At 34.6% G+C, this 144,179-nt stretch overlaps 1 pseudogene; it reads left to right on the top strand.

The window, feature by feature from the left end:
* Positions 1 to 23,336: 23,336 nt before the first annotated feature.
* Positions 23,337 to 137,425, top strand: LOC130458474 (FXYD domain-containing ion transport regulator 3-like; annotated as a pseudogene).
* The last annotated feature ends 6,754 nt before the right edge of the window (positions 137,426 to 144,179 follow it).

Here is a 144,179-nt window from a genome sequence, read left to right as displayed (position 1 = left end):
CAACTTCTTGAATACCTGCCCTTACCATTTCATGATACAGTTAAATTATTTTCCTAATCAAATAGATCATAGAAAAGAGGAAAGAGTAATATATTTGGGATTAAAAACTTGGTTTCCTGTTTTCCATTCCTATTTCTAACACTTAAAAACTATGTGGCCATGTCCCTTAATTTTTCAGGATTCAGTTTTTTTATCAGAAAAATGTACATTATAATTGTCTCCAGCCTCAAAAGATTGTTGAGAAAATGTTTTTATTATAAATCTTAAATGTCCATAGAAATTTGAGCTCTTATTCTGAAATACCCTGATGCATTTACAATCTACAATACACATGTAGTATTATTGGACTAATGGCATTGAATTATTAGTTAGCTTTCTTTCTTTTTCTTTTTTTATACAATTTTCCATTTATGTTCAGTACTCACCAATCTTTAAAAATCAACAACAGCAGCAACTACAACTTTTAACTGATACTTACCCCATGTAGCTACCGCCCATCTTATTTTAATCTTGTTGCACTGCTGGATATAATCACAAAAATGTGTCCACTACATATATGTACAACCTAAGATCAGTTAGACCTTGTTGAATTTATAATAATTCTATTATTTGTTTTGTTTTTACAATAAAAATTCTGATTTTATTTTATATTTTGTGTCCCTACTAATGCTATTTCTCTGATCACCACTGCTAATATTATGTATCAATTCATATTTTATAATGTATGCTGCTTGAGGACAGAGACTTTCCTGCTTTTTACATTTATCTCTTACATGTATCCTGAAATTCATTTTACCTGTAAAACTACTGGTGGTAAAATTTCAATGTCACAAAGAAAAAAATATATGCTATACAGACATTTGAAAGATTTTAGGTGTTATTTTAATTCTTTTTTTCAGTGCTTCTATTCCAGGACTGCAGAATTCAGCATAGGCTTCATTGTGCTGTGTCTATAGATTCAGTGTACCTGTGTTCAAATTTGTCTGTGCCACTAAAAACCCATGAGGAGTAGATCAAGTCATTTAAATTCCTTAGAGCTCAGTTTCCTCAACTGTAAAATGAAAGGATTCAACAACATGGCCTCTGAGGTAATTTCCACTCCTATATTTGTGATTCATTGTCTGAGCTTCTAAACTCACCCTCTTCAAGGTTAACTGATGTTCATTTCTGTAATTAGCCTTGTTAATGTGATAATCCAATTGGTTGCCTTTAGTTCTCAAGTAAAGTTCTATGAACATGGGGGGTGGGGGTGGCTGTAAATTTCCAAGGAGCTTAATCACCTCCTTTTCATCAGCCTTCAAAAATCTAACTGTCTGCTTCGAAGATCTCATTTTCTAGTTCCAGGGGATAATATGGTCCTCCTTTTTCTATATGTCTTTATTACAGTGCCCTGTAATAGCCACTAGACAGTATAGTAGTAGAAAGCAATGCAATATTTGGTGGTTGTAAGGGGGAAAGGGGTTTATTTGCAGGTTGGACTGGATTATATTTAAAATAGGGTCACCAGGAATTTATACTCCAAAGAAATTTATTTATAATTTATTTATAAAATATAGAAAGAGTGAAGCAAGAAAATCAGAGAGAGGTTAGATTAAGATATCTAGCTTAAGCATTTAGAAATTACTTAATAAATTAACTCCCAGCCCTTGGGTAAACCTGGGCAGGGAGAGTTAGTACTCAGGTCTTGGCAAAGCCGAGGACCTGGGGAAGTCTCTCTCAGCAGATAAATCTCTCCTGAGGTTAGTTTTTTTTTTTTTCAGAAAATCCAGTAGTTAAGAGTCAGCTTTTCACTCACCACATGCCAGTCCAAAGGAAGAGATTTTAGAACAGCCTCACCAGGAACAGAGTCTCAGTTCTGGTCAGCAGATTTTCCACCATCCTCCACTCCAAAGAATGAAGAATTGTCAATAGAACTGCACTCCGGAAGTTGTCACTTCCTTTTAAAGACACATTCTCTTGTGTCACTTCCTGTGCCTTCCCCTAATTCTACATCTACCAATCACAATTGAAGTCCTGCTTTAGGACTGCCCAGGAGGCAGTCAGTCAATTCTGATTCGTCACCCACTATCATACACGTGGGTCACAGACCTCCCCCACTCAAGTGTGAATGGGGTATTTACACCTTTGGTGATTAAATCTAAAAATAGGCAGGGGTTACAATTTAATCTTCACAATCAGTGGAGAGTTAATTATTTTCATTTTCACAATCAGGAGAGAGTTAAATTTAATCTTCATAGTGTCAAAGGATCTAATTCCTAGGTCTTTCTATGGCATTTACCACCTTTATGACACTATGTCACTATAAATGATTGTAATGTAGGGGATAAAATAAGGGCATTTGGCTATATGCATTCTAAGTTCCCTTGGAATTCTCAGTATATGATGCTTTGATCTTTCTGACAAATTCTTCCATGAATCTGTCCCATTTTCTCCATTATCATTAATCTTCCCTCTACCAAAAATCATCCTGATATCTGCTATACTCTGAAAAGACTTTCCCTGGATCTGACTATCCATTAAAATTATCATCTCTATTTTTTAATCCTGTAAAACCTCTCAAAAAACTTTCCTCACTGCTTTCATTTACTCATGACTTCCTTGTTGTTCCATGATTTTGTGATCTGTCTTCTCTAAAGTTTAGTCATTCCCAAAAGTTCTGTCTTGAGCCCTTTCCCATCATTCTGCTCCTCTATGCTTTCATCTAATCCTATAGCTTTAATCATGACTTCCAACTTACTGAAGTCTTAGATAACATGATCTTAAAGGAAGGGAGAAAGTCAAATAAATACAGAATCGATTGTGGGAAAAAATAATTTCTATATGTATCAAAAAATAAAAGGAAATACCTTATATAAGGAGTAGAATTTGACAAAAGCTAAGGAGCTGAGGTGAGGTGGGAGAATATTCCAGACATGGGGAGTAGGAAGGAGATAACCTGGGCAAATGGAATGTTGTACGTGAATATCAAGTTAGTCAATTTTACTGGAATATAGAGTACATTGATGCATATAATGAGTATAGTTATGTGTAACAAGTCTAGTAATGTAAGCTAGAACTAGGTTATTGTTCTTATTTGAACATTCTTAAATACTCAGCTATAATTTCTTAAATACTAATAAGTTTGTTAAGAATAACACAGTAGTTAACTAATCAGTGACTGATAGCCATACTTACTTTACTTCTGTTTCCCTGGTCAATAATAATTATCTTAGTCAATGAAATGAGAAAACCAAAATGGATAAGGGGCAATTAATGCTCCCGATAAGTAGGAGATTGTAATAGAAAATATTATTATCCTTTATGAATTACAGTCACTTGGCCTAGAATATCCTCCGATACTAAACGAATTTTTGGACTTGATTGCTGATTCACTGCACTGAACACCATATTATAAATGTAGTGATATAGGAAAACTTGGTGCAAAAAGTAAAAGTGTCAGCAGAATGAAGGCTAACAAATGGCTTAGTTTTCTAAAAAAGAAAGAGAAGTATTTTTAAACTGTTGACCAATATATTGACTTTCTTATAAAAGAGATCATTAAAAAGAGGGTTCATGTTTATTAAAAAAAAAAAGCAGTGATTAAACAAAACCACGATGACTTCATCAAGTATAGCTTAGATTAGGCTAAAAGTAATTCCTTTCTTTAAAAAAATTATTAAACTAGTATATCAGGGAAATGTAGATATCTTCTACCTAGATTTCAACTCAGTGATATTATGATTAAATGAATTAATGATAAGATTCCAAGGGTAGTTAGTAGTCTGTCAATATAAGCTCAGTAGTTCTCTATTGAAGTATTCCAACCATCTATGATCACATGTTTTTATAAATTTGTGTAACATGAATAAAGGAATGGCTACCTAAGTTTTGAGAAAGGCAGCTAAACATTAAAAAACAAAATCAGGATCACAAAAGGTCTGGTAATTTAGAGAGTAGTGGGATGGATAAAAGAAAATTAATTTAATAAAAGTAAATGTAAACATCTTATACTTGGTTTAAAGCATCATTTCCACAAATAATGCAGGTAGATTAAGATCATGACTAGACAATTTGTCTAGGAAAAGATCTGGCAGGGTGTAGCTAGGTAGCTTAGTTGATTGAGAGCCAGGCCTAGAGACAGTAGGTCCTGTATTTAAATTTGGCCTCAAATAATTCCTAGCTGTATCAGCCTGGACAAGTAACTTGTCCCCCATTGCCTAGCCTTTACTACTCTTCCACCTTCAAACCAATATAACGTATTGATTCTAAAATGAAAGGCAAGGGTATAAATTTTAAAAAAAGAAAACAAAAACATCTGGGAATTATCAACTATGAAAATTTTAATAGTATTTAGCAGAGTTATGAGGAACAAAAAAAAAAAAGCTCAATCCCTACAAGGACTAAAGACATCATGAATAATCTCTTTGTTTCTTCCATGATCAGACTACATTTTGAGTATTGAATTAAAGTTCTAGTAACTACAGTTTGAGAAGGTCATTGATAAACTAAAGATTAGTCAGAGGAAAGTTATCACAATAGTAAAGGACATTGAAGACATATGATATTAAGATAGATTAGAGGACCTAATAAGATTTGTTCTGTAGATAGATAGATTCAAACGTGACATGTTGGATATAGTCAAAATTTGAAGAGATATCATAGGGAAAGAAGACTAAATTTGTTTTGCTTATTCATAGAAAGCAGGACAAGTAGCAATGTATCGAGGCAGCAAAGAAGTAAATTTAGATTTAATGTTATTCCTCATAATTACATTTGTCCAAAAATTGATTAGGCTTCCTCCAGAGGTAGTGGTTCCTTCTTACTGGAAATTTTCTTTCTTTTTAAAAAAAAATTTGTCTTTAATGTAAAACCCATTGGAATTGTGTGTCAGCTATGGGAGGGGATTGGTGGGAGGGGAGGGAAAGAACATGAATCTTGTAAACATGGAAAATATTCTAAATTAAGTAATTAAATGCAATTTTAAAAATGTGACTTTATTAAGCAATAACAAATTTTCTCTTTGCCACTAATATTCTACTAGGAGGAAAGAATACATATATAGAAAAATTAAATATGAAATATAAGCAAAGTTGTTTTTACGACAGTAGCACTAACTCTGTGGGCAACCCAGATAGGTATTTTTTTCTTCCAAGGGATGCAACTGAACTTTGAAGGGAATTATGGATATCAAAAAGTAGAAATGACACAAAAATGCATTCTAGGCCTGAGGGAAAGTCTATGAGATTGCCAAGAAAAGGGATGTTATATACAGAGAACAATAAGTAAGGCAGTTTCCTGGAATGTAAAATACCTGAAGGAGAAATAGAATCCGGAAAAGAAGAATGGAACTGCATTGTGAAAGACTTACCTTCACAAAGGAAACTAAAGGAGTATTTTTTAAGCATAGAGTCAAGAGAGAGACACAAAGAATTTACTAAGTAAGGAAGTAACATGGCCTGGCATCCTTTAGTACTATTTCATGGCTACTAAATGGAACATAGACTGGTGAGGACAGAAATTTGAGGTTTAGAGTACAAATGCGAGGCTATTTCAATAGTACAGGTGAAAGAGAATCATGGCCTTAACTAATATATTGTCTGGGTGAATGGAGAGAAAATAAAATAAGTTTAAAAAGAATTGACATTCACCACAATCCACACATTAAGCAGAACTGGAGTAAATCCTGATGGTGGATGAAGTGTGTCCAAAAAGAAAATCTTGAATTTAAGGACTCTTTTCTGTACTGGATGGGTGTATTTATGGACCTACTTAACAAAAGAGCTCAGATAGCTGTAGTAATAGTAATCTTTCCCAAATCTAATAATAGCCCCTTTCAGTATATGACAATAACTCAACAGAAAAGCAACTTAGTCATAGATGCCAGCCAAAAAACAAACAAACAAACAAAAAAACCCAACAACAACAACTGTCTAGAAAACAAGTGTTAGAAACAAAATAGAGCTACAATGAAGAATGGTCCCTACCAGTAAAAGCTATAAGAAAACTTTGAGTTGGGAGCATAGGGTAAAATGTTCAGGAAATGTTTCTTTCCCTTTGACAACATGGAGAATCTCTTGGAAATCATACCTGTTTGCATATGGGATCTTTTCCTTTGTTATTTAATATTTTATTCCATTTTGATTAAATGCTCTTTGCATTGAATCAATGTGTTATTTGAACATGTTAAGCATAAACTGCATTGGTAAGGAGCTCCTAGGTGTAAAAATGAAAAAGTGCTAACCCAGTCAATATCTCCAACCTGAGAAGGAACAAAGTGCCCTAGTCATACAGGTACTTGAGAGGTCAAGCTATACCAGGAGTTTTAATTTTCTCAATTTTGCTACAATTGCTACATAAAGCTTTTGTTTCTTATTTACGATTTATTCTTTGATTTAAATGATTAACTTAATGCAGAGTCCAGGTAAACTTCACTCATACATAAATGAGGAAACTGAGTCCAGGAAAAAAAAGGCTTCATTTTTACCCCTAAAGGACACAATGGCACTCAAGGTTAGAGTTTAGGTCTTTTGGCTCTTATTTAGTGTGCTGTATAGTATGCTATTAGGTTAGGCCACCCAGCAAAAATCTTTCCTGGGTCAAGAAAAGGTGGATAGTTAGATGCTGATGTTGATGTTGATGATGACATTGATGAAGTCATTGATAATGATGTTGAGTTTTTTGTTGACAATGTTTATGTTGATGATGATGATGATGTTACAAATATCAATTATAGGAATACAAACCATTTGAACTTATTGGGTCCCTTAATTTTCCCCCCATTTTTAATTACCTTTTGGTGATTTTCTTGAATTCTGTGTTTGGACATCAAATTTTCTGGTTAAGTCAGATCTTTTTTTTTGCAATGACCATACTTTCCCCTGCAAGAATATTGTCAGTTTTTTTAAACCCTTAACTTCCATCTTGCAATGAATACTGTGTATTGGTTCTAAGGCAGAAGAGTGGTAAGGGCTAGGAAATGGGGGTTAAGTGACTTGCCCAGGATCACATAGTTGGGAAGTGTCTGAGGCTAGATTTGAACCTAGGACCTCCTATCTCTAGGCCTGGCTCTCAATCCACTGAGCTACCCAAATGCCCCCAAGAATATTGTAAGTTAGTAATTCTTGCTAGGTAGTTTATTCTTGGTTGTAGACCCAGTTTTCTTGCTTTCTGGAATATCATATTCCATGCCTCTCAGTCCTTCAGTGTGGATGCAGCCAGACCCAGTATTATACTAACTGTGGTTCCATGATACCTGAATGGCTTCTTCTTAGCAGATTTTAGTATCTTTTCCTTGGTCTGGTAGTTCTTGAATTTGGCTATAACATTTCTCAGCATTGCCAATTGGGGATTAAATACAGAAGGTGATCTGTGGATTCCTTCAATCTCTACTTTTCCCTCCTGTTCAATAATGTCAGAGAAGTTTTCTGAGATAATTTCCTAGAGAATGATATCCATGCTTTTTCTTTTGTCTTGCTTTTCTGGTAGTCCAATAATTCTTAAATTGATTCTACTGGATCTATTTTCCAGGTCTGTAGTTTTGCCAATGAGGTGTTTCATATTTTCCTCAATTTTTTCATTCTTTTAGTTTTGTTTTATAGACTCCTGCTGCCTTGTGAAGAAATTTGCTTTCAGTTGTTGGATTCTATTTTTTAAAGACTCAATTTCACCTCTGGCTTTTTGATCATCCTCTTTCTGATCTGTTTTTCTTTGTTGGCCGTCTTTCACTGTCTTGCCCTCATTTTCAAGCTGGTAAATTCTGGCTTTCAAAACACTATTTTATTATTTTAGTTCATGTGCCTCTGTTTCCTGATGACTTATGTTGCTTTTTAAGTTCTTTATCCAATTATATTCAACCTCTCTTAATTGTTTTTTGAATTGTGTTTTGAGTTCTCCTAAAGTCTGAGTCCAATTCACTGGAATTTCTACATTTTGGCTTGGTGTTCCTTGGTAATCCTCTGTTCCATTTGTTCTTTGTTCATTACCTGAATAAAAGCTGTCAATTGTAATTTTTTTTCTTTTTCTGTTGTTTACTCATATTTTTCCTTCTTTCCCCCTTTTCATTGACTGTAATCTTGCTCCTCTGATTATTTGCTGGATCTGTGGGTTTCAGCTATTCTGTCCTGAAGGGGTTTCTTCTCTGCTCTGCTGATTTACTAGATTAGGCTGATTGAGTACTAATGAGCCCTGAGGTCAGATCTTCCCTAGCTGGCAGTAGAAGCTAAACTGAAGGTATAGGTGAAAGTGTGGAGGCTGAAGGGAGCTAGGTTTCCTCTGTTATCAAGGTATTATGTAGTGGTTGTAGCCTTTGCCCTGGGATATGAATCAGCAGAATTCTTCTGGTGGCTCTCTCTGTGGTCGGTGGGGGTAAGGGTGTTGAAGATTGAGCTTCCCTGCCCTATGAAGGCTTCTTATCTGCCCTATTGATAGACTAGATTAATCCTAGGCAGAGCTGATCTGTGGAGCTGGATGTGCATTGAAGCCAAAACCCTGAGAAGCAGAAGGCCAAAGATGAAGAGTGGCAGCTGCCCTCCCCTCTGTGCCTCTCCTCCAACCACCTCCCTGCTGGCTTTTGTTAGAGCTCTGAGCCTGGCACAGCTGTGGCAGCAAGGCATTACCTCTGGACTAGAGGCCCCCGTCCAAGATTTCAGCAACCACCCCATACTCAGGATAGTAGGGGGGGAAGGGTCCTGGGACTTTCTTTCTTCCCTTTCCTTAAAACTGAGAATCCAGCCTCCTTTGTCTGCATATGTTTTAAGTTGAACCAAGCAGGAGGGTCCTCCATCTCTGTCCTGTTGTTAGATTTGTTTTTCTGTCACCTTGAAGGACTTTGTTTTTGATTGGTTTGGAATGGTTTTCACAGAGGTCTGGACTTTTGCTGCTTCTAAGTAGCCCTTTTAACTCTGCCCTCTTACTGGTCATTTTCAAGTAAACAAATGAAAATCATCAAATAATGAAATATATTATAGAGGGGATTCTTTGGTGTATGAATTAGATCATGTGGCAGACTCTGCAAATCTAAAATTTTGCAATTCTATGACTAGGGTGTATAAAATACTAGAATTGTCACATTATGAGAAAATATCTTCATGGTCTACAAAGAGGGGTCAGGACAATTATATTTCTGCCTTTTGTGAGTATTCACCAGAGACTTGGAACAAACTCTAAAGGATTTTTTTCATTTCTAAATGTAAAAGAGAACTCCTACATCTCATCTAGATTTTAACATTTTATGATTCTATAAAAGTAATGACTATAGTCTAGTAATTTGCTACCTAAATGAAGAAATAAATGATACAATACAATTATAAAATTGCATATGAGTTAATACAGAATGATAAAATACAAAATTAACAGTGGAGAAAGGAAACTATGTTAGGTACTCCTAAGTACATGGTACTTAAAATAATTGTTTTCTGAATAATTGTGCTTTAATAAATATTGCTATTTGATCATTCTTAGCATTCATGAATTTAATCCAAAACAAAAGTTTTAAGAAGAAAATCCCAATTTTTCTAATCAATATCATGAAAATGAATGGTCAAAGACAACTCTGAAATTCTGTACTTAAAAAATCAGGCCAAATATTTTTATTCCCAAGTCTCTTATATTTGAAACTTCTCCAATAAACTGTAAATTAAAACATGTAAAAGGAAGATGTTACCATGAAAGTGGAATTCTTTCACTGTTAATGATGCTGATAATAGACATAAAATGTGCACCAAATACTCTGCCCTGTATTATGGTCTCATCCTGCAAATGCAAATGCCTAATAATACAAATTTCAGCAAATAGAAGAAAGACTAGAGTCAGCACTAATGAGAAATGGCATGTATAAATATAAAGCACAAACTTCATTTTAATTAGTTTCAATCTACTCCCACACTAGCCTTTATTAGAGTAATAACATAAAGGAAATTGCTGGTTAGAGTCCCATTTTTCTTTTTCTTCATCATCCTATATTGGAGAGATGCTAATGAGCAATGGGATGACCCCAAAACATAGCAATAAGGAGAAAAAGAAACCAGAGGCCTGGATGTCACAGACAATAAAAAGCTCATAAGGTAGGAGTATTAAAAATATTTAACATATGTCACACATGCAATGGTGACTGAATTTTGTCTTCAGATTATTTATTTCATCAATGTCTTCATGAACTCCTGGGGAGTTATTTCTTTAGTTCACATACTCACATATAAAGTTGAATTTGAGTTTGTGTCCTTGAAACATTGTCTCTCATAACAAGTGATTGTGTAATTCTTATGCTATGCCAATTTTATATAATACTTTTTCCCTTTCACTCATATACAAACAAACAGTTATTACCTCTGCCAGCCCTTATTGTTTCATAAGATATAGTTTTGTTCCATATTAAGTTTCAGTTGTAATTAAAGTGTGAATAGAAAATTCTGTGATTTTATATTATTTGCAGAAAATTATAGTAGGTACTAATACATTAGAAAGGTAATCTGGGTGTTAGTATTAAGAATGCATTAGAGGAAGGATACGTAGGGGGCACAGTCAATCAACAATAAGATGCTCTTGAAATAGTCTAGAGCCAGACAAAAATATATTAATGCTTAGATTAGGGCAATGGGGACTTCCGGTTAAGATGGCAGCTTAGAGAAAGCTAAAGCTCAGATCTCTGGAAAACCCTTCCCGACCGATCTCAAACTATAAGCTCCTAAGGCGCCGAAATTCAAAACGATCAACAGCACAGACCCTGGGAACCCTCCTCCTGGACCTGGACCCGGTTCAAAAGGTACGGCTCCCCTCAAAAGCCAGAACCCGAGATCACTCGGACCTCAGGGGTAGGAGCGCAGAGTCCAAGGCTCCCGGAAGCCGCAGCCCAGCCGGGCTCAGAGAGCAGAACCCTCAGGGCCTTCTACTGGAGTCCCAGTGAAAGTTACTGCCTGGGGCTTCTGCTGCAGAGAGCTGGTCTAAACAACAGCAACCCTCAGGGCGGGCAAGACAGCCTCAAGGGCTGGATCCTGCTATCCAAGTCTCAGTGAAAGTCCTTGCCCTCGGAGCTTGGGAAAGCTGCAGCCCATCCCCCCCCCCCCCCCCCCCCCGCAGGCCGACGAAACAGCCTCACAGCCAGCAATTCTGAAGGCAACTTCTGGAAAGCGAGCCGGGGGGAGAGTGTGGCCTCGTGGTCCAACCCTTCCATTCCAGTTCCAGTGAGGCATATTCAGTTTAACCCAGGGAAAGCTCATAGAACCATCTGCCCAGGACTAAAGCCTCTGATCAGCAGACAGAGATAAGAAAAGCTAATCCTCCACATTCAGAGATGACAAACTCCACAGAAGCACAGAAGCCCCAAAATACCAAGAAAAATAAGAAGAAAGGGGCGACTTTGGACACATTCTATGGAGCCAAAATACAAAATACAGAGCAGATAGAAGAAGATATACAAGAAAATTCTCCAAAATCTTCCAAAGGAAATAGAAACTCTCCACAAACCCATGAAGAATTTGAATCAGAAATGGCCAAAAAGATGGAAGCCCTCTGGGAGGAAAAGTGGGAAATAATGCAAAAGAAATTCATGCATCTACAAAACCAGTTTGACCAAACTGTAAAAGAAAACCAGGCTTTAAAGCAAGAACTAATAAAGCAAAGCCAAAACACCAAGAAATTAGAAGAGAACATAAAATATCTCACCGACAAGGTGATAGATCTGGAAAATAGAGGGAGAAGAGAAAATTTAAGAATAATTGGACTCCCAGAAAAGCCAGAAATAAACACCAAACTGGACATGGTTATACAAGATATAATCAAAGAAAATTGCCCAGAGATTCTAGAACAAGGGGGCAATACAGCCACTGACAGAGCTCACAGAACACCTTCTTCACTAAACCCCCAAAAGACAACTCCCAGGAATGTAATTGCCAAATTCCAAAGCTCTCAAACAAAAGAAAAAATCCTACAGGAAGCCAGAAAAAGACAATTTAGATATAAAGGAATACCAATCAGGGTCACACAAGACCTTGCAAGTTCTACTCTGAATGATCGTAAGGCATGGAACATGATCTTCAGAAAGGCAAGAGAGCTGGGTCTCCAACCAAGAATCAGCTACCCAGCAAAACTGACTATATACTTCCAAGGGAAAGTATGGGCATTCAACAAAATAGAAGACTTCCAACTTTTTGCAAAGAAAAGACCAGAGCTCTGTGGAAAGTTTGATACCGAAAATCAAAGAGCAAGGAATACCTGAAAAGGTAAATATTAAGGAAAGGGGAAAAATGTTATCTTCTTCTTTTACTCAAACTCTCTTCTATAAGGACTTCATTTATATCAATCTATGTATACTAACATATGGGGAAAATGTAATGTATAAATAGGGGGTAAAGAAAGACCAAATAGAATAATGGTTCTCACACAAAGATTCACATGGGAAGGGGAGGGGAAGAAAACTCCTATAAGAAGGAGAGGAAGAGAGGGGGGGGGGGTTGACTTAAACCTCAATCTCAGGGAAATCAACTCTGAGAGGGAAAAACATCCAGATCCATTGGGATCTTGAATTCTATCTTACCCAACAAGGCTAAGGAGAAGGGAAAACCAAGGGGGGGAAGGGGAGAGGGAGAACAAAAAGAGAGGGAAAGAGAGGGGGGAGGGGGAGGGAAGAAAAAGGGAGGGACTAAAAAGGGAAACATCAAGGGAGGGGACAAGGGGCACTGATTCAAAGTAAATCACTGGACTAAAAGGTAGAGCCGAAGAAGAAAAGGTTAGAATTAGGGAAGGCAATCAAAATGCCAGGGAGTCCACAAATGACAATCATAACTTTGAATGTGAATGGGATGAACTCACCCATAAAACGTAGACGAATAGCAGAATGGATTAGAATCCAAAACCCTACCATATGTTGTCTTCAAGAAACACACATGAGGCGGGTTGACACCCACAAGGTCAGAATTAAAGGATGGAGTAAGACCTTCTGGGCCTCAACTGATAGAAAGAAGGCAGGAGTGGTAATCATGATATCTGATAAAGCCAATGCAAAAATAGACCTGATCAAAAGGGATAGGGAAGGTAATTATATTTTGTTAAAAGGGACTCTAGACAATGAGGAAATATCATTAATCAACATGTATGCACCAAATAATATAGCACCCAAATTTCTAATGGAGAAACTAGGAGAATTGAAGGAAGAAATAGACAATAAAACCATACTAGTGGGAGACTTAAACCAACCATTATCAAATTTAGATAAATCAAATCAAAAAATAAATAAGAAAGAGGTAAAAGAAGTGAATGAAATCTTAGAAAAATTAGAATTAATAGACATATGGAGAAAAATAAATAGGGATAAAAAGGAATACACCTTCTTCTCAGCACCACATGGCACATTCACAAAAATTGACCATACATTAGGTCACAGAAACATAGCACACAAATGCAAAAAAGCAGAAATAATGAATGCAGCCTTCTCAGATCACAAGGCAATAAAAATAATGATTAGTAATGGTACATGGAAAACCAAATCTAAAACCAATTGGAAATTAAACAATATGATACTCCAAAACCGTTTAGTTAAAGAAGAAATCATAGAAACAATTAATAATTTCATCAAGGAAAATGACAATGGCGAAACATCCTTTCAAACCTTTTGGGATGCAGCCAAGGTAGTAATCAGAGGCAAATTCATATCCCTGAAAGCTTATATTAACAAACAAGGGAGAGCAGAGATCAATCAATTGGAAATGCAATTGAAAAAACTCGAAAGCGATCAAATTAAAAACCCCCAGCAGAAAACCAAATTAGAAATCCTAAAAATTAAGGGAGAAATTAATAAAATCGAAAGTGATAGAACTATTGATTTAATAAATAAGACAAGAAGCTGGTACTTTGAAAAAACAAACAAAATAGACAAAGTACTGGTCAATCTAATTAAAAAAAGGAAGGAAGAAAAGCAAATTCACAGCATTAAAGATGAAAAGGGGGACAGCACCTCCAATGAGGAGGAAATTAAGGCAATCATTAGAAATTACTTTGCCCAATTATATGGCAATAAATACACCAATTTAGGAGAAATGGATGAATATATACAAAAATACAAACTGCCTAGACTAACAGAAGAGGAAATAGAATTCTTAAATAATCCCATATCAGAAATTGAAATCCATCAAGCCATCAAAGAACTTCCTAAGAAAAAATCCCCAGGGCCTGATGGATTCACCTGTGAATTCTATCAAACATTCAGAGAACAGTTAACCCCAATACTATACAAACTATTTGACATAATAAGCAAAGAGGGAGTTCTACCAAACTCCTTTTACGACACAAACATGGTACTGATTCCAAAACCAGGCAGGTCAAAAACAGAGAAAGAAAACTATAGGCCAATCTCCCTAATGAATATAGATGCAAAAATCTTAAATAGGATACTAGCAAAAAGACTCCAGCAAGTGATCAGAAGGATCATTCACCATGATCAAGTAGGATTCATACCAGGGATGCAGGGCTGGTTCAACATTAGGAAAACCATCCACATAATTGACCACATCAACAAGCAAACTAGCAAGAACCACATGATTATCTCAATAGATGCAGAAAAAGCCTTTGATAAAATACAACACCCATTCCTATTAAAAACACTAGAAAGCATAGGAATAGAAGGGTCATTCCTAAAAATAATAAACAGTATATATCTAAAACCATCAGCTAATATCATCTGCAATGGGGATAAACTAGATGCATTCCCAATAAGATCAGGAGTGAAACAAGGATGCCCATTATCACCTCTACTATTTGACATTGTACTAGAAACACTAGCAGTAGCAATTAGAGAAGATAAAGAAATTGAAGGCCTCAAAATAGGCAAGGAGGAGACCAAGTTATCACTCTTTGCAGATGACATGATGGTCTACTTAAAGAATCCTAGAGATTCAACCAAAAAGCTAATTGAAATAATCAACAACTTTAGCAAAGTTGCAGGATACAAAATAAACCCACATAAATCATCAGCTTTTCTATATATCTCCAACACAGCTCAGCAGCAAGAACTAGAAAGAGAAATCCCATTCAAAATCACCTTAGACAAAATAAAATACCTAGGAATCTATCTCCCAAGACAAACACAGGAACTATATGAACACAACTACAAAACACTCGCCACACAACTAAAACTAGACCTGAACAAATGGAAAAACATTAACTGCTCATGGATAGGACGAGCCAATATAATAAAAATGACCATCCTACCCAAACTTATTTATCTATTTAGTTCCATACCCATTGAACTACCAAAATACTTCTTCACTGATTTAGAAAAAACCATAACAAAGTTCATTTGGAAGAACAAAAGATCAAGGATATCCAGGGAAATAATGAAAAAAAACACATACGATGGGGGCCTTGCAGTCCCTTACCTAAAACTATATTACAAAGCAGCAGTCATCAAAACAATTTGGTACTGGCTAAGAAACAGAAAGGAAGATCAGTGGAATAGACTGGGGGAAAGCGACCTCAGCAAGACAGTATACGATAAACCCAAAGATCCCAGCTTTTGGGACAAAAATCCACTATTCGATAAAAACTGCTGGGAAAATTGGAAGACAGTGTGGGAGAGACTAGGAATAGATCAACACCTCACATCCTACACCAAGATAAATTCAAAATGGGTGAGTGACTTAAACATAAAGAAGGAAACCATAAGTAAATTGGGTAAACACAGAATAGTATACATGTCAGACCTTTGGGAGGGGAAAGGCTTTAAAACCAAGCAAGATATAGAAAGAATCACAAAATGTAAAATAAATAATTTTGACTACATCAAACTAAAAAGCTTTTGTACAAACAAAACCAATATAACTAAAATCAGAAGGGAAACAACAAATTGGGAAAAAATCTTCATAGAAACCTCTGACAAAGGTTTAATTACTCATATTTATAATGAGCTAAATCAATTGTACAAAAAAATCAAGCCATTCTCCAATTGATAAATGGGCAAGGGGCATGGATAGCAGTTCTCAGATAAAGAAATCAAAACTATTAACAAGCACATGAAGATGTGCTCTACATCTCTTATAATCAGAGAGATGCAAATCAAAACAACTCTGAGGTATCACCTCACACCTAGCAGATTGGCTAACATTACAGCAAAGGAAAGTAATGAATGCTGGAGGGGATGTGGCAAAGTAGGGACATTAATTCATTGCTGGTGGAGTTGTGAACTGATCCAACCATTCTGGAGGGCAATTTGGAACTATGCCCAAAGGGCGACAAAAGAATATCTACCCTTTGACCCAGCCATAGCACTGCTGGGTCTGTTCCCCAAAGAGATAATGGACACAAAGACTTGTACAAAAATATTCATAGCTGCGCTCTTTGTGGTGGCCCAAAACTGGAAAACGAGGGGATGCCCATCAATTGGGGAATGGCTGAACAAACTGTCGTATATGTTGGTGATGGAGTACTATTGTGCTTAAAGGAATAATAAAGTGGAGAAGTTCCATGGAGACTGGAACAACCTCCAGGAAGTGATGCAGAGCGAGAGGAGCAGAACCAGGAGAACATTGTACACAGAGACTAATACACTGTGGTATAATCGAACGTAATGGACTTCTCCATTAGTGGCGGTGTAATGTCCCTGAACAACTTGCAGGGATCCAGGAGAAAAAAACACCATTCATAAGCAAAGGATAAACTATGGGAGTGGAAACACCGAGGAAAAGCAACTGCCTGAATACAGAGGTTGAGGGGACATGACAGAGGACAGACTCTAAATGAACACTCTAATGCAAATACTATCAACAAAGCAATGGGTTCAAATCAAGAAAACATCTAATGCCCAGTGGACTTACGCGTTGGCTATGGGGGGTGGGGGGGAGGAAAAGAAAATGATCTTTAACGAATAATGCTTGGAAATGATCAAATAAAATATATTAAAAAAAAAAAGATTAGGGCAATGGGGAATAGTAGGAAAAGCATTAGATTGTGATTGAAGAACCTGGGTCAGCTTACTTTCCTATGCTTCAGTTTCCTCATCTATAAAATGAAAGTTTAGGACTACACCACCAGATGAAGGTCTATGATCTTGTGACTTTGGGTAGTTGTTATGGAAATAGAAAAAAAAAGACATAGACATGACAGGAATCACAGAGGACCTGACAAGTATGAGATCATATGACTGGATAGATAAATACTGGTCATATGTGAGAATGAAAGCCTTCCATAACAAATTTTCCAACAAATAAATTAATTAAAATTTAAGTAAAGAAAATTCCTACAAAGAATAAATGATTATAAAAGTATTAATTTGACCTTTCAAAAAATTCTGAGTGATTACAATATTTAGACTACTATGTGAGGTATTGAGTAGTACATGAAAGTCTGGGTTAGGTGCAGTCTTTGGTCTTATAGAAATTATATAGAAGGAAGATTAAACACATAGATAATTATAACACATGTAAACAGCTGAAAAAGGTAAAAAGCTAGGTGCTTTGCTAAATATGTTGGGGAGGTCTAAGAGTGAGGCGATGACTATTAGAACAGGTGTTTTTTTTTTTTTTTTGTATTTTCCATGATAGGTAAGGATTAAAAAATAAGTGGAGAAAGAAAGTATTTGGGGTATAAGAAATGGCAAGATAATGTACATTGTGAGAAAAATGCGTGGAATAGAAGGAATGAAAACATGTTGTCTGATGAGAGTCCCCCAAATTCAGCTCTAATTCCATTTATTGGTAGCCCAGCTATTTGTGTGTTCTGTAAAATACTATCATAGCTTTTGTGTTATGTGACCTTAGGGTTTGGGCCTTTGCCTCCATATTAGTCTTGTTCCTTGGGGTGCTTTCTGAGATCATCCATCAGGGATTAAGGAATTTTCCTGAATTATTTCCAAAATGTTGACAGATGGTGAGCTGGTTTCTATGATTTTTATCTCAAGCACATCTCCCATTTAATTTATATCCTGGGAATATGCTTATCTTCTGTACTTAGGCTACTATGGTTCCTTTGGTTATTCTGGTACTCGGCAGACACCAAAGTCAGATTTCTCAGAATCTACTGAAGTAGTTGAGGAGCCAGTGCTCGTTTGATGGCCACCAACCATTGCTTCTGTTCTCCTGTAAACCTCTTATAACTTTGTAAGGATCAGGCTAAGTGAAGGGCAAGAATATACAGATTTGGGGCCCCAGCTTATTGTTTTTAGTGTCCTGCTAATATCATGAACAGACTAAAATGGGTTTCAATTTCACTAACAAATGGTCATTAATTGAGCAGCTAGATGATGAAAAGGATAGAGTTCTGGACCTGGAATCAGAAGACTTGAGTTCAAATATAAGATTTCTGTGTGACGTTGTTCAAGTCACTTAAACTCTTCTTTCTCAGTTTCTTCATCTGTAAAATTTGGATAAAAATACCAGCTGCCTCCAATTTTCTTGTGAGGATCAAATGTAAAAATATTTCTAAAATATTTTAAAGCAGTGTCTAGCACATACTAGGTACTATAGGTATGCCAACTTTTTATTATTTTTATTATGAGGTGATATATATGAAATTCCAGATATAGATGTGGGTATTTTTTTTTAATTCCCTGATCCTTGAAGTCTGATAAAATTCTAAGGATTTCAATATATTTTTCTCAGAAATTTTTTCTAGTAATATGTTAATCACCTATGGTCCACTGTCCAAGACAGCAGTGCGGTACCCATCCTCTTTCTAAACCATCTTTTCCTTATGATGACCTTTGGATATTTGTTGAATAGATCTATGGAGAATTAGTAATGTAGCACTTCTCACTCCTATTGTGTTTTTGATGCTGGTTCTATTGCCTGCAGCTTTTGAATTACCAAAGCTGTATTCTTATCATGAGTGTATACATGCATTCTAAGCTACAGCTTGGATATGGCCACACACTCTAACTGTATTAGAAGGCTTTTAAGTTTTTTCTGGTGGTGGTGTTTGCATCTTTGTCTATCATAGATTCCATTCTTTTGACTATGACTTTGCCTCTCCAAAGCTTTTTTTTTTTTCCTAAGCTTGCCCAGCTTTTCCAGGCAGCTACCAGGCTTGCTTCCTGTGACCTATAAATAAGAAAATATCTAAAAGGTGGTTGATATTGAGCTTTCAAAATAACAAGACTTGTGAGGTCCCTTCCAACTGTTCAAATTTCTTACTCATTTGAAAGTTACAAAAATCATTTTTACAAATAGGAGTATGAACAATTTGACCTTACTGAAGCCCTTAAAATAAAAAAAAAACCTCTCTTTCTTTGTTTACTTTTTTCATGTTTCTCTTGAGTTTTGTATTTGGACATCAGATTTTCCATTTAGTTCTTGTCTTTTCTTTACAAATATGTGAAAATTTTCTATTTTGTTAAATGCCCATACATTTCCCTGGAAGTATATAGTGAGTTTTGATGGGTATGTGATCCTTGGTTGTAGGCTCAATTCTCTTGACTTTCTGAATATCATATTCCAAGCCTTGTGGTCCTTTAGTGTGGAGGCTGCCAGATCCTGTATAATCCTGATTTGTGCTCCTTAATATCTTGATTGTTTCTTTCTGGCTTCTTGCAATATTTTCTCCTCAGCTTGGAAGATCTTGAATTTGTCAATTACAATCCTGGGGGTTGTCTTGAGGATGTAATGTAAAGGGTGATCTATGGACACTTTCAATGTCTATTTTGCTCTCTTATTCAAGAATATCAGGTCAGTTTTCTAGGATAATTTCTTGTAATATGAAGTCAATGTTTCTGTTTATTTCCAGGTTTTCAGGTACGCCTGTGATTCTCAAATTGTCTATTTTGTACCTCTTTTCCTAGTCAACCATTGTCTCAATGATATTTGTCATTCTTTTGATTTTGCTTCATTAATTCTTGCTATCTTGTGAGATCATTAGGTTCTACTTGCCCAATTCTAGTTCTTAAAGTCTGGTTTTCAGGTATGATCTTTTGATTTTGCTTTTTGATTTGGTCTATCCTGCTTTTCATAGTTTCCAGCTGGTTATTTCTGGTCTTCAGTTTGCTTATCATTTCATTTTTCCAAGTGGGAGATTCTGTCTTTTAAACTGTTACTTTCTTTTTTAATTATTTTCCATTTTTCTTGTCAAGTTTCATCTAACTTTATCACTTGGCTCATCATTTATCACTTGGTTGATCATCTCAAATCTGAGCTCCCTCAAGAGCTTGTGACCAATTTCCATTTTTTGTAAGGTTTGGATGTGTTTTATTATTTGTTATCCTTTGCTGTCTCCTCTGTAGTATGAGGTTATTCTCTATAGAAATTATCAAGGGTGAAGGTTCTTTTCTTATTTTTTTTGGTAGTTACAGATTATAATTCCTGAGTGTTGGTGGGCATTTCTGTGGTGGTACCCTCCCCAGTCAGAAGTCTGAGTGAGGAGGGCAGGCTCTCTGTGTATTGAGCTACAGAGCAGTTTTTGCCTGAGGCTATTTTTCAGTCTCCATTGTTCTGCTATGCAGAGCATCTCTCTGCCCTATCTCCACGCCCAATCACCATGTTCCTCAGCTTCCTGGCATCCTAAGTCTCACTACTCTCTGGGCTAAGTCTGTGGTGTCCTCCCCAACACTCCCCCCCCCAAAAAAAAAACTACTGAGCCCCAGGCTCCCTCTGAGTGGGGGAGAGATGATCAGCTCATGCTTTGGAAGGAGTAATTTTTTATCCCCTTATACTGTGGAAATGCCCAAACCCTGCCTATCATTAAGGCTTCACCATACAGATGAGCCCTTTCACTTGTCTGATTTTGATTTTTGTTATTTTGAGATGGTTTCTATCAGTAAATGGTAAGGAGAAGAAGTCCCTTGCATCTACTCTGTGGCCATTTTAGCTCAGAAGTCTTCTTACTCATTAGATTTCAACATTCATTTCATTGTTAATAGCAAATTTCAGTAAAAATCAACCTAAGTGATGCCAACTCAATAATCTGTTGGGTATTTGATTCAGTATGCTCACGAGTGTTCTTTCAGAGGGTATTATTCTTGTTACCATTGCTCATTTACTCATGACACAGATTTTGTTGACATTTCTTCCTCTCTATGAAAACATTTTTTCTATTAGGAGAGGGCAATGAAATCACCTGACCTTTGGTAAACTTCCCTAACATATTATTTCATGGATTGATTTACCTCTGAATCCAAAGGTATTCAAATTATGAGATTTTGATTATTTAAGTCAAATAATTTATCTTATTCCTCTTCTATGTATGCATTCCTATAGTAGTTTATCTATAACCTTTGTCCTATTGAATCTTCCCAGATTGGTCAAGGCTCCTTTCTTGAGAAAGCATCTCCTATCTTGAGCCTAGTATGGTTATTTGCAAAGAGGTCTCTTCAGGATATGTTGATAAAAAAAAAGGCTTCTTTGTGTACCTTTGAGGGCCTAATACTCACCATATACAGAAATGGTGTTTTATATACTTCAGGAAAACTAGGCTATACCTCACATATAACATGTATATACTGTGAACCTTAAAAATTCTCAGACCCTACTTCATAATGTTAGGATTGTAAACCTTAAAAAAATTCCCAGACCCTACTTCATAAGGTTGGGTTAAGAGCATTCCCCATTGGGACCATTCCCCATTTGGGCAGTGAAGGTACTTGATCAGGAATGTGAGAACTCTACTTCACCATACTTAAGCATGGCTTAGGGGAAGATAAAGTTGTAAACTCTTTGTTGAACAATGAAAGGTACTTAAACCCATACTTAGAGTAAGACAAAAAGTTCTTAAGCTGTGCCTATTTTTAGGACTAATACAAAAGGGTGCTAAGTACCTATAAAGGTCAGGCAACTTGTGAACTTACAAGGAGCAAAGAGGTGAAAACTTAGAGATTCTAGTCTACTCAGGTGTGAATTACTCAAAAGATTAGTCTACTCAGGTATGAACTAAGAATGGTCTGTCCTTTGAAAAACATCTACTGTGATTGGTAGATGGGAGAACTTGGGGGAGGTGACATAGGAGAAAATTCCCTTTATAAGGAGATGAGAAATCTGAGAGGAAAAACAGTCTCTAAGGAGTCTCTTGGGAGAGGCTCTTGAAGACAGTCTCTTGAGGAATCTCTTGAAGACAGTCCGAGGGAGGCTGACTCTGGCTGGAACTCCCTCTGATGAGACTCTGTCCCTCTGAATCCTTGCTTGGACAGATCTTGTGGTGACTGATTAAGAACTGACTGATCTTTCTCTTAAGGGGTCAGGCCTGGGTTGGCCAGGGCTGCCCTGGGCTGGCCTATCCTTTTCTCATTATTCCCCTTTTCTCTCTTTCTCTCCTTTTCTTTAATTCCTCATTTGTATTAATTAAAATCTTTATAAAACCTAGCTGACTTAGGGCATATATTTTAATAATTGGGAATATTTCCCTGGAGACCACCTTATATTTGATTTAAAACAAGACACTGTCTTGAACCATATTTTCTGAGGTCAAAATTTACTCATCCACTCTTTTATCTACTAAAATTTATGTTTTCCACTATTTTAATCACTACAGTTTATGACAACCAACTATTTTAACTCTTACAATACATATGTGTACATATACATGTGTGTACATATAAATGTGACATTTCTGTCACAAAGAACATAGAATTACCCTCATTCAAAGACAAGACATAAAATTTTTATTTCAAAAATATTTCCTTAGTTCTCTTTGTATTGAAGAGGAAGAGGAGAAATGCCTTTATATTGGACACCAGCCTTTGAGAAAAGGAGGAAAACAAAACAAAAAAAATATTTCATCACATTTAGCCTCCTAATTGGTCACCAGTTTCCTTCTGGAAGAGAAGAAAAAACATTTCATCAAATCTCTAGCTTGGTTACCTACTTTGGAGAAAGGGATTTAAAATCATTCTTTTAGTTTAAAACACCTCTCCATCTATTGATTTGCTTAGGCCCTAGGGCCTTAAGATGATTCCAGTTGGAAGCCAGACCTCTAAGAACAATGAAAATTGACCTAAATTCATTCCTCAATGATTAACAGACTTACCTGTTATCATATCCCTCCTCATCCTAGTGATTCTGCGCACACAGACATTATAATTTAAATCCTTATCTTGACTAGATGTCTATTTTAAGTTCAAATATGTCCAAACTGGGACTCATTATCTTTTTCCCCCAAGCTCTCCCTCCAATCATAATGTTTCTATTACTATAGAGAGCAATACAATCCCACCAGTCCTTTAGGAATCTTGGATTCCTCATTATCTCTTATTCCCACCCTGATTCAAGTTGTTGCCAAAACTTATTGATTTCACCTTTCTAATATCTCTTGAATATGCCCCCTTTCTCCTCTGAAACTATCTCCACTCTAGTGTACACCTTCTCTGAGGCCATGTATCAGGCCCCCACTGCATTTCCAGAAGGGGTACCTCTTTCATTGGTGGTCAGTGAGAGGAGCACTGTATGTGGCAGCATCACAAAGTGAGGCATCACTCACATACAATACTATGTCCAGTGACATAATCCTTTGCCTGGTGCCTTAGAGTGAGGCACTGTGCAAAGGATTATGTGGCTGCACAATGGAAGACTACAGCATGGTGAGTGGTGATCTGGGGGAGGGAATTCTGCACTGTGTATACTGCTGCCCATTTAGGGCTAGGGTTAGGGTTAGGGTTAGGGTTTTGTAGTTCGGCCCTCCAACGGTCTGAGGGACAGTGAACTGGCCCCCTCTGTAAAAAGTTTGGGAACCCCTGGTTTAGAATGTTGCCAGGAGGGGGAGTGGCAGTTGGAGTAGCAGAAGAAGCTTGTGGGAGAAAAAGCTAAAAAGAAAGGTTTTTGCCCTCTGAACTCTGGAGAATGAGAAGCTAAGACCAAAACTTGAGATCCCAACCTGTGGGGACAAAGCCTTGCCTCCATTTCCCTTGCCCTGAATAGAGAAGGTTGACATCTTTAGATGATCAATACAAGAAAGCAAAAGAACAACAACTGCTGCTGAAAGGTGCTGATCCCTTGAACCTTACAGGGCCACCCAAAGACCTTTCCAATCCCTTGACCTTCCCAGGAAGTACACTTGATATATATTTAGTTTAGGATAGTGACAGTGATTATAGAGGAAGGAGAAAGAGAAGCTGATTGAAAGAGGACAAAGACAAGATGTAGGGTCTCCTATTCGCACAAACCTATCCCCCCTTTTATTACTTGAACTAAATAAACAACTTTATATTGAAGAAACTCACAGTCAGATTCACATCAAAGAAGAATAAAGAAAGAGAGGATGGTGGGCTAGATAGCCATTTAGCCTTGGCTGAGAACAAAGCCAACAGGAACTGTCAGCCTGCCAGACAAGTGGGACTTCTGGGGTTAGAAATACTAGCCAAGCCTTGAGAGAAGTAAACTCCATTATTCCCCAGAAGCCTACTCATTAAGACACAGCCCCTGTTCATCCTTGCCTTAACATCAGCTCAGGGGTACCTCTCTCTTGGGTTTGAAGGGTGAGAAAAAGAGACTTTCATAGATCATCTCTCAGCCTAGTGGATCTCTCTGTTTACCTCACCAGTCTTCCTTATTTCCTCTCTCCCCTCACTTCCTCCATTCCCTGTTACAATGCATTCATATTGCCTTTTTCCAAAATCCTTACAATCTGAACTATTGTAATAGACTACCAGAAGGTTTCCCTGCTCCAAGTCACTCTCCACACTAATCTATTATTCCCTCAGCTGAGAAAATGATCTCCCTAAAGAGAAAGTCTGTGTCATTTCTCCCTTTCCACCATCAATCTTCTGCCCATTCAATAAACTTTAATATTTTAAATTGCACCCAAGATCAAATACATAATCCTCAGGCATTCAAAATTCTTCATTCCTTAATATTGCCCAACTTTCCCATCTTATACCTTATAGTTCAACACATATTCTGTATATCCAGTGCCAATGGTTTCTTTGCTCTAACTCAAACAAGATATTATGTCACCTGACTCATCATTTCACTAACTGTTCCATGTACATGAAATGTTTTCTTGCTATATCTCCATCTAATGTCTTTGATAGCTTCCTTCAAATCCCAGCTAAAACTTTGCTTATAAACTTTGCCTTTCCTCATAACTCTTATTTTTACCCCCCTTCCATTTGTTGTAGCTCTAATTTATCCTATACATTACTTATTTGTATGCAATTTATTGCATGTTGTCTTCTCCAATAGATTCTGAAATACTTGAGAGTAGAGACTATTGTTTTTATTCATTTTTAAACTCCCAGAATATAGCAGACACTCAAATATTTATTGACTGAATTTTCTAGTATAGATGTCATTCTATACCTCTAGTTCTGTTCTGTGTAATCACCTCAATTAATTGAGGTTGAGATTTAAAAAACAAACAGAAAATTCACTTTAGATGAAAGATTATAGGTCCTGTCATACACATGCATATGTATTGTACATAAATGAACATTCATGAGTGCATAAATGTGTATTTGCATAAGTATAATTTACATATGGATGTATGTGTACATGCTTATAATTGATGAAATCTTAATGAGAACATTAGTGGAACATGAATCTTTGATAATTTTTCTGATCAGAATAGTTATTAACTCCATGTTCTCCTGAATTAATTCCAGAGCTTTAAGACATGTGAAGAATATAAACACCTTTAGGGCAGTGACTATTTGTTTTTGCATTTTATTTATATCCCCAGTGGCAATACAGTGCCTACTACATAGTAGGCACTCAAAAATGTGGAAAGTAAGAAAGGTAGAGACAAAGACAGAGACAGAGACAGACAAAGTGGATGGATAGATAGAGGTATCCATATTTTGATCAGGGAGTTCACTGCTTTTTTGTGGATCAATATGCAAGAAATAAAATGATGTCCGAGAGATAATGTGAATTTGTCTTGTTATAGATAACATCTAATTGCATTTAATGCAATTAAAATTATTCCTCCTAATAATTTTTACTAATTAATATTTAACTCCCTGAAATGATAGCGACAACATTGTCATTACCACAGAATATTTGTTTCCCCACCCCAATTCCAACTACTGAAATTGACCTCTGCTTCAAGGGTCAGTTAAAATTTTGCTACATATAGATGCACTTTTCCCCTTTCTCCTAACTACCAATGAAAAATAAACTATTAAAAATATGAATAAAGCTTTAGCTATGAAAGGACATCTCTGCAGCCATCTAGTTAAATATCCTAATTTTTATAGATAAGATAAAGAAACTGAGATATAGTTTAGGTGTTGATTTCCACAAATAAGTATTAAACTGTCATTTCTCCTTCTTCATAAAGTCATCCATCTAGAGATGAAAGGACCTCAGTGGCTATGTAGTACAATTCTCTCATTTTACAGATGAAGAAATGGGGCCCAAGGAAGGGAGGCACCTTGTCCAAGTATCACAAAGGTAAGCATCAGAGCCAGAATTTAACAGTCAATTTAGATAATTTTTCATAACAATCACATATATGAGTATTATAGTGCAGGTGGTTCCTTCAGTACTTTAGAGATCTGTGATTGCACCTGTGTGGCTCATCATTTAATCAATAAAGATCCCAACCTCACAGTTCTTGAGTTTGATTTAGTATCATTAGGACCTTTGGCAAATCATTTCAGCTCTCTGAATCTCAATTTTTCCATTTGTAAAGTGAGAGAATTGGAATGGTAAATACCAAAAACTCCTTAAAAGTGGCATAAATCTATGACCCTGGACCTTCAGCTTTCTTAAACACTGATATTTTCTTTCATTTAATTCTATTTCTCTTTCTAAGCATTTATATTTTGTGATCCCCAACATTATGCTTCTGCCCTTCAAAGAACAAAATTTCAAATCTCACAAAAGAACCTGACTAGATTTATAATCTTGAGAATTTACCTTAATCTATATCTGACTTTCCTAAATTGGAAATGGGCAATAATAAGTATTATATTATATAATATAGAGTAGTTTCAAGGATAAAATGAGTTAATATTTAGAAACTTTAAACAAAATATAACATACCGTTATCATTGTTTTCCTTATTTTTATCTCATATTTGATAAATTTTACAAAGAAGTAGTCTTAGACAAGTATCTCAATTTCAAATGTTGTTCTTTAGTGGTTAATGTTGGGAAAAGTTTTCAGTAGATAAAATAACTGCTATGATTGAATAAAATTGAGGAAATATAAGGTTATGTTTTAAGGAATTATTGAAAACCTTTTCAAAATAACTCCAGTAACAGACTGGATGATGGGAATGATACATACTTCATTTTGTTCCTACATAACTTTGATTTCTCTTATTACAATTTGAGAGCTTTTCATTCTAAGTAGGTTATGAATATTCAGTATGTTGTTATCTATCAAAAATGTCTTTAAGAATAGAAGGATTGTGATAACTAAACAGAAATAAGAAATCTTGAGAGATGTAGATTTGGATGGTAAAGTTAATGAGTTCTTTTTAGTTTGAAATCTTGGCAAAATCCAGTTTAAAGCTTCCAATATCCAGTCATTCATGTGGGACTGGAGTTCAGAGGGGAGTCTAGAGGAGGATATGTACTTAAATATAAAACAAGTGTACAAGAGATTGAATAAATGCATATAGATAAATAAACAAATAATGTATGCATATGTATGTATTTATACATGTGTATATATATATACATATATATATATATATTCAAGTAAGTGTGTTCAAATCCTTCTCAAATATAGGTATAATGTAGATGTAAGGACAACAATTAGATTTATAGAAGCTGACAAACTCGCCAAGGGAAACTATCTAGCAAAATGAAAAAATAGGGCATAAAAGAGGGTCTTGGATAGACCTATAGTTAGGGTACATATCATACATTAAGAGTTGGAAAAGGATACTGAGAGGACCAGATAATTTGAAAAAAAAATAAGGAAAATTTAGTTTTTTCTAAATAGCACAGAAGGGAGAATTTCCAGAAAGGCATTTTTATTATTTATGAAGGGAGATAAGCTAAATGACACAGTCGATAAAATGTCAAGCCTAGAGTCAGGAACACTCATCTTTCTGTGTTCAAGTCTGATCTCAGAATCATACTAGATATGTGATCCTGGGGCAAGTCACTTAACCATGTTTGCCCCAATTTTCTCATCTGTAAAATAAGCATGAAACAGCAAACCACTCTAGTGCCATTGCCAAGAAAACCCCAAATGGATCCATTGAGTCGGACACAACTACAAAATGATTGAACAAAGCCATCTACACAATAAGATATTAAGTGATTACACCATGGTTTTTCATTACATCCTGTTAAAACATATGATCAGCCAAGATCATGGAATATAAGGAAGCAATGAAGTCCATCTTTCTTGAAAATAAATCTTAAAGACAAATTGCATACAAAATATTAGAACAAAATGATAATTAAAAAATAATCTACCCATTATATCCTGAAAGAAACTTCAAAAGGAAAACTATCAGGAACCATTTAGCCAATATCCAAAGCTTCCATATCAAAGGAAGAGATATTGCAAGAATACAGAAAGTATTCAGATACTGAAGGATCACATTCAGCATCCACACATTATTGTCAGCTACTATGATGAAAAATATTCCTGAGCAAAGGATATGATGTCCCAAAAAAGTGGAAGAGTAGGAATTGAAGCATGAATAACTTATGACACAAAATTGGGTGTAATCATACAGAGGATAAAAGGAGCTTCAATAAAATAGTCAACTTCCAAGTATTTTTGATTAAAGACCAGCACTGAATAGAAACTATGTAAGATAAACATGGGAGTCAAAAAAATAGAAAAGGAAAATATAAATGAGCAATGGGAAAGTACTTTACAAGGATGAAGCACTGACATTCTAATGGTAGTGGGTAGTGATACAAAGGTCTTTTTAGATCTGTAATATCATCACAGGACATAATGGGAATCGAATGATACATAGTAGGCTGATAAACATACTAAAGGATTTAAGACAATCCAAAGAAGAAATGTTAACTCCCAGAGGAGATAATTAGGGAAGTATCCATAATAAAACTCGAAAAAGTTAACAATTATCACTTTTTTTTTCATTCAAAGATATTTTCATCTTCCAATTACATGTAATAACATTTTCAACATATGTTTACTGAAATTATAGGAACAAATGACTCCCTCTATCATATTCCTCCCTCTCTAAGAGATAAATGATTTGATATAGATTATACATGTATTATCATGCAAACCATACTTCCATATTGGTTATTGTAGCAAGAGAATAATCATATAAAAACAAAATCCAAAAACAAAAATAAATTAATGTGAAAGATATGTTTTGGTTTCATCTGACATATAGTTCTTTCTCTGGAGGAGAATAGCATTCTTTGCTTAAGTCCTTTAGAATTTTCCCAGATCATTGTACTGTTGAAAGTAGCTAAGTCTTTCATAGTTTATCATATAATACTGATTACAGTGTACAATGTTCTGGTTCTGTTTATTTTTGCTCTGTATCAGTTCATGTAGATCTTTCCAGCTTTTTATTTAAATCAACCTGATTGTCATTTCTTATAGTATGATAGTATTCCATCACAAATATATATCACAATTTGTTCAGCCATTGCCAAAATGAAGAATATTCCCTCAGCTTCTAATACTTTGTCATCACATAAAATGCTGCTAAAAAATATTTTTTACAAGTCCTTTCCCATTTTTTAACGATCTTGTTGGTATATAGATCCAGTAGTATTATTATAGGAACATAGAGTATGCAGTTTTAGTGCCCTTTGGACATAGTTCCAAATCCAGAATAGCTGGATCAGTTCTCAACTCCACCAATAATATATTAGTGTTCCATTTCTTCCATATCCCCTTCAACATTTGTCACTTTCCTTTATTGTCATATTGACCTGTCTTATAGGTGGGAAGTGGTACTTCAGATTTGTTTTAATTTGCAATTATATAATAAAGATTGATTTAAAACATTTTTCATAAGATTATTGATAGATTTGATTTCTTCATCTGAAAATAGATTGTTCATAACCTTTAGCCATTTGTCACATGTAAAATGACTTGTATTCTAAAAAAATCGATTTTTTATATATATATGTATATTTGAGAAATTAGTCCTTTACCAGAGAAAGTTCTTGCAAAAATTTTCCCCTCTTTTCTTCTTTCCTTCTAATTTAGGTGCTGTGGGATGGACCAGCCTCTCACAGGGGATAGGGTCTTGTAGGTGGGATGATGTCAGTGAAATGATGGATGGGATCCAGCTTTTGCATTCAACCCACAGCACAGGTTTCATAGAATAAACTGCTCTACCTTTACTGAGGCCTGGCTTTATTTTATAGCCTCATGATCATACATCTACTTAGCACACAGTTTCATTCTCAACATACATGTTTCCATAGAACTTAACAACAGACAGGTAACCTAGGGAGATAGTCAATGAAACATTGTTGCTAAGGGCAAGATCAGTGGGTAGAATCAACATGAACCAGATATAGGTTAGGGAATTCAGAGCATAGATTTACCAGAAGTTTTTATTCCTAGAAAAGAGGGTCCTATCTAAGTGGGTATATAAGAATCCTTAGGTTTAGTTTTGTAAGTGGGCTCTCCTGGTAATATCCTGGGGGGACAGAGTGGGACATCTGTATTAACCCTGCAAGTATGTTGCTCTCATCTATTTTTCCTGGGGCTAAGTAAGAATAATAATCATGGCAATTCCAATAATAAAGGGATGTTAATAATGAAAGTCACTTGGGGGGGAGGGGGTCAGTGGGTGTTTCCATCCTTCCTGGGGGATGCTTTGCAGTCCTTAGTTTCCATGTGGACCATGACAAACATGTGGTCTTGATGGTTCTCTAGGTTAATTGATTTTGTTTGTACAAAAGCTTTTTTATTTACTATAATCAAAATGATTCATTTTGCATCTTATAATGCTATCTCTTGTTTGATCATGAATTCTTTCCTTCTCCAGAGATCTGTCAGGTAATATGTACTATAATCCCCTAATTTACTTATTATATCACTCTTTATAGCTAAATCACAGACCAATTTTGACCTTATCAGCATATGTTGTGAGATATTGGTCTATTATAGTAGTTTATTGTTTCTGCCACATTCTTTACCAGTTTTCCCAGAATTTTGACCTTACTGAATCCCTTAAATTTTCTCCTTTTTATTTACCTTTTAAAGATTCTCTTAAGTCTTGAATTTGGACATCACATTTTCTGTTTAAATCTGTTTTTTTTTTTTTCCATACAGAATTCTTGGAAATCTTTTATTGAATTAAATATCCATCATTTCCCCAGAAAGAATATATTCGGTTTTTCTGAGTAGATTATTGTAGTTTGTAAACCTAGTTCTTCTGTCCTCTAGTTATTATGTATAAAGTCTTTTAATCCCTTAATATAGTCACTGCTAAATCCTGTGTAATCCTGGCAATAGCTCCATGGTATTTGAATTGTTTCTTTCTGGCTACTTGCAGTGTTTTTTCCTTGGCCTGGGAGGTCTATAATCTAGCTATAATATTACTGGTAGTTGTCATTTGGATATTCATCTTGGGAAGTGATTGGTGGATTCTCTCAATTTTTACTTATTTATCTTCTTGTTCAAGAATATGTGGGCAGTTTTCTTTAATAATATCTTATTATGTAATGTCCAAATTTTTTTTCTGTCATTGCTTTCAGGTAGTCCAGTAATTCTTAAATTATTTCCCTTAGATCTATTTTCCAGGTCATTTGTTTTTTTCAATAAGATATTTCATGTTTTGTTCTTTATTCCCATTCTTTTGATTTTATTTTACTATTTATTGATATCTCATTAAAACATCAGCTTCTAGTTACTCAGTTCCAGGTTTTAGGAAATGATAAAGATCTGTGAGCTTTGGGACTTCTTTTTCAATTTAGCCAATTCAGCTTTTCTAGCTCTTATTTTTCTTTTCACAGCTTTCATTTCTCTTCCCCATTTTCCTCTGCCTCTGTTAATTGAATTTTGAAATTCTTTTTGAACTCTTCCAAAGTATAAGACCTATTCACACTTTTCCTTGAAACTATGCAGGTTTCGCTTTCACTGTCCCCTTTTGAATCTGTGTCTGCTCTTCTTTTTCTCCATAGAAATGTTCGATGATTAGGTTTGGATTTTTCTTTCTTTTTTTTTTAGATGTTTCATTTTTCCAGCCTTTTTCTTTACTTTTACTTTTTATCTTAAAGTTAGATTATTTTCTCAGCGTAGAAGGGCACTCTCTTAAACTTCAGGGTTTTTTTTTTTTGTTACTATCCTTAGTTCTATTTCTGCATTTCTGTAAGTTTCACTTCCTCCAAAGTAGTATATGATCTGTGGGCTGGGAACTCTAAAAGCCATCTCCCCTTGCTAATTCAATTATCCCCTGAGACTGCTAATGGCTTTTAGAGTTCAGAGCACTATAAGCTCCCCTGTACTGAGGGTTAGGGTCTAGCATCATGCTTGGGCAGGTACTTTGGACCTCAATCTGGGCTTGATCATGTCAAGAATCATGTGAAATGATTAGCCCTGGGATTTATAATCTATCTTTGTTCTTGGTTAGGAGATCAGGTCTTATTCTGGATTTATAAAGGCCAAATGCCATTGACTGATTTGTGCTGGGATTTGAGGCCTTTCTTTGGGCTTATATAGGCTAGGGTTTTGTTGGGATTCTGGGCAAGAGCTCTGGACCTCCCCTTTGGCCCATACCCATTAGGAACCTTGCCAAATGCCTTATACTGGGGTTTAGGACTTCAGTTTGGCCTTATACAGGTGTTTAAAGCCTTCTTCTGTGACTGCCCAAGCAGTCACATCATTGGACTCTCCTGTGCTGTGGCTTGGGCCCTCATTGCAGGCTTGCCTGGGACTTGGAACTTTAAGGGGTATGTGTATTGGTGCACTGCTGGGTCTTAGGGTCCTGATGTTTGCTTAGGCAGGGTCTCAGGGACCTGATGCTGGCTTAGGCCAAAATCCAGAAACTATAATAGTAACATGAAACATGTGTGGGTGGGGGAGAGGGGGGGCTTACTTTTGGCTTGAGCCAGTATAGCTTGATGGGGCCTTGGTGGGCTCTTGCTTTAATCTGATCTTTTCTTTCTCTCCAGTGAACCAGATCCTCTCTGCCTACCTTGACAGTTGTTTTCTGCTTGAAATTTGCTTCACTCCATTCCCTTGTTTGGAATCAAATATTTTTTCTGAAGGTGTATTTTAAGTTTGGTTTGAGAGAATTTGAGTTGTTTCAGCTTTTCCTGCTTCTAATCCAACCATCTTGGCGCCACCCCCAGAAATCCAAGTTTTGTTTCAGAGAAAAGTCCACTGACTCCAAATATAGACTTTAATTCACTATATTATGCTGCTTCATTTCTACTTAGAATTATCTATTGGATTTATTAGTCACTGTTAAAACTAAGCAAAAGACTACTTCCTTATTGACAGTAAAACTTCAAAGTTTATCAGAGGACTCTCTTTTACCAAATCTGAGAATCTCTTTTCAGTCCTCATCCCTTTTTGGTTGGAGAGGGAGAGGCAGACAATGACATTGTGACATATAGTTGGTCATTTGCCTCTTGTGAGCAGTACCTTTTTATCCTTTAAATGTTCTGCTATAGTATCATGATTTCAATTTATTTCCCACCTGAAAACCACATAACAGTCTATTGAGATTTGTTTTATGTCCTAGTTTCTTGAAAGAGAACATTTGATAGATAAATCTAAGAAACAGGAAAAAAACCATGATCATATGTAGGTGTTTGGCACTTAATGAATGGATGTAAATATTGTTTTTAAGTTCATATTTTAAAAGGCAAAGGAATAAGAAAGTCAAGTAGAGGAAAACTTTATAATTATGGGTAGGGAATGGTCTGACAAACATAGGACATAACCTGCTTTGATTTCTCTTCAATAGAATAATACCCTTTAGAGTGTACCTAAATTAGAAGAGACCTAGAGATCTGAGATAGAGACATAAGAGAGATAGAATTGGTATTATTAATAAATATAATATAATAATGATCCAGTTATAGTTAACTTTATTATATGACTTCTACTTTGTTAATGTGGCCTAGAGACTAATGCTATTGCTTCAGACTATCTGATTGGTGATTTCCTTTTCTAAAAATTAAGATAATGTTCTTTATTTTTAAAATTATATGTTTCCTTACTTATTACATTAGCATACTCAAATAACTTCCTATTTCTCTCCCTTCCATCTATTAATGAAGATATCATTTGACAAACACATATATGTATATATGATACTGTCTTGCTTAATTCTATATACATATATGTGTTTGTCAAATGATATCAGTTCTTTTGTTTATTATGAGGAATTATTTGATTAGAATGAAGTGCTAAGGAGGGAGAGACAAGATAGGACAACATGACATGTGGTCAGGAAAAAAGGGTTTTAAGTCCCAATTGTGATAATTGCTAACTTTGTGATGGTGGGCAAGTCCCTTCACCTTGTTTCTTTACCTATAAAATATAGATATTAATAATTGTGCTATCTACCTCAGTGATAGTGAGGAAATATTTTAAAACATGCATTATTATTTATTATAGAGATCTAGGTGTTTTTATTTGAGATAAGTTGAAAACTTAATTCCTAGTTTCTTCTCTTATTCCCAAGCCTTCAGGTAGCTTCTCCCCCATCTCTACCATTGTTAAATATTATTTGCCAAACATCTCTGTGGGCTATAGATTTACACTGAGGTCTCAACAAGGGTCAAGAAACTATCACATGGATCTTACATCAATTAAAATCCAGCCTATTTAATAAATAGATTGACCTCAGTTACAAAGGTCAAGGGGTTGTGATAAGAAAGGTATAAGAAATGAGAGTCTAATTGGCAGTTGTGAAACTGGTGAAAGGATTCTTGCAGAAAGATGGCATTTCAAAACTCTGTATTTTCTGTTTAGGAAAGATTGAGATTGAGGGGTAGGTGAAGTGCCCTCTTAGTTATCCTTACACAACCCTAATTATCAGTCATTGTAGAGTTGCCCATCATATAACCAACTTTGGTTAGCTTGTCTAAAAGGCTAAAGCAAGGTTCGAGATGTAGTGCGTCAGGCTATCATTTGTGTTTTCATCCTACTTCACATACAGAACATAAATCTTGCTTTCTCCAAATAGGGCCCAATCTATCCAGAATAAATTTGACGGAGAAGTCTACCTGTCCAAACTGCAAGGGGACCATGATGTATGGCATCTTTGGGGGTTGCATCCTGATGTTCTGTAACAGCTTGTGTAATTTGATGCATCACATCACGTTAACTCATGCTTAAGGTGATACAACACGCCAAATGACACTGTCTTGTGTGACGTTGTGACAGTGTGTCAAAAATTAAGCCTTCTTTTTCAGGGCTTCAGCTCACTAATAAATCAGACAGCTAGAGAAGTTAGCTGTGGTATTCGTCAGCTTTCAAGCACACACACACACACACACACGCACATACACATTCTCTCTCCCTTTTTTTCCCCCTCACAACACAGAGTAGTTTTGGACAGTTTGGCATCTAGGCTCACATATAACCTTTTGCATTATTAACTGTGGCCCACCATTAATGATATCTGAAAAATAAGACACCCAATGCAGAGACTGGAGGATTGAGTTCCTTACAGTATATGTGTGTATTCAAGAGAGATTAACTAACACTGAAAGGGAAAATGTCACCTATGGTACTTTGGGGGAGCAATCTGAATATTCAGTTAATGCAGTTTTGGTAATTTATATTTATAACTAATATATGAATGATATATAAACGTATGCTTTTGTATAAAGTTACTACAATCAAGAATTAACATTTGAGATTTTCATTTATTAATTTGCAATAACAAAGTGAATGACCTGATGTAAAATAACTATCTTCACGTTGTTTGGACTAAAATCAGCATAAATAAATATATTTTTTTTTCATAAAAGATAAATACTTTTTCCCTCCAATCACTTTGTACTCTTTCAAATTAGCTTACTGAAGCAATGAATGTAATAAGCCTTGAACAAAAACAAAGTAGTTCTACTATTATTTTTATTGCACACAATTACAAGCAGGTAAGAGTTGAGCAATTAATAGTTCTTCATTCTCAGTAGTAGTAGTAGTAGTAGTGCCAATTTAATGCTGTTTAAGCTTATTATCTAATTGCATGCTTGTGCTAGCTGCAGAAATGGCATGACATTAAGTCAGACTTGTGCCGCGTTCCCCCAGCAATGAAATATTCAATTATTTGTTCTGACTCATGTAATTCCCTGTATTCCAAGCTTGTTAATGTCATTACAGAGCTGAAATAAAGTGATTACTCTAAATGAGTATTTATCCAATAGGCAATGTAATTCCTGCCCCCTCCAGCTGACAATGGACGATTATGAATTTTCTTCTCTACTCTATTTCCTCGTCAGTTCTTAACCTGCCTCCTCCTTTTCCCCCCTGCCTCACTTTCTCTGTCAGAAAGGCACCATCGCATTGTGGTGTTCTCTGAAATACTGTCAGATGGTGTAAAAAAAATAAAAAAATCTAAAAAAAGAGAGTGAAAGAGAGAGAGAAGGGCGAGCTCCCCCAGCAGAGTTACAGCTAATGACCACTGCTTCCATTCCCAAGCAGTGATGACAGCTTGAACTAAATGATAATGGCATGCCTGCTGTTGGACTTGCCCACTTATGTTATTTCTCTTGACATGGTTCTGGGGAAGGCCTAATTTTTTTGACATTTGACCATGCAAATTTGAGTCCTGATACATTATTCTGCATTTACATCTTCCCAGTGTTGCTGTTTAAAATGTGCTACAAGCTCCAGGAGCTCAGCTAATAAAGGCCACCGAATGAAAGAAAGTTAAATATGAATGTAAGAGGAGACCTAAATGAAGGGCTGGCTTGTACAACTCAAAGATGACCTTCTCAAGATGAGCAAGTGGAAAATCCTTTTTAAAGCAAATGGTAAAGAGAGTAACATAATTTTTTTCTCAAAAAGATTTTTTAAAAAGATTTTTAAATATCTACCAAAACAGGGGAAAACTCATTATATTTTACATGGAAATGTTCCTACTCAGTAATTCAGCTTGATGCATTCCAAGCCAGAGTTCCATTAAAAAGTCTTCCCAATGTGCTATTCTCTTATACTCTGGAACTCATCACTGGGAGTCTTTAAAGGGAGTGGAGTAAAAAACACAGAAGTAATTTACTGAGCCCTTGAATCAGTCACTTACTTTGGTGAAATATTTTCCCTTCATTAAATTCCTACACCTTTGGCTTTGAGAACAATCATCTATTTCTAGATTTTTTTCCCATTCTGAGTTAGAGAAATACTTGTGAAATAATTATTTTGGGTGAACCCTAGGTAATTTTGCCTTAATTTAATTATTATGAAGATGAGAAGGACTCCCAGGAACAATTTTATCCAAATGAGATTGACCAAAAGGCTACTGACAGTGAACTGAAATGAAGCAGTCAATTGTTCACAAATTATATTAAGCATACTACAAGCAGCTAAAACAAGTGACTCAAAAATATTCCTTTTCATTATTCCAGATTATAGAAGGAAAAGCCAATACACATCTTGTTTTCCACCTTATACACTTTTATTATACCTACCATTCATATTGTTATTTCAGCTCACTCAAGATCTCCTTTGTTCTGTATTTTTTCAAAACTATTTCCTTTGTTAAAGTTGTTTTCTTCTGTAATATTTTTGGCAACTCACAGGCTAATTTTGTTAGAAAAGATGGATCTAACAAGTCAGATACTCATGTGAATATAGCCTTAGACTGAAGAGAATCTTCAAATAAATGACTTATAGGAAATTATTATTTACCATGCATTCTTTCAATTTGTGTAAGTCATAGATCTGGATGCTGAAGAAGGAGACAGGATATAGAAATTAATAAGTTGTGGTCTTTATCCTCAAGAGGTCTACATTCTGGTAGAGGAGCTAAAACAGATCTGAGATAGATGGAAAATGTTGTAATAAAGCATCTTCCACCTTCCTGACATATGGAAGATACTTAAATTATTGCATATTGATTAGAAGGACACAGCAAATTATTAATGAGAAGGAACTTGGTGTGGTAGGAATCAGTCAATCAGTCATTATGTGCTATGTATTCTTGGGGCACACAGCTAGTATAAGTCATAGACAGAATGTACTCAAGTCTAATGACTCTCACAATGGTGTTCTTTCTACTATACCAACTCAAATAATAATAGCAAGTAAGTTGTGTTTATGATAATAATCTTAAGGGAAGTATAAATAATATACTATAGGAAAATGAAATTTCCTGTTACTGAAATAAAAAGAGATTGACTGAGAGGAAGCATGGAAAAGGGGAAATTGTATTCAGTGAAAATTTGGACTCAAAAATACTGGTTCTGCCACATAATATCAATGTGAACTTGGGTAAGTCACAACTACTTTGGATCTCATCTCTGTAAATATAAAATGAGCATTTGGAATCAATGCTTTGAAAGTTCTTTCTATGTCTAAATCTATGATCCTTGACCTGAATTCCTCCCAAGCAAGAAGAACATGGTCATGGAGTAAAAAAGGGATTAGTGATTGATGATTCTAACACTAATTAGGTTCCCAGTATTTTTAATTATCAATCAACATGTGTACGTCACCATTTAAATAAATGTTATTCTTATATTTCAATTTGAACAGTGTTTAAGCACATGTCAGAAAAACCAATGCCATGATGAGCATTGTTCTTGACTGGATAAAGGGAAAACATTCTCTTGTCTAAGAATTTGGGGTATGAATGTTGTGTTTCCCCTCATAACATTTTTAGAGTATTCCTTGTCAGTGGCTTTTTATGATCAAATCTCTAGCAATGATAGGTTGAAACAAGGAGGTAGAACCTAATGTATCAGAATCTATTCTTTCTAATATAATGTTGGTTTTAGTTTGAAAATGCAACAATGGGAAGAGAATTGAATTTAGGGTCGTGGTTCATACATCAGGGTTCTCTAAGTTACTGATAATATAAAATTGACTAAATCATTTCACTTCTGAGCATTAGTTTCATAGATTATAAAATTGAGAAATTGAACTAGATGAATTCTAAGGTCTCTTTTAAGCTTTAAATTCTTAATTCTATGATAGTAATCATGAATGGAATCTATTCAGAAAAGTTGAAAAGGAGAGATTTAATTTACTAGTATAATTTAAGCCTGACAAGTTCTGATTGTTCCATGAAGTGTGAAATTTCCTTGGTAAAAATGTCAGAATATAACATCAAGGGGAGACCAACTCTAAAAACATCTTACCTCTTTTTCATACCTGTAGTTGAACATTCTTTGTCTCTGTTATAATATTTCAGATCAACTCATCCCTAGGAATCAACTGCTCTTAGTTGGATAGACTCACAATTTCCCTACACATTTTAACTTCATGGCATGTCATAGAATTCTCAGATCAGAGAAGTTAAAAAGTTTGTTTTTTTTTTAAAGAAGCTTTGTTTTTGGTCTCAAACATTATTGGCATATGTGGTATTTAAAAGTCAGCATGAATGATGACACTGAAGTATTAGCTTCAAAATATAATGCATGTGTCTGACAATTGAAAATAGTCAATCCTTAGATAAGAAACTCTTGAATTTATATCTATAAACTTAAAATAATAATCTTTTAAATCAATTTTAAAATCATTTAAGTAGTTCCTATATGCCAGGCACTGTTTATAGTCACTGAGGAAGCAAAGACAAAAATTAAACAATATCTACCCTCAAGGAGCATGCATTCTATTGGGGAGAAACAATAGCTCCATAGATAATATAAGCAAGGTAAAATTCAAAATGATCTCAGAGCAGGTTTTGTCTAGTTACCTCATTTTACAGATGTGGAAATTGAAGCCTATAATATATAAATGATTTGGTTAGCCTCGAAGAAGCATTGTAGAATATAAGGTTTCAAAACAGGTCTTCTAACTTTAAATTTAGCATTCTTTCCATGATATTGCATTGTCAATATTTTTTGATATCCATTGAACTAGTTTTCTGTCACTAGGACCATCAATCATTTAGACTCTTCCTAATTTATGCAGTCCATTTTGGCTAAAATGAACCACTTAGGTAGCAACTTCTTTATTTTCTAGAAACATGAGTCCTTCCACATTTAATCTTGACAAATTCCCTGTTGAAAAGGAAGAGATCTTTTCTTCATTATCCATGATTAGTCCAAAACACTTTTACTTTTTAAAATGCCTTTGTATGTTACTCTTTAAAAAAATCATTTTCATATTTATGCTACCCCATCTCTCTGCAATGTCCCCTTCTCAAACTCTTTCAAGCATACATAATTCATTCTATTTTTAAACCAAAACAAAGTAAAATTCATTCAGGAAGTAGATGAAATTGTTCCATTTTATAAATGATAAAACTGCAATTTAAGGAATTTAAATAATTTAGCCTGTGTAAATCATAAATAAGATTTTATTTAAGGTCTTCTTAAATGTAAGCCCAGAATTCTTTCCATTACAACACATTTCCTCTCCCTATGACTTTTCATAAAGTTATATTCTCATCACAAAACTTTCCCATCTCTATCTGGCTTATTCCTTTCCCTCCTCCTCATTCTAAAGAAATTGCTCTCCCACTCAAATAAATTAGAGTTACATAGAATAGATTATGCAACCAAAGGGAGAATGAAGGTGAGAAAAAATTAAGCCTCATTCTCATCTGAACATGTTAAAGGAGAGAAGAATATACATACACAAAATTAGGGACAGAAATTAATATTATCCAACAAGGAAATAGTAGGGAAGAATGGTACAAAGAAAGGGAGAGGGATTTAAGGAGTCAATGGCAGAAGCAAATAAGACTTTCAAGGGGAAAGAATTATAAAAAGAAAATATAGAAAACTAAGATGAGGGGAATATATCCATATATCAATCAAAATTTTGAATTGAGGATGGTATGAACCCACCCATAAAATGAAAGAGGATAGCAGAATTGACTAGAAACCTGAATCTAACAATAAGTCATTTATAAGAAACCAACATGAAACAGAAAGATATACATAGAGTTAAAATCAGGGGCAAGAATAGAATGAATTTTGTTTCTGGATTAGTAAAAACAAAAAAAACAAAAACAAAAACAATGGATCAGGAAAACTGATCACAAAGAGAAAATTTGAGAATCATTGATCTACCTGAAAACCCATAAATAAACAGAAATACTACCATCATACTAAAAGAAATGATCCAAGAAAACTCCCCTGATGTTCTTGAACAAAGGGGGGGGGGCATACACTGGAAAAAGTTCATAGAACACCCTCTACACTAAATCCTCAAAAGACAACTCCCAGGAATGTAATTGCCAAATTCAAGAGCTTCTAAGCTAAGGAGAAAATTTTAAAGAAACCAAATAGAGACGATTCAGATATCAAGGAGCGCCAATCAGGATTACACAAGATCTGGCAGAAACCACACTAAAGGACCTCAAGCCTTGGAAGATGATATATAACAAGGCAAGAGAATTGGGTCTTCAAACAAGGATCACCTATCCATCAAAACTGACTATATACTTCCAGGAGAAAGTATAGACATTCAGCAAAATATAACATTTCCATGTATTTGTAAAGAAAATTCCAGAATTAAGTGGATAGTTTGATATCCAGACACAAAGATCAAGAGGAACATGATAAAGTACATAAGAAAGAGAGGGAAAAGGGGAAAATTTGTTTTATTCAAACTTTCTTCTTTAAGGTCTTCAGTAAGATCAAATTATTTATATTAATATGGGGAAATTTTTATTTGTTACTTTCAACTATTATATTCACTATTATAGCAATTAGAACTCATTCACAGGAAGAGATTCTGGTAATAAGTGGTAGAAGATAATATGAAAAAAAAGAAAAAGGGAGAGAGGAATAGAAGATGGCACCAAGAGATACTTGAAGAAATAAAATAAATAGGATAATTTTTATCACACAAATATACATATGAGAAGGGGAGGGGAAGAACACTCTTATAAGAAGGAGAGGAAGAGAATGTTAATAGGTAATACTTATACCTTACTCTCAGTGAAATCAATTCTGAGAGGGAAGAGCATATAGATCCATTAAGTTATTGAATTCTATCTGACCCTACAGGTAAAGTAAGAAGGGAAAAATAAGGGGGTAGGGTTGCAGGGAGCACAAAAAGGAGGGAAAGACAGGGGGGAGGGAACTAAACTGACCCTAAAAAATAAGAATAAAGGAACAAAAAGGGAGTGGGGAATAAAGGGAAGCATAGTAAGGGTGGTGATTAAGGGGACTTATTAAAAGCAAACCATTGGTTTAAAAGGATATGGAAATAGAAGAAAGGACAGAACTAGGAGAGGAGACAAAATTATGCTGTGGAATACACAAGTGGCAATCATAACTTTGAACATGAATGGCATGAACCCACCCATAAAATGAAAACAAATAGGAGAGTGGATTAGAAACCAAAATGCTACCATGTGTTGTCTACAAGAAACACACATGAGGTGGGCAGACACTCACAAGGTTAGAATTAAAGGTTGGAGCAAAACCTGTTGGCCTCAACTGATGGGAAGAAGGCAGGAGTTGCAATCATGGTATCTGACAAAGCCAAAGTAAAAATAGATCTGATTAAAAGGGATAGGGAATGTAACTATATCTTGATAAAATGCAGTATAGGGAAAGAGGAAATATCAATAATCAACATGTATGCACCAAATGGTATAGCATCCAAATTTATAAAGGAGAAACTAGTGGAGTTGAAGGAGGATATAGATAGTAAAAACTATACTATTGGGAGACATGAACTTACACCTCTAAAATTTAGATAAATCCAATAAAAACAATAAATAAGAATGATATGTGAATACAATCTTAGAAAAATTAGAGTTAACAGATATATGGAGAAAAATACATAGGGACAAAAAAGAATACACCTTCTTTTCAGCAGCACATGGTACATTCACAAAGATTGTCCATGTAATAGGGTATAAAACCATGGCAAACAAGTGCCAAAGAGCAGAAATAATAAATGCAACCTTCTCAGATCACAATGCAATGAAAATAATATTTAGTAAGGGTACATGGAGAGGCAAATAAAAAAATTAATTGAAAATTAAACAAAATGGTTCTCAAAAATTGGTTAATTAAAGAAGAAATCAAAGAAACAATTCATAATTTTATTGAAGATAATGACAATGCTGAGACAACCTATCAAAATCTATGGGATGCAGCCAAAGCTGTACTCAGGGGGAAATTTATGTCCTTAAGTTCACATATTAAAAAATTAGGGAGGGCAGAGTTCAGTGAATTGGAAATGCAAATCAAAAAACTTGAATGCTGACAAATTAAAACACCCAGATGAAAAGTAAATTTGACATCCTAAAAGTTAAGGGAGAAATTAATAAAATCAAGAGTGAAAGAACTAATGAACTAATAAATAAGACTAGAAGTTGGTATTTAAAAAAAACAAATCAAGTATTGGTCAATCTAATTTAAAAATGGAAAGAAGAAAACCAAATCAACAATATCAAAGATGAAAAGGGAGACCTCACTTCCAATGAAGAGGAAATTAAGCCAATCATTAAAAACTATTTTGCCCAATTATATGGCAACACATATGGCAATCTAGGTGATATGGATGAATATTTACAAAAATATAAATTACCTATATTAACAGAAGAAGAAATAGAATTCTTAAATAATCCCATATCATAAAAAAGGAATTGAACAGGCCATCAAAGAACTCCCTAAGAAAAAATCTAGAGGGCCTGATGGATTCACAAGTGAATTCTATTAAACATTCAAAGAACAACTAATCCCAATATTACATAAACTATTTGACATAATAAGAAAAGAGGGAGGTCTCCCAAATTCATCTTACGACACAAATATGGCATTGCTTCCAAAGCAAGGCAGGTCAAAAACAGAGAAAGAAAACTCTAGAACAGTCTCCTTAATGACCATAGATGCAAAAATCTTAAATTGAATACTAGCAAAAGGACTCAAGCAAGTGATCAAGAGAATTATTTATTATTTCCAGGTAGGATTTATATTAGGAATGCAAGAATGGTTCAATAGTAGGAAAACCATACACATAATTGACCATATAAACAAGCAAACCAACAAAAATTACATGATTATGTCAACAGACACAGTAAAAGCCTTTGACAAAATACACTCATTCCTATTGAAAACACTACAAAACATAAGAATAGAAGGAGTTTTCTAAAAATAATAAACAAAAAATTAATTTTTTTCCAAAGGATCATGAAAACATAATCAATTTAAAGATTACAATAATTAGATGATAAGAGAAAAAAAACAAACAAACCCAATAATTGCTGAACGCATTGACAAAAGCCAGTTAAGGGGCAGTCCCCTTTGGCATGAAAGTACAGATACAAATAAATGTTCAATCAACCACACCCAAAGTTCAATTTTGTGCAACTTGTGGTCTGGAGGCTTCTTCATGGTGGCTTCTCCAACAGTTCAGTTCTGGATTCAGAGAGGTAGCATCTTCTTTACCTAAAATTCTTCTCAAAAGGAATTTAAACTTTGCAATTAAATAATGTTTTTTTTTTTTACATTCCTCCCGTTAAGAGGGTGATTTAAAAAAAAAAAAAAGATCACTTAGGGATGCATGGCTGAGGTATCAGTTATATGAATCAATTGGCAAGAGATATTAAAAAAAATCAGAAAAGTCAAAAAGAAAAGAAAAATTTCTGGATGAAAATATAGACTATCAAAGTCTTATGTGTAAAAATTCCAAGTAAAAGAAAAATAAATCTATAACAGGTCCTTCTATCAGGGCCCAATCAAAATGATCTAAGCAATGATGCATTTACCCAGTCAGTAGCCAGGACTACAGAAAGTTGCCACACTATGAGGGGCAGAAAAGAAAGGGACCATATTATAGGAGCCAAGCTTTTGGGGATACTCATCTGTGAGTATGTTCAGAGTGAGTGTGGACACAAGGAAAGCCTATGTCTAGCAATGATAAACATAGTAACCTTGAGTCTTCACACTAGGTTCAAGACCTTTGTATTGGCCTAGAAGTGCATCAATCCATCCTGGATTGGCTTTTCTTTGGCTGTGCAATGGCTCTCATGTGTATATCTTGTCCTGGAATCAGACAGAATCATTAAGCAAAGTCCCATAATTTACTTAAATAATTAGTGGCATTGTTTTTATATTCACAAGCTTTTTAGGGCATGCATTAGCAAATGTATTTCAAACTTGTAGCACTGAAAAGTCAAAAAGTTAAAGAAAATCTTAATGCTGGTGACATGTGCTTCAAATATAAAAAGGAGAGAAAAATAATAAAAAAAACTGAAAAAGTATATTGTACATGCAAGAAAAATATAATAATAAAAGAGCTTTAAAATTCAAAAATATAGCTTATAATCATTGACACTCTGTGTCAGCTAAGAAAATATAAAATGCAAGGCTTTCCCACCAAAAATAAGATCCATTTCCTCTTAATATCTGGCCATGATCACTGTGAGTAGAAGGCAAATGAATTGAACAAGGTTAACAATTTTTCATTTTTAAAAATACAGTAGTACAAATATGTAGTTACCAAAATCCCCAAAATTCTCAATAGCCCAATTAATTACAATAGCAAACAAACACACTTTCATATTACACATAAGTTGTATAACATTTAAAAGCCTATGAATTGATGGATATTTGTCACAATTTTTACAAACATAGCAATCTTTCAACCTTGGTAATAAACATTTTTAAACAAAGTAAAACTCATCTTGGGCTAAGAACATAATCAAGAAATCTATATATCATTCTGGTGGATGTTAAATAGTGAGCTGAAGAGCATAAATAAAGGGGTGCTCCTTTTTTGGAGGCTTTTAGGGATACAAATGCCCTGAGATTAACTGCCCAACTTCCATTCACATATTTAGAAATGCGGGAAGGTTGGGGTTTATAAAATGTATTTCACTCCAGCTACTATTGGCCTTACCTTATGGTAGGAGCAGGCAAAAATAACCAGATTGTTAAAAAAAATTTCAAAAATCATATTTAAAAAACCCTTAAAATCATTGAGATATTTAGCACATTAAATTTTCCAAAGGTTTTATACAATTATAACCAGTCCTGAAGTCCATCTATCCTCGGCAAAATAGAAAAAAGCTGTTTTTTTCATATATAGGCTTATTCACAATAATATTTGTTCAGCACGGTTATAGGGGAAAAACAACAGAATTTCAAAACTCAGTTACATTCAAAATAAATTCAATCAACCTTCAGTTCAAGCAGAATAATATTGAATCCAGTAATATATGAATTTAAAATCACAAAGTTAAACCATAACAAAAAAATGCAATAGAATACAGAGATTTTTATAAACCATTGGAGTCTGAAATGCCTTAGAATATAGCCTTTAGTCTCTTCAAAGTTCCTTGGGGGTTTATCCATTTAAATGTCTATTGTCAGAAGGCAAAGTGGTAAGGGCTAGGCAATGGGTTTCAAGGGACCCGTCCAGGGACCCATAGCTGGGAAGTATCTGAGGCCAGATTTTAACCCAGGACCATGCTCTCAGTTCCCTGAGCCACCCATTTGCAAATTCAAAGTTGAATCTTTGGGCTGAATCTTTCTTCTGGCATGCAGCTGAAATCAATGAAATTACCAGAACAGTCAAAAGGTATCCTTTTAAACAGCCCATTGCTATTAAGTTTCTGCTTGTTTTTTCTCCTCTCCCTTTTTCTCTCTCCCCTGCTCTGATACCTCCTCCTGCCCGTGGAGCTCAGGTCACCCATGTGGAGTCGATACCCCCGTCCACTCTGAGGCTTAGCCTAAGGGAAAATTACCCATTCTCCTTTCCCTCTCCTCTCTCCCCTCTGCCCACGTGGCCAATACTGTTACCAGCTGGTCAAAATGAGTCCTGAGCAATCTGCTCCAAGGATCTGGGTGATGAGCTGTCTGGGTCAGAGGCCAGATGGGTGAGAGATAGACTGCTGGGGTGGGCAGGGCAGGGGCCAGACCCGGGGAACAGATAAACAGGGCTGGGAGCTCAGGCACCAGGTGAGCAGGAGAAGCAGGCAGGCAGAATTTAGCAACCAGGGGCCAGGTGGGTGGCAAATGCAACAGGTCTGGATCGGGGGCTGTACGCCTACAGGCAAAAGCAGCTGAGCTATCTAATGGCTGGAACTGAATGAGCAGCAGCTTTGCAAGGGTAAAAAACAAAAAACTTGGCCAGAGAGATGTGGCTCAAATTAAAAGCTGAAATAAAGATCAGAAAGAAATCAGAAGATTGAGAGTTTTTTTCCCCATTACGTTGCCAAACTGTAAAGATTAAAATTTAGGGACTATGGGGAGACTGAAGCAGGTAGAAATTAGTTTCTCTCTGCAAGGAGTATTATATTTTTAGAGGTTTATTAAGGATTAAGGATTAAAGAAAATACAGGATAAGAAAAATGTGCCTAGGCCAGAGGCCTAGACAAGACCTCACCTACATTATGGAAAGAGCCACATCTGCTCCAAAATGGAAGTCCAAAAGAACCCAAAAGCCTTTGCCACCAGCTTAAATCCTTCCTCGATCTTGGCCCACCTCAGAATTCCTGTGAGATTACAAAGCATTTTGGGGAAGTGGAGCAAAGGCTTGTGGGGATTGTAGTCCTGTATTCGAGTCTATTTTTTACAATGCTTTGCTGGTGGAATTGTGAATTGATCCAACCATTCTGGGGGGGGGGGCAATTTGGAACTATGCCCAAAGGGAGATAAAAGACTGTCTGCCCTTTGATCCAGCCATAGTACTGCTGGGTTTGTACCCCAAAGAGATAATAAGGAAAAAGACTTATACAAGAATGTTCATAGCTGCACTCTTTGTGGTGGCCAAAAATTGGAAAATCAGGGGATGCCCATAAATTGGGGAATGGCTGAACAAATTGTGGTATATGTTGGTGATGGAATACTATTGTGCCAAAAGGAATAATAAAATGGAGGAATTCCATGGGAACTGGAACAACCTCCAGGAAGTGATGCAGAGCAAAAGAACCAGAACCAGGAGAACATTGTACACAGAGACTGATACACTATGGTAAAATAGAATGTAATGTACTTTTCCATTAATGGCAATATAGTAATCCTGAACAACCTGGAGGGATCTACAAGAAAGAACACTATCCACATTCAGAGGAAAAACTGTGGGGGTAGAAACACCAAAGAAAAACAACTGTTTGATTACATGGGTCAAGGGGGATATGTTTGGGGATATAGACTCTAAATGAACATCCTAATGCATACATCAATGATATGGATATAGGTTCTGATCAAGGACATATTGTAATACCCAATGGAATTGTGCATTGGCTACAGCAAAGGTGGGGACAGGGGAGGGAGGGATAGAGTATGATTCTTGTAACCAAGGAATAATATTCTAAATTGACTAAATAAAAAAAAAAAACTAAAAGTAAACAACCAAATTATGATTACTGAAAATGATAAAGAGGACAAATTAAGAAGAAATAAAGGATATTATTAGAAACAAAAAAATTAATAGAGGAGCTCAAAAATAGGATTTTAAAGATAAAATGAGTGAGATAGAAGAAAAATTGGAAAAAGAAATGATACAGAAAAAACATAAAAAGTTTCAACAACTTGATAAAGGAAGCACAAAACTATTGAAGAAAATAATACTTTAAAAAACAGAATGGGATAAAAACTCAATAGGTATATTAATGAAAATGACAATCAAGTTTTTAACCAATGAAAATCAACACATTTTGAAAAATCCAATTGAATATCAAAATAGCAATATGGAGATTTAAAGGACAGATAAATAAAATTCAAAGTAGAAAAAAAAGAATGAAAACATCAAACATAAACTTAAGAATAAGTGCTGATTTTGTAAAAATAAATGAATTAGAAATTACCTGGGTTTGATGAATTTGATTTTTTTAAAGAAGAAAAACAAATTACCACTATCAAAAATGAAAAGTGAGACTGAACAATCAATAAACATATAATTAAATCAATTATTAGTGATTCTTTCATGCAACTATGTCAATAAACCTATAAAATTTATTTTAAATGCATACAAAAAGACAATTTGCTGAGATTAATATAAAAAGAAATAGAATATTTACATACCCTACATGGCCTCCTTAAGGAAAAAAAAATCAGACCAAATGGATTTGTAATAGATTTCTGTCAAATATTTAAAGACCAAATCCATTCTAATCATAAACAATTTGAAAAAAATGAAGTCTTACCAATTTTTTCTATGATACAAACATTGTTTTATACCTAAATCAGGAAAAGTCAAAACAGAAAAAGAAAACTATAGATTAATATAACTATTGAATATTAATTTAAATATTTGAATAAAATGCTAGCAAAAAGATCATAATGTCATTATATCATTAGCTATGACTACCCTCATTTCATATCAAGAATGCAGAACTTATTTAATATAAAGAAAGCATGATCATAATTCTTTTTAATTTTTATTCCTAAAATCTCTCTATTCCTCCCTCTCAACCCGTCTTCCTGAAATTTTAACCAATTTGTTAAAGATTTCACATGTGCAATCAAGCAAAACATTTTTCCATCTTAGTTCTTCTTTGGAAGAAAGCTTGGCAAAGGAAAATGAAAATAAAAGGAAATACAATGTGCTTTGGCGTGGATTCAGATTCCATCTGTTCTTTTTTCTGGTGGAAGATGTCATTTTTCATCATAAGTCCTTTGTGATTGACTTGGATCATTGTATTATGAAGAATAAAGTCTTTCGTAGTTTTTCATTGTACAGTATTGCAGGAACAGTGTAACCTGCTCTCACTTCACTCTGCATCAGGATTTTCTGAAATCCTACTCATCATTTCTTTTAAGAAAATTTAGTCTGTAACAACCATATACCACTACTTGCTCAGCCATTCCCCAAAGGATGGGCATACACTAAGTTTCTGATTCTTTGCCACCACAAAAAAGAGCTGCTGTAAATATTTTAATATATCTTCCCAATTATATGTAGATACAATCATAAGTATTTTTTTATGATCAATGTCTTCTTCCACCTTCCTACTCTAAAGAGAGCAGATAATATAATATAGCTTATATTTGTACTTGCTATAAAAATAGCAAGATCCTTTCTTTTTTTGTCTTATCTGTTAAGGAATAAAAGGGTATACATATTTTTTGAACATTTGAGCATAGTTCCCAGACAGTTATAACAGTTCCCAATACTATCTTTTAAAAATTTCTTTTTTTCAGTGAATTTTTGTACATCTTTTGCCATTTGACCTACTATTTTTAAAAAAATTAATTTAATTAATCTTAACTTTTTTTTCACTTCACATATCATTACAATTTAAAAATATTATTTTCCTGATATTTTGCAATCTATCTTCTGCCTCGCTCACATTCCTCCCTAAGAAGGAAGGTAATATGATAAAGATTGTACATATATTATCATATAATACATATTTCCATGAGTATCATGCTATTAAAGAAGACACATATTACTTTCACTAGAGGAAAATTAATGGAGGAAATGAAGTAAAGAATGGTATGTTTCAATTTGCATTCAAAATTCTTCTGTTCCTTCTTTAGTAATGGATATCCCCTTTTTCTAACAAGTCTCTTGGAGTTGACCTGGATCCTTGCCTTTTTTGATAATATTTAAGTGGGTGAGGCGAGGGAAGCAAGGTATCTCAGTGGATTGAAAGGCAGGTCCATAGATGGAAGGTCCTGGGTTCAAATTTGACCTCAGACACTTCCAACCTGTATAACCCTAATCAAGTCACTTAACACTGTTGCCTGTCCCTTACTGCTGCTGTTCTACTCTATATTGATTCTAAGATGGAAGCTGTGTTTAAAAAATATAATAGTTAACACATTCATAGTTGATCAGCATACATTATTGTTGTTAATATATATATATATATATATATACTTTTCTCCTGGCTCTACTCTCTTCACTTTGTATCACTTCATATAAGTCTTTCCAGGTGTTTTTTTCATCATCTTGTTTATGATTTCTTATGACACACTAGTATTCTATTTAAACATATACAACAACTTACTCTGCCATTCCCCAATTGATGGACATCCCTTCAGTTTCAAGTTCTTTGCCACCACAAAAAAAAGAGCTGCTATACATATTTTTCTACAGGTAGATTCTTTTTTCCCGTCTTTAATCTCCTTGGGATACAGACCTAGTAATATAATTGCTAGGTCAATGGTTATGCATAGTTTAATGGCCCTTTGTACATGGGTTCTGATTGCTCTCCAGGATGGTTGTACTAGTTTGTAGCTCTATCAACAGTGTATTAGTGTTCTGATTTTCTATATCCCCTCCCAGAATTTATCATTTTTCATTTATTAGGCAGTCTGATGGGTGTTACATAGTACTTCAGAGTTGTTGAAATTTGTATTTCTCTAATCAATAGCCATTCAGAACTTTTTTTGATAAAACTAAAAAATGTCTGATATTCTTTATATCAGTATTGGCTGTTCCTATCCTTGGATCATTTGTCAATTGGAAAATGCATTGTATTCTTATAAATTTGACTCAGTTCTCTTTACATTTGAGAAATGAAGCCTTTTGTCAGAGATATTTGGTATATTTATGCACCACAAAAGGAACAGATTTTTCCCAATTTGTTGTTTGTGTTTTATACTTGGTTTCATTACTTTTCTTTGTGCAGAGACTTTTAAAAAAATTCAATGTAATCAAATATATCTATTGTACATCTCATAATGGCCTAATTGGTAAATTATTTTGTGCTTGCCTAATTTTTGTATGGCATGAGGTATTGTCCTATGACATATTTTTGCCACACTGCTTTACAATTTTCCTAGAAGTTTTTGTCAAATAGAGAGTTCCTCCAGAAGCTTGGACCTTTGGGTTTGTCAAACCCTAGGTTACCATTGTCATTTACCATTGTGTGTTGAGTACTTAATCTATTCTATTTTTCCTCTAATCTATTCCTTAGGGAGTACCAGATTGCTTTGAAAATGACCACTTTACAATATAGTTTAGGGTCCTGTAAAGTATTCCTTTATTTAAGTGCTATTTTTTCAGTATTTTTGTGTCTCCTTTGCCCAACTGTGGACTCTTATTTTTTCATGATTCTCTTATATCACTTCAATTTTTCCCACCCCCCCATCTTTATTATTTAATTTAAAAAAACTTTTTTTTTTTGCTCTTCCAGGAATTTATTTTGGTCCTGAGACCAATTTGATTTTTCTTTGAGTTTTTGTGTGCAGCAGTTTTGTTTGTGTTCTTCTGAGTTTGCTTTGATCTTCTCTGTCTCCACAATAACTTTCTATAGTAAGCATTGTTGTTGGTATTGTTTGTTTATTTTTCCAGCCTTTTTTTTTTAACTTTTAAGTTTTTAACTTAAAATATATAGTAAGTTTGGACTTATTTTCCTATGGTGGAGGGAGCACTGTACTAAGTCTCTGTTTATCTTTCTTTCTTCCTCCCTTCCTTCCTTCCTTCCTTCCTTCCTTCCTTCCTTCCTTTGTTTTTTTTGTTTTGTTTATTTCCTTCTTTCTTTCTTTCTCTCTCTCTCTCTCTCTCTCTCTCTCTCTCTCTCTCTCTCTCTCTTTCTTTCTTTCTTTCTTTCTTGTTATCTATTAGTTTTAAATTCTTTCAAGGTGTTATTAGCCAAAGAGAGATGTGTATTACTACCTTGACTTATGCTCTGGTCTGTGAGTAACCACAAGCCCTTTTTTTGTCCCAAAACTGTGACCAGAGTACCAGCTCCACTGTGTCAAAAGTACACATGTTATTATTTTCCTCCTTACTCATGGAAGATAGTGTGCTTTGATCTAAATGTGACTCTAATAGTTCTTCCTCTGGAATGGACAGCATTTCCAGTCATAAGTTCTTCAGGATTGTCCAAATCATCATATTGCTAAGAGTAGCCAAGTTTTCACAGATAATTAAAGTACAATTTTGCTTTTACTGTGCACACTCTTCTCCTAGTTCTTCTCATTTTGCTCTGTATCAGTTATTGCATATCTTTCCAGCTTTTTCTGAAATAATCTTGCTTGTCATTTCTTATAGCACCATAGTATTCCATCACCAACATGTACAGCAGTTTCTTCAGTCATTTTCCAGTTGCCTTCTTATTAGTTGTCTACCTTTCTTAGCATCTGTGGCCTGAGAGCTCTAGAACTCATTGTGCCCGAGGCAGTTGCTCTCAAGTTCTGCACTGGTTTTGAAAGATAGGGCATGCCAAAGTGCATTCCTCTATATTCTACTCCCACTTCAGGAGAATATAACTTCTTTCTAAGTTTTCTCAGGATCGAAAATTGTTTCACTAATTCAGTATTAAAGTATCATACATTTGATATTTTTGTCAAAATAATTTATTTTGTTGTTGGGTTTTTTGTGTTATTTTTAAACATTTTAGTTTTTAAGATATAAAGTACTGGAAACACTTGGACTCCAAAGAACTGAGTTCAAGTCAACTCATAAAGCTTTTAATTAACTGGTTGTACCTTCCTTTCCTCATCTAAAAATGAAAAAAAAAACAACAAAACATGAATTTCCTGCCTGTCACAAGGTGAGCATTATAATGAAACTACTTTGTAAATATCTATAGGTCTATGTAAATTTTACCTTTTATTAAAATTATTTTACTTGCTTTAATTAGACAAAATATGTGTTCTTATTCCTTACAAACTGAAAACACAAGAAAAATATAAAAAATCAAAACAATACTTTAAATTGGTCATGTCCAAAATATTTTTGTTTTAATATAAATTCTTAGTTTCTTACCTTTCTATGAAGTAGCATGTGCAATGATTTATCCTCTGAAACTGTGATTGACCATTATAGTGATAAGAGTTTAGAATAACTTCCCATTCCACGCACATGTTATAATTTTTTCATCTGTTCTCCAGTTTGAGTATCCCTTCATATTACTATTTATTGCCTCTTTAAACAAAATCCAAGAATATTGTTGTTCATCCTTAGAGTTTGTTTTGATTTGAAATAATTCCTATGTTAACCTACTCTCCATTTAATTTCTCCTCCATTTTCCCCTTTCTGTTCTATTTTCCTGTTAAATGAAATATATTTCTCTACTCAGCCGAATATAAGCATGAAGACAGGTAGATAGATTGATAAATATCCTTCTTTCTTTTGAATAATTGAGATGGGAATGAGATTTGAGTGTTAGTCATTTCTCTAAATTCCTCCTCTTTGTGTGTATGAATATCTACTTGTGTACCTAGATTATATGTATTAATTTCCCTAATATATCTGCTCTCTTTCCTTCCACTTACCTGCATATATTCTTCTTCCCACATTTTTCCATTCCTTTCTTAAGAACATCAAGATACAACAGAACTACTCCAAGTCTTTGTCTAAATGAGGTCACTATGTGACCCTGGATGATGATGGGATTCAGAGGGAACATATATTTATCTGCCCATATTTGAAAGTAACCAGTTAATTCTTGTTTAGCTTCTTACCATCATTCATTCATATTAAACATTTTTATGTTTATGTACATTCCACTGTTGAAACTTCAAAGTTTCTCCATAACTCTTATCTTTATATCAGCAAAGCTAATAAATCCATTATTTCATTAGAGATTATTTTCCTACCTGTAACAGGACATTCAGTTTTCATGAATAAGTTAAACTTGGCTTTAACCTCTCATCTTTTGTTTTCTAAAATATTGTATTACACGTTTTCTGTTCTTTTTGCATGTTGACCAATAAGTCATATATAATACTGGCCTGTCTCATTAATACTTGGAATATTTCTTCATGGCTACTTGTAGTAATTTTTCTTTGACCTAGGAAATTAGAATTTTGATACTTATATTTCTGGGAATTTTCACTTTGGTGTTTCCTTTAGGTGACCAGTATGTTCTTTCCATTTCCACTTTGACCTCTGTTTATAAGAGATCTGGACAGCTTTAAGAATTTTGGAAATAGGATGTATGGGGTCTTTGTGAGGATATACCCAGATCTTCTAAACACAGGAAATGAAATGCCAATCAAAAGCATACATTGCCTCTGGGGAAAAAATCAAGGTTTAACACTCAGACATACAATGGTTAAAATCAACAATTCACTTGAGAATAACAAGTTCTGCAAATAATTAGGCAAAATACTTTCAAATACAAATGAGAAGACATTTGAATGCCACTAGACTATGCAACATGCAGAAGGGAATGGAATAGTTAGGTCCAAACAACAATAAACTTTAGGATACATGTGTCCTACTCTGCAAAATTTAGTTTAATAATAAATTAAAAAAATAAAAAAGCAAAAGCTGTATATTCAATAACTAAGAGATGTTTTAAATATTCTTAGGAAGAAGGCAAGACTTGTAGTGATAATATGCTTCTTATGTAATCCAGGGAACAGAAATTCAGGATCAATGAATGAATAAAGTAGGTATGGAGAACAAAAGCAACAGAATGACTATAGAAAGAAAAGTCAGAAACTTCTTTCAAAATATTTACAAAGAAACATGAGTGAAGGCCAAAATTTGATGAAGCTATGGTAAAAGAGGCAGGTCAGATGCATTGTGGACTAAACCTAGGGAAATCAAACCTATTGATAAATTAAAGTTTTGTGGGGTGGAAAACCATATTGCTAAGTGCTCCTGAGGGACTTGGTGAATAAAAAGATGACTCATTATTTCAGATGGGTGGGGGATGGAGGAAAATGGAACTGACATGAAAAGCATAGACCCAAGGAGAAATTTTGAATCAATCATCAAAAATAACATAATTAGGAAGAAGTAACTAGAGTTTAGGAATGGGCCACATAATAAAGGATGCAGTTACAAAGGTGGTCTTATAATAGTTCAGTGCCCTTTCAATCACCTAGAGGAATTGGCATTGTTCTAAAAGTGAGTCACAATAGAAATGGGAATCTGAGGGTGAAGCTCAAGAAAACAGTGTCAGAAATTGCCTAGAGGGAAGAGCTCAAAATAAGTTCTTTAAAAGTTTTCTTTCCACAAAAGACTAAATATTGTGCAGGAAGTCTAATAATTCTCAAATTGTTTCTCCCAGATCTATTTTCTAGCTTATTCATTTTTCAATAAGATATTTCAAGTTTTCCTCTGTTTTTTTCATTCCTTTGATTCTGCTTTATTGTTTCTTGATTTCTCATAAAATCATAAGTTCCTAGATGGTCAATTCTAATTTTTAAGATCCAATTTTTCCTCTCTCAGTTTTTGGTTCTCTTTTTTTCAATTCACTTTTATTTCTCTTCCCACTTTTCCTCTGCCTATTTTAATTTTCCTTAAGTCATTTTAGAGCTCTTCCAGACTCTGTGTCCAATCCATATTTTTCTTTTGAATATTCCTCCATCTTGGCTCCACCCTTAGAAGTCTCTGTGCATATCTTTTGATCCAGAAATACCATTAAAAAGGAGAAAAATATCTTGGAAGCAACTATATATACAAAAATATTTATAGTAACCCTTTTTATGTGGTGGCAAAGAATCAGAAAATGAGGGGATGCCCATAAATTTGGGAATGCCTAAACAAGTTTCAGTATAATAAACTATTATCCTGCTTTAAAAAATGATGAGAATTTCAGGAAAAAATATTGAAAGAATACATGAACCAATGCAGAACAAAAAGAGCAGAATCAGGAAAACAAATACAATGACAGTGATACTGTACCATAAACAACTATGCATGACTTAGCTATTTTCAGCAATACAATTATCTGACAGTCACAAAAATTTAAGATGAAAAATTTCATCCATATCCAGAGAAAAAAATGATAGAGTCTGAATGGAGATTGAAGGAGACAATTCTTAACTTTATTTTCTATATTTTAAAAAATCTTTCTTCATAAACAAAATGCCATATATAGAAATATATTCTATATGACAGCACATGTAAAAACATCAAATTCATTACTATCCCAGAATGGGGGATGGGAATGTGGTAGGGAGAGAATGTGGAAGTTAAAATGATACAAATCAAATACCAGAAAGTATTTTTATGTAATAGGGAAAAATAAAACATTATTTTTTAATTTTTATTTTAAAATATTTTTCCATGTTCACAAAATTCATTTTCTTTTCCACCCCTCTCCCAGAGCTGATAAGCAATTCCACTGGGTTGTGCAAATCTTAACATTTGAAACCCATTTCTATATTATTCATTCTTTATATAGAGTGATTTTTAAAGTCTAAACCCCAAATCATGTTCCATATATATGTATGACAAGTATCAGGTAGGTCAACAATTCTTAAATATCTTTTCTTGATCTATTTCCTATGTCATTTGTTTTCTTCATATGGGTTTCCCATTTTTTTCTATTTTTCATATTTTTAAAAAGAACCTAGTCATCATATTTCAAGAAACCCTAAAACAAATCTGCCTAAATAACTTAGAATCAGAGGAAAAAATAGAAATTGAAAAAATCCAACAGGGCAATCATGGGAAAAAAATTCTCAAAAAAAATACTCCCAAGAATATTGTAGTCAAAATCAGAACACTCAATTGAAAAAGAAAGTACTGCAAGTAGGCAGAAAAATAGTTTTTAATTACCATGGATTACCAGTCAGGATTATGCAAGATCTAGCTTTATAATGCAATATAATATTGCAGAGGACAACCAAGAACAATATACTAAACACAACTGAGCAAAATCTTAAGTATGGAAAATAACTTTTAATGAAATATAAGGCTTTTAATAAATCCAGATGGAAAGAACAGAGCTGAATAAAGCATAAATTATAAAATTATTTAATTTCTTATATGGAGATATGATACATATAGCTCCTTAAATCTTTATCATCACCAGGAGTATTAGAAGGAGTCTAATTATACAGATTTCACTTTACTATAAACCAGAATGCAACACTATGCTATTTACATGAAACACACTTGAAACAGAAACATAATATAGAATTAAAATAAGGGGCTAAAGCAGAATCAATCAAGATTCAGTTGATGTAAAAGAGAGAGGGGCAGCAATGTAGAACTTTTAAAAAATCTAATTAACAACAAATCTAATTAAACAGAGAAAATGAATTTTGCTATTATCAAAACCAACAAATTAATATCAATACTGAACATATATTGTTTGTCCTTCATATTTGAAGAGAACCTATAACATCATAAAATTGTAGTTAGAGTATGGAACTCAAATTACTTTTCAGTACAATATGAGATTGGATGGCTATACCATAGGTCAGGCAAAAATAGTCTATTTGAATATTTAGAATAGTCATGTCTCTAAAATTAGATGATGGCTAATATCTCAACTTGTGTGAGAACTGGATTTAACCAAGGCAGAGTTGCACAGTGTAAACTGATGTAAAGTGAAATGAATTGAAACAAGAAATAAATACACATGACTATTCCCACATAAATGGAAAGATCATCAGCAAAAACAACTGAAATCAAATGAAGCATGATTACAAAGTGCAAACGTGGACCCACAGAAAATATCTGAGAAGATGCTTCATCAACTTTTTAAAGAATTTAAATTAATTGATTCAGAGTGAAAGGAGCAGAATCAGGAGAACATTGTACACAGTGACTGATACACTCTGGTAAAATCAAATGTAATGGACTTCTCTACTAGTAACAATGCAATGATCCAGAACTATTCAGAGGGACATATGAGAAAGAAGCTATCCACATCCAGAGGAAGAACTGTGGGAAAAGAAACACAGAAGAAAACCAATTGCTTGATCACATGAGTTGATGGGACTATGACTGGGAAAGTAGACTCTAAAAGATCACCTTGGTGCAAATATTAATAATATGGAAATGGGTCTTGATCAATGACACATGTTAAACCCAGTGGAATTGTGTGTCATATATGAGAAAGGGGTGGGGTCAGGAGGGAAGGACATGAGTCTTATAACCACGGAAAAATATTCTAAATCATCTAAAAAAATAAATGAATAAGATAAAGATTTTGTTGACTTGAGTTGTAGAAAACTACATGTTCTACCAGATTTTTGAATATGTTTTTAAAATTTGCTGAACTGTTTTTTTCTTTGTAAAATTCTTTGTTATATGACCAAATGTGAATGACAACTATTATAATAAATGTAAGGGCTTAAGACAGCTCCAAGAGATTCATGATGAAAAAGGCTATCCACTGCCATAGAAGGAACTATGGGAGTCTGAATGCAGATTTAGGCATGCCATTTTTCACTTTGTTCCTCCATGAATCTTTCTCTAGTGCAAAGATATTTCTTCTTTTATAACATAATAAACATGGAAATATATATTGTATCAGAACACATTTACACCCAATATTGTATTACCTGCCCTTCTGAGGAAGGGGGAAGGGTAGGAGAGAGGGAGAGAACATGGATTACAAAATGTCAGAAAATTATTGTTGAAAATTGCAGCATGTAATCTGGAAAAATGTTTTAAATATAAATCTTTGTTATAAACAGTAACTTGTTTAGAGGAATGTGGGACACATTTTTGGAGAATATAGTTGATATAATTGATATAGATCTATATCAATAAATTTATTTTTAAAATAAAAATATATCACATAGCATCATAATTCAAGAACTGAAAGGGAAATCAGAGGATATTGAATCCAACTCCCTCATTTTACATATCTGGAAACTGAATTCAAGCAAAAACATGTAACTTATCTAGTCACACAAGTAGAAAGTATTAGGTGGATAATATACAAAATTAATATAAATATAAATAGTAAAACAAAATTAAAGACATGAGTAAAAACAACAAGCTGAAAAATTTTTACTTACAATGATCAAAATTGGTTGAGAGTAGACAACTGAGAAAATAGACCTGAGCTTCATTAAAGAGGTAAAGCATTTATAAAAGTAAAATAGTGTATATGATATCAGACACAGATATTGTGTTGGTTAGTTCTGTTGAACTGCTTTTAAAACAATTCAGTCTTTGTCATTAGAGAGCTCACTGGAAAGAGGAATAGAATATTATAAATTTACAAATTGATGTTATCTAAAAACAAAGCATCAATACAATTAGCATTTTTAAGGGGTTGATATTAAGTTCCTCTTCTTTATAAAGAAAATAGCAAGACAGATAATTTTAGAGAGACATGCTCGTTTAAGTGTATCTTTTGTGGTAAGATATATAATTCATACTTTTTAAAACCAAAATTTATATTTTTATATGTACAACTGAGGTCATAGATTTAATTGTTGACTTCTTTTATGTATTTTCCTCATTAAATATTTGGTCTTTTTTACAAAAACATTCTTCTTTCTGGGTTATATGTCTTTTCTTTCTATGATATTCATCTTAATAGATATTAGTTATTATTACCATCTAGAAAAATGTTCTATTCATTTTTATTTCATATGATTTCATATTGAGTACTTTTTTAAACTTCAATACATACTTGCCCTTGATATCCAGGCTTTAACATCAAAGACAGACACACTGGGACAAGCAAGTGTAAAAGCAAAGAAATAACCAAGTACAACATAGTTAAAACATTTGTTACAATAATAGATAGCTGAGCAATTGAGTTTGAATTTATAAGTGAATTTTAGATGCTGCTGTATTATTTTCTACTTTAAGACATCTGAAAAAAAAAAACATTAGAAAGAGTCCTGAGAAGTGCATCCCATTACTGTAAATTCTACTCAGATTGTGATAGGGATTAGCATGAATCAAACCCAAGCCTTCCTCTCTACGTGGAACAGCAAACTTTTTACTGTAGCCTCATTTCCACTAATCTGGGGCTGCTCTGTGATCTTTGATCACACCAAGTATTACAGATGGAAAAGTACTATTTCCAAATCCCCAATGTGTTTCTAGCTGTCAATAAAATCCTTTTAAGTGTCAGAAGCAATTGCTCTGGTTTGTACTTATGCTACTAGCCATAGCAGCCCCTCTAAAGCAGAATAAAAGAGACATAAATACAGTTCGGAATTATTCAGCCACAGTCACCCTGGCTTTGGAATGTTGAGGGATTCCTTTAGGAAAAAGTGTAACTTGAATTTTTGGGGGGAGGGACAGGGCACTGAAGCAAAAGGGAAGGAACCTGGGTAGGGGACATGAGTTTTGCTTTGTTTTGTTTTGGAAAGCCCAAGTAAAAACATTTACATTCACACATTTGTAAATTATGCCTCTCCTTGCAATATATTAAGCAACTGAATATTTAGAATATTTGAATAGAGCAGGCTATTCTTTTTTTCTTAAATGTTCCTCATGAATACACACTCCTCCCCATAAATTATATCTGGAGATAGGCCACTATAACTAATGTAATAGACTAGGAGGTAAAATGGAGCACAATTCCCTAAACTCAATAAAATAAGCAATTACTCTTGTTATCTGAATGGCTCTGTCAATGGCAAAGTTGTCTGTGTCATAACAGAATCTAACAAACCCTGTTGCCTTTAAGCATCAAAGGCTCTGGACTTATTATCTATCTAAGATGTGCATGTATAATCAGCTTCTCCAACAAATGAAGAAGTGTCTCTGGCAAAATATAAAATGGTGATAAACTATGGGCAGATGATTAATTCACAGAAATTCTCCATCACACAGCCACGACATATGCCCATCTCTGCTGTTATCCCCTCAGAGATTTTCATACTAAACGTATGTGCATATTTTTCATGGCTACTGATATTTGAATTGCAGCCGGCTCCCATGCAGAACATGAAACACTTCAAACTGCATAATGCCAACTAAATTATAAATTCTCCAGTGGCCTGAGGTAGCAATGGCCATAATAATGAGTGTGCTTAAGTGGTTTGTGTAGAATTTTTTCCCTTTAGCTTTCATGTCCTGACTTGCCAGGTTGTGTGATGTGTGTGTATGTATGCATGTGCATGTGCATTAACACGAATGCACAAACACACAGATACCTTTCTTAGAGATCAAATTGCACAGCATCACAACAATTTGTCTTCAGGAAATAAATAGATCTATCACTTTTTAAAATAGAAGCAAAGGATATGGGCAAAAAACATTCAAGGCATCAATGGGCAATTAAGAATACTAAATCTAATGGATTAGACAGTTGTATGATATCGGTATATGTCCTCATAATAGTACTTTCCTTTCCTTCTCACTAATAAAATATTTTAGGAACATAGATGATATTGTTTACTATTGATATTATTTACATACATAAATATGACAAAGATCTTCCCAGAACTCTATAGGACTTAATATTTTTAAAAGATTCTAAATTATTGGGGGTTTTGTTGATTTCCCTGAAAAGGAAAAGTAAGTGATGATAACATGAATAGAAATATGCTGATTCAATAACAAAAAAAATCCCAAAATTTTTTCAAATCAATAGTTTATTTATGGCTTAGAGAGAAATGTTTGATTTGATAATAACTGTTTATCCTGATCCCAGAAAAAGGTAATATAATCACCATGGGTTAAGAAGGTTATCAGGCATATTTTTTAATAAATATATTTCTGAGAAGATATCAGTCCAAACTCAGGGAAAATAATATGTGAGCCCAAGGCAATTGAAAGATATATTGTAAGTAAGGTTTAACATTTTGCTAACAATGAATGATGTGCAAGAAATAGCAGGAAAAGACCCTATCAGGAATATGTATTGCTAAGAATGGAGGTGGAGCAGTCAGGTGGTAAGAATAAGAAATAAAAGATACATAACCTGGCTTTTACAGTGCTGTCCATGAAAGAATGGAGACATTACAATACATTCTGCAAATGAAGAAGCAGACTATAAGTACCTGAGATTTGCTCATGGTGTTATAACTAACAAACTTTTGAGGCAGAATTGGAATATAGGTCTCTTGACGGCCAATTGAGCTTCTTGCTCACTATTCCATGCTCACTCAGATAATCAGGACTTAATATAAAGCAGTCATTCAAATTATAATTCCTGACAATTCCTTCTGGATGTTTTTCTTTTTTTTTACTTATTGGATGACAAACAAAGACAGGATCATAACTAGGACAGTTACCTAGGTTTGACCTTTTTTGTTCTTAACAATACAAGAAATCTATTGTGTCTCTTAAAGGATAGAAGAGATGTCTATGTCATTAGAGAAAATAATAATACCAAGGACATGGCATTTTACAAAAATAAATCACCCTTTCATACCATATCACTGATTTTATTTTTCATTTAAAAGAATATTAGTATTTTCCCTGAACTTTTTCAATTAGAATTGCCTAAAAATGAGAATGAGATACCTGTGATAATAAGAACAGTAATATTTATCTTTATTATGCACCAGTGCCATATCATAACAAGATAGGAAACTAATCTTAATATTACTATCATATAGGAAAGCAGTAAATGAGTTCATATTCATTTTTGTCAATAAGACAGTCCTAAGTTACACAAGAATGTATTTAAGATCACTGTTGGGCAATCATAAAACAAACAAATGCCAAAAATTTGATCTTTATAGCCATATTGGAGCAATCAAAAACAGACATCAAGAAGTTAAAAAACTGAACTCACTGACAATTTTCAGTTAATACCAACTTCATAAATTCTATCAAATAATTATACAGATTATACCACCAGCATTTGTCTCAAATACTTTTAAATATTGAAAAGCCCTTTTTCAATGTTACGAACTCAAATGGAATATTAAATTTAAAAAGCAAATGCATTAAAATATCTGACCTTTGGCTAGCATGAACAAATGCATTCTCTTACATTTGGCAGATAATGTAAAAATATTGCAGGATTGGTACATATAATATATACAATTACTTTTGCATTGCTAGGAACCAAAAGAAAGTTTATCTATTGCTTGTAGCAAAAATAGGGAACCCCATATCTCTTGGTTAAATACAGAAAGAAATGAAATAGAGACAACAGAATACAGAGAACAAAAACTTGTCAAAATCTTAGCTGTTCTCATTCAACAATTGAAAGTAAAAGCCAGAATGATTAAGTTGGCAATAAAAGGCATAAAAGTATGGAAAACACATGAATAACTTGATATTGTGCAGATGGAAAATTTGCAACACCTGAGTTACATTCCCAACATCCTTTTAAGTTATGTCCTCATTTTAAGTAAGGATGCTTAGGAGATAAATTTGTCTAAGATCCACACTGCAGGGCTCTATTTTTTGGAGTTTGTGCTTTAGGTAAAGTGCTGCAGGTGTGAATCTCTGTCTCTCTTCACTCTGCTCACTTAACTAAAAGAACCATTTTTCTTTCCTCTCCCTTTTTCCCTCTTCCCTCCCTCCCTTCTCTCTCTCTCACAGAGGCTGTTCCTGTTAACTCCTTTTGCTGTCACTTCTGCTTACTGTTCCTGATACTGGTAAGCTTTAAATTCCCTGCCCCCAAAACCTCAGTCCAGTGGAGAGGGATTAATTTTCTATTTTCAGGGGGGTACTGGTCCTTTTTCCTCACTAAATCCTGTTCCCAAAAACACCCCACCCAGCTTCCTATTCTCATTCTTTAAAAAAAAAAGAAAACAAAAAAACAAAACTCTTCTCATTCAAACTAAAAGGAGTCCTCACCCTTAAAACCAGCCCATATCTTGATTTAAACCTCCTCACCCCTGCCACTAGAGGCTAATATTGAGCATTCAATTTTTGTTTTGATTTCCCCCCTTTTATGCTGAACTGCAGTGCTACATTTCTGCCCCCTAAAGTGGGAACCAATTATACACACACACACACACACACACACACACACAAACACACACACACCAACTAAAAAAACACACCCAATACAACCAAACTATATCATTGTAAAGAATAATAACAGAACAACATGGTTTTGTCAAATTGGAAAACATTAAGGTTCCCAAATGGCTCCTTTTCCTAATGCTGCTAGGTATTCTTCTTTTCCTACTTATTAATATTAAGTTGCAAAAGGCTGAAAATTGGAAATTGCAAGCAAAAATACAAGCAGTAGAAATTCAATTGGAAAATTTTAAACACTCTTCACATGATCCAGTAGAAAAGGAGGATTCCATTCAAATGTCTAAATCAAAATTTTACGAGCCTGTTTTCAATCTGCTCAGAGAGGAAAATCCCATTTCTCTTGAAATACAGACAGACTCTTCTCATATGTCTCAAATGGAATATATCCTCTCTCATGTTGAGAAACTCTTGGCTAAAACTCCCTCTCCTGTTCCTTCTCCTGATGCCCCTTCCTGCCCTGTCCCTCCTCCCACCCCACTACCAATCCTAGCCCCAAAAAGCTCGTGTACCCCTACCATCTAGGTTCCTGTTTGTACTACCTCTATATCCACAAAGACACCTCCTAGAAAACCACAAGCACTGACTGATTCCTATGAATTTCTTTTCCCCTTAAGGGAAGTGCCCACATTAGCACTAAATGGGGAAGTCTTAATATTAAGACAACATAGAGTCTTAAACCTTTCACACCACAGGATATTAAAAATTTTAATGAGATGTTCCCAGTTGTGAAGATGAACCTATCCTTGTCACAAAAATGATGGCTGATATATTCTTTCATTTTGATCCTTCTTATAAGGATGTTGAATAATTGTTCCATCCCTTTTTTGACAAAACATGAAATGGATAAGATCATCTCTCATGTTAATAATCTCATATTAGTCAATCTGAACAACTACATTTTTATACAAAAACATATTGTTTTGATGATTACCATTTTGTATTATATTTTGACATTTGGCAATTTTAGGTGTCTTTCCTTCACATTTTTCTCCTATTGATTTTCTTAACATTTTTTACTTTTTTTCTCAATGAAATTCATTACTATTTTTTAGTTCTATAAATTAGTGCCTTGGTATAAAATAGTTTTATCTGTGTTGCACTGTTTAAATAAATTCAGGTAGATGTATACTTTTTATTATGTTGACTTTGCCTACCCCTGAGCAATTAATACACATAGCATTGTTTAGATGTGCATATGGGTGAAAAGTGTTTTGTAATTGTGTTCATAGACTCAAGTCTTTTATACTTTGTGAAGTTATTTTAAGTGGAATTACTCTTTTCTTGTTGTGCTTTGTGGGTAATGTATAGAAATGCTGATGGTTTTACATCATGATGATTTTATATCATGCAACTCTATTAAAGTTGTTATATCAACATTTTTAGTTGATTTTCTAGGGTTACCTGAGTATACTATCATAATATTTGAAAAGAGCAATAGTTTGGTTTCCTCATTGCTTGTGCTTACTCTGTCAATTTCTTGGCTTAATGCTTAACCTAGCATTTCTAGTACAATATTGATTAATAATGGCAATAATGAATATCTTTGCTTCATCCATGATCATAATGGGAAAGAATTTAGTTCATCATCATTATAAATTATGTTTACTCTTAGTATTAAATAGAGATTATTAATCATTTTAAGAAAAGCTCCATTTATTCCTTTACTTTCCGGTATTTTTAATATAAATGAGTTTTGTATTTTACTAAAAACTTGTTATTGATTTAGCCAGTTATACTTGTAGTTTTCCCAATATTGAACCAGTCCTCTATGTTTGGTACATATCCCATATGGTCATAGTACATAATTGTTGCTATATATTGCTGTGGTCTATTTGCTATTAGTTAATTTAAAATGTTTGTATCAATATTCACTAAGAAAATTGGTGTATAATTTTCTCTTTGTTTTTATTCTCCTTGATATTAGGTACTAAAATCCTATTTGTATCATGGACATTACCTATTAGAACACTTTTTTCAAATAGTTCATTCAGTATTTGAATTAATTGTACCTTAAATGTTTGATAGAATTCACTCAATATGTCACTTTCAAAATTCTCCTTGAATGTGAAGAATAACATTTTAATAGTGATATTATAGTCACATAAAATATTATTTACATTCGAGATGTGGAACAAAAATGTTTTCAAAATGTAGAAAATTACAGGGGGGAAAAAAAACAAATTAACAAGGGGCAGGATGAAGGGCACATCGTGCCCATTATCCTTTCTGGAAGTTTTCTGCATTTGGAGTTATAACATAGATGCTTTCTGAGAATTTACAGAAGATTAGTTTACCTCTTTTTTTTATTAAATTTCAAAAGGTGGTCACTTTAGCTGCCTGTACAAGCACCAATGTAACATTTTAAATAGCATGATAGATACATGTCCTATCATCATTTTCATATTAATTTTATTGAAAAAAATGAGACCTAAATGAATAATAATAATAATAGTTAACAAAGATATGGACACAGAGATTGTAAGTTAAGGTTTCAAAATATTTTACAAATTTTTCACTGATTGTCATGACAATCTTATAAATATGTGCAAGAATTCTCATTTTACTGATAAGAAAACTAATACAGAGCTGTTAAATGATGTCCTATAATTAGTCATACTGGTAGTAAAAAAGAAAGATATGATCAAAAGCAGACAGGTTTCCCTGGCTCTCCAATATGGCACCCAGTTCATAATTTCAGGCTGTTAGGTCTTATATCCTTAAGAGTTTTTATTGTCCCTAAAGTTTGTGTATGATACTATCAAGAAACATCAACAAAACCCAAAGGTGAGGAAATAAATAAATATAAGGCACTATTTTTTTTCCTTGCAATCAGAACCATACTGGCAAAAGCCTCAAAATTTATCAACCTATTGAATAATCTGAAGTAAAGATTTGAAAATTATTAGTGGACTTTATAAAGCATAGGGGTAGCTAGATAGCACAGTGAATAGTGTGCCCAGGCCTACAGTCAACAAAACCATTTAAATCTAACCTCAAACATTCCCTAGCTGAACAGGTCTCTTAAACTTTGGTTGCCTCAGTTTCTAAATTTTGAAGAATGACTCCTACCTCAGAGGATTGTTATGAAAATCCAATGAAATTGTGAGAATACAATGCTTGGCACATAGCAATTGCTATGTAAATGTTAGTTATTATTATTATTATTAGATGCAACTTTTGAATCTTAAGAATTTAGTCAAAATTACATGAAAAATAATAGTCAAATAGGAATTCATAATTTTATAAAAATGCTAAGGTAGATGGACCAAAAAGATGTTATTTATATGCTTGTGACATGCTCGATGGGATGAATATAAAAACAAAATTGGAAGAAGAAAAAATTCACTCTGTCTAACCCACAATATATTTTTACTTACTGTTTACTAGAAAAAAGATCAATAAAATATAAAAAAGTAAATCCCATTTTCTGTAACAAAAAAAAATCATCAAAAACTTTTAGGTTAACCTACCAAGAAAAACTCCTGACCTATATAATGACAACTATAAAATTATAATGACTAAGACAAAGGGAGGCCTAAATAATTGGAAGGGCATTCAGTGTTTATGGGTGAGCTGGATTAGTATAGTAAAAATGACAATACACCCAAAATTAATGTACATGTTTACTGCAATACCAATCAAAATACTAAGTAGTTTATTCACAGAATTGCATAAAAACATAATGAATTGCATATGGAAAACAAACAGGGAAGACTATAAAAATCAGTCTGTAAAAAAATATGCTAGTGAAGGTGGCCTGGTACTCACAAGTTGCAGACTTTAAATATATCACAAAATAATTATCAAATCTGTATGATATTAATCTGCTACTTAATGCCTGGGTGACCTTTGGAAAGTCACTTAACTGCTCAGGGTCTGTTTCTTCCTTTGTAAAATGGAGTTGTACTAACTTATTTCTAGAACTTTTTCATCTCTAGATCAATTCCTTGAGAAGATATCCAGTCCATGCTCCACTTCTTTTTCTCTTACTCTCTACTTAACTCTGTAGTCCATCTTCTGATTTCAATTATTCAATTAAAACTGCTCCCCCAAGTTACCAACAATCTCTCAATTGCCACATTTAATGACCTTTTCTTACTTGTCAGCCATTTTATGACTTCATAGACTTTGGTACTGTTAATAATCCTCTTCTTAATATTCTCTTCTATTTGGACTTTCATGACACTGTTCTGTCTTGGATATCTGCTGCTTCTCTGGTTACTCCTTCTCAGACTTCCGAAGATGAATTAGATCCAGGATAAGGTGGACAATACTAGCAAATGGTTCTAAGAGTTCTAGGACATTTGAATACTGAGAAAAAAAGAGATTTTCGATATGCCAGTTAAGAGAGTATTGTTAACTTTTTTGTCTTTTTACATTCACTGCCTAGCAGAGTACCTGGCACATAGTAGGCATTTAAGAGAGGCTTGTTGAATTGAATTGATAGATATCCATTTACAAAAATAACTTTTCTTTCTTCCCTGCAGTCACAGGGGAAGGGCTGTCTCTCTTTCCAATACTAATCTGTCTTTCTACCCCCACCCCCACCCCACCCCATTACTTCTATGGCTTTCTTTTTTTTTTTACTTGTTTTTTTTTTTTTAATATATTTTATTTGATCATTTCCAAGCATTATTCGTTAAAGACATAGATCATTTTCTTTTCCTCCCCCACCCCCCATAGCCGACGCGTAAGTCCACTGGGCATTACATGTTTTCTTGATTTGAACCCATTGCTTTGTTGATAGTATTTGCATTAGAGTATTCATTTAGAGTCTGTCCTCTGTCATGTCCCCTCAACCTCTGTATTCAGGCAGTTGCTTTTCCTCGGTGTTTCCACTCCCATAGTTTATCCTTTGCTTATGAATGGTGTTTTTTTCTCCTGGATCCCTGCAAGTTGTTCAGGGACATTACACCGCTTCTATGGCTTTCTTAATTTAATCATTCGTTACTTTTCAGAGATTTTCAGCTTTCTGATTTTATGGTGTTCTTCATCTTGGCTTCAATTATGAGTTCTATTCAACTGTCTCCCAAATGAATGTCTTCCTTTGACATTTCTCAGATAATACTACCCTATATACCAAACAGAATCTAGGTGCTCCAGAGGTCTACACAGTTCTTCCCCTGGATTTTGTACTTTATGATGACTTCTTTAAGACATGAAGTGTATACTTCATTAAGTAATGAACATATGGGAAAACAATGAAGGGTGGAAAAAGTGAAAATTAAGCAAAGTGGGTTCTGAGGCTGATTAATCAATTATGAGTAACAGGACAGAGGTAAACTAATGGTCAAGACCTTTTATTATATTAGAAAGCAGTAAAAAAATAAAGGAGATTCAAACATAAAATGCAATTAGGTAAATGAGTCCAAGGATTTATTGTTTAAATATTTACTGAACATATTAAGAAAATTACATGGAAGAATTCTCTTAGTTTTAGCAACATTTAGCATATCTCAAAAAGAGGTTTGGCCCATAAAAATTCTAAATAAACTTTTAAAAATTCTTTGTAACAGATATTTTATTTCTAAGACCTCTAAGAAATTACAGAAAAAATAAGCACTTCAATTCAAATTGAGAACTAATGAAGGAATATTTATTAGGTACCTTCTAAGTGCAAAGAAGATGATAATGTAAGGTAATGGAGATACAGAAACAAAGTAGAAAAACTTGTGACTCCCAGGAATGTAAATTCTCCTTTGAAATATACCATCTACACACACACACGTGCGTGCACACAAACATAACATCGTCTGAAAAATAGGCAAGAAAGTACCTGCTTCACAAAGTTGTGATGAAGAAAGTACTTTATAGAGCTTAAAATGTTACATGCTAGTAATGTGATTTGTCATTATATTATCTTAAGTATCATTAATAACTTCAATGAAAGAAGATAAGCCAAATATTCTAATTATATTGGCAGTGTTTTTAGTGTACTAAAGAAAATTCTTCCCTAATATATTGAGAGAGAATATAATTTCCAAAGATAAATTATTATTCAAAGAGTTTTGTTAATGGAATTAGTTAATGAAAGTTCAAATACTAAATAAATGAGATTGATAAACCCTATCTAACCATTAATATTTGTTTCAAATGAGGATGAGGAGGGAAAATATCAAAATTAAGAATCAATGGAATTTTATGTTGATGAGAGTATTGTAGTGGATACTCAAGTCTGATTTTATGTAATGCAGGGTAACAGAATTCAGATCCAAAATCACTTTAAAAAATTTGGACCCCAAAATATTTTATTTATGACTTTCATAATTCTCTTTCTTCTTTCATAGTTCTCTCTCTGATAGGTTTTTTCTCCCAATGCTACTGGGCTCAAAGATCTTTTCTTTTTCCCTGATGTCCTTAAGCTGCTTTCCACTGGCTGTAGCATTTCTGCTGAGTGTGTTGTGCTTCGATGTTCTGAGACTGTTTTTTTTTTTCTTCAGCTCATTGGCAAAGTTAACTTCCATCTAATGAGCTATTCTTGTTTCAACTCCCAAACATTCTGCTCCACTTTATGCTACCATAAGAGGGGGAGAAAGAAATCCCCCCATATATTTGCCTCCAGTTGATGAACTTAGCCATCTCCTAAGAACTGCCTGTATCAAATGATTCCTTAGATATTGTGCCTTGATATTTAAAGGCTACAAAACTTATGTTCAATCTTGCCTTTTGATTCCTTCAAATAGTGTATTAAAAATTTATTCATTCCTACTAAAGTAGTAATAATGAGTAAACACTCCTTGATACTTTCATTAAGATCCAAAACCTTGTCTTTTTAACCAGTCTCTTATATTCTGTTTTATCAGCAAATGGATGAGGGGAAAAGTAATCAATGAGTGTTCTCCTGATTACCATGACAATCATATGTATACACATATACTTGCACACACACACACACACACACACTCTTGCACTTAAAGAACTAAAAAAATCCCCCCAAAAAAGTAAAAAGGGAACACAAATATATGTTTTTGAGACTGAGGTTCTGTGGGGTTAAATGTTTCTTAAATTTAAGAATACTGTAAAAATTTATCCAATTTGTATAGCATTCTGAACTTTTTAATGTTTCTTCCTTATACTTTCACACTTCTATTATTTTCTTTATTTTTATTCAGCTCTAGTATTGACTAATGACTCATTTCCTAGAGCAGTGATGGTGAACCTATGACACATGTGCCAAAAAAGATACACTGAGCCCTCTCTGTGGGCATACTTGTAGTCACCCACCAGAGTTTGCTTCTAGAAAGCCAGAGGGACTTGGAATGGAGCTGTTCCCTACCTCTTCTCAATGTTTCTGAGGACATTCTCACATGACATGTCCCTCTTCCCAGCAGCTGAATGGGAGATCTTCCTCCCTTCCTTGACTGGGGTAAGGGGAGAGTGAGGGGTGGGCAACATGGGGATGTGTAGCACTTGGTTGCTGGTGAGAGGGTGGGTGGACACTGCACTCAATCTGGAGCAATGGGGTGTGGATGAAGCCCAGCACTCTAAAAGGTTCACCATCACTTCTCTAGAGAAGAATCTTCTCTTGGAAGAAATTAGTAGCCACTCAAAAAAAAAAAAAGAAACAAAAAACTATCTTAAGTAATGAAATCCCCATCACTAAGAATGTTAAAGAATAACCTGAATAAAAATTTGTTAAACATGAAAATTTGTGTTTAAGATGAGCTAGGTAACACCTGGGGTCCTTTTCAATTCTGACATTCTCATTTTCTATTTCAAGGTAAGGTCTTATAAGAATCAGAAACATCAATAACCCCTATTAACACATCAATATTCATTGTTGTTGTTAAGGAGGCATATTTTTATTCACACCTGAACTTATGTGTAAGAAATAGAAAAAAAATCAGGGGGAAAAGAGAGATGGTATGATGTCAGATATAGAATGTATTGTGATTATGCCTTTACTACAAAGATATGAAGCATTATAGCAGATGTTGGCTCTTCATAAATTGCATAAGACGAATTGACTGTTAAAATTTCATGGGCTTGTCATGACAGCTAATTTCATATTCCCTGACATAGTATCTGAGCAAAGGTACCAATGTTCATTCATTTCACTATGATATAGGTACCATAAATTGGGGACTTTTGAAGGACCAATCATAATGGTTGACAAATATTCCTGCTATTCAATAGAACAAGAGTTATTAGTCATTTTGTTGTCTTCATAACTATTTACAATGTTGATGGGGAACTCAGGAGTTAGGTCTATTTTTAATGGTTCTATAGTTAAAATCCTAACCACAGCTTCTGTGGCAGTCCACCAAGGGACTCAGCAAAAGCAGTCTAAATTAACTTAAATTAGATGACACAAGCTCCAGAAAAATGAGAAAGGGACAAACATGCCAATGGGTTAAGTAGTCATCTAACCACTGGACAGTCATTTTGCTCGAAGCTTTTTACTTTGTCTCTCTACTATAATTTGTCTCTGATTTTAAAAGCAGGGAACAGCTTCTATTGAATACAATAGAATACAGTCTTCCTCAGAAATGCTGGAGGGTATTCTGAACTTTGAAGGTAACACTAGAATCCTCTCAGACTGTGGAGACTGGTTCATTCATTCTAAACGGACAGCTAATTTTCCAAGTGTCGTTCTTAGCAAAGAGTGCCAATTTTGATTTGTAATCTTATTCACAGAGTAGAAAGCAGTGAGACATTGGTGGCTTAAAGCACATTCAAGCATAGAGCCCAAGACAAAAATGAAAAAAATACTAGTCTATTCATTGATGATAATATGAATGGCATGGCATCTTCCTATAGACTACATATCCGAAGAAGATATTCCAACTGTTAATTGCATGGAATTTCCTATTTACCATTTTACAGGGAAACCCTCTTTTCTCTAGGGATATTATGAACAACTTTGAATAGGAAGGTGTTTTATGAAGCCTAATTTATTACACATTATGTAAAACTGACTGAATTATGTATTAATAAGCAGGTAGAGATTTGTTTTATATTCAGCTTTACAATTGAAATATTCATATCACCTTAAATAGAGGAACAATACTCCTCTTTTCTCCCAGGCTTTTAGGCAGGAAGATATTGTCAAGACCCATTGGAGAGCTCCCCATATCTCTTTTAGGATGAAAGATACCATCAGAAATATCTTAGAACAAACCTTTTGTGAGGTGATTGATGTTTGAAATCACATGCTGTGGGCAATAAACTGCAGTTTGCTTCAATTAGTTTACAAGGGTTCTTATTTCAATTCATTAAAAGCACACATGGTAAATGCTAATGATTTAGAGAAGGAATGTATTTTTCTTGTTTTCTTTCTCCTGAAACTTTCTTTGATTAAATATTGGGTCCCCTGGTATTGGATTGAGGGTAACAAATAAAGATGAATGGACCCAAACAAGAAAGTAACTTTCCTTCAGATTTCACTACACACACACGCACACATCTAGTCTAATCTGTTCAAAGCTCTTTAAAACAAGGCTACCTTCTTCAAAGTGTAGTGATGGTTTTAAGTAAAAAAAAAAGGATTAGTCAAAATTATACAATCATAAAGCCAATAGGGATCTTATTAATCATGTAGTATGATCCCCTCCTTTTACAAATTATGTGACTGCCCCCAAATGACAACTCATTTAATGCAGAGCCAGGATTAGAATCCATACCTCTTACTCCTAGTTTGTTCCACTATATACCACTCTGTTCCTTTGTCATTTGTAAGCACTTGATTGACAATAAGTGTCAATACGAATGCTTGATTGACAACTTTAGATTCTTAAGCTTCATTTATAGTGAAAAAAGAAATTATGGCAGAGGTCTTCCAGTCATGTATTTTTCATTAGCATCATTGATTTGCTGTTCTACCTTTCCCATTATTCGGTGTATTTAGTTAGTAATGGAGGATAAAAATGCTGAAGTCTACAGTGCAAAATGTAGTTGTCTTTACATTATAATTATGGACCTTAAACCAGTACTAAAAAGTAATATTTAATAAAGTTTATGGTTACCAAGAATACAAAAATAAAATATATTGTGCTAGATGACAAAGTAAGAACTCTGTGAATGGTCCAACATGAATTTGATCTGGTCTCTTTTATGAGATGTTGGTTGAGTTACTTAGTAAATATTATAGGAATTAGATTGTCTGCTTGATTATGGAGATTAGATTCCATAAAATCATAGTTGACTAAAGATTTAATTGATATATTTGCATGAGCATAGAAATAATGACTATGGACTTATTGATAGTTCTGGCCATTGGAGTTCTATTCATGTTGTAGTAAGCAACAAAATATTCAAATAGCACATTCTTCCAACAAAATACTTCTCTGGTGCCTTGTTATAAGAACGATATAAACTTAATTTCCAAATATCTTCTCAGCAGAATTCAAGGACTAACTGCTGAAATGTTTTCAAGGACAAGCCCATTGATGAACTTTTTGCTTATCACAGGTATAAAGCAGGTAAGTTTGAAAAGGCTCATTACCAGACAATCGATATCAGCTATTCAGAAAGTCATGAAATTATGAATAAAAGATCTAATGGGCAACTCGTTTGGAAATTAAATTGTTGTGCTGAATATTTTCATAAAAAAAATCTCAGACCCTTTACAGAATGAAAGAAAATAAAGTACAAAAGAAAACAATAATGATCAACTAAAAACACCATTTGTAACTAGTATTCAGTGCATAAATAATTGAAAGTCATAATTTAGATTATTTAATCACACTTACTCATGTAATTTCTGAAGTCATCTTTATTATAAATTTCTTCTGCACTACTTCATACATTAGAATCTAATTCATTTTCATGCCAAGATTAGAAGAAAGCTATTGAGACTGAAAAGAATCAAAATTTAAATCATTATTTTGTTGTTATTGTTTGTGTGTGTGTCTTTGTGTGTGTAAAGGGAAGAACTATAAATGTTAGCAAAATAGAATTATAACTCTTTCAAAGAGAAAAACTGAAAAACATGATCAAGGACAGTTGAGAATGAAAATGTTAGACACCCTCAAGAAATTTTAAAAAGAGAAAGGAAAGAGTAGAAATTGAATTTTAAAATAGAGATAAAATGATAAAATTTTAGCAATAATAATTATTATTGACAACTTTTCACTTTCCCCTAATACTCAAAGTCCTAAATAAGTTATTGATAGTTTTGTCTTCATCACAAGAACAGACTCTACTAATCCTAAAGTCTATATCTTTTCTTTTTGTTTTATCTTAATATTCATGTTTTAAGTTCTCTACAAATAGTAACAGGAAAAATCAGAGTGAAAATTTTATGAGGGATGAGAATTAGAGTAGTGAATTTAATTTTACTTTAGTGGAGAAGAGAATATGACAAAAATGTGGAGAAAGGCAAGTATCCATTATTAGAGGCAACATGACTTAATGAAAAGAGAATGACTTCTAAAACAAATGAGTTCAAGTTCTGTCTCTGCTGGTATATGGACTTGAGGACATAATTTCCCTAGTTCTTAGTTTTCTTGTATGTAAATAAAAAGAGTTGTTCTACATGTTTTTTCAGGACCATTTCTCCTCCAAAACTATGAAAACTCTTTAATCAGGTTTATGAGTACTCAAAACTGATATTAGTGTATTGGAGTAGAAAAGGTACTTTTCTGTAATTCATGAGTTCAGGGTACTTTTCAGAGATGGACTAGAGATAGTCATATGGCCCTGGGAAAATCATTTCACCTCATTTCTTTTTGTAGAAACCAAATGGAATTGGACTAAATGTATTTCAATTAAATATAGTAAATATTTATGCAAAGCACAAAAGTCTGCCAAGCACTGAAGTGATAAAATGTTTATATTCCTACTAAAGTATGGGTTGATGCAATGGGCTAGTTGAAACCTCATATACATACACATGTAATATGCATCTGTATGTATTTATAAGCATATCTGTATGCATATATGCAAACATACATACATTGATGTATGTGTAGGTATAATTGCAGAAATTTAAATCATGTGTGTACATACTGGCAGCTTAAAATAATAGATAGTTAGGTCTGTGTTCAAGTCACACTGGACAAATCCTGGTTTCATGGCCTGGGGCAAGTAACTTAATCTTTCCGTATTCTAGGTAACACTCTGCAATGATAACTTACTGAAAACTCATAGTTTTAGAGGGACTTCCTTATAGTGATGAAATCACAGGTTAATGATTTGTCTTTGGGTGTGTCCTTGTATGTTTTTAATATTTTTTAAGCTAAACTTGTGATCTTATGAGTACAGCAATCTTCCATTGAATATTAGAAATTGTTCCAAAACTCATTCTCATTTCCTGGGCAATGAACAATTAATCACACGTGTCCAGGTGTTTGAGGCAGAAGTTGAATCAAAGTCTTTCTGATTTAAAGACTAGTTTTCTGTCCATTCTGAAACACTATCTTGCTACTAAACATAAATATAAGCATAAATACATATAAATATACCTTTATACATAGGTATGTATATATACAAGTATATAAACATGCATATATGTGTATGAATGTATATATACTATATATGTCCCTGTGCATGTGTTTATGTATAGCTTCATACAGTAGTGCTAAAATGCTTAATTGGAAAATATGAATTCATTACAACAGGTTGCACTTTGAGCATAATAACATTTTTTACTTTGTTTCTCCTATGAAAAACACAAAGAAAGCAAATTCAATTACAATTCAGAAACAATAACCTTAATTTTCATACATGCTTAAAAAGAAGTTATGTCTATCAATGTAAAGTGTCATATTTATTGTATATATTCTGGGTCAATAGAAATAAGAACTGAGGGTAGAGAAGAGCTGGTCTGCACTATCCCTAACCACACTCCCAATCCTGTGCCAAGCCCCGGTGCCCTTCACCCATAGATCCTGCCCAAAGTTGTGTCTTAATTAACTCACTGGTGCATTTAGGGGCACAAAATCAACAAGAGCCTGAGGCTACAATCTGGCCACTATTTTTAAAGTATATTTATTGTTAGCTGCTTAACATGTTTAAAACTGAGCTATCATTTTATTATATTCTTATTATTTTATGTTTATTTGATGATATTTTTGAGCAATATACCCTTAACCAATGAACCCTGTGTTTTTATTGTTCAATTTTGCCTAGCAATGTGCATTTTGTGAACATATATGCCACATCTGATCAGAACTATCATATAATTTATAAATGTATTGTACACACATGAACACATGTGCATAGCACAACATATTCGTGTACACAGATGTGTTCATGTTTATCTTGTATGTTTTATCTGCTCATATTCACACATGTATGATGCAGTGGGGTAATGTGCCCTTTGTGTGTAAATATTCACATATGCTTATAGAATCATACATATATATATATTTCTATCCATATACTTTAAAGTATGTGTACACATACTTTTTTTCTTCCAGCTCTGTGATTCAATGATTATTTCTATTAAAAAAGACAAACATTGCTTCTATTTGGATTGCATTATAAACAAGCAAACATACCTTTTGGGAGAGATTGGAGAAAACATTCAAGTGAGTTCCAGGGAAATGTTTTAGAATAGAGCAAATTGTGGTTCAAAAATGTTTGATGTAGCAGGGAGTATGAATGGAACAAAAACCAATGATCTCTTTTACCACTAAATATCAAAATTTCATCCTACTTGACTTCTTTGTCTTCTGAAATTGTGGCTCAGTCCTTTCTCCTCTATATTCTTTCCTCATCTTGCCTCTATGACTCTGTTCTGTCCAGATTTTCTTGCTACCTGTTTGACTGCTCCATCTCAGTTTTCTTGGCTAGATTATCATTGTCTACCCATGAATATTGCCTGAGGCTCTCTCCTGGGCTCTTTTTTTTCTGTCCACATTTAATAATCACCTCTATGCAGATTACTCCAAATTCTGCATATCTGGTCCTCATTTGTATCCAAGAACACCAAGTGCAATATCAATTTGACACTGGTTATCTTTCTAAGGTTATTTTCCCTCACATACTACATAATCCATGCAAACTGTTCTAGCAGATATGTCCAACTCATCTTTCTTTAAAAAAAAATAGATGATCTCCTTCTTAGTTCCTGACTCATTAGTATTCTTATTTTCCTTTGTGTCTTGTTCAGCTGCTACTTCTTAAAGGAAAATTGTCCTTACTCCTAGCTTGTAGAGTTCTTTCCCAAATTAAGCTATGGTTGTGTATTCATGAGGGCACCATATTCACCAATTAGAAGGTAGGCTTTGTGAGGTTAGGCATTGTTCTTCATTTGTGTTTTTATATTCTCAACACTTGTTATAGTTCTTTGCACATAGAATTGAAATGAAGTTTGAAAATGCAATGCTATGAAACATGAGAGGTATCATTGTTAATAAATAGGGTGCTGGATTTTAAAAATTAGCAAAAATGGGTTCAAGTCCCAATTCAGATGCTTATTAGTACAACTAGTAAGTGTGACAGTCAGTAAAGTGACAACTTCTTCATGTCTCAGTTTCTCCATATGTAAAATGGAGGGGGGGAAGGATGGTGAACTCAGTGGTCTGTGAGGTGTCTTCTTACTATAAGTTTATGGACCTTATTCAGTTCCATTTTTAAGACTAAATGTGTTTGAGGACATAAGACTTAATTTTGTACCATTTAAATGTAGCAACATATCTTCAGAAAACTTCTTTAGAGAAATGAGAGTGATTTATGAATCATTCAGTTTGTATTTCTTCAAGTCAGGTTATCCTCAAATGTATAAAACAACCTAAGGAATCTGTGGGCTCAATATAGATTTGTGAGCAATTGACCTAACACCTAGATCCATTTCTTTTGGGTTGTAAAACAATTTTCAAAACACCCTAATAACAAGGCCAGCATTTATATAGTGCTTAAATCTGTGTAAAGTGTTTTAGAGGATCAGATAGGTGGCATAGTGAAGAAAGCACTTAACGACCTCCAATGAAGAGGAATCCATAGGTCTAGACAGCAAATACATTCCTCTTTTCTTTTTTGAAATCATTAATTGATAGGAAAGTTTCTAGATTTCCTAAAATTCCCTCTTTATAACTTCTACTAATTGCTATGGCTTCTAATACCCAGGAATAAACACAACAAATATAAGCCCTATTCTACATGACAGCCTTCAAAAACATTGTCATATATCATTTTAACCTTGAGTCTTCTTCACGCAAATTAACCCTTGTTATTTCAGGTAATCATAATTACATAAAATTAAAAGTATTTATTGTTCTTCTATTGCTCTTTTGAACACTGAATAGCATATTAGTATTCTCCCTAAAATGCATTTCCCTGATATAGGCATAATACTCAAGATGTGTTCCAGTCAAGGCAGAGCTTAGAAAAACTGGATCCTCCTTAGTCCTGGAAGGTTCTCTTTTTATTCTGCCAAAGATTATATTAGCTTCCTACTTTTCATGACATGTTCTAGAATTTTGCCAATAATACAATTCAATCACAGTGACATAGGAGTTTATTGAATGCTCCCTCTTCATTTTTTGGAAATTTAGAATATTTGTCCTTCTACAGTGGTGTAGCATCTCTATAATTTTCCATGCTTATCAGTGGTGGCTCATCAAATAACCCTTTATTTCTTTCATCATGAAGGGGGAAAGACCATTTCATCTTGATCGCCTAAACTCCTTGAAGCCATCTTTGGTTTTCTGTCATCAACTCACTGATCTTAGATTCAATTCTCTGTTAATTGTTTTGTTTATTATTTTCAGTCAAAAGAACATTATCAAAGAATAAACAGATTAAAAAACAAGAACTGTCATTTTTCCCTATCCTACTTGTCTACTATCATCACCCTCTCTACACATAATTAATGATACATCCCTTCTTTTTATTTCTTGACCCAACTATGCTTTTTATTTGCTATTAATCAATAAACATTTATTAAACACCTGCTTTATGCCAGGCACTTTAGTAAGTACTAGTGATACTATAAAAGGGAATTCTTTGTTCTCTCTGAGTTTACACTTGTGAAAGGGAATCCTTTATTCTCTTTGTCTATTTTGAGTTAACACTAACTTAAGATTTATATTGTGAAGACAGGACTAACTATCCTTTATCTACTTTTGAATTGAATCAACAAAAGATTGAACACCCTACTTAGTACTAGAGAAGCTAGCAAGGTTCTGAGAGAGCTCACAAGTCACTTAGAGAGCTCCACCCTTTTAGCTGAGTCTCAAACTTGTGAATCCTATGATCAGAGTTTACACCCTCAGAAACTCAATCAGCCAGGAATCTGTGAACCCTTTTGATGAGTATTCACCCCTCCAGAAGGTAAGAACTGGTTCCCACAAACACTGCCCCCTGGACAGGGCTAGACAATTTAGAAACTGTGATTGACCCCTGGGAAGAGGGTCAGGGACAAGAAATCACCATAAAAAGCCATGAATCCTGTGGCTTGAGTGAGTCTTGTGGAGATAGTCTCCTGACTGGAGAGAGTCTTCGAGGAAGCTTAACAAGAGACTGTGGCTTGGATTGTGGGCTTGGAGCTTGCCTCCAACTTGGACTCTGACTCCTGGACTACATCATGGGGTGAGTGGAAGGCTGACTAATTTCCTAGTTTCTGGAGAGACTAGCTTCCATCTTGGAGGAGACAACTTGATTTCTCACTAATGGTCTTCCTGGTTGAGAATTAATCTCTGCCTGGATTAAGATAGGATAGATAACTTTTCTATCTCCTTCACATTTCTCTATTATTTCATCTCTATTTTGTAAATAAATTTCTAACTTGTGATATAAAAATATTGTCAACCACATAATTTCATAAAATTATTGTCCAACCATTAATTTTCACCTTGACAATACAAAAGGCAAAAAAAAAATTCCCTTTACTTAAAAAAGATGACAATATAATAGGGGAGATAACATGCAAATAAATATATGCAAAAGAATCTATATAAAACTGTTAATTCATTACTAACCTTAATTCTTTGTGAAAACTAGCAGTCTTAACACAGAAGTTGTGTATCTGTGGTAAATGTTTATATTCTTTATCTATTACCTAAACTGGCTTTCATTTTTATGTGTATTTCTTTTATAAAATATGATTTAACTAACTATGGAACTTATTGGTCAATTTGGAGGAATTATCTCATTTCCACTTCATTAGACTCAATTGTAGCTGTGTCTTCAAAATTTTATTCTTCAGGGCTCCCAAATTTGTCTAGGGAATTTTAACTCTGTAAAAACTGAGGCTATGGGATTCTATCTACATTTTCACTCAACCTGTTGCTATGAGGAAATGTTGGGTGGACTTTAGGTTGTATTAAGACCAATCTTCCTTTTCATATAACTTATAAATTCTAAAATAGAACATTTGTTCACTTTCATAGTTTTTAACAGTTTTATTTCAATAGCCAGTTAATGTGTGATTGACAGAATTAATCATTAATTAGCAGTTTCCCTTGCTAGTGCTTTGACTCTTTGAAGAGTTAAAATATTAGAAATAGATATTGTAAAACAGTGTTCTGCTTGGAGACAGTGGTAGCTAATGTCTGGATAGTTGAAGTACTTCATTGTTATGATTCTGAACGAGGTTTTTGGTCTGTATTTTTTTATATCTCAATTATCAATTTAGATCCATCTGAATCAGATTCATATATATATATATATAATATATACACATATAAGTATTTATCTGTAGGTGTTGGTATATGTATGTGTGTTTATACAAATATGTATTTAATTTAAAATTGCTCTCATTCATTTGAAATTATCCTTTATTGATGACCAAGAGTCATAATTCTTATATTTCAAGATATTGCCTTGAAATCCCAACCCTTTTCTCTAACATGCTTTTCATAGTTAGTTGATCATTCTACACATTTGCCCTCCTATTAATTAGCATCTATAAATAAAACAACATAATAGTCCCTCATGTTTTCTGTTTCTTGGAGTAGATTCCATAATCTCCTCAATATTATCTAGAGTTCTCTAGCAGTGTCTTTTATCTCTGCACAAATAACCAGGGTTAGGTAGTGGTCTTTGGGGTTTTTCATAAGTCTCTTGAGACTTTCTATCTGGATACATAAACAGTGCCTGGTCTATAGTAGATGCATAATAATTGTTTACTGACTAACTGACTGATATACCTTGGGAAAATCCACAGATATTTATTATTATTAATATCATTATTTTTTCCAGATTACCTGTCAACATGATTTTAATAATAATTTTTCTGACATTTTGCAATCCATGTTCTTTCCCACCCTCTTCCCTCCACAACCTCTCCAAAAAAGAAGGTAATATTAAAAAAGGCTTTACATGTGTTATTATACTATATATATGTATATATATATATATATATATATATATATATTCATGTTTATCATGTGGTAAAAGAAGACACTCATCACTGTCATTAGAGAAAAATTAATGGAGGAAATAGAACAAAGAATAGTACATTTCAATCTGCGTTAAGACTGTCAGTTCATTATATAGTAGTAGACAACTTTTTAAATCATGAGTCACTTGCTTTAGTCCTGGTTCTTTGTATTGTTGATAATAGTTGATTCATTCAAGGTTGATAATTGTGTAATAACAGAGAGGAAATACCTAGCCCAAGGTTACAGAGATAGTAAAATTTGCCGTTGTGTATGACATCTTTCTGTTTCTATTCACTTCATTTTGCATCACTTCATATTTCTTTCCAGAATTTTTGGTGATCATCTTTTGTCATATTTTGTGTCACATAGTATTCCAATACAAGCATGAACTACAACTTGTTCAGTCATTCCCCAATTAATGGACATGCCTTCAGTCTCCAATTCTTTGTCCCCATAGAAAGAGCTACTATAAATATTTTTGTACAAGTAGAAACTTTCCCCCTATTTTGATCTCTTTGGCATTCAGACATAGTAGTGGTATTCCTGGTCAAAGGTTGTGCATTGTCATATTGTCCTTTGGCCATGATTACAAATTGCTCTCTAGAAGAGTTGTCTCAAGTCACAGCTTCACCAGTAGTGCATTAGTGTCCAAAGTTTTTCTATATATCCTCCAACATTCATCACTGACCTTTTTTTTTTTCCATTAGACAACCAAATTGTCATGCTGTGGTGCATCAGCACTATTTTAATTTACATTTCTCTAATTAGTAGTAAGTTGGAGCATTTTTTCATGTGAGTAAAGATAGTTTTAATTTCTTCAGGATGGAATTAACTATTTATATACTTTGACTATTTGTCAATTTTGGAATGCTTTTTATTCTTATAAATTTGACTTAGTTCTCTAAATATTTGACAAATTAGGCCTTTGTCCGACCCTTGCTATAAAAATCAATCTTATTTTATTCTTTTCATTCTGATCTTGATTGTATTGGTTTTATTCATGAAAAATGTTTTAATTTAATCTAGACAAAATTATCTATATTTTATCTCATAATGTCCTCTATAACTTTTTTGGAGATAAATTCTTCCTTTATCCAAAAGTCTGATAGGTAACCATCCCATGCTCTCCTAATATGATTATGATATTATCCTTTATTTCTAAATCATGTACTAATATCAAACTAGCATATATTCACCTCAAAAGCCCTCATCAGTGTGCTACCCCCTACACATCTTGTGAGCAACACTCTGCTCTTCTTTCTCTTATTATTGTTGCATAATTCCTAAGCACAAGAACACAAAAAAGAGAATCAAAGTCTCCAAGCCAAAAAGAAACAGGTTTATTGAGAGAGGACCAGTCTAACAATAAAGGTGAGCTTCTGGTCAAGACCAAAAGAACCAGGGCCTTATGAGAGGACTTCTTTTATATCCCAAAGAATTAGACAACATATATACCAGTTTAAAAATCATTCAGGAGAGTGATAAAATAGAGAGATGTTGACTGGTTAAAGTTATCAGGAAATATTTGTCAATGGTAGAAGTCACTTGAAAATCACTTGATAGACAAGGGGAGGAGCGAAGGAGCCTGAACTGATGATGCAAATTATGAGTGGATATGATAGACACGGGAGAGTGGGAGACCCTGAACTGATGATGTATCAGGCTTTGAACCCAGGGTCAGGCTTAGCGATACATATTGGATCACAAATTCAAGATCATAATTATTGTTAAGAGTACATGATAGAGGGGGCGGAGTCAAGATGGCGGCTGAGCAAGCAGCAAAAGTTCAGACCTCGTGGAAGACCCTTCCTTAACTGATAACAGACTGAATACTCCTAGGGCACCGAAATTCAAGCTGAACAACAGGACAGAAGCGGGGATCTCTCCTTCTGGACTCAAATCAAAAGTTACTCCCCCCAAAAGCCGGAATCCAACAATACTCGGGGCTAACAGGAAGGCAGAGGGAAGGTCCCAGGACCCCTCCCCCACAACCCAGAGGGCTGAGCCCCCAGCAGCAGTGGGAACCTCTGAGCAGGCAAAGGTGCTGGTTTGCAGGGTCTACCTTGGGAGTAGAGGGGAGCCGGGCTCAGAGCATCCAGCGTGGACAGCAGGGAGGAAGCCAGGGAGAGACAGGCGTGGCTGGGTCCCTCCATCAGGCTCCAGTCTCACCGTTGCCTTGGGGCACATCCAGACCAATCCAGTTGAACCTAATCCCATCAGAACTCCTCAGAGATTAGGAAGGAGGGCAAAGGCACTTGAGGACAGCAGAGAAGCAGCTAGAGAGAACTGGAGAGAGCCTGGGCGGCCCACCCTTCCAGGAGTCTTCAGAGCCTCAGAGCTTCATACTACATACAGCCCAACCCAGTTGAACTCAATCCAATCAAAAGCCTCCAGAGGACAGGGAAGCTAACATTCCTCTATTAGAGACTGTACCAAGAGATCTGACAAAGCTCCAAGAGGGGAGACTGACAGCCCCAAAACCAAAACAAAATGAGAGGAGCAAGAGCACAGCCAAATACATGGAGCAAAGAAGGGGTAAACTCAAGCAAACAACAGATAAAGAAGAAAGAAATTACAATAGACAGCTTCTGCACAGGTAATGAGCAAAGAGCAAATGAAACAGAGGGGGAGGGATCAGCAAAGGAAAAATCAGAAATCCCAGCGAATTGGATACAGGCTTTGGAAGAACTAAAAATGCAATTCAAGACACAATTAAGAAAGGCTGAAGACAATTGGGAAAAGAACTTAAAAACTAAGATAAGTCATCTGGAAACAGAAAATAGTGTCTTGAAAGCCAAAATCAACCAGCTGGAAATGAGGCACAGGAGATGAAAGATGAGGCAAAGCAGATGAAAAATGAGGTGAAGAAGATGAAAGATGACCTCCAAAGAAAATCCGACCAAAAGGAAAAGGACGACCAAAAAACTAAGGATGAAATCGAGTCTTTAAGAACCAAAATACAACAACTAGAGTCAAGTGACCTCACAAGGCAGCAGGACACTATAAAACAAAACCAAAAGAATGAAAAAATTGAGGAAAATATGAAGCATCTCATTCACAAAACAGAGGATTTAGAAAATCGTTCAAGGAGAGACAATTTAAGAATTATTGGCCTACCAGAAGACCATGATAAAAGAAAAAGCCTGGATATTATATTACAGGAAATTATTTTAAAAAACTACCCCAAAATCCTTGAACAAGAGGGAAAAATAGAGATTGATAGAATCCACAGATCACCTCCTGTACTTAATCCCCAACTGACAACACCCAGGAATGTTATAGCCAAATTCAAGAACTATCAGACCAAAGAAAAGATATTACAAGCTGCCAAGAAGAAGTCATTCAGATACCAAGGAACCACAGTGAGGATAACTCAGGATATGGCTGCATCCACACTGAAAAAAAGAAAGACATGGAATATGATATTCCAGAAAGCAAGGGAACTAGATCTACAACCAAGAATCAATTACCCAGCAAAACTGACTATATTCTTACATGGGAAAGTATGGTCATTCAACAAAATAGAAGAATTTCAAGAATTCGTAAAGAAAAGACCAGACCTGAACAGAACATTTGATGTCCAAGCACAGAACTCAAGAGAATCATCAAAATCATCCAAAAAAAAGAGAGGAAAAAAGAAACAACAACAAAAAAAATTTTTAAGAGACTCAATAAGTTAAAATGATATGTATCCCTATAAGAAAAGAGGTCATTGGTAACTTAAAAACTGTTGTTATTGCCTGGGCAGCAAAAAGAAGTATACTTAGAAGGAACAGCAACAAACTGTATAGGATGAAAGGACAAGACATAAATAGGTATATAGATATATGCATGCAAAAATATATATGCATGAGCATGCATATATACATATATACATATATATATATATATAACTAGAGCTTAAAAATAGGTTAATATTAAAAGAAATGGGAAAAGAAACAAATGGGGGTAAATTTATATGTCATAAAGAAGCTCATGGTGGGAGGGGGGAGAACATCAATACACTGGAAGGGTAAAGAGGTCAGAGATAGGAAATACTCAACTTTTACATGCTTTGAAAGTGACTCAAAGAGGGAAAAACAATCCAATCCATTGGGGGCAGAGAATAGATTTGCACCCTATAGGGGAGTAGAAGGGTAACAAACAGTCTGGTTGGGAGGGAAGCAGTACAAGAGAGGGAGGGATCTGGGGGTTAATTTTAGAAAGACTACAGGGAAAATAAGGGGGGGGATAAATAGGGAGGGGGTAGAAAGGGAAGTAAAATAAGGGTGGCAACAAGGGGGACTGTTCAAAAGCAAACATTGGTGGAGAAGGAAATAGTGAAAGACAAAAAGGCAGGAAAAGGAGCAGAAGAGCCACAAAATGTAAAATAAATAATTTTGACTACATCAAAATAAAAAGGTTTTGTACAAACAAAACCAATGTAACTAAAATCAGAAGGGTAGCAACAAATTGGGAAACAATCTTCATAAAAACCTCTGAGAACAGTTTAATTACTCAAATTTACAAAGAGCTAAATCAATTGTACAAAAAATCAAGCCATTCTCCAATTGATAAATGGGCAAGGGACATGAACAGGCAGTTCTCAGCCAAAGAAATCAAAACTATTAATAAGCACATGAAGAAGTGTTCTACATCTCTTATAATCAGATGCAAATCAAAACAATTCTGAGGTATCACCTCACACCTAGCAGATTGGCTAACATTACAGCAAAGGAAAGTAATGAATGCTGGAGGGGATGTGGCAAAGTAGGGACATTAATTCATTGCTGGTGGAGTTGTGAATTGATCCAACCATTCTGGAGGGCAATTTGGAACTATGCCCAAAGGGCGATAAAAGACTGTCTGCCCTTTGATCCAGCCATAGCACTGCTGAGTTTGTACCCTAAAGAGATAATAAGGAAAAAGACTTGTACAAAAATATTCATAGCTGCGCTCTTTGTGGTGGCCAAAAATTGGAAAACGAGGAGATGCCCTTCAATTGGGGAATGGCTGAACAAATTGTGGTATCTGTTGGTGATGGAATACTATTGTGCTAAAAGGAATAATAAAGTGGAGGAATTCCATGGAGACTGGGACAACCTCCAGGAAGTGATGCAGAGCGAGAGGAGCAGAACCAGGAGAACATTGTACACAGAGACTGATACATTGTGGTACAATCGAAGGTGATGGACTCTTCCACTAGGGACAATGCAATGTCCCTGAACAATCTGCAGGGATCTAAAAAACACTATCCACAAGCAGAGGATAAACTGTGGGAGTAAAAACACTGATGAAAAGCAACTGCTTGACTACAGGGGCTGAGAGGAAATGACTGAGGAGAGACTCTAAATGAACACTCTAGTGCAAATACCAACAACACGAAAATGGGTTTCAATCAAGAACACATGTGATAACCAGTGGAATCGCACGTCGGCTATGGGAGAGGTGTGGGGGGGGGGGGGAGGAAGACAAGAAAATGAGCTTTGTTTCCAATGAATAATGTTTGGAAATGACCAAATAAAAATTTTTTAAAAGTAATTAATTAATTAATTTTTTAAAAAAGAGTGCATGATAGAGCAAATTGAAGACCAAGGCCTAGAATTGAGGCCCAGAGTCAGGACCAAAGCTACCAATGATTAACTATGCTAAACATATCTCAAAACCTTGGACTTATAATAACTAAAGGCCTATTAAAATAATCGCTGATGATTATCTAAAGACTATTGCTAACACTAAAATCTAATCCTAATATAAGGAGGATATTACTTACAATATTCATGGGTTACTTTTCTCCCTTCATATAATAATATGAACTATATGTACAAAAAAGCTGCTTCCTAAAGACATGATCCGTACCTCCCCTTGGCCTCAGTCTCTCTAATCCCCCACCTCCAAAAGCCTCTTAACTATCACTCAGCTCCAATTATTCGTGGCCCTTTTCCCCTTTCTCTGCTTTACTACTTTACTTTTCAAACTATCCTTATGTTAGAGTTTTTCTCTGCCTTAATATAGTTTTTTTTTCCCTTTTCCCTTAAAGCTCTTTTATTCCTTCAAGGAAGACTCCATTCCTGTAAACAATATGAAAAGACATTATACAGTCCATTACCTCTTTTAAATTTTTCTGTAGGACAGAGACTAGTTTGCATTTTTTGTATACTTTGCAGAGTCAGGGTTCTGACATCAATACAAATGTTACCCATTTTGTTCAGGTCACTAACAGATTCCCCTTGTATTCTATTGCTTCTTTTAAGCAAGCTTTTCCTTTTTCTTGCCCATTCTTACTGACAATTCTCTGTTGTTTATTTTTGTTGACAGTTCTTGTAGCTGACTCTCATGGGGAGCTACTGTGGCAAACTGCCCATTACCTCACCTGTTTGCTGAAATTGGGGCTCTTGAATTCAACTTGCTTTCCTTAGAATGAGCTTTCTACTATTTCTCCCAAATCCCTTCTTGATTGACAGTTATCTCATAGCTGCCAAACTCAGAAGAAAACAAAACTTAGAACCAGGCCATTTCTAGTTAGATTTAATTACCCATCTTCTCTGCCTCGCTCCATCCAAATTGAGATATTTAATTCTGCTCTTTTGGTCACTTCATTCTGCTCAAAAAGAATTTCCACTTAACTCTCCTCTTCAGATCCCAAATTGTATTTGATCCCCTTCAGTGAAGATCTTTCATTGTAGCCTAGATAAGCACTTTCTGGGTATGTTATAAGAATTGCCTTTGTGTGTGCATTGGCCTAGATGGCCCTTTCTGATCCTCAGATTCTGTAACTTCCTTCCTATCATGTGTGAATTACGTTTCTGAGGAGAATCCTTCAGATCAAGTTCCTGTCAGTTGCCACTTGACCAACCATAATTGAGATAACCACCTTGGGGAAGCTTAGGACTTGAAAATGGGTCATGTAGTAAGTACTAAGATTGGAATCCTGTTTCTGTGTATGAGGATAGAGATAAAAAATCCAAGGCTACAATAATCTCCTACACTGAATCTTGCCTTTTGACCATTATAAGCAGATGCAAAGCAGATGAGGAAAATGAAATATATATCTGAATCCCATTAAACTTGAAGGTAGATTACTTTTTCTATTCTAATTCTCATATTATGCTCTAGTTCGTCTCCCAATGTTGACCTGAAATCTAACCTTCTTATTGTTAATTAGAGCTGTCTAATGGGAAAGCCACATATTCTACCAGTGTCTGCCACAATAAAGCTTTCTAATTCCTGATGTATTCCAGAGGGTCATATTTCATTAGATCAGGTGGCTTCATAAACTGATTTGACAAGAAATATGATGATGTGATTCCTCAACTTCAAAAACAAATTTTGGTAGCTGTAAGGGGATTAACAAGGTGACCCACCCTAAAATATGTAGGGACACCAAGTAATCTCTATTCTCATAAATAGCTAAGCACCTGTGTAATAATGCACATGAAAAGAATCACTTCAGGGTATCAGACTAAATATAAGAGATTTTTTACCATAGATTCTCATGTCAATAATTTTAAAAAACAGGTATATCAGAAGACATTCTTCTTCCTATTTAGGAAAAATAGAATTGTGCAACTTTCAGAGTTATGGAAGGAATAGAAGATTGCTAACCCACACCATCAAGGTTAGAGAACAGAGGACTGTTCTCAGAGACACAAGGTTCTAGAGTGAATTCCTACCTTTGATAAAAACAGGTTGAATAACCCTGAACAAATCATTAAACTTCTGGGTGCTCCCTAAAGTTCTCAAAAACCATAACAATCAGAATGACTTGAAGTCAACATCAGGAGAAAGAATTTCTTTACCTTAACAGTTGAACTCAGACATTAGAAGGCAAACTTTGCTCACTTTTAACTCCTATCTCAACAGACTTGTGAAGATCATTATTAGACAAAAGGAAAACAAGGAAAGAATCTCTTCCAGTTCCTTTAAAAAAATTTTTAAGACTCTTATTGAGGGCAAATATGTAGAAATACTACTTTTGTATCTGAGTTCAACAAAGAATTTTTGGGAAAGTTGTGCTAATTTTGTGTTTATTTTGTCAATAATGCAGGTTAAAAACATGACATATTCTTGATCAATGACACATGTAAAACCAAGTGGAATTTCTCCTTGGCTTGGGTGGGTGGGTGGGGGAGAACATGAATCTTGTAATCATTGTATTCGAGGGGAGATGTAATAAATGGTTTAAGACTTTCAGTACAGAGAGGGGGAAAGAGTGAACAACCTCCCTTCTCAAAATGGGGTTCAGGGGAGACAGCTGATATTTAGGGTTGGCTCAGAGAGAGGAGAGTGGGTTTGAAAATTTTCCTTCTTCTGCCTTCCCTCCTTAGCTAAGGCTGCTCTCCCAAATTCACTCTTGTCCCTCTTGTTCCCCCTTCAATACTCGAAACCAAAGGATCTCCCCTTGATCTGTTCACTCACACACAGCTTGGGGAAAAGTTAACAATTTTAATGTCAACTAATGTGAAAGGGAAATAGGGAAAAGGGGGACCCTGTCTCTATCTAAAACCCTTTTCCCTCTCTCCTTGTGGTTTGGGGGGAACTCAGGCCTTGGCAGCCTAAGCTCCCTGAGAGAAAGTCAGGTTGACTCACCCTGGGTTTGGTCCTTTGGCCACAGTTCAGACTCAGGGTAACAGAAACTAAGGTAAAGTTGGACAGAGATTTAAAATATCTTTTTCAGGTTTTCTCTTTAATAGTCTTTTCAATTGGGAAATATTGGGGGGAAAGATTTCCAGTCACCAGCTGGAAAAGTGGATAACCCTGAGGAGAAAGTCTTTTTCTACTTTCTCTCTTCAGCTTCTCAAGACTGAGAGACCAACTCCTCTACCAGCCAGAGTCTTCATCTCCTCTAGATTTCCCCTCTCCTGGTGCCCTTCCCCTGTTGAGGTGATCAGTTTTACATACCCTTCATCCTGGCACTTTTTTTTAGTGCCAGCCTCTGTCACACCATGGAAAAAATATTCTAAATCAATTAATTAAATTAAAATGTTCAATTAAAAAATGACATATTGGTAACTACAAAAGTTACCACAAATAATTTCGGGGGGGGGGGGTAGAAGGCAATTTTTATCCAGGTAGAAGTAATTTTACCCTTTGCAATGTGTTGCACTCATGAATCAGCAAAAATAAGAGAAATACATACATACAAGCACAAATACACACACCTACACTGTGCCACCTAGATATATGTATTTAATATACATGTGGGTATACATATATATGCAAACATACACCCACATGCACATGTGCTATGTATGTGTAGATATAAATGTGCAATATATACATATACATGCATTCATATGTCATATATACCTATATGTCTTTTAGATAAGCAGCTAGATAACTCAGTGCATAAAGAGCAGGGCTTCCAGTTAGGAAGGTATATTTTGGTGAGATTATTCTTTTTAGCATTTTACAACTTGTCATCTTTTAAGTAACCTCTCTATTTTTTAACAGATGGGAAAGACATTAAAAAAAATTTTTTTGAACCCTTACCTTCTGTCTTAGAATTTAAGTGATCTTAGAGGTCATCTGTTTCATAGAGACAATAGCACTGAAACTGTTGTCATTTGCCCAAGTTAGAACAAGTATGAATGACCAGAGGCAGGATTTTTTCTGAATGCAGAGGTGATATTCTGTCACCTGATTAAATAAACAAACAAACAAACAAACAAGTTCATTGATTGATAGAAGTATTTCTGATAATTCTTAAAGTGATGACTAGTTTGACTGATTGGGAAAATAATTTAAAAAAAAAAAGCATCATGGTACCTGAAGATCAAAGAGAGGGTATTTTAGTAGCTTTAAATTGTGTTTCCTCATATATTTCTTCATGTGTATATACATATATATGCATTTATATATGTGTATATATGCACATGTGCATGTGTATGCATATATAAATACAGACAACCAGTCAGATAGATAGATGGTACATGTGTTACAATAAACATTATACTATGTTGACAAAAACTAGATTGAAAGCTGATTTCTAATCCCAGATATTCTAGTAATGATTTGTAAACAGTTGGTCAATTTGTCACAATTTATTTAGCCCTCAATTGTCTCACATGTAAAATTAGGGAGTGAATCTATTCCAGACATTCTCTTCAAGGTATAAAACTCTATGCCATACCCACATTTATATCTTGATACTGAAATGTCACGATTAAACTATGGCTGATTATATAGTTTGCACATGAGCAAAATCTGTATTCGAAAACCATTCGAAAATCTTTCAGTAAGCTTAGCAGTGCTAACATGGGCTTAACTGCCAGACCAAAGTCATATATGGAAAGAAAAATTGGGCCTACAACCCAGGTCTTCTGATGCCAACACCAATTCTTTTGCCAATATGCCATTATAGTATTTGGCACTTAAACTAGATTTAATTAAATAAGCATTTACTAAGCACATATTAGGTTCTGAGGAATGAAGTAAACACAGAGAAACAAGATTAAGATATAGTTCTATCATGGAGTTCCCTGTCAATAAAGAAAAAAATAACTTGAATACATACATAATACATGTATACATACATTCATATGTATAAATATTTATAAGTACACATATTTATGAATGCATATTTCCTGCCCAGTTTCTATGCCAGTGAATATCAATCAGATGATGATCACTGGAAATCCTAATACAGGAACACCAGTCTATAGGGAATCAAAATTATTCAGTGTATGGAACTATAATTCCTGAGTCAGGATACATGGAGTTTGGTTCAACTTCTGCCATTTATGAGCTACAAACTATAGGAAAAACATTGAAGAAGCTCCCAGTGTTTGTTTAGTTATTTAATATGGATAATAATTGCAATGATTTTGAGCTAACACCAAGTGTTGATTTTTAAAAAAAACCTATAGTTACTACCCAAATAACTATAAAATGACACATACTATTTGAATGAGCAATACCATTACTAAGTTTGTATCTCAAAGAGTTCAAAGAAAATAGAAAATGACCTATGTGTATAAAATATTGATTGAAGCTCCTTTGGGGGGTGGTAAAGAAATGGAAATTGTGGTGTTGCTCATCAATTAGGGAATGACTGAACAAGTTGTGGCATTTGATCATGACAGAATAATATTGTCCTATTAGAAATGACAAATGATCACTTGTGAATAATCTGGGAAGACATATATGAACTGATATAAAGTGTATTGAGCAGAACCAGGAGAACATTGTATATGATAAGAGTGTTATTGTAACATCGACTGACAGACAGCTATTCTAATAAAGATAATAACTTAAAACAATTCAAAAGGACTCAACATGAAAAATTTTCTATATACCTCCAAATAGAAAACTGATAAATTCTGAATGCAAAGTGAAACATGTTTTTAAAGCTTTCCTTATGGTTCAAGCTTCTTATTTCTTTTCTTTGTGCAGTACAGTCATACAGTTTGCATGACTTCACATGTACAGTATTTTGTTTGCTTTCTCAATAGCTTGGAGAAGAGTAAGAAGTAGGGAAGGAATATGAAACTTAAAATAGAAAATAAAATAAACCAATGCATTAATTAAAGGAAGCAAAAAAAAACTCTACAGTGATACTTTGATGTGAATTATGTTTACCATCTAGATCCTTTCATCATGAAGGCTAAAAGATAGAGATTGGTCTTGTTGTTTTAAATGTCATTGGAGGAGTTACAGTGATATTCCACATGTTCATAAATGCATTCCCTTGGCTGCATTTGACCCACAGCACTCCTCAGTGACCTAGAAACCAGAATGAAATATAATTGGGATAGTTATCAAAGTAAATAAAAATGTAATTAAAACATGTTACATTTTTAAAAAATTCAATAAATTCAAAATACACAGCTAATCTTTTCAACAAAGTTGCCTCCGCCTTTCCTTCCCTAATGGCCCATGCTAAAGGTGCACATCCCTTCCACTGTAAATTCTGGATTGCCTGCTCAATAGAGAACAAAAAGTTGTCTTCATTTTAAATTTTAAATTTTTTCCCTTTTGTTTCCATCATTTGGCTTTCATTGAAATCTGGTTGCCTCCTCATTAAAAAGTCTCCCTGACACCTTTTCCAACAGTGTGGAAAGGAAATAATACTGACAGTTGGTGGGGGAAGGGGCAACTGGGAGTGTCAGTTGGGTCTTGTGATTAGCACTTCCTTCTTCCTGGGAGTGTCAGTTGTGTCTTGTGACTAGCACTTCCTTCCTGCTGGACTGTACTTCCTTCCTGGTGTTGGAGGAGGGAGGAGCTTGTTCAGCCCAGTCTGGTGTGGTGTGCCTCTTCTTGGTTAAGCCCAAAGATTCAGGCCCAATCATTTCTGAAGGTTAGAATTGTTCTTGTTTGCTTTCTGTCTACTGCTAAGATTCTGAATTAGACAAAGTGAGGACTAATATAGAGTAGACTGGAGTGGGAGAAACCCTCTGCCAGCCTCTGGGGCCTGGCCTCAGCTCTGAAGCTGAGGAAAAACTCCAATCCAAATTGGTTATTAAACTTTATATTATTTGAATTAGCAGTCAGATAAGTGGACTATCTTTTCTGGGGCATAGAGGGAGCTGAACATCAGTTCAGTCATTCAACAACAAACAGTCCTAATCTGACCCCTGCTGCTTCCTCTCAGCAGGGGGCATCTCTCTCCTTTGTTTCACTAAGCAATATTCCCTCTCTCACCTCAACTCCTCTATACCCCCATACAAAACTCCCTTTATCCCCTGTTTTTTTTCAATTCCCCCATCCTTTCCTAATAAATATTACAACAGTAACTGCATTTTCCCACATTTTTCTCTATTCTTTGATTTCATTTAGGGGAGTAGGAATATTCCTTGTTTCCACTGTCACTTTCAAGCTCTGCCTATACAGAGAGCCTACCAGAAGCCCCTGCATATAAGGGAATATCTACAAGATTATGGTTTTGAGGAGGAGAATGAAGTCAGAGAGAGGTTTTGAGATCAAAGACATTAGCAGTAAATAGAGGCAGACAAATACAGATCAGATTGTAGGGAGGAACCTGGCGCACACTCCTGTTATCTTTCTTTGTAGGGCCTTCAGGGAAGAAAGATAAAAATTAGCCAAGAATACATGGAAAGTAGAATTCTTAGATAGGATTAGGAATCAGGTGTGAGGTGAGAAGGAAGAATAGAATAAAGAAAGAAGACAATGGAGCTCCATACCAGGAGTGTTCCATATGGCCAGCAGGCAGGTTGGAGAGAGAGAGAAGAAAGGAAGAAGAGGAAGAGAGGGAGGGTCACACCTGGTCCTGTCTTTATTGAGGTAATGAGGTAAGAGGTAGTAATGCATATGCAACAGAGCACAGTGGATTTACATTGGCTTGACATTTCAATGACGTATAAGCTAGAGGCATGGTAAATTAAGCCCGCTCTTTTCAAACTCCCAGAACAAAGACTGCATGGTCTGCTCATAAATCCTGCATTGGAATGCTGTCTGACCAGACCAGAGCTGAGCCCTCTGTGGCTCATCCCAGAGATTCTTCCTGAAATCCTACAGCCTATAACAACATCATTTAGTAACTTCTAATGCTTTGAGTTTCACTGTCTACTACCCAAAGAAAATTCTATTTGCTAATGTCTAAAAAACTGCAGGATGTCTATCTTCTTTCCTCAGTGGGTTCAATACCTACCTCATAGTCCTTCTCAACTCCTCTAGCTCCTATACATAAACCAGAGAACTTCAACATATATTGAAACTTTTTGAGATCCTTAAATTGTGTTGAAATCTGGCTTTTGTTTCTATCTTCACAATGACTTAGCTTTCCTGTACCCTTCATTTTTTTCCAAACATCAGATTTTTGGTGGTTACACTTTCCTTTCTTCCCCATCTTGTGTCCCTCAAACAAGTTAAACTACACACTGTACTCAGGAATCCTTTACACTGTTAAAAATTTGCATTGGCAAGCTTCAGCATTGAATTCCTCCTATCATCCACTACCTTCACTCTTCTTCATCTACTGCTGGACAAAGTAACAGAAAATCACAAAATGTGCTGGGTCCACAAAAAATAAATGTTATATAATTTCAATGCAGCCAGCATTGTAACACAATAATCTTTAAATATTGATTTATTTAATCGATAATTAATTGATTGTTTGATAGGAGTATACATAGGAGTATAAATGCTCCTAATTGATTCAAAGTGCCTTTTATCACAGTGAGTTTCCTGACTTGCATGCCTCATTAAACTTCCTATAGTTCTCCACCATCACTCTCACAAACTAAGAATCTTGCTTTATATGTTATTGGAAAAAAATTGACACTATTCCCAAAGAGTTTCCTCTTTTTGTTGTCTCATCTCAAATCAATCAGATGTCTTCTGCAACAATGTTCTTCTTCACCCTTGCCACTGAAGCAACTATTCTCCTTGGAAAAGCAAAATTCTTTTATATGAAAAAGCAAATCTATTCTTTCCATATTTGCCAGCTAATTTCTATCTCTATCATTTCCACTTTCATTTATATTTAATAATTCCCTGTTTATACTGGGTAATATACTTAGTCTATTTTAAATCACTCTATGCAATATAAAATACTTGGGAGTCTCTTTGCTAGGACAAATAGGAATTATATGGAAACAATTATGAAACACTTTGCACACAAAGTTTGATCTAAACAATTGGAAAAACAGTTGTTCACTGGGTATACTGAGCTAATATAATAAAAATTATAATCCTACCTAAATTGATTTACTCTTCAATGCCATACCAATCAAACTACCAAAAATACTATTTTATAGAACTGGAAAAAATAAAATTCATTTGGAAGAACAAAAGATCAAGAATATTAAGTGAACTAATAAAAGAAAATTTGAAGGAAGGTATCCCAGCAGTACAAGATTTTAAATAGTAAAATAGAGCAGAAATCATCAAAGGAAACTGCTAATGGCTAAGAAATAGAAGGGTTGATCAATGGAAGAGATTAAGGGTAATGACCTAAGCAATCTAGTGTTTGATAAGCACAAAGATCTCAGATTTGGGGATAAAAAAATTCACTCTTTAAGAAAATTTGCTGGGAAAATTGGAAAACAATATGACAAAAATTAGGTATAGATCTCAATCTTCTACCAAGATAAGGTAAAAAAAAAAGCATGTGATTTAGATATAAGGGATAATAATATAAGTAAATTAGAGGAGTAAAGAATAGTTTTTCTCTCAGATCTGTGTAGAAGGGAAGGATTTATAATGAAACAAGAGATAAAGAACATTACAAAATGTAAAATGAATAATTTTGATCATATTAAATTAAAAAGTTCTTTTACAAACAAAACCAATGCAGTCAAGATTAGAGGAGGAACAGTGAACTGGGGGAAAATCCAATGCATGCCTAATCCGATGAATTAATCTTTATAATAATTAATCTGACATTTCATCCCCCAACACATTCCAGTCATCAAACTTTAATTGCTCCCCATTCCCTCCAAGATCAATGCCCCATCCTACCTGTTCAGTCTTCTAACACTTTATTTCCCCAAACATACTATGTAATCAAGTCACACTGGCCTAGTGACTATCCTTTCAATAGTATCTTTTCACTTTCTTGAAATAAATATCTTAGGTGTTCACAGTGTCTCCCTCTTTATCTTTGTCCTTGGGGTCCAATGGCTTCCTTCAAGTGTCTGTTTAAGAGTAGCATTTTACATGAAGTCTTTCCTAATATCTCATTAATACAAGAGTATTTTTCCTGTTGGTTATCTCCAATTTATCTTTTAATCATCTTGTTTGCCCGTGATTCTTTGCACATTTTCTTTCATAAGACTCAGAATTCTTTGACAATGGGAATGGTGTATTAAAATTGTTTTGCTTTGTTTTGTTTTTTGTTGTCTTTTGCATTTTTGAGACATAGCCCAATGCTTGACACAGGGTAGGCACTTGGTACTTGTTTATTCATATGCTAATTATTATTGTTATCAATTGCTATTCATTCATTTATCTGATGGTCAGATGACAACTAAGTATTTATGTTTGTAGACAGTATGGAAGCAAACAATCCATAAGGAAGGACTGAAGATAAATGAAAGAAAAGGGCACATTAGTGAGGGAAATCTGCTCGAAAATGTGGGATGAAATGAGATAACTTAAGTATATACAGGGTTTGGCTAGGTAAGGAGAATGGCTATGTAATTATATGAAACCAATGTGAAGGAGAAAAGCATATGAAGGAAGTAGGATAAACAGGAGAGGAGGGAAGGAGAGGGAGCAGTAATCAAATGGCCCCATTTAAAAAAAATAAAATATAAAACAATATAACACAATGAAATATAACACTACACAGGGTTTTGGTGAAGATCAAATGAGATAACATTTTTAAAGAATTTATTACAGTGCCTACCATTTGATTAACGTTTATTCCTTTTTTCCTCACCTCCCACATAGTAAATGATTAATAAACATTTGTTGATTGAATGACTTTTTCATTCCTTGTGGAGTATTATCAAAGCTAGTGAAAAAATTACCTTCTCTACTGGACCAATTTGGGAAGAAAAATACATTTTATAAGCCTGAAGGTGCCAGACATTGTGAATAGCATTGAGTTTATTAAACATTTACCAAATTTTGGGAAAATGCCCTTCTTTGGACAGCTTTAACCACTTCTAGCAGTGAATATTTTAAATTCATGAACCTATTCAAAACACTATTAGATAAGTTTATCTGTTTTCCTAGATGGCTGTCAACTGTTCGATTCATATTCAGCATTTGACCTAAATGAGAGAAGGACAAGCAAAAAAAAAATCCAGTTTCAAGTAATGCTTTTCAGTAGTAATATCCATGGAAATCTTCTTGTTAAAAATTCTGTGTATATGATACAAGCAGAAATACTGAGATTATAGATTCTGCCTTTATCTTCTTTATACAACAGGAATTCAGAAGAAGAGAAATTCTATTGATACATTCATTATTGTTTTATTTAATTAAAGACCCACTGAATTCCTGTGACAGGGAGAACACTGCGCAATAAATATATGACCTCTTCCCCTCTATACTTGTGGTTACTCCAGATGAAATCATAAAAGAATAAGATCAATTCCTTGAAATTATCCCTAAACCCCTAGGGCACTTGGTTAAAGCCAATAACACCAGAAGTTTCTTCCCTGTATGGCCGCAAATCCTTTGCAAAACGTTTGGTCAGCAGACATAATATATTTTACACTCTGCTCTTTATAGAGAAGCTAACTGATTCTCATTAGAAGGAATGATAAGAGAAAAACTGTAAATTTTAAAAGAAAGATTGATGGCTCCACAAATCTTTATGCTTGCTAATTTTGAATTATTTTAATGGCAGTAAATATACTTTTGTTTTAAGAGAAACACATACACTGAGAGAGTTTTATTTCATTTACAGTAGTGTTGATTGAGTGGAAGATGTCATTGAAATAGGACTGGCGCAGGTTTTGAACCAAAGTTTAGCTCAGAGTGCCCCCTGCTGGTCTGTTTCATGATGACACAGCTAGAACAGCAACAACCAACATTTATATGTAATTTAGAGCAATTATTAAATACAAATCAACTATTTCTACATTCATGATATTTGATTGCAATCAACCTGAGCAAATTTCTTCCATCCACTGCTAACTGCTAACTAGTGAGTTAGTAACATGAATAATTGAAAATAACACTAGAAAACAGAAGAGACTTTTTAAAAAAAAGAATTTCAAGTGAGATTCCAACCCTGAGACACAAATTTCAACATTCAGTTGGCCCATTAATGGTCAAAATTGAATAGGATACTGAATCTTGGCTCAGTGAGCACTTAGATATAGGGAAAAGTCCATGAATGACTTAAGTGCCAGACCACTAAATGTTTTAAGTAAATATAACAGAAAAGTATATGTATATTGCAATGTATGAGAAGTCTAATGGCACAATTATTTCTAAATCTATGCAAAGCAGTCTTCATGACATAAGGAAATGGGAAAAACAAAAATACTGAATATGTTCTCCTATTTGGAAATAACCTCACAAAGTGCTCTAGCATAATCCATCTCTAAAGCATCTGACAAATTGCCACCCATTTCTATCCAAAGACTCCATGTATTAGTAGTTCTTTACTTCTAAAGAAAGCTCATTTAAATTTGTGGTTGAGCTAGAAAGCTAGAAAGTTCTCCTCTTGTGTGAAATCTAAATGCGCTTCTCAATTATTTCCATCTATTGGTTCTAGTTCTGATATCAGGAATCAAGAAAAACAAAATTTAATACCTCTTCCAATAATAACCTTGAAAATATTTGAAATCAGTTATCATTTCCTGCATTCAAATGTGTCTTTTCCAGACTAAACACATTCGATTCATTTAATCAATTACTTCATATTGTGATTTCTCATCCCCTACCATTTTGGTCATGTTCCTCTTTGCAGAATCCAGTTTTTCAGTATTCTTCCTAAGCTACATTGCACAGGTAGACTAAATATCTCAAATAAAGTACAACCGAGGCAGCATACAGCTGTGCTTCAACCTCATCTTTTTTTCCTCTCTAAAGTATTCCTCTCTAAAGACTTCCATTTCTTTACCATTCTAGTTCCTAAAATAACACATTAATTACTGAGGTGACAATTGGTATGATGTTTTTCATTTCATATATATATATGTATATGTATATAAATATATTTATAGCAATGGTGAAAATCTGGTCCATTTTTAAAATGTCCTCTTTCCAGTTTCATCAAGTTTGTTCTTAGAATAATTGCGCTTAGATGGGTCTTAGTTCAAGGCCACAGGATCATTCCCCATCTTCTTGCCATTCTTTATTATTTTATGAGGTTTTGCTTTTCAAAATACATTTTCTTTTATTCATTTCCCATTTGATTAGGGTCAATAGTTTATTTTAATAGGACATATATAATTATAGTCTTAATTGTTCCCAATGTCATCTTCTTATCTTCATTCTTTCTTTTAGCATTGAGTCTGTCTAATTAGTACATGTCCTGAGTGCATATAGGTAACTGCTTACAAAATTATCCATAGCAGGAAAAACATTTTCTCTAAGTTAAAGTTTAAAGAGTTTCATTTTTGTGATGTTATTTAAACTTTTTTGGGGAGAAAACAGGAACATTAATAACAATGAATCCAATCTTGCTGATTTTGTAAAAGACCATATTTCTTATACCAATTCCACTGATAGTATATGAAAATTAAGTAAATTTAATAGTAATAAATTTAAAGTGCAATTCTTTAGTTCAAAAATAAAATCAGCTATGTAGTTTTGGGATATTATAATAATTATTGGGGGAAAAGGCACACTTCCAAAGTCAGTTCTTGCTTACTTGTCATCTAGCATTCTAAACACCCCATATTCAAGATATAAAAATGAGGAGTTTCAATAATTCAATGTCCTTTTTGTTTGTGACTCCTGAGGCATATTTTAAAATACATTTTTAACCATCTTCTCCTATGTATACCTTTATATTAAGTCACTATCATTTAGTTTGAAAGACTTTATCAAATCCTTCATAAATGCTTTTATTTTTACTACTGATTTTGTTGCATTTAGATATTGGTATGCCAGGTACCATCTTCAATGTGTTTTATTATGACAAAGACTACCAGAAATACCTATAAATTGCAATAATTTTATTTCTAATTGCTTTTGTGCACATGATGTAACCAACTCTAGCTTCTTTAGCTGATTCTCCAAGGAGAATCTGTGGACTAGCCTTGTAGTTAGCTCTACTTTAGTGTATGTGGTGTATAGGCTGAATATCAACAACAAAATAGTTAATTTTCTTCAATAATGTATTAACTAATTATTCACTGGACAAAAATTGCCACATTCAGAAAGCTAATAGGTAAATGAAGGACTATAAAAGACTGTGACTTAGAACTCTATTATTCATTTTCCTTATCTCTGCCACCATCACTGCAGAAGGAGAAGAGAGGCAAGAAAAACTATTTTGGACTTAGGGGTTTCATGAGTTTTCATGGGAATAGATGTCATTACCATTAGCTTCTTATTGCTAACATGCCTCTTCAAAATTACTCATATGGGACCAGATATCAGAACATCCTGTCATGAAACATATTCAGAGCCTTTCCAATTTTGTTGAGAAAATGAAATCAAATGGTAATTCCTCTTCAGAATCCAGTTTCTTCCACTTTTGTATGATATATGATTCCAATTATTGTTTCTTACCATTCAAATTGTTGACATTTCAAAGAACTTTATTATTATTCGGTCATACTATTCAATTTCTAAAGGTAACATTCATAGATTATTCTTCTAGCATTAATTCTGTGTCTGTGTATAATGTTCTTCTGATTCTACTTATTTCATTGTTTATTATCTATTGAAATTATTTCCAAGTTTTTTTAATTAGTCTGCTCATTTGTTCTTATTGTACAGTAATATTCCATGACAATCATATGCCACAACTTGTTTAGCCATTCACTTTCTTTGCCACCATAAAGAGAGAAATTATAAATATTTGGGAACATTTAGGTTCTTTTTCCTCTTTCCTTGATCTCCTTGGGAGATAGACCCAGCAATAATATTGCTGGGACTATGGCTCTCCAAAATTGCTGGATCAATCCACAACTCCACCAATAGTGTATTCCTGTCTTCATTTTTTCCACATCCACTCCATCATTTGACATTGCCCTTTTGTCATATTATCCAATCTGAAAGGTATGAGATGATATCTCAGAATTATTTTGGTTTGCATTTCTCTAATCAGTAGTGATTTAAAGCATTTTTTCATATACTTATATCTTTTATAAACCCATTTGTTCATCTGAAAATTGTTGATTATCTATTTTGCCCATTTATCAGTTAGAGGATGTCTCTTTTTTCATAAATTTGACAAAGTTCTCAATATATTTTAGATATGAGTCCCCTATCTGAAAGGCTATCTATAAAAATTCCCACCCACCCCCAATTTTCTGATTTCTTTCTAATCTTGGCAGTACTTCTTTGATCTATACAAAAATGTTTCAATTTAATGTACTCAAAATTATCCATTGTACATTTCACAATGTTCTCAATTATCCATAAATCTGGTATATAGTATATTCCCTGTTCTAATTTATTTAGGATATTTCCTTTTATGACTAGATCACATGTACATTTTGATCTTATCTTGGTGAAGAGCATATGATATTTGTCTATACCTAGTTTCTGCCACCATAGCTTCTAGTTTCCCTAGCAATTTTTAACCAATAGTGATTTCTTATCCCTAAAATCTGAATATGTGATTTTGTCAAATACAAGATTATTGTCGTTTGTTGTATGGCTTTTCTGTTCCACTGATCTATCTTATTTATTTTTTTAAATTTCATTCATTTATTTTTCTTTATTATACATACATTATCATGCAAAACATATTTATATATTATTCATGCTTGTAAGTAAATAATCTCATAAAAATAAAACCCTTGAAGATATATAGAAACAAAATAAGTGATAAATGTTTTCATATTGTAAATCTTGAAATTTCTCAGACTTGTGAATGTTAAAAATTTCCACATTGAGGAATCCTTCATTGGAACAAATTCCCTACTGGGAAACATTCCCCATTTTGATGTGAGAACTCACCAGGATCAGAAATGGAAGGACTTCTACACCAACCGTACTTAAGACTGCTTTAGGGGAGGAAAATCCTTGCTATGGGAGGACCTCTACTCCACCCGTACTTAAGACTGCTTTAGGGGAGAAAGCTTCTTGCTAAACAATGAAAGTACTTGGACCCATACTTATAATAAGACAAGGAGTTCTTTGAGCCATGCCTGTTTTTTAGAATTGATACAATGAGATGCTAGGTACCTAAAAGGGTCGGGCAAGTTTTCTCTTAATGAGATTAGTTGACTCAGCTGTGTTTTCACTGGTTCAGACTTACTGAGGAGATTAGTCGATACAGCAGCATTTTTTCTGGTTCAGACTTACTGAGGAGATTAGTCGACTTAGCAGGAATTCAGATGGGCAGTCCTGTGGAAAATGTCTACAGTGATTGGTAGATGTAAGGACTTAGGGGAGGTGACATAGGAGAAAAACCTCTATATAAGAAAAAGCAGAATCTCTTGAGAAGAAATCCTTTTGGAGGTTCTCTGATGAGAATCGCTTGGGAAGAATCTCTTGAGAGAGGCTCTGGAGAAGGGAAGCTCTTGGAGGACAATCTCTAAGGAGGTCTCGCTGGAGCTCCTCTGAGGGGACTCTGTCCCTCTGGAGGCTCTGGAGAGAGGTCCTTTGGAACAGTCTCTGGCTGGAAGGCTCTTTAAGGAGGACTCTGGCTGGAACTCTCTCTGGTGAAGTCAGCTGAAATGGAGCTGGCCTGGTGTCACTAGAATCCTTGCTTAGACAGACCTTGTGGTGAGTGTTAAAAGACTGACTGACTCATCTCTCTCTCTTAAGACTCAGGTCTAGGCCATGTTGGCTTAAGGCCCTTCATACTTATTTCCGTTTTCTCGCTTTCTCTCTTTTCTTTAATTCCACATTTGTATTAATTAAAATCTCTATAAAACCCAGTTGACTTGCACATATTGAATAATTGGGAATATTTCCCTGGCGACCACCTTATATTTGATTTAAAAACCAAAATACTGTAGTGAAACATATTTTCTGTGGTCACAATTTACTCACCCTCTCTTATATCTAGCATAATTTGTATCTTCCACCATTTTAACTCACTACAGTTTACAACATCAAAGATTTTAATTATTATAGTTTATGGCCTTCAACTACAGTTTAAGGCTCTCACCCATTTTAAATGTTACAATATACATTATTACTCCAACAGTTTTTTTTTCCCCCCTATGGAGATAGATAGTATTCTTTTTCTCAAAAGTCCCTCAGAATTCTCCTGGATCATTGTGTTGCTATTAATAACAAAGTCTATCACATTTGATTGTTCCACAATATTGCTGTTACTAGGTATAATGTTTTCCTAGTTCTCCTTCAGTTCTGTTCACTCTTCATCAGTTCAAATGAGTTTTACCAGCTCTTTCTGAAATAATCCCATTTTTATTTCTTATAGCACAATGGTAGTCCATCACAATCTGTTCAACCATTCCTAAATTGAGGGATACCCTTTTAGTTTCCAATTCTTTGCCACCACAAAAAGAGCAACAATAAATATTTTTGTACAAACAAGTCCTTTCCCCTTTTTTCTTCATTTCTTTGGGATACAGAAATAGTAGGGGTATTACTGGATTAAAAGACATGTATTCTTTTATAGGCCATGGCAATAATTGCAAAATGCCCCCCCCAAATGGTTGAATCAGTTCACAACACCACCCAACAATCCATTAGTGCCCCAATTTAGTCACATTCCAACCAACTTTTATCATTTCCCTTTACTGTCTTATTAGTCAATATGATAGGTGTCAGATGGTCTCTCAGAGTTGTTTTAATATATATTTCTTTAATCAAGAAGGATTTAGAACTTTTTAAAATATGATCATTGATGGCTTTGATTTCTTCATCTGAAAACTGTCTATTAGATCATTTGACCATTTATCAATTTGGGAATGACTTAGATTCTTATAAATCTGACTTAGTTCTTTATATACATGAGAAATGAGATCCTTATCAGTGAAATGTCATATAAAACTTTCCCCAATTTGTTTTCCTTCTCATCTTATTTTCATTGGTTTTGTTTGTATAAAAACTTTTAAATTTAATGTAATCAAAATTATTCATTTTTTATATTGTAATGTTCTCTATCTCTTATTTGATAATAAATTCTTCCCTTCTCCATAGATCTGATTAATAACTATTCTATGTTCCATTGATTTACTTAAAATATCACTTTTATGTTTAAATCATATACTTAATTTGAACTTATCCTGATTGTAAACCTTAAAATTTCTTAGACTTATGAATGTTGGAAATTTCCCCATTGGGAAATTTCATACTTGAAAAATTTCCTACTGATAGTAAGAACTCTATTGGAATGTGAAATTCCTTGGCATGGGAGGATCCTTCTCCTCCCTACTTAAGACTACTTTAGGACAGAAACCTTTTGCTAAACAATGGAAAGGGCTTTGACCTATGCTTAAGCATAGAACAGGAAGTTCTTTGAGTCATGATTGATTTTAGAATTGATACAATAGAGATACTTGGAATGACAGAACCAGGTCTTGGAATTTACAATCTCCACCCTACTCAGAGTAACAGGATTTAGGAAGGGCTGCAGCAAAGATCAAGATTTAATTATTTGAGAGTATGACCTTCAACAGACATATGCAAATGAAACAGACCTCTGGGCGGCCCTGGGTCAAGCTAGAGCCACCATTGGCACAGGGGAGACATCGACAGTGATTGGTAGATGTGAGAACTGAGGGGAGGGGACTTAGATGATTTGCTTAAAGATAGCGGGGTCTGAGGGCAGGTGGAGGAGATTTTGCTCTGGGAGGTTTTGCTCTGAAGGAGTCTGAGAGGAGAGAGGTCCTGGAAGGAGAGCTCCTGGAGAGGTCTGAGAGGAGGGCTTGCTCTGAAGGAGGCTGGAGGTGGAGGCCCCTGAGACTCTTTCTCCATTTTGGTCACATGCGTGATAGGGACTGATCTCTTTTCTTTGCCTCAGCTATCTAAGGGCTTGGGCCTTTGGCCCAGCCTAAGCAAAGGGGGTATTTAAGCCCTATTCCCTTCTCTCCCCTTTCTCTCTCTCTCTCTCTCTCTCTCTCTCTCTCTCTCTCTCTCTCTCTCTCTCATACCTTTCTTCCTCCTGTTTGTAATTTAAAATTCCATAAAAGGTTGACTGCTAACTTGAGTTTTCATTTAGGAATTACATAGCTGAATTCCTTGGCGACCTTAAATTAATATATATCAGTCTTTTAAAGTGATTTCCATATCACATGGTTTAGGTTCTGAGGTATTGATCTAAACCTAATTTTTGCCAAACCATTTGCCAATTTCCCCAGCAGTTCAATTTTAATTTCCCTTTCCATGAATCCTTATTGATTATAATTTTATTGCATTAGGATCTGAAAATTTTACACTTATTATTTCTGCTTTTCTGCATTTGGTTGCAAAGTTTTTATACCCTAATATATTGTAATTTTTCTATATATACTATATAACACTGAAAAGGAGGTATATTCTATTTTATTCCTCTTCAATTTTCTCCAGTCATCTATTAATCTAACTTTTCTTGAATTTTATTCACTTCCTTTACTTTGTTCTTATTTATTTTTTGGTTTGATTTATCTAGCTCTGACAAGCTAAGGTTGTATAATTTTACTACCTATTTCCACCTTAAGCTCCTTCAGTTTCTCCATTAAAAGTCTAGATGTTATACCATGTAGTGCATACATGTAAAGTACTAATATTACTTCATTGTTTATATTTCTTTTCATCAAGGTGTAATTACCCCTGACTTCCAAGTAAACATGGCAGCAGTCTAGACTTAGGACTCTTCTTCTCCTCAAAACCTACTGATATACACTACCTCAAAAGGCCCCAAAGACCCAAATTCATATGAATTTGCATTGAAGGTGCATGGGATTTGGGCATTTCCACACCATAAGGGGATCAAAAAGCTTCCACCAAAACATGAGCGGATCCACCCTCATCCATCCCACTTACGGAGTCAGAGTCAGAGCCAGCATGTGCTAGAATCAGTGAATGAGTGAGGGGCACTTATAGAGCGAGTGAGGGGCACCTCTAGGTCCTTGGCAGCTGACTAAGACCACCAAAGACCTACCCCTGAGAGTAGCTAAACTTGAAACACGAGCAGGCTGAAGAGCGCAGATCATGGGTGCCATGGATTAGAAACCAAAATCCTACTATATGTTGTCTACAAGAAACAAACATGAGGCAGATAGACACTCACAAGGTTAGAATTAAAGGTTGGAGCAAAATCTATTGGGCCTCAACTGAGAGAAAGAAGGCAGGAGTTTCGATTATTATATCTAAAAAAGCCAAAGTAAAAATAGATCTGATAAAAAAGTGATAGAGAAGGTAACTACATCCTGATAAAAGGAAGTATAGAAAATGAGGAAATATCATAATCAACATGCATGCACGAAATGGTAGGGCATCCAAATTTCTAAAGGTGAAACTACTGGCGTTGAAGGAGTACACAGATAGTAAAACTATACTAGTGGGAAATGTGAAGTTAACACTATCAAATTTAGATAAATAAAATAAAAAATAAATAAGAATTAGGTAAGAGATGTGAATGAATTTTTTAAAAAATTAGAGTTAATAAATATATGGAGAAAAATAAATAGGGACAAAAAGAAATACACCTTCTTTTCAGCAGCACATGGTACATTCACAAAGATTGACCATGTACTAGGTCTTAAAAACATGACAAACAAATGCAGAAAAGCAGATTTAATAAATGCAACAATTTTCAGATCATAATGCAACAAAAATAATAATCAGTAATGGTACATGGAGAGTCAACTCAAAAATTAAATGGAAATTAAATAATATCATTCTACAAAATTGGTTAAAGAACAAATCATAGAAACAATAATTTCATTGAAGAAAATGACAATGATGAGACATCCTTTCAAAATCTATGGGATGCAGCCAAAGAAGCACTCAGGGGAAAATTTATATCCTTCAGTTCATATAGTAACAAATTAGGGATGTCAGAGGTCAATGAATTGGACATGCAAATCAAAAAACTTGAAAGTGAACAAATCAAAACCCCCCAGATGAAAACTAAATTAGAGATCCTAAAAATTAAGGGAGAATTTAATAAAACTGAAAGTGAAAGAACTGCTGAATTAATGAATAAGACTAGAAGCTGGTATTTTGAAAAAAAAAACAAAACAAAATATACAAAGTATTGGTCAATCTAATAAAAAAAAGGTAAGAAGAAAACCAAATTAAGAGTATCCAAGTTGAAAAGGGAGAAGAAATTAAGACAATCATTAAAAACTATTTTGCCAAATTATATGGCAACAACAAATATAGCAATCTAGGTGATGTGGATAAATACTTACAAAAATATAAATTGCCTAGATTAACAGAAGAAGATATAGAATTTTTAAATAATCCTATATCAGAAAAAGAAATTGAACAAGCCATCAAAGAACTCCCCATGAAAAAATCACCAGGGCTTGATGGATTCACAAGTGAATTCTATCAAACATTCAAAGAACAACTAATGCCAATATTATACAAACTATTTGACAGAATAAGCAAAGAAGGAGTTCGGCCAAATTCATTCTATAGCACAAATATGGTACTGATTCCCAATCCAGGTAGGTCAAAAACAGAGAAAGAAAACTATAGACCAAACTCTTTAATAGATGCAAAAAATCTTAAATAGAATACTAGAAAAAGACTCCAGCAAGTCATCACAAGTTTTATTCAACTTGATCAGGTAGGATTTATACCAGGAATGCAAGGATCATTCAATATTAGGAAAAGCATCCTCATAATTGATCATATTAACAAGAAAACCAACAAAAATCACATGATTGTCTCAATAGATGCAGAAAAAGCCTTTGACAAAATACAACACTCATTCCTATTGAAAAACACTAGAAAGTATGGGAATAGAAGGGTATTTCCTAAATATAATAAATACTATAATATCTAAAACCATCAGCAAGTATCATCTGCAATGGGGATAAATGAGATGCATTCCTAATAAAATCAGGAGTAAAACAAAGATGCCCATTATCACCTCTATTATTTAACATTGTTCTAGAAAAACTAGTTGTAGTTATTAGAGAAGAAAAAGAAACTGAAGGTATTAAAATTGGCAATTAGGAGACCAAACTATCACTCTTTGCAGATGATATGATGGTTTACTTAAATAATCCTATAGAATCAACTAAAAAGCTAGTGGAAATAATCAACAACTTTAGCAAAGTGTCAGGATACAAAATAAACCCACATTAGTCATCAGCATTTCTGCATATTTTCAACACATCTCAGAAGCAAGAATTAGAAGGAGAAAATCCATTTAAAATCACCCTAAACAATATAAAATACTTAGGAATCTTTCTGCCAAGACTAACACTGGAACTATATGAGTACAAGTACAAAACACTTTCCATACAATTAAAACTAGATATAAACAATTGGAAAAACATTGATTGTTCATGGGTATGAAGAGCAAACATAATAAAAATGACCATCCTACCCAAACTTATTTACTTATTTAGTGCCATACCCATCAAATAACCAAAAATCTGTTTTTCTGAATTAGAAAAAAAAAAAAAACATAACAAAGTTCATTTGGAAAAACAATTGCAGTATATCCAGGGAAATAATGAAAAAAAATGCTGAAGGAAGGGGGCCTTACAGTACCAGATCTCAAACTATACTATAAAGCAGTGGCCATCAAAACAATATGGTACTGATTAAGAGACAGAAAAGAGGATCAATGGAAAAGACTTGGGGTAAGTGGCCTCAGCAAGACAGTCTATGATAAACTCTAAGATCCCAGCTTTTGGGACCAAAATCCACTATTTGATAAAAACTTCTGGGAAAATTGGAAGGCAGTATGGGAGAGATTGGGGTTGGATCAGCATCTCAAACCCTACACCAAGATAAACTCATAATGGGTGAATGACATGAATATAAAGAAGGAAACTATAAGTAAATTAGGTGAACACAGAATAGCATGCATGTCAGATCTTTGGGAAAGGAAAAATTTTGAGACCAAGCAAAAGTTAGAAAAAATCACAAAATGTAAAATAAATAATTGTGATTACACCAATTTAAAAAGTTTTTGTACAAACAAACCCAATGCAACCAAAATTAGAAGGGAAGCAACAAATTGGGAAATAATCTTTATAACAAAAACTTCTGACAAAGGTCTAATTACTCAAATTTATAAAGAGCTAAAAAAAATTGTACAAAAAATCAAGGCATTCTCCAATTGATAAATGGTCAAGGGACATTTTCAGTCAAATTTCAGTTAATTTTCAGTCAAAGAAATCAAAACTATTAATAATCACATGAAAAAGGCTTCTAAATCTCTTATAATCAGAGAGATGCAAATCAAAAAAACTCTGAGGTATCACCTCAACTTAGCGGATTGGCTAACATGACAGCAAAGGAAGGAAATGAATGCTGGAGGGGTTGTGTCAAAGTTGGGACATTAATGTATTGCTGGTACAGTTGTGAATTGATCCAACTATTCTTGAGGGCAGTCTGGAACTATGCCCAAAGAGCACTAACAGACTGTCTGCCCATGATCCAGCCATAGCACTGCTGGGTTTATATCCCAAAGAGATAATAAGAGAAAAGACTTGTACAAGAATATTCATAGCTATGCTCTTTGTGGTAGAAAAAAAAATGGAAAATGAAGGTATGCCCGCCAACTGGAGAATGGCTGAACAAATTGTGGTATATGTTGGTGATGGAATACTATTGTGCTCAAAGGGATAATAAACTGGAGGAATTCCATGTGAACTGGAATGACCTCTAGGAAGTGATGCAGAGTGAAAGGAGCAGAACCAGAAGAACATTGTACACAGAGACTGATATATTCTGGTACAATCGAATTTAATGGATTTCTTTAGATGCAATGCAATGATCCAAGACAATTCTGAAGGACTTATGAGAAAGAACACTATCCACTTTCACAGGAAGATCTGTGGGAATAGAAAAACATAATAAAAATAATTACTTGCTTACATGGATCCAGGGGATATGGTTGGGGATGTAGCCCCTAAATGATCAGCCTAGTGCAAATATCAACAACATGGAAATATGTTCTGATCAAGGACACATGTAAAACCCAGTGGAATTGTGCGTCAGCTAGGGATGGGGCAAGGGGAGGGAAAGAATATGATTCTTGTAACCAAAGAATAATGTTCTAAATTTACTATAAATTAATTTTTCAAAAAAAAAAAAGATGTTATTACCTTCCTTAAGTGTTTTAATAAGATCTGTTTTTGCTTTAGCTTTATCTGAGAACATGATGACTATTTGTTTTTTTCTGCTTTTTTGTCTTAGTTGAAGATGATGTGACAGTAAAATTAGAAAATCTTAAAGAATCAGCCTAAAAACTAATCAAAACAATTAACTAGTTTAGCCAATTTGTAGGATATAATATAAACAATATAAACTTAAATAAATCATCAACATTTCTTTACACTGCCAAACCAGAATGATGACAGAATTGAGAACTTACTGCAAATATAAGTAGTAAGGAAATAATAATACACTATAATATTCCTGCATCAATACTTGATAATTTATACAAAACATGAGAAGAAAATTATAGACATGAGCAGAATAATGCAAGAATTGCTTAAGGTGGTGAGAGAAAAGAAATTAATAAAAATATTCGATAATTTACTTATTTCTCAAATATGTGTGCTACACTTATAAAATTGGCTATGCTTTCATACACAAATCTTTTTAAAATCAGTATAGAAAGGCAGAAATATTAAATATATCCATTTTAAAACACAACACAATAAGAAAGCAGGGCCATATAATATACACACATACACATATATATATGGAATATATACATATATATCTCATCTCAACATGTATTCTCAAAATTGTATAGTAATGTTTTAATTTCATTTTAATTTTTTCTTTTTTTACAAAATCTTTCTGTTTACATGATTCATTTTCTTTCCATCCTCTCTTCCCCCCCCCCCAGAGCTGACAAGGAATTCCACTGGGTTATACAAATGTTATCACTTTATATCTATTTCCATATAAATCATTTTTGCAATAGAGCAATCTTTTAAAGTCAAAACCTCAAATCATATACCCATATAAACAAGTGATAAGTATTATGATTTTCTTTTGTGTTTCTATTCCTATAGTTCTTTCTCTCAATGTGGATAGCATTCTTCCTTATAAGTCCCTCTGGAATGTCCTGGATTATTGTATTGCTCCTAGCAGTAAAGTCCATTACATTGGATTGTTCCACAATGTTTCACTTTCTGTGTATGATGTTCTCTTGGCTCAGCTCATTTCACTTTGCATCAGATCAGCAAGGTTCTTCCAGTTCATATAGAAATCCTCCATTTCATCATTCCTTACAGCAAAATAGTATCCTATCACCATTATACACAAAAATTTATTCAATCATTTCCCAATCAAGGGACACCCCCTCATTTTCCAATTTTTTCACCACAAAGAGTGCAACTATGAATATTTTCAATCAAGTCTTTTTCCCTATTATCTCTTTTGTGTACAAACCCAGCAGTGCTATGGCTGGATCAAAGGGCAGGCACTCTTTTAACACCCTTTGGGCATAGTTCCAAATTGCCTTCCAGAATGGTTGGATCAATTCACAACTCCACCTGAAAAACATTAGTGTCTCAATTTTGCCACTTCCCCTCCAACATTTATTATTTTTCCTTTATGATATGTCATGTTGGCCAATCTGCTAGATGTGTATAAATGAAGATTTTGAACCTTAGACTTCATTCCCCAAAAGTCCTTGGTATTTTCCAGAATTCCCTATAATCTCTCCTGCATCTCCACAGGCGAGATCATGTTATTGGTATTTAACTGGCAGTAACACCTCCCACTCTCTCTTCCTTTGCAATGATGCAGCAAGTATGATGGTAAGCTAAGCGTGGGGATTTTAAGTGGGCTAATCAGCCATGGGCATGAGGTCTTTATTTTGTATCATTTTTATTCCTTGATTTATAATGATCATTTAATAAACCCCATAAAATATAATATTTTTATTATTAGGGATATAAATTTAATTGTTACAGTTTGGGCAATGACAAATCAGATGAGAACTCAATAATTTTTTAACATAGACTAGATAATTTTTTAAGCCACCTTTCTACTGCCAAGGCTTTTTGCTCACCCCACCCAACCACCCACCCTCACAAAGCCACTTCTCCTGATTCAGCTTGTTCCTGCTGCTAAATTCCAGCAGTTTGCTTCTATTCTTGCTTCTGCTGCCCACTCCTGCCTCCAGCCATCCACTCCTGACCTTCTCGACCCAGATCACTCACCTGACCCTAGCCCAGGCCCCAGCTTCAGGCCCCAGCAACTCTACTCCTGATCTCTGGCCTCTGACCCAGATTGCTCATCCAACCCCAGGCCTAGCCCCAGTACCCAGCCTGCTGGTAGCTGCCACTGTTTCTTCAGAATCACAAACCAACTGGTAAAAACTGGGATGTTCTTTCCTTAGGCAACAATTAGCCTCCACATGGCAGGAGACCTTGGGGAGGAGGGGGACAAGGAGAAGGAAGAGACTCTTCCAAATAGGAAGTTAATTACAAGCATGGAGTATTCTATGGGAGAGCAGTGCATTGCCTATTTCAAAAAAGTTCCAGCTTTAGGATTTTTTTCATGAGTGCACTGATCCTTTTACTTATCTTGCCTGACTTCCCAGTCTCTAAGATTCATTCAATCTGGGATTCCTTCACACTATGCTCAACAAGGAGTTCTCCCTCTCTATGGGAGACCCAAGAGAAATGATAATAGGGAACTGAATGAATAGAAAAAGGAACTTTAAAGAGATTAGAGGTTATATCTTTAAGATTTTTCAGACCCCAATGTTTTATAAAAGCCTCCCTATTTTTTTTGTATTTTGCTGATTGTTTCTTTTTAGATTTAATTTTGTTATTTTAAGTTCATGTATTAATGTATTCAATACTATCCTGTTATACTGCATTTGTAGAAAATTTAGAGAGAAACCAGAGTATCTCCTAGAATGATTGCAGCTGCAGTAGCAACAGAAGAAGAAAGAAATTAACACTAGTGGACAAATCATCCTTAGAGTGGGGCCACAGGGAAATATTGTTCCTCTTGGTGTCTTGGGATCAGTGGAAGTAAAATTTAAACTACCTAATTAGAAGCCTTGCAGAAAAAAAAATTATGACCAAAGGAGGCCTGGATATTATTATCCCATCTGGAATAAAGAATAATAACTTAATTCAAATGTAATATATGTTATGCATCTTTTATACTTAAACCCTTTTGCATGAAGGAATAAACCTATTACATACCTTATTCATATTTATACATTGAATAACTTTTAAAAATATTTTCCAGTTTTGAGGAAACCCTTGAATCAACCAACATGGAGTGATGAGTAAATTAATATAATAATTGGTCACTTATTTCCACTAATGGGAAGCCTGGGTTTCCACAGAGCTAGACCCTGGGCAATCTAAGATGGCAGGATAGAAAAAGGTTACAGTTCAGGGATGTGACTTCAGCCAAGTCATACTTAGCTATAGATATTATGTAAGACTTATGCATGCAAATTGTGTCCACTGATAGAACCCTGGTGCTTTGAACAGCCTAATTATGTTTGTTCTTTTCTTAGGTACTAAAATAGTACTTGGTATATAATAGACACTATTGATTATGGATTGATTGCAAAATAGTGGAAAGAATATTTGATGTACATGTAAAGAAATATCTTCTACATGACAGAAAATATTTTGCCCAAAGATAATAATAGGCACTATCATTTATACTATACTTTAAGGTGTGCAAAGTGCTTTACAAATATTTTCTTATACTATACTCACCAACCCTGGGAAGTAGTGTCACCTCATTTTATTAAGGAACTAGAAGATAATTTCCTCCAGTTTTCTTATATAATGTTTAACAAGAAAAGTTAATTTAAGAAATAATTGGGATGGGGCTAAGATGGCAACATAGTAGTAGGAGCTGGGAAGACTGGATTTGGCTATCTCCTGATTGTAACAATGAAATTCCTTCCTTTATTTGAAAGGTTAAATTGTAATGCTCTATCTACTTTTTATATTTTAATTCCCAAAGTGTTAATTCAGTATTTAAAGCAGATCTACCCATTTTACCTACAAAAAGTGTTAATTAAACAAAAAAGTGTTAACCACAAAAAGGTGTTAACTAACTACAAAAGGTGTGACACTTATTTCATACATAGAGTGGGCAGCCCTGGAGAGGAACATCTGCTGTGATTGGTACGTGTAAAACTTTAGGGGAGGTCACATGAAAGAAAAATGTCTTTAAATAGAGGAAACAGAGACACAGGAGGAATCAACACATCATTTAGTCACTCAGAGTTGTACTGGAAGAGATCAGTCACTTGGACTTGGAGTGAAGAAGAGTCATTTGGAGGAGAGACTGGAACAGTCACTCAGAGTTGGAATGAGGAGAAACACTTGAGAAGAGACTAGAAGACAGACAGACTTGAAAGAAAGACACTTGAGGAAAGACTGGAAGACAGACACTCAGACTTGAAGTGAAGACACTTGGTTGTAGAACTGGACCCCTGGAGGAGCTCTTGCAGGAGACCTCAGACTGTTTTCCTTTTAGACAGTCACCATGGTAAGTGAAAGGCTGACTTGGTTTCCTTGCCCTTTCTGGAGGTGTGAACCTCTGAGAAAGGCCCATCATCTTGAGACTCCTTTCCCCTGGCTGGGGCTTAGAATTTCTACCTGGCTCAGAGGAAGCCAGAGTGCTGTGCTCTCTCTCTCTCTCTCTCTCTCTCTCTCTCTCTCTCTCTCTCTCTCTCTCTCTCTCTCTCTCTCTCTCTCTCTCTCTCTCTCTCTCTCTCTCTCTCTCTCTCTCTCTCTCTCCTTTTGATCTCTTCCTTAACATCTTCCCTCTATTGTAAACAAACCACCATAAATTCCATTTACTTTAGTAATTCATTTGGGATTTAGAAATTAAATCCCTGGTGACCACCAATTAATTATTAAGTCCAACCAATAAATTTTAACAGAGTCTTTTGAATCTCCTTCCAACGAATCATTACAATGCATCTCAAAAGGACAGAAATTAAAATCATATTGATAATGGATCTCTTATGCTAGAATCCACCTTAAAGGTAGGCAATGTTTGGGAATTCCCATGCTATAATATGGCAAAATTCCATTTATCAAAGTGCAAGCTGATTACCCTTGCCCACACCACCTACTATGACAGAGTCAGAGCAAGGGCCAGGGAAATCTGTAAATTCTTTGGAGCTGGCTGAAAGCACTACAGACTTACCCCTAAGGGCAGTTCAAGGCCTTGACAGTGAGGCTTGAGACCTGAGGTGAAGATCATGGAGCCTGGGCAGCAGAGCTCAGAGCTTGGGCAGAAACAAAGTTGGCCACAGTTAAAGCAGCAGAAGTTGGAAAGATAGCCTCAGGGCAAAATGCTTTAAAGCATAATACACAAAGAATATCACAGATTTACCTGCCCTCACTCAGACTTCTGACTGGGAAGGGAAGACAAAGCCATGCAAGACAGAAGCTAAGAAAGCAATCAACTTGCAAGAACAACAATCTACTAGTAGCAAAAGGAATAAGCTTTAGCAAACAAACAAACAAAAAGCACTTGACCCTGGATAATTTCTATGGAGAAAAAGAGCAAAAGACAGAAACGATAGCAGAGAGTGACAAAGAAGCAAACACATCCACACTTTCCATCCAAAAATGAAAATTGGTCACAAGCTCTCAAGGAACTCAAAAAGGAGTTCAAGATAAAAGTAAGAAAGACAGAAAAAAATGGGAAGAAAAGTGGGAAAAGGGAATTAAAATAATACAAAAAGAAAATAACAGTTTAAAAGACAAAATTTCCCACTTGGAAAAAGAGGCACAGTAATCAAATGAAGTAATAATCAAATTGGAGACCTGCTGGACGCCATGAAAAACAGGAGAGACCAAACCAAAAGGAAAATCAAAAGATTAAAGCTTAAATTAAGTCTTTAAAGACTAGAATTGGGTAAGTAGAAGCTAATGATCTCATAAGACAGCAAGAATTAATAAAGCAAAAATCAAAAGAATAATAAATAGGGAACATGAAATATCTCATTGAAAAGACAACTAAACTGGAAGACAGATCCAGGTGAGAAAATTTGAGTAATATTGGTCTGTCTGAAAGCCTGGAACAAAATAAAAGCCTTGTCATCATATACAAGAAATTATCCAAGAAATACTTGATATTCTTGAGCAAGAGAGCAAAATAGACATTGGAAAAATCCATAGATCACCCCCTATATTAAATTCCCAAAAGACAACCCCAAGATATGTTACAGTCAAATTCAAGAGCTTCCAGGCCGAGGAGAAAATATTGCAAATGGCCAGAAAGAGACAATTCAGATATTAAGGAGCCCCATTCAGGATTCCACAGGATCTGGCAGACTCTACATTAAAGAACCACAAGCTTTGGAATATGATAATCAGGAAGGCAAGAGAATTGAGCTGACAACCAAGAATCATCTACCCATCAAAACTGACTACATACTTGCAGAAGAAAGTATAGGCATTTAACAAAATAGACGATTCTCCAAGAATTCCTAAAAAAAGACCAGAACTAAATAGAAATTTTGATGTCCAAATACAAAATGCAAGAGAACCATAAAAAGGTAAACAAGAAAAAGGGGGGAAATATAAGGGCTTTAGTAAGGTCAAATTGATTATATTCTAATATGGAAAAATGATATCAGTAACTCTTAAAAATGTTTTTATTTTCATAGTAGACAGAAGAATTATTCACAGGTATAGGTTTTGGTATTAAGTTGCTTAAGATAATATCTAAAAACAAGTGGGGGACAAAAATATGATAGTACTAAGAGAAACTTGAAGGAAGAAGAAAAATAGGATAAATTATTTCACATAAAGAGGCATTTGGGGAATGGGGCTGGAGAATACTATTATAAGAAGAAGAGGAAGGGAGTGATAATAGGTAATACTTAAACCATACTCTCAGTGGAATCAGTTCTGAGAGAGAAAAGCCAGATCTATTGGGGTATAGAATTCTATCTTACCCTACAGAGAATTTGAGAGAGAATAACAAATGATGAGAGTAGGGTAAGGGAGTATTAAAAGGGAAGGGAAGGTTGGGAGGGAGGCTATTCATAGACCTTAAAGAGAAATAAGAAGGAAATAAGAAGGGAGGAGGTAGGAAGGAAAGAAAAATAAGGATGGAGAAAAGGGATACTGATTAAAAGCAAAACACTGGTATGAAAGGAAATAGTGAAAGAAGAAAGGACAGGAATAAAAGAGGAAATCAAAATGATGGGGAATACACAGATGGTAATCATAACTCTGAATGTGAATGGGATAAACTCATCCATGAAACAGAAGTAGATAGTAGAGTGGATTAAAAACCAAAATCCTACCATATGTTTTTCATAAGAAACACACATGAGGCAGGTGGATACACACAGGGTAAAGATAAGAGGCTGGAGCAATATGTATTGGGGATCAACTGGGAAAAAGAAGGCAAGAATCACAATCATGTTATCCGACAAATCCAAAGTAAAAATACATCTGAGTAAAACCCATAAGGAAGGTAATTAAATTCTGATATAAAGTAGTATACACAATGAGGAAATATCAGTACTCAACATGTATGCACCAAATGGTATAGAATCCAGATTTTTAAAGGACTACTGGAGCTTAAGGAGGAAACAAATAGTTTAAAAAAATACTAGTGGGAGACCTGAACCTCCTTCTATCAGATGTAGATAAACCAAGCCAAAAAAATAAATAAGAAAGAGGTAAGAGATGTGAATGAAATCTTAGAAAAATTAAAGTTGATACATATATTGAGAGAAGTAAATATGGATAAAAAGGAATATACCTTTTTTTCAGCAGCACATGGTATATTCACAAAGACTGACCATGTACTAAGGCATAAAAACATTGCAAAAAAATGCACAAAAGCAGAAATAATAAATACAACCTTTTCAGATCATAATGCAATAAAAATAATAGTTAGTAAGGGGGAGGGGAAAATAAAAATTTAATTAGAAATTAAATATTATGATTCTTCAAAACTGGTTGATTAAAGAACAAATTATAGAAACAACTAATTATTTTGTTGAAGAGAATGAATGACAATGAGGAAACAACTTATCAACATTTTTGGGAGCAAGAGTTAAAAGAGAAACTCCATTTAAAATTGCTTTTAAAAAGATAAAATACCTGGAAATGTACCTGCCAAGACAAATTCAGGAATTATATGAACATAAGTACAAAACACTCTTCACACAAATAAAACTAGATCTAAACAATTGGAAAAAGCATAAATTGCTCATGGGTAGGATGAGATAATATAATAAAAATTACAATCCAACTTAAATTAATTTAATTATTTAGTGCTTATCTATCAAACTACCCAAACACTTTTTTAAGTATTAGAAAAACTATTACAAATTTCATCTGGAAGAACAAAAGATCAAGAATATCAAGGGAAATAATGAAAAAAATGTGAAGGATGGAGGCCCAGCTTTACTTGATCTCAAACTATACTATAAAGCAGTAATCATCAAAACTATGTGGTACTGGCTTAGAGATAGAATGGTGGATCAACAGAATAGATTTGGGATAACTGACATTAGTAAGATAGTGTTTGATAAACACAAAGATCATAGCTTTTGGTACAAAAACCCAGTATTTGACAAAAACTACTGGGAGAATTGTAAACTAGATGGGAGAAATTAGGTTTAGATGGACATCTTACAACCTATACCAAGATTAACTCAGAGTGGGAGAATGATTTAAATATAAAGAGGGAAATCATAAACAAATTGGGTGAACATAGAATAGTATATCTGTTATATCTATGGGAAAGGAAGGAATTTAAGACTAAGCAAGAGATAGAGCTAACACTACAAAATGTAAAATGAAGACTTTTGATTATATTAAATTTATAATTTCCTATACAAACAAAACCAATATAACCAGAATTAGCAAGGAAGCAACAAATTGAGGGGAAAATTATAAAAATAACCTCTTACAAAGGCCTCAGTTCTCAAATTTGTAATGAGTAAAGTCAAGTATTCAAAAAAAAAAGGCATTCCCCAATTGACAAATGGTAAAGGGCCTTGAATAGGAAGTTTAAAGATCCATAAATCAAAACTATCAATAAGCACATGAAAAAGTGTTCTAAATCTCTCATAATTAGAGAAATGCAAATAAAAACAAAGTTGAGATACCACCTCACACCTAGCAGATTGGTCAATATGACAATAAAGGAAAAGAATAAATGTTGGAGGGGATATTGCAATACTGGGACACTAATGCATTGCTGGTGGAGCTGTGAATTAATCCAGTCATTCTGGAAGCCAATTTAGAATTATGCCTAAAGGGCTTTAAATGAATGCCTGCCCTTTGACCCAGTCATATGACAGCTAGATTTGTACCTTAAAGAGATAATAAGGAAAAATTCTTGTACAAAAATATCCATAGCTATGTTCCTAGTAGTAGCAAAAAATTGGAAAAGGAGGGTGTATCCCTTGATTTGGGAATGACTGAACAAATTATGGTATCTGATGGTGATAGAATCCTATTGTGCTGTAAGGATTGATGTTCTGTCTGTTTTCCATATGAACTGGGAGAACCTCAGGGAACTGATGCAGAGTGAAAAGAGCAGAACCAGACAAACATTGTATACAGAAAGTAAAGCATTGTGAAAAAATCCAATATAATGAACCTTGCTACTAGTAGCAATTCAACAAGCTAGGATACTCCTAAAGGACTTATGTAAAAAAATGCTATCCACATTGAGAGAAAGAACTATAGGGATAGAAATACCTCAGAGCTGTTTTAATGTACATTTCTCTAGTTAGTAGTGACAAGCATTTTTTTCATACATTAAAGAGAATTCTTTATTGTCTATCCTGAGTTAACACTAATTTAAGTACCTCACTAGATTGTGAAGACAGGATTAACTCTCCTTTGTCTACCTTTTAAATTGAATCAACAAAGGATTGAACACCCTACTTAGTGCTAGGTGAGAAGCCAACAAGATACTTGGAAAGTATTTTAAATCAATCAGACAGAAACTTGTGAATTCTTTTAAGAATTCACATGCTCAGAAACTGTTCAATTAGGAAATTGTGAGCCTTTTTTTTTTAACCCTTACCTTCTGCCTTGGAGTCAATGCTGTGTATTGGCTCTAAGGTAGAAGAGTGGTAAGGGCTAGGTAATGGGAGTTAAGTGACTTGCCCAGGGTCACACAACTGGGGAGTGTCTGAGGCCAGATTTGAACCTAGGACTTCCCATCTCTAGGCCTGGCTCTCAATCCACTATGCCACCCAGCTTCCCCCTTGTGAGCCTTTTTGATGAGAAATTGACCTTCAGAAGGTGAGAAGTTGATTCCACTGACATTCCGCCCTGGGTGGTACTAGACAATTTGGAAACTATGATTGGCCCTTGTGAAGAGGGGCAGGGACAAGTATGCACTGTAAAAGCAAGCTGGCACTCCCTCAGAGCAGGTGGTCTTTGAGAAGATAGTCTGAAGAGATAATCTTCTGACTGGGGAGAGTCTTTGAGGGAGCTTTGCTGGAGACTGAGGTTTGGATTGTGGGCTTGGAGCTCAGCTTCAACTTGGACTCTGACTCCTAGAGTATCTCCTTGGGTGAGTGAAAGACTGACTCCCTTCCTAGTTTGCCAAGAGACTAGGTTCCACCTTGGAGGAGGCCCTGTGGTTACTCACTGCCTGTCCTCCAGGCTGAGGACTAGTATAGGTATTTTCTCTAACCTCATTCACATTTCTCTACTTTATTGTTTCCCCTCTGTTTTGGTAAATAAACTTCTGACTTGAAATATAATAATTTCAGTGACCTCTTTGAAAAAGGCCCAAATTTCCTACAGTCCAAAGTATTTAACTTAGTTCCAACTCTACAACAAAGCAGATGGGTAGAAATGTTTTGAGTTTTTTCAGATGCTAGCTAAAGAAATATAGAGATACAAAACAAATATGATTTTAAAATATACAAATCAAAATGTTTCATTGGGATGGGGACAAAAGTTTTAAAAAATTACTATCTTTTTTATTATGTTCAGTAATTTCAATAATTTCATTAACCAAATAATGACATTTTTATTTTTGATTAAGAAAAATTGAATAAAAATGAGTATTGCCTCAAAAAAATTCATTTCATATAATTTAAGTCCAACCATTAAATTTAACAGTTACAAATCTTTATTCAACAGAAAATTTCTAGAAAATATATCAAAGACTATTTCCTCCCCAGCTTGGTTTAACTCATAGCTCAGTTTGTTTCCAGATTATAAAATTATTAATGTTCGTCCTACCTTTTATGCATTTTATATACAATTTTAATGTGCAGTGAGATTAAATATAGAAGTGAGCAGATTTAACACTGAAGTCATGAAATTTGATTAATGAACTTTAATCTCTGACTTTAAATTTATGAACAGGGAAAATTTCAAATTATAATGATTATGAGTCTCTGTTTATCCAATTCAAAAGAATGGCATTACTAATTTATGAAGTAGCAAATGAAATTTAATGAAAGGTTTTGTCACACTGGCACTCGTACATATAAGAATTCTTAGAAGATAGTATATTTAATTGCACTCCTATGGAAAGTTTTATTGAGTTTGCTTTTAAGTCATTCATTTTAGAATCTTTAAATCACAAAGATGTGAGTAATAAACAATTTTGCATTCTAGGCAAGTGGTTGGAAACTATGTAGTCAACATTGCATGGTAAAATGTAAATGTAAAAGAACCTAGAATTCTTTCCCTTGAAGAAAGCAGACTATAGTCTAAGTATCAGTATATGGCAAGAACTGTTTCCTAAATTAGTGAAAGTGATATGGTATGATATTCAAGTTCTTCTTAATCACTTGAGACTTAAGGCGTGGTATTTATTGACGTAATGTCCAGCATCTTTAAACATAACAATAAAAATGATGATAACATAATTGTCACTTCTATAGCCCCAACTCTGTGCCTTGTATTGTGGTCAGCAGTTAACAAATATCATCTCATCTGATTCCCTACAACATCTTTGGGATATAGGAGTTATTATCTCTATTTTATAGTTGAAGAAATTGAAGCAAAAAAGAAGTGAAGTAACATACCGAAGGCCAAACAGCTGTAGGACTATAATATTGCAAAATCATTTTTCTCTGTAGCTCCCACTCAAGGACAGGCTGAAATGATTTGATTCAAAAATGAGGCTACACCCATTTGGCCCCTCCCCAGTTATCAAAAAAGGTTGAGATGTTTCATTATTTAAATCAGGCTTTGCATTGGCATAGAATATAATCTCAAAAGTAGGTTCTAAATATAGAAAAATAAATAATCCAATTTAAAGAGCCATTGTACAAGATAATTAATAAGCACTTCCAATATCTATGGCAAGAGGGAATAAGAAATCTTAAATCTCATGAGGTGGAAAGTCATGCCCTTGACAACTCCATTTCATTGAAGAGAATACAATTTAATTTAGAAGAGTGAGATGAGCAAACTGAGGCCTAAAAAGGCAAGTTTGATTCATCTTGATAAACCAATGAATAATTGTGGGGAATTAATTTTCTCATTTTATATTTTTTCTTTTTCCCTAACTGTATAATTATCCTTTGCCTGTGCACATAGCCTTTTTCAAATAGAAATTTGGTTTTAATTAAAGCAGTTCTATTATTTCTTACTATGGAAATAAATTAGTATAAATCATTGTTTAAATTATAAAAAGCTATGTTGAGCTTGGCTATAATAGTCAACATCTAGTCTAGGCACAGGTTAAACACTAATGTTCTCTAGCATGTCTTTTACTCTTGCCCTACCAACTTCATTTTTTTTCTTATTCCCTATATCTCTGCAATGAAGTTTAATATTTTATTCTATGCAAAGTGTTACTCTGAGAAAGGGAAAAAGGCCGATGCTCATATTAAGCAGAAATCCACTTGGCTTAGCTCTCAAACAATGAAATAAGACCCCCCTGGGCTCACTTTTCATTACTTAGAGCTTTAAGGGAACTGAAAATATGTGTTTGTATTATATTTGTGAACTAAACCATGTGACATCAGAAATTGGATCGGAAAAGCAAGCCAACCTCCATGGCAGCCTGCAGCTCTCGGAGGAAATCATGGTGTGAGCTCTTTAAGGAGATACATTAAGTTTTCACAGCCTTGAACTGCTCTAACTAAAATTGCCATTCTAAACATTTATTCAGATTTAAAATAACAACTTAACTGGCTTAGTAGTGCATGGCCTCAATAACAATACACAGAATGAAAAGAAAAAAGAGTGATTCATTCTAAAGTGTATTATGCTTTCAAAAACACAAAGCAATTAGTACTTTTTTTCTCCTGAAATAAAAAATCGCCATTCTTCTCAAATACAATAAATTTGTTATGGGGGGGGGCAATTGAAGATTAGAAAAAGCATTGTATGGTATGGTAAAAAAAAGGTTTTTGTTTTTGTTTTTTTCTCAGAAGACCTGAGCTTGACTCTTTTTTAATGTAGGACTCTTCTATAATTCTATGATAGTGTTGTTTTTACCCACATTTCTGTAAATAATATCCAATATTTACCAAAAATTTTTTTGAAAATAAATTAAGTTAAATGTTAGTCACCATTGGCTATCTCCATGAATGGGATACTTAGAATAAACTCAACTTGTACCATTCAGATAAGCAATTTAAGGGTAACTGATCATTTTGTTCCCTTAATTTCCTCAACATCTGGTACATAATGTATATAAACTCTGAAGTATCATGAGCCATTATTCTGGACCAAAACTATCACTTGTATGTCCCCACTTAGCACAATAATGGCACAAAAGAATAATGACTGGACCCTCAATACATTAAAGAATGAAACTCCTTTACTCCCCTCCCCAAACATAATGGACTCTTTCACTTCTATTTATTTCACCATCTATTCAATACCACTTTTATCAATGACAATACTACCCTTTCAGGTAGCCTTCTTTTCCTTGTATGGTTCTCTATGGGGTATTGGCTTCTTAAAGTCCTCTCTTGCATGGTAAGAAAGGTACCAACTATACAATTTCTGCTTCTGTACTCACTGACACATTCTCCCTCTTGCTTTGACTAATTCTTAAAATGATTTGTGATCTCATGAATATTTTATAATTATTCCTCCTCCAAATAGTATAGTTCTGTGGAAGAGGCATGAAGGAAGAGAGAATTTCATGCATGCAAAACAAAGTAAAGGACCTCAGCTGCCAATCAAAAAAAGAACATTCCAAATAGAATATTCCCAGGGAAGACAGTTGGAGAGTCAAGCTAGGTTGAAGGGGGAAGAAGCTCTGAACTAGTCTCCTGTTAGCTTCTGTCCTAGGCTGAAGGATGGGGGGGGGGGGGGCCTGGAATTAGGCTGAGAAGAAATTAACTTTTGTTGGTGGCTTAGAGTGTGAAGAATTGATTGTATAGTTGAGATTTGAGTTTGAAGGAAGAAGAAAGAAAAACAGTTGTCTTACCATCTTCCTGACAGATTTTTGTGTCATAGTTGTAACAGGACTGACATTTCCTAAAATCCTCCTAACCCTCCTTATAGACTAGGACCAACTCTATCCCTCTCACCTCAATTTCCATCCTTGTCCTGTTTTCCCCAATAAACCTCCTTACCTGAGAAAGAGAGAAAAAGTATCTTCTCTAAACCTCACAGTTCACCTTTGAGTTACATAGAAAGGTGGCTGACTAACAGAGGGGAGGGGAAGGGAGGCAGGAGGGCATGGGTGGATAACTGGGAGGTGAAGGGTGGAGGGTAGGAAATATCAGTCATCAGTAGTGATCAATAGACAACTCCAGAGTATCCCCTCTAGTAGTATCTCTCTATCTCTCAGAAGTATCTCTATCTCCATTACAACTAGGCACCCTTAGGTTTCTCCTAGTATCTCTCTAGTCAAGTCAGAGTATCTCAGTCATTACAACTAGAATATCTCCACAGTATCCTATTTCTAATACAGTTCTCAACTCACCCATGTTTTCCTATCCTATATGACATTGTTTGTATTCCCTTATTTATCTCTAATTCCTTATATTTATTAAAAGACCAAACAATTTTCATATATCTCTCTGAGAATTTTTTCCTTTTTCTTCAAAGGCATTTTATTTTCCCAATTACAAGTAATAATAATTTTCAACATAACATTTTCCAAAATTACAAGATCCAAACCATCTCCTTCCTTCCCCCTACTCAGAAATGGTAAGAAATTTGATTTGAGCAATCCATGTATTATCATAAAAAAACACATTTGTATATTGGTCATTATTATAAGAACATAATCAGATAAAAGCAAAACCCCAAAATGGAACTGTAAATAAACTGATGTGAAAGACAGTAAGCTTTGATCTGCATCCAACTCCAATAGTTCTTTCTCTGGAGGTGGAGAGCATTTGATGAGCATTCTTTCAGTTTTCAATTCTTGACCACTATAAAAAAGCAGCTATAAATATTTTTGTACAAAAAGGTCTTTTTCCATTTTCTTTTATCTGTTTGGGATACAGACCTTGAAGTGGTATTGCTAGGTCAAAGGGAATGTATAGTTTTTATAATCCTTTGAGCATAGATCCAGATTGTTCACTATAATGGTTAGGATAGTTCAATTTCTTATATAATATTTTATGCTAGTTCTGATATACAATACTCTTCTTTGGTAATATGCTTCTACATATTAATGGCTGTCATGTATTATTAATTTAGAAATGATGTTATTCCATATATCGCAGTAGAAATATTAGTGCCAAAAAATTTCCAGGAGAAACCCAAGTTCAATAAAAAATACCAGAAAATTCCTAAATGTAAATATTTTCCCACTCAATTCTGTACCTAATTTATTATCCATTGATAATATTTTCACATTAAGCTTCTTGTCATATCTTGGACATTAGACATTCTTCTTCCATTTTGTTTTTATTGTGTGCATGCTTAGACTGTCATAAACTTGACAGTGATGAAGACAATGTTGACATATGGTTTTACTATCAATCTCTCAGAAAGAGGTTGAATATGGAGTATAGAGGCCTTTGTGGCCAAATAGATGTCTAGTACCTGGTCTTGCCTGATTGATAGTCAAGGCTGAGGTCAGTGACATCATGGAGTCATGCTTGCTTTAGAGAAAGGAGGTATGCTTGAAGTTTTTATCTTCAGTCAGGTTTTTTATTTGGTAGAAATATTTTCCATGGTTTTTCCAACTGTTTGGGATTTCTTCTTTAAGACACTTTGAGAATCTTTCCTTCAATAACCTTAAAACTCATTTGCCTGCAACATGGTCATCTGTGTATAATTTTGTTTGGTCTTCTTGTTTGCACTGTTATTTTCTTTAGTATCATTTCTTTTTTACCTCAGGTACAATGATGTCAAAGTAAAAAAGTGGTGAACTATTGATTGACCTTATTTCAGTTTTCTTATATTTTTATCTTATAATATTATTCTTAAATGCTGTTGGGATGATGTGAGTTAGTTATTTTAGTGACTCACATTAGTAAAAATATCTCTAAATGTTAATATACAGTCTGTTTCACTTTTTTGTGTTTTCATTCAATATCCAGTGTCTTCTGATTTATTTTTTAAGTATTTATCATATCTAACTGTGAGACTGTGATGATGTCTGCAAGCCTTTAACGTCTTTTGTTTCTTATTTTTGAACCATATTTTTTTAGTCTTCTGTTTCCACTTTTGAAATGGATTTAACAAGTATTAAAGTATATGTTGCCATTTTGGAATATCTTGATACATTTTATTTTCTACTTTATTCTTCTCCTGCAACAGACATGGTCATATATAAGTTCCTTTTTTTTGATGTTCATAGACAAGGCAAGTTCATGAATTGATCAGATCACAAAATGTGAGCTGAAAGATCTATCAGAGACTATCTAATTTGACTGTTCAATTTTTATAAATTAGGAAATAGAGACTCCAAATAATGAAATGCAAAGTCATATCAATCAATAAGTCAATATTTATTACTTGCCTATTATGTGAAAAGTACTGTGCTAAACACCGAGGACATACAAAAAGAAAAAATAAATAAAAAGTCCCTGCACTAAAAGTGATTATAATCCAATATGGGAGACAACATGCAAATATAAGGACATGAACAAATATATACAAAACAAGCTACATACATACATACATGCATACATATATAAACATATGTAAATGACTAATAGGAAATAATTAACAGAGGGAAGGTACTAGAATTGTGAGAGGTTAGGAAAGACTTCCCTGTAAAAAGTGATATTTTAGTTGAGACTTAAAGGAAGCCAGGGATAATATCTGAGGAGAGTAAATGTTTTGAGTAAGACAGCAATGTGGTTGGATTTACATTTTAGGAAAATTACTTCATTATCTAAATGAAGAATGCATTGGAATAAGGAGAGGCTTAACATTGCAACAAGTCCTTTCAATAGTTCAGGCATGAAGCAATGAAGGTCTGCACTAAAATGGTTTCAGTGTTAGAGGAGAGAAAATGAGATATTTGCAGAGGTTTAATTGACAAGCTTTAGCAACATTTTAAATATTGGGAGTGAGAGATAGTGAGGAGTTGAATAGATCTCTGACAAATATCATAGTAGCTCCTAGGTCATGCGCTGGATAGTTCTGTTCTCTAGACTAATAAGGAGAATAGGAAGTTGAAGGCAGGAGAAAGGAAACAGAAAGGAGTTTAAGGAAACAATGAGTTTTGTTTTGGGCATGTTGTCTATTGTAAATCCAGTTTGAGATGTTTGAAAGGCAATAGGGGATATGAGGTTGGAGGTTGGGAGAAAGATTGGGGCAGGATAGGTAAATTTAAGCATCATTGGCATAGATATAGTAATTAAATCAATGTGAGCTAGTGAGCTCACCAAATGAAGTAATTTAAGGGGAAAAGAGAAGAGAGTCTAGGAAAGAACTCTAAGGGAGACCTATGATTAGAGAGCATGGTCCGGAAGAGAAGCAGCCAAAGGTAACTTAGAAAGAATGGTCAGATAGGAAAGAGGAGAAGCAAGAGAGAATAGTATCCCAAAAATCTATAGAAGAGAAAAAGGAAGGAAGAGAGGGTCATCTGCAGAGCTACAGAGGGGTCAAGGAGAATTAGAACTCTTAATAGGTCATTAGATTTCTCAATTAAGAGATCATTGATAACATTGGAGAAAGCAATTCGAGTGGAATGGTGCTGTCAGAACTTGGGTCAAGGAGAGAGAGAGGAGAAATAGTGAAGGTATCTATTATAGAGGCCCTTTTCAAGTAGTTTTACTGTAAAAGGCAAATAAATATAGGGTAATAGATAGTGACCTTAGAGGAATTAAGGAAATGAACTTAGATTTTCCTGAATTCAGGCTCAACACTCTGTCCACAACACTATTTAGCTACTTTACACAATTAATCCATGGTGGATCCAGGACTTGAAATCAAGTATCTGATTATCAAGGGGCAGTTAGGTAATTCAGTGAATAGAGTACTAGGAAAATAGGAATTCAAATCTAGCCTCAAACTAGCTTTGTGACCTAGACAAGTCACTTAATCTTGGCTTGTCTCAGTTACCTCAACTGTAAAATAAAGGCAACTGGAGAAGGAAATGGCAAACAACACCAATATATTGTTGAGTCATTCAGTCATTAAGAGTCAGACATGACTGAGTGACTCAACAACAATAATCTCATTGCCAAATCCAGCATTTCTCATTCTTCAATCTCACTTCATTACTTTTCATATCAGGAGAATTGTAGAAGTTGCAGAAAGTTGGCAGTAATATTAGGACTTGGAGAATTCTATATCTCCAACAAATTTGCTAACAAAATGCCACTAATAAATCAGAAGAACTAGGAGTTAACTTTAAAATAATGAAAATAACAACAAACAGAATCAGTAATAACTTCTCCATCTAGTCCAAGATTTCCTAAAAGGCTGCCAGAATCTCCTGAAGAAGCATGGAATTTCTTATAGCATGATAGTATCCCATAATTATCATATACCACAACTTGTTCAGCCATTCTCTAATTGATGCACAATCCCTCAATTACATGCAGAAAAAATATGGGAAAATCTGGAAAGATTTACATGAACTGATTCAAAGTGAAGTGAGCAGAAACAGAATATTGTACATAGTGACAGAAATATTTCTTCATGAACAGCAATACAGTGATCCAAAACAATAATAGACTCATGATAAAAAATGCTATCTACTCTTCATGAAAGAAAGCCTGAATGTAGACTAAAACATATTATATTTCATTTTCTTTCTTGTTTTTTTATTTCTATTTGAGAAGTCTTCCAGAAGATGACATATTGAAAAATGCTTTACATATGTAAAATTTATGTTGTATTCCTTGACATTTCAGGGAAGCAGGATACAGGGAAGAAGTGAGGATGGATTAGAAGAAGGAAAAGACTTTGGAACTGAAACTTTAAAAAAGAATGCTAAAATGACTTCTAAATGTAAAGGTTGAAAAATGTTATTTTAATAAAACCATGGGATTAATGCATGTAATAGTTTGTGAAATATGGTTCTACTACAAGAAAATAGGCAAAAGTAGCAAAGCTTTGGTCACTCAGGGGCCTTATCTGCCATAGGCCAGAGAAGTGTGTAGCATGGAATGATGATGGGACTCTGTCTAGGGCAAGAAACAGGGAAAGATCAGAATCTATGCCAACAGTGCCTGATCCAGGACTGGTCCAGGTCATTACCAGCCCAGCAGCCCAGCCTGAACAAGCTAGGAAATTATTGCAGAAGTCTTGGCCTAGAGAGTCATCAAAATCAATATCAAGCAGTCTTCCTCTGCTATCTATGAGGATGAGGAAAGTTTGGTCTAAGTATAGGCTGAAATCCAGAACTTGATTCTGGAGATATGAGTAAACATTAAAGAGTAGCAGTGCCTTCTACCTCTCTAGCTCTTTCTTGTCATAAAGGGCAGGTTCCTCATTCCTCCATCAGGGCTCAACTACTGAATTCCAAGATGCAAAGAGTAGCAGCAGGGATTTTACTAATTATGGCATCCCTGCCTGCCTTAGAAGACAGTGATCCAGGTGATAAGGGCAGTCCTTTCTATTATGATTGGCACAATTTTCATGTGGGCAGTGTGGTTTAAAATGGCATCTGGTGTGCCATTGGCATCATTGTTCACATGAGTGGCAAATGTAAATGCAAATCAGCCAGAAGCACAACCCTAGGGCAAGAGAAATCACATCCCCCAATGCACCAGGCTCTGCCAGTAACTGCTAAGTTGGAACCAGCCTCTCCAGAACCTGAAGACCTCATTTTTCCCCACAAGGGAAAGAGTTACCCTTTTCCTGGACATCCCCTGTACATCACCTACTTCCTTATCCTTCTGCCTAGAGCCTTTCAGTCACTGCTGGTCCATCATTCTGCTGTTGCCCCTAGCCCAAGATAGAAGAGATAGATATTTGTTTGTTTGTTTTTACATTTATTTTATAATTAAGCCATTCTGAGATCATCATCTTAAGATGTCCTAGAAGTGGTTAGTGAGGGGGAGAACAGAATGGATGGGGGTAGACAGGGAGGGATTCCAGTCATATAACCCCTTCCTTCTTACATAAATTCCTTTTTCAAGAAAAAAACCCAAACATTAAAAAATACATTCAAACAAAACTCATCAAATTTAATGAAGAAACCCATTGGACTGAGAGATTCTAAAGGGCCTAGGCCTAGGCAAAGAGAATAATTTTATAATCAGTCCAAGTAGACCTTCAGACAAAAGAATGTTATGAACACAGGGACTCTAGGTATATCTGAAAGAAATTAAATAGGTTTTAAATGCTAGAGAGGATCAGCTAGGGAGGAATAAATGCAATGAGGAGTAATACCTTAAAATACATGAGTTCCTTGGAACTCCCAGAAAATTACAGACCAATCACTTTTAATTTCAATTTTCTCTTGTGGGCATGAAGACTGGTTATTTCATTCATTCACACAGCAAGAATTTTTTGTATACCAATTCTGTGAAAAGAATTTTGCTAAATACCAAGGGTTGTACAAAAGAAACAGGCAATTACTGCTTTCCTCTTAGAACTTCAGGGTGGGTATTGTGTACTTTTCCTAATACTTATATAGGAATAGCAACTAAAAGTACAAAGGGAAAATATATGTTAGGTGAATTTCCTTTATTCATAGCTATTATTTATCAACAATGATCAAATTTTTCTATATCTTCACCACTACTTATTATTATGCTTTACAATATCAATATCATGCCAAAGTAAGAGAGAAGTATGGATTTTGTTTGGAAAATTATACATTGCTTTCAGTTATTCAAAGTTGCTATTAGAACATTATATGAATCCCTTCTCTGTAACAGGTATCAAGATCTTTTCTGAGACTAGATTAACTTAAGGAAACCAATTAAAATTAAAAATTAAACCCATGGGAGCTGAGGCAATCCAAATGAAATAGTATAGGTAGAGAGGAGAAGAAGACCCAGAACAGAAACTTGAGAGATGACTTTAGTTGTACAGCATAAACTGAAAAAGGATCTGATACCTAAAAAGAGTGGTCAGATAGGAAAGAGGAAGACATTGACCCAAAAATATGTAATGAAGGGAGAAAAAAGGAAGAGGAGAGAATGATCAATTGTGTTCAAAGGAGCAGGAATATCAAGGAAAATTAGACATGATAAAATATTAGGTTGTTGACATCACTTCTTGGTTTCCTGAACAAAGAGAAGTCATGACATGCCAGGTATTCTGATGCTTAGCTGGTGGATTATGATGGTGAATTCAGTGAGAGAGTTTCACTCACCTGAATAAACTCCTGGTATCTATCCTTAATTCCCTTCCTTATTGTCTTTCTCCTGCTACATATAAGTTTATCTCCTGTTGTTATACTATTAGTATTTCAATGTGTTCCAATACTGAATATACTATCAGCAGAGTATCAAGATTCCATCACAGCCCAACATAATAGGAGTTAAAAAAAACTCAACTTATAAATGCCAGTATTCTTCCAGTGTACACAAATAAAGGAAGCCTATGAATGCAGTTGAACCCAAGGGGTGATGCAAAGTTGAACAATGGACTGAATAAAGTTTGATATGTTACCGATTAGAATGTACATGTTAGAAGTGGCTTAGAAGATGTTACGAATGGCAAGTATGTTCAGAAAAGATGATAATCCCATAATGTAACAAAGGAGAAAACAAATGGAAAGCATTAGTGGTATAGCTTTATGTTCTAAAAATATTAAGGAACCAAAAGAAGTTCTAAAGTCTGGTGTGAAGACATACTTTTATTTTTTTAGGTATTCATGTCATTTATTAAACTGATTCTTTTTTTCCATTTGAATTAGTTTATTTAGTCAATTTAGAAGATTATTCCTTAATTGCAATAATCACATTATTTCCCTCCCCTTCCCACACCCAATGTGCAATTTCATTGGGTATTACTTGTGTTCCTAATCAGAACCTATTTCCATGTTGCTGTTTGTACTAGGATGTTGATTTAGAGTCTGCATCCTCAACCATATCCCTTCGATCCATGTATTCAAACAGTTGATATTCTTTGGTGTTTCTACTCTCACAGTTTTTCCTCTGAATGTAGATAGTTTTCTTTCTCATAGATCCCTACAAGTTGTTCAGGATCACTGCATTGCCACTAATGGAGAAATCCATTACATTCGATGGTACCACAGTTTATCAGTCTCTATGTACAATGTTTTCCTGGTTCTGCTCCTCTCATTCTTTATCAATTCCTGGAGGTTGTTCCAGTCTCCATGGAATTCCTCCAGTTCATTATTCTTTTTAGCACAATAGTATTTCATCACCAACATATACCACAGTTTGTTCAGCCATTCCCCAATTTATGGGCATCCCCTCATTTTCCAATTTGTGGCCACCACAAAGAGCGCAGTTATGAATATTCTTGTACAAGGTCTTTTTCCTTATCTCTTTGGGGTACAAACCCAGCAGTGCTATGGCTGGATCAAAGGTCAGACAGTCTTTTAGTGCCCTTTGGGCATAGTTCCAAATTGCCCTCCAGAATGGTTGGATCAATTCACAACTCCAACAGCAATGCATTAATATCCTGACTTTGCTACATCCCCTCCAGCATTCATTACTTTCCTTTGCTGTCATGTTAGCCAATCTTCTAGGTCTGAGGTGATACCTCAGAGTTGTTTTGATTTGCATCTCTCTGATTATAAGAGATGAAGAACACTTTTTTCATGTGCTTATTAATAGTTTTGATTTCTTTAACTGAAAATTGCCTATTCATGTCCCATGTCCATTTATCAATTGGAGAATGGCTTGGCTTTTTGTACAATTGGTTTAGCTCTATACATTTGAGTAATTAGACCTTTGTTAGAGGTTTTTTAATGAAGATTGTTTCTAATTTGTTGCTTTCCTTCTAATTTTAGATATATTAGTTTTGTTTGTACAAAACCTTTTTAATTTGATGTAATCAGAATTATTGATTTTACATTTTGTGATTTTTTCTAGCTCTTCCTTGGTTTTTAAAGTCTTTCCTTTCTTAATGATCCGACAAGTATAAGATTCTGTGTTCACCTGATTTGCTTAGAGTTTCTTTCTTTATATTCAGTTCATTCAACCATTCTGATTTTATCTTGGTGTATGGTGTGAGATGTTGATCCAAACCTAATCTCTCCCATACTGTTTTCCAATTTTCCCAGAAGTTTTTATCAAATAGTGGGTTTTGGCCCCCAGAACTGGGATCTTTGGGCTCATCATAGACTGTCTTGCTGAGGTCATTTACCCCAAGTCTATTCCACTGATCCTCCTTTCTGTCTCTTAGCCAGTACTAAATTGTTTTGATTACCACTGCTTCATAGTATAGTTTGAGAACTGTTACTGTAAGACTACTTTCTTCGCATTTTTTTCATGAATTCCCTGGATATCCATGATCTTTTGTTCTTCCAAATGAAATTTGTTATGTTTTTTTTCTAATTCAGAAAAAAAAAAGTTTTTTGGTAGTTTGATGAGAATGGCACTAAATAAGTAAATAAATTTGGATAAAATGGTCATTTTTATCATGTTAGCTCGTCCCACCCATGAGCAATCAATGCTTTTCCAATTGTTTAGATCTAGTTTTAATTGTGTGGAGAGTGTTTTATAGTTGTGTTCATATATTTCCTGTGTCTTGGCAGATAGATACCTAAGTATTTTATATTGTCTAGGGTGATTTTAAATGGAATTTCTCTTTCTAATTATTGCTGCTGAAATGGGTTGGAGATATATAAAAATGCTGATTACTTATGTAGGTTCATTTTGTATCCTGCAACATTACTTAAGTTGTTGATTATTTTGACTAGCTTTTTGGTTGATTCTCTAGGATTCTTTAAGTAGACCATCATATCATCTGCAAAGAGTGATAGCTTGCTCTACTCATTGCCAATTTTAATACCTTCAATTTCGTTTTCTTCTCTACTTGCTACTGCTAGTGTTTCTAGTACAATATTAAATAATAAAAGTGATAATGGGCATCCTTGTTTGACTCCTGATCTTATTGAGAAGGCTTTGAGTTTTTCCCCATTGCAGATGATTTTTACTGATGGTTTTAGGTATATACTGTTTATTATTTTTAGGAAAGGCCCTTCTATTCCTATACTTTCCAGTGTTTTCAATAGGCATGGGTGTTGTATTTTGTCAAAGGCTTTTTCTGCATCTATTGAGATAATCATGTGATTTTTGTCAGTTTGCTTGTTTATATGGCCAATTATGTGAATGGTTTTCCTAATATTGAAGCATCCTTGCATTCCTGGTATGAATCCTACCTGATCATAGTGGATAACCCTTGTGATGACTTGCTGGAGTCTTTTAGCTGGTATCCTATTTAAGATTTTTGCATCTATATTCATTAGGGAGATTGGCCTATAGTTTTCTTTCTCTGTTTTTAACCTGCCTGGCTTTGGGATCAGTACCATGTTTGTGTCGTAAAAAGAATTTGGTAGAATCCCTTCTTGGATTATTCTGTCAAATAGTTTGTATAGTATTGGGGTTAGCTGTCCTTTGCATGTTTGACAGAATTCATTTGTGAATCCTTCTGGACCTGGGAGTTTTTCTTAGGGAGTTCATTGATGGCTTGTTCAATTTCTTTTTCTGATATGGGGCTGTTTAGGTAATTTATTTCTTCTTCTTTTAGTCTAGGCAATTTATATTTTTGTAAGTATTCATACATATCACTTAGATTGCCATATTTGTTGCCATATAATTGCGCATAGTAGTTTTTAATGATTACCTTAATTTCCTCTTCATTAGAGGTGAGGTCTCCCTTTTCATCTTGGATAGTGTCAATTTGGTTTTTTTCTTTCCTTTTTTTAATTAGACTGACCAGTACTTTGTATATTTTATTTGTTTTTTCAATGTACCAGCTTCTAGTCTTATATATTAAATCCATAGTTCTTTGTCTTTCAATTTTTTAAATTTCTCCTTTGATTTTTAGGATCTCTAATTTAGTTTTCATCTGAGGATTTTTAATTTGTTCACTTTCTAGCTTTTTAATTTGCATGACCAAATCATTGACCTCTGCCCTCCTTAATATGTTAATATATGAACTCAAGAATATAAATTTTCCCCCGAGTACTCTTTTGGCTGCCTCCCATAGATTTTTGAAAGGGTGTCTCATCACTGTCATTTTCTTCAATGAAATTATTAATTGTTTCTTGGATTTGTTCTTTAGCTAATTGGTTTTGGAGAATCATATTGTTTAATTTACAATTAATTTTTTATTTACCTCTCCATGTGCCCTTGCTAAGTATTATTTTCATTTCATTGTGGTCTGAGAAGTTTGCATTTATTATTTCTGCTCTTTTTTACTTGTTTCCAATATTTTTATGCCCTCATACATGGTCAGTTTTTGTGAATGTACCATGTGCTGCTGAAAAAAAGGTATATTCCTTTTTGTCCCTATTTATTTATCTCTACATATCTACTAACTCTAATTTTTCTAAGATTTCATTCACTTCTCTTACCTCTTTCTTATTTATTATTTTGGTTTGATTTATGTAGTTCAGATAGAGGAAGGTTCAAATATCCCACTAGTATAGTTTTTCTATCTATTTCATCCTTGAGCTCCACTAGGTTCTCCCTTAGAAATTTGGATGCTATGCCATTTGGTGCATACATGTTGAGTACTGACATTTCCTCATTGTTTATACTGCCTTTTATCAGGATGTAATTATCTTCCCTATCTATTTTAATTAGGTTTATTTTTACTTTGGCTTTATCCGATATCATGATTGAGACTCCTGCCTTCTTTTTATCAGTTGATGCCCAATAGATTTGGCTCCATCCTCTTACTTTCACCCTATATGTATCTACCTTCCTCATGTGTGTTTCTTGTATACAGCATATGGTAGGGTTTTGTATTCTAATACACTCTGTTATTTGCTTGTATTTTATGGGTTAGTTCATTCCATTCACATTCAGAGTCATGATTACTAGCTGTGTATTTCCCAGCATTTTGATTTCTACACCTGGTCCTGCCTTTTCTTCTTTCACTATTTCCTTCTATACCAATGTTTGTTTATAATCAGTCCCCCTAGTTCCCACCCTTATTTTACTTCCCTTTCTACCTCCCTCCCTTCTTTCCCCCCCCCCTTATTTTCCCTACAGTCTTTCTAAAACTACCACCTAACCTCTCCCTTCCTTGTAATGCTTCCCTCCCCAACAGTTCATTTGTTACCCTTCTACTCCCCTATAGGGCACAAATCTATTCGCTGACCCAATGGATTGGATTGTTCTTCCCTCTTTTGGTCAATTTCAATGCATGTAAGTGTTGGGTAGTCCTATCTCCAACCTCTTTATCCTTCCTGTGTATTGATGTTCTCCCCCCCTCCTGCCATGAGCTTCTTTGTGACATACAAATTTACCCCCATTTGTTTCTTTTCCCATTTCCTTTAGTATTAACCTCTTTTTTTAGCTCTAGTTATATATATATATATATATATATATATAATACATACATGTATATGTATTTATGCATGTATATATCTATATACGTATTTGTGTCTTGTCCTTTCATCATATACAGTTTTTCACTGTTCCCTCTTATTGTAATTCTTCTAACGACTGAGGTGATGACAACATAAGAGTTACCAATGACCTCTTTTCTTACAGGGATACATATCATTTTAACTTATTGAGTCTCTTAAAGAATTTTTTTGTTGTTGTTGTTTAGTTTTGTTTTTCTTTTTTCCCTCTTTTTAAATTACCTTTTGATGATTCTCTTGAATTCTATACTTGTACATCAAATTTTCTGTTCAGGTCTGGTCTTTTCTTTAAAAATTCTTGGAATTCTTCAATTTTGTTGAATGACCATACTTTCCCCTGTAAGAATATAGTCAGTTTTGCTGGGTAGTTGATTCTTGGTTGTAGACCAAGTTCCCTTGCTTTCCAGAATATCATATCCCATGTCTTTCTGTCCTTCAGTATGCATGCAGCCAGATCCTGCATTATCCTCACTGTCATTCCGTGGTATCTGAATGTCTTCTTCTTGGAAACTTGTAATATCTTTTCTTTGGTCTGATTGTTCTTGAATTTGGCTATAATATTCCTTGGTGTTGTCAGTTGGGGATTAAGTACAGGAGGTGATCTGTGGATTCTTTCAATCTCCACTTTTCCCTCTTGTTCTAGAATATTGGGGCAGTTTTCTTGGATGATTTCCTGTAGTATTATGTCCAGTCTTTTTCTTTTGTCATGGTCTTCTAAATTGTCTCTCCTCGAATGATTTTCTAAGTCCTCTGTTTTGTAAATGAGATGCTTCATATTTTCCTCAATTTTTTTCATTCTTTTGGTTTTGTTTTACAGTGTCCTTCTGTCTTGTGAGGTCACTTAATTCTAGTTGTTTTATTCTGGCTCTTAAATATTGGATTTCATCCCTGGATTTTTGGTCATCCTTATCCTTATGGTCTGATTTTCTTTGGAGATCATCTTTCAGTCTCTTTACCTCGTCTCTCATATCCTTTGCCTCATCTTTTATCTTCTTTGCCTCATCTTTCATCTCCTTTGCCTCATTTTCAAACTGGTTGATTTTGGCTTCTCAAGACACTATTTTCTGTTTTCAGATGACTTATCTTAGTTTTAAAATTCTTTTCCCAATTGTCTTCAACCTCTCTTAATTGTGTTTTGAATTGCATTTTGAGTTTTTCCAAAGCCTGTGGTCAATTTGCTGGGCTTTCTCTTTTATTGCTTGCTTCCTCATCTGTTCTGTTTGCTCTTAGTTCATTGTCTGTACAGAACCTCTCAATTGTAATTTATTTCTTCTTCTTTTGTTGTTTGCTCATATTTACCCCCTTTTTTTGTTCCCCATATTTGTCTGTGCTCTTTCTCCTCTAATTTCTTTTTTTTTTTTTTTTGGTTTTGGGGCTTTCTGTCATTCTCCCCTCTTGGAGCTTTGTTAGGAGATCTCTCCTTGCAGTCTTTGGGGGATGGGTGTTGGAGTTTGAGCTTCCCTGTCCTCTGGAGGCTTTTGATTGGATTAAAGTCCAGCAGCCTGTGGGGGAGGGGTGTTGGAGCTTGGGCTTCCCTGTCCACTGGAGGCTTTTGATGGGATTAAGTTTAGCTGGGTTGGGCTGGATGTTCCCTGAGGCCAAAACCTCCTGATTGGTGGAGCAATATGGATGGTCTCAGCTGCTCTGGCCAGGCTGCCTGCTCTATGCTCCCTCTCTGGATCCTTCCCTGCCACCTGTGTTTGATGCTCTGAGCCTGGAACAGCCCTGCCCACAAGGTACACCCTCCAGCCCAGGGCCTTTTCCCTCCCAGAGGTTCCCATGCTCTAGGTGGGTGGGTGGGGGTCCTGGGACCTTCCTTCTGCCTTTCCCTTACACCCAAATGTTCTAGGATTCTGGCTTTTGGGGGACATACCTTTTGAATTAAGTCCAGCAGGATGGTTCCTTGGCTTTGTCTTGTTGTTAAATTCGTTTTTCAGTCCCCTGGGAGCATTCAGTTTGTGATCAGTAAGGAAGGGTATTCAGAGATCTGAACTTCTGCTGCTTCTAGACCACCATTTTCTGAAGACATACTTTTGAAAAGGAAAGAATGCAACAAATATTACACAAGCTATGAAGGCACAGATGAGTCACAATCTATACTAGTGAACAGAGACTTCATTCTAAGCAAGGGTCCCCAAACTTTTTACACAGGGGGCCAATTCACTGTCCCTCAGACTGTTGGAAGGCCAGACTATAAAAACCTAATCCTAGCCCTAACAGCAGTATACACAGTGTGGATTCCCCTCCCCCAGATTGCCACTCACCATGCTGACGTCTTTCATTGTACAACAACATAATCCTTTGTGTGGTCGCGCCACACAAAGGATTATGTCACTGGAAGTAGTACTGTATGTGAGCATTGCCACTCTTTGCAGAGCCACCACATACAGTGCTCCTCTCATTGATCACCAATGAAAGAGTTTCCCCTTCTGGAAGTGTGGTGGGGGCTGGATACATGCCCTCAGGGGGCTGCATGTAACCTGTGGGCCATAGTTTGAGGACCCTTGCTCTAAGGAGATCATAGATCCTTGTATGTGTCAGATATATTAAGGCATTCAAATGTAGAAAGTTTGTAATGTTTTGGTTCATTCTTTACACATGTTGAAAATGTATTTGAATTGATCTAAATTACTACTTTCCATGCATAATTTTAAAATTCTATTCAATTTAAATGAAAGTCTAAGATATTCTGAGTTTACATAATTTCTTTGGAAATCTATAATAGTTACTATGATCAGAGCCATGCCCAGTTATATTTGTAAAGGATATAGTTTGACATCTTCATCTTCAATCAAGTCTTCTTTTTGAAAATTTCCTTTCCAGCATCCACATATTCATGTCTTTATGGCTAATGTTTGCTTTCCTATGTTCCCTGCTGTTCTGCCTCATCAAAGACAACTGATTACGGAGAATTTTTGCTCCAGATGTCTTTAGGGTTTCCTCTCTTATTACTAAAATTTACTTTTTCTAGGTCCCATTCTTTTAGGAACCTACTCCTTGTTAAGGGATGACTAATTAATATAACAAAATAATACTCATTTATTAATGACTATTAGAATGCTATTTAATCCTTAATTTCACCTTACATAATGATGGTAATAATAATAATATATTACATTCCACTAGAAATCTGTAGTCTTCAAAGATTTTACATAAATTTCATTTTTTGATTCTCACAAATATATTGTGAGATATTCATTCCAAGGATTGGAAGTAATCAATAAGAAATTATTAAGTGTTTACCATATACTAGGCACTGAGCTAAGTACTGAGCAGTAAGAGGCAAAAGAAAGTCATTATCCTTAAGGAGCCCACAATCAACTGTTATTATTTTCCAAAAAAAAAATCTGAGACATTAAAAGATGAATCATAATAAGGAAGGAGCTGATCTGGTCATCAGATCCATCTCAGTCAATTCTACATCTATTTCTTTTCTCACTTCAACAAGCATATAGATTATTATTGAATTGAAATTTGGAGACCATTGCTTTAGTCACAGTTTTGATATTGTATTTTCTTGCCCTGTGCTCAAACTAGTCATAACAAATGAAAGAAAGTACATTGAAGAAGAAGTACATTTTTTTTAAGTCTCATTAACTGAAGTGATATTTTCCAATCAATGCCACCAGATTTTTGTCTGCAAAGATGAACTGAGGTCAAATTTACAGAAATTATTTGGCTAACTCCTCTGTTTGATGTTTAAGCTCTCTTTACAACCTGCCATCTTCCTTCTTTTCTAGTTTCTAACTATTTCACCCCTCACCTCCTTGCATTTACAGCTAGTCAAATGGACAGAACCCTATATCCTTGTGCCTTTTCATTAGTAGTCCGCATAGCTGGTGTGGTCTTCTACTATATTTTTACTTCCTATAATTCATGATTTCCTTTCTATCTCACCTGGAGCATCACCTTCTTTATTCAGTCTTTCTTAGTCAACCCTTGCTGTAAGGGCATGCCCTTCAAAGATTACTAAATAGATTGATAGACAGGCAGATGGACAGACAGCAGGACAGACAGATGAATAGATAGATAGATAGATAGATAGATAGATAGATAGATAGATAGATAGATAGATAGATAGATAATATTCTATATGAAGGAAAGAAGTCAGAATAATGGAAGAGGGATACTCATTTAAAGGGCATGATATCACTGCTGTTCTCTCCTGATCCAAAGAGATCAAGAGAGGGAAATGAGCAATCCATCTAGGTTTAATGTAGGCAAAACATAATTTTCCCTTTATTATTAGTTAATTCTTTACCGAAAATATTTTTTCATGTCATGGAAATGTCATGGAAATGACAGAATTCATATTTTGTGGACATCTTTAATAGATTTCAATTTTATGTACCAAATGCGATAGTGGCTTTGGCCAATAAATCAATACTACTGATAAATGAATGCAGTTTTATGTTCTATATCATTTTTAAATCTCAAAAATGTCCTTTACCCATTTTGGATTTCTTATTGGCTTTTATATACCTTAAGGATATAGAAACATTTTCTATTGCTCTTCCCCCAAGGTTCCCTTAATGATCAGTATGCATTGAAAACCACTAGGGGGAAGTGGTAAGCTAAGATGAAATTCACTGATGTGAAGAGCTACCTCATGGATTATTTTTCCCTTTAGATAATAGATTTGAAAATCCAATTTGAAAAAATGTAAAACGGCTTATTCTATTTCTAATAATTGTTATAATTGTTGTTATTATTTTGGTAGAGTCAAGAACGTGTTTTCCCTTAGTAGTTTAAAAGCTTTTCCCATCTCTTGCTCCCCTACTATTCCATTAAAAAAAAAAAGACTGAATTTTTTTAAAAAAGGACATTAGTATTTATTTGGGGAAAGTGTTCTATAATTTCAGAATGGAAAGACAACTTAAAGATTCTTTAGTTGAACTTTATTTTGCAGAAAAGGAAACAAGCTCAGAAAGTGTAATTTTTCTTCTGGTTTTATTTTATTTTATTTTGTTTTTATAAACCCTCAATTATTTCCTTTCATTCGTAGTTAGTTCTTTACCTTAAGATATTTTTATCATCTATGTAATTGACAGACTTCATATTTTGGGGACATCTATTATAATATGTTTCATCTTTATATAATCAAATGTATTCAATTTGTCTTTCTCTA

Source organism: Monodelphis domestica, chromosome 3 (assembly GCF_027887165.1).
Source record: "Monodelphis domestica isolate mMonDom1 chromosome 3, mMonDom1.pri, whole genome shotgun sequence".
Lineage (NCBI taxonomy): Eukaryota > Metazoa > Chordata > Mammalia > Didelphimorphia > Didelphidae > Monodelphis > Monodelphis domestica.
This window is presented reverse-complemented; position numbering and strand designations above follow the sequence as displayed.